At 43.1% G+C, this 123,574-nt stretch overlaps 5 protein-coding genes and 1 pseudogene across 14 annotated transcripts; 1 reads left to right on the top strand and 5 right to left on the bottom strand.

Moving 5' to 3' along the window:
• Window positions 1–2,465: 2,465 nt before the first annotated feature.
• Window positions 2,466–33,672, bottom strand: LOC124020625 (coiled-coil domain-containing protein 120-like). 2 transcript variants are annotated; one of them, XM_046335865.1, is made up of 11 exons: window positions 33,574–33,672; window positions 9,211–9,372; window positions 9,017–9,119; window positions 8,431–8,549; window positions 7,319–7,423; window positions 7,094–7,214; window positions 6,468–6,527; window positions 5,891–6,047; window positions 5,689–5,790; window positions 4,308–5,333; window positions 2,466–4,205 (listed from the first exon to the last, which is right to left on the bottom strand). In XM_046335865.1, exons 3-11 carry the CDS (start codon window positions 9,063–9,065, stop codon window positions 4,109–4,111), a joined length of 1,836 nt encoding a protein of 611 aa, XP_046191821.1. In that variant the 5' UTR covers window positions 9,066–9,119; window positions 9,211–9,372; window positions 33,574–33,672; the 3' UTR covers window positions 2,466–4,108. The 2 variants fall into 2 exon arrangements, with proteins under 2 accessions (XP_046191821.1, XP_046191827.1); XM_046335871.1 differs by lacking the exon at window positions 9,211–9,372 and having other exon boundaries at window positions 33,574–33,647.
• Window positions 33,673–34,963: 1,291 nt separating this feature from the next.
• Window positions 34,964–47,661, bottom strand: LOC124031488. Of its 8 annotated transcripts, none has more exons than XM_046342758.1 (17): window positions 47,446–47,661; window positions 45,618–46,323; window positions 44,918–45,061; window positions 44,481–44,619; window positions 44,036–44,358; window positions 42,881–42,963; window positions 42,658–42,707; window positions 42,320–42,460; window positions 42,183–42,236; window positions 41,946–41,966; window positions 38,500–38,598; window positions 38,049–38,213; window positions 37,640–37,849; window positions 37,444–37,515; window positions 37,044–37,130; window positions 36,711–36,887; window positions 34,964–36,488 (listed from the first exon to the last, which is right to left on the bottom strand). In XM_046342758.1, the coding sequence occupies exons 2-17, from the start codon at window positions 46,091–46,093 to the stop codon at window positions 36,012–36,014; spliced, it is 2,718 nt and encodes a 905-aa protein (XP_046198714.1). In that variant the 5' UTR covers window positions 46,094–46,323; window positions 47,446–47,661; the 3' UTR covers window positions 34,964–36,011. The 8 variants fall into 8 exon arrangements, with proteins under 8 accessions (XP_046198714.1, XP_046198718.1, XP_046198715.1 ...); XM_046342762.1 differs by having other exon boundaries at window positions 37,640–37,828; XM_046342759.1 differs by lacking the exon at window positions 47,446–47,661 and adding an exon at window positions 47,356–47,441.
• Window positions 47,662–48,820: 1,159 nt separating this feature from the next.
• LOC124020616 (CXXC-type zinc finger protein 1-like) lies at window positions 48,821–60,203 on the bottom strand. The gene is given in 15 exon segments (XM_046335854.1): window positions 48,821–49,253; window positions 49,557–49,709; window positions 49,831–49,927; window positions 50,013–50,062; window positions 50,412–50,522; window positions 50,664–50,871; window positions 50,956–51,025; window positions 51,028–51,133; window positions 51,358–51,465; window positions 51,622–51,768; window positions 51,894–52,049; window positions 53,474–53,616; window positions 53,710–53,810; window positions 53,904–54,016; window positions 60,102–60,203. Coding segments are annotated over 15 exon segments (1,713 nt in total). The 5' UTR covers window positions 60,105–60,203; the 3' UTR covers window positions 48,821–49,106.
• A 4,977-nt stretch (window positions 60,204–65,180) lies between these two features.
• On the top strand, window positions 65,181–68,210 carry si:dkey-245f22.3 (uncharacterized protein LOC492819 homolog). Its single transcript, XM_046335846.1, has 4 exons — window positions 65,181–65,249; window positions 66,003–66,165; window positions 66,542–66,796; window positions 66,949–68,210. The coding sequence occupies exons 2-4, from the start codon at window positions 66,045–66,047 to the stop codon at window positions 67,260–67,262; spliced, it is 690 nt and encodes a 229-aa protein (XP_046191802.1). The 5' UTR covers window positions 65,181–65,249; window positions 66,003–66,044; the 3' UTR covers window positions 67,263–68,210.
• Window positions 68,211–81,643: 13,433 nt separating this feature from the next.
• Window positions 81,644–94,307, bottom strand: LOC124031486 (transcription factor E3-like). 2 transcript variants are annotated; one of them, XM_046342755.1, is made up of 9 exons: window positions 94,164–94,307; window positions 92,481–92,692; window positions 92,115–92,339; window positions 90,011–90,106; window positions 87,621–87,732; window positions 87,349–87,399; window positions 87,132–87,207; window positions 86,456–86,603; window positions 81,644–83,986 (listed from the first exon to the last, which is right to left on the bottom strand). In XM_046342755.1, the coding sequence occupies exons 2-9, from the start codon at window positions 92,670–92,672 to the stop codon at window positions 83,540–83,542; spliced, it is 1,347 nt and encodes a 448-aa protein (XP_046198711.1). In that variant the 5' UTR covers window positions 92,673–92,692; window positions 94,164–94,307; the 3' UTR covers window positions 81,644–83,539. The 2 variants fall into 2 exon arrangements, with proteins under 2 accessions (XP_046198711.1, XP_046198712.1); XM_046342756.1 differs by lacking the exon at window positions 90,011–90,106.
• A 21,754-nt stretch (window positions 94,308–116,061) lies between these two features.
• Window positions 116,062–123,357, bottom strand: LOC124031485 (annotated as a pseudogene).
• Window positions 123,358–123,574: the final 217 nt, after the last annotated feature.

The raw sequence follows: 123,574 nt of genomic DNA, 5'->3' as shown, positions 1-123,574 counted from the left end.
GGTCACTGGTTTGCCTGGGAGGGGGTCCCTGGGCAATATTTTTTTTTAAAGACCACTGCACTAGATAACACAGCCAAAGTCAAATTGGCTATATTATAAAGATTCATGCTTTTTGGTCTAAATTTAAGGTTAGGGTTAGGCATAAGGTTAGCAGTGTGTTAAACGTTAGGGTTTAAGGTTAGGTTTAACATTTTAACTCACTCATGCGCTCTTTCCCTCACTCACAAACTCCCTTCAGGGGTGGAAAGAGTACTGAAATATCCTATTCAGGTACTGTGACTTTAATAACATTTTACTTAAGTAGAAGTAAAGTTACTCAGAAAATCTATTCAAGTTTAGTAACAAGAGTATTTGCAATTGGTTACTTTGCACCTCTGTAGAAAAGTAATCTGTCAAATTGTGTCATTCTTCAAGCAAAGCCAAAGCCATTAGAATTAGGCTAATAAGGATGAACTGATGAAATGTCCTATGATACTTATTTTATTTAACTGAGGCAAATCACTCACAGTCATTACATTGTAAATACATGAAAATCAATATACTGTAAGTTTTCTTTTTGAATGATTCCATTTCAACATGTTTAATTAACCATGATTACACTTTATTAAAAAAGATCAATGAATGCACCCCATCCTCCTCCCACAGAAAATGTACAGTATGTCTCACCCCTTTGAAATATGGTCATCGTGTAATGGGATGAAAAAAACATGTCTCAACTCAGTCCAGTCAATCAATATAACTCATTTGTGGCATTACTCCAAAAATCGAAAAACAAATACATTTGTAAATGTCAATTAACACCACACTTATCTTGCTGGTGCTGAGAATTGTATGGGCTTTATGACAGAAGTGTATTTCACAAAAAGATACAAAATATTATAAGTTCATAAATATACAATATATATTCTGGATAAATTTGCTTTGAGCTGAGTGTATATTCATTTATGTTTTACAGACATTAGTTACATCACCTGAAAAATACATTTACGACCCCCAATGCACAGCAGTTTGGTCATCAGTTTCAGGTTTAGACTAGCTGGAAGAATTTCACACACTAACTACTGAATGGGAAAACAGCAACATTTAAAACCATATAACATTCCACTAAAGGTACTTGAGAAGAAAGGAACATTTTCAGCTGTAAAACATGTCAATAGATGAAAAGCCATGGCATTCATGAGTCTATTATCCTCAGTAAAAATGAAAGATCATTATTAGCTACGTACATACTTTTTTTTGTTTTCAGATGACAGTTTGCACCATAATGATCAATGAAGAAATACACTTACACTTTCAATATTATTCCAGAGGTATTCCTTTCCTACCATTAATTTAGTTAATTATGCACTTTTATAATGGTATAATCATGAACCTATGATACACAAGAACAGACAAGCACATACGCTATAAATACAAAAGTATGTGGACACCCCTTCAAATTAGCGGATTCTGCTATTTCAGCCACAACCATTACCGACAGGTGTATAAAATCGAGCACACAGTAATGCAATCTCCATTGACAAACATTGGCAGTAGAATGGCCTTTTCTGAAGAGCTCAGTGACTTTTAATGAGGCACCGCCATAGGATGCCACCTTTCCAACAAGTCAGTTAATCAAATTTCTGCCCTGCTAGAGCTGCCCTGGTCAACTGTAAGTGCTGTTATTGTGAAGTGGAAACGTCTAGGAGCAACAACGGCTCAGCAGCTAAGTGGTAGGCCACACAAGCTCACAGAACGGGACCGCTGAGTGCTAAAGCGCGTAGTGCATAAAAATCGTCTGTTCTTGGTTGCAACACTCACTACAGAGTTCCAAACTGCCCCTGGAAACAAAGTCAGCACAATAAGTGTTAGTCTGGAGCTTCATTAAATGGGTTTCCATGGCCGAGCAGCCACAGACAAGCCTAAGATCACCACGCGCAATGCCAAGCTTCGGCTAGGGTGGTGTAAAGCTCGCCATCATTGGACTCTGGAGCAGTGGAAACGCGTTCTCTGGAGTGATGAATCACGCTTCACCATCTGGCAGTCCAACGGACAAATCTGGGTTTTAGAGGATGCCAGGAGAATGCTACCTGCCCCAATGCATAGTGCCAACTGTGAAGTTGGTGGAGGAGGAATAATGGTCTGGGGCTGTTTTTCACGGTTTCGGGCTAGGCCCCTTAGTACCAGTGAAGGGAAGTCTTAACGCTACAGCATACAATGACATTCTAGACAATTCTGTGCATCCAATTCTGTGACAACATTTGGGGACGGCCCTTTTCTGTTTCCGCATGACAATTCCCTCGTGTACAAGGCGAGGTCCATACAGAAAGGGTTTGTCAGGATTGGTGTGGAAGAACTTCACTAGCCTGCACAGAGGCCTGACCTCAACCCCATCGATCACCTTTGGATGAATTGGAACGCTGACTGCGAGCCAGGTTTAATCGCCCAACATCAGTGCCCGACCTCACTAATGCACTTGTGGCTGAATGGGAGAAAGTCCCAGTAGCAATGTTCCAACATCTATTGGAAGGGCTTCCCAGAAGAGTGGAGGCTGTTATAGCAACAAAGGGGGGACCAACTCCATATTAATGCCCATGATTTTGGAATGATACGTTCGATTAGCAGGTGTCCATATAGTTTTGGTCACGTAGCACATCATGGGAAGCTTATAAAAGGGTCGTTCTTGAATTGTGGTGGCATTAATGACTTAAAATATTTTTATCAGTATGATAACATTGTGCCAATACTAGTAGTAGCGTATGACAACATGATACATTGGAAATGGAATCTCCTACTAGCACAGTTCTGACATAAGGCCTGCTCATGCCATCATTCAGCAGTGCCATCCCTAGCCCTGTTCTTGTTAGATCCTTTTAAAAGGAATTTATTGTCAAATCTTTCTTATTATCATGATATATACAGATCCAAATATGTGGTTTATTGTTGATCTTGAATGTCCAATTGGGCCACACATTTTCTTATTTGCTCAAACTTGATACCCTGTCAACCATTTTCTGGTTTTCAAGTGTTCTCTCTTGGGGAAAATGTCCCATCCCACTGTTCTACTTGCTTTTGAGGGGTTAAGGCTTTTGACATTCATAAAGTGCTCTGAAGGAAAACATGCTACGCAACTGAATGAATAAAAATGACTAGAAAGTTCATCAAACGACTGTCCTAGACCAGTAAAAGCCCTCTGAACTTTACTATTATGACTTTCAGCAGCTGGACTCAAAAAATGCAGAAAAATTAGATTGCATGAAACAACTCAATTTGGCAACAACAGGCATTACTTTCATTTGTTGATTGAAGACCAAGCTTTGAAAGGATTAGTGTTAGCATTGCAGATTATTAGAAAGCACTAACGTTTTTACAAAAGGTAGGGTTCTGTTTTAAACACAAAGCCACAGCTCCTGTTCCTCAGTCTACGATATTGCAATGTAAGTCCCCATTCATTTAACAAAAATGAGAAATAGCAAGCCAATGCATGTTTGATGGACAGATGAAAAGATAAGACAGATGTAATATATTCATCTTTACAAACATGTACATTTACACATTCACTGGTGTCTAAATACTTTTTAGATCATATGAGTTCATTACATATGTTTGTAAATCACAAGACTAATGAGCAATAAATGACCTGTTCTATATCTATTCTTTATACCTCATAAGATACAAAATAGTTATTTAGAATACATATACTATATTCTGTAAAAAAATTATATCTTGGGAGATTTGTTAGGTTAAACAAGGAGGATGTTTGTTACATGTGGCTTGGGTCTGACCAACGATAGAATACAATACAGTATACGGTAGCTACAGAATAACAGGGCATTCAGAACGGCTTTACAGTCTTTTTCTGCTGGGGTTGTAATGTGTTTTTTTTAGCTTGTGAGGTCACCTTATATCAGCTCATTTTACATTGTCTGGATCTCTGTGTGTGTGTGTGTGTGTGTGTGTGTGTGTGTGTGTGTGTGTGTGTGTGTGTGTGTGTGTGTGTGTGTGTGTGTGTGTGTGTGTGTGTGTGTGTGTGTGTGTGTGTGTGTGTGTGTGTGTGTGTGTGTGTGTGTGTGTGTGTGTGTGTGTGTGTGTTTGTGCAAGTATGTGTTTAAAAAATGATTCAGCTACATTAGACCAACGTGCCAGGGTCAGCGCTGGGCTCCTTCGGAGTCATGTCTTGCATCTGAGGATGAACGGGCTCTTGATACAGTGAGAACTCCATTGACCTGCCATAGAGAGAGCACAAATCATCACAGCACTCAAAAGTACAAGAATCTGTACCTGTGTGAATGTTACCAACAATCATTACAAAGTACAGAAATACTCACCTTCCATGCAGTGGGTGGCCATGGAAGCTGGCTGACTGAGACATCTGGGACCTATGGAGTGGATCACCTTGTATAGACTGAGCCTGGTGCACCAAAGGGTGGGGGTGTGAGAGGCGGGAAACCCCTGAATCATGCCCCTTTGACGTGGTAGTAGGGTAGCCAAGGGCGTTCCTCAGGTACCAGTCTCTGAGACCCTCCAGCGCCAGAGCTTTATGTAGACTCCTTGTCGAGTCCTCCGGGGTTGGGCGAGAGAACTGGGGAGGCCTGTGATTGAATGAGGGACCGGACAGATCAGTCTGGTAGGGGTGCAGGTTGGGAATGGAGGAGGTAGTGGAGCTTGGGGCAGGGTGGGGAGACTCATAGGCAGAGAGCAGGATGGTGTCATGCTGCAGGGGGATGAAGGGTCCACAGGACTTGGTCCGCGTGACTTTGACTCTGTGAGGCTCAGCCTGGGAGCCACGGATCACCATGGGGCTGTAGGGTGGGGCAGCACTGGGTAGATGCACCTGGGATAGGGAGAAGCCGTTGGCTTGAGGAGGCACTGCAGCAGTGGACGATCGAGGAGAGGAAATGTCCTGCCAGATTCTACCTGTTGATTGGTACAGCTGGTGTTGCACTTGAATCCTCTGTTGCTTCCCCCAGATGTAATCCATTAGGAGCTCGTTGTAACCCCCTCCCCCTGCTTCTCCTCTCCCACCCATGGACAGCCTGTTGCCCTGCTCCACAGAGCCGTCCAAGTGTCTCTCAGGACTGCCCAGGTGGATGTGCCTCAGCTTGCCATCAGTGAGGGTCTCAGAGCTTTTGTAAGGCCCTCCTTTGGCGGGCATCCCGTTCCTGGGGCCTGGGTCCTCGGGGAGACTGGAGCGGTCAAGCAAGGCCTCAGAACTGTTGCTCCGCCGGGCACGGGAGCTGTACGGGCAGCCTCTGCGCTCCGAGGAGGAGCCTTCCTGGGTTAAGGGCACCATATGAGGTACATCCAGGCTGCCAGACCACTGCTTTAGTGCAATCCCACCAGTGCCATCCGATCTAAAGGAGAGAAAGAGAGCAAGGAGCTTATTGTAATAGGTTAGTCCTAATGTAAACACAGTATCTTTGCCTTTCATACTCCATTGATTGAATGTGTGATATCAACGGGAGCATGATATAAGTATCTATGGCACTAAGCATCTGACTTCTCACAAAATAAATCATCTTAAGAGCTTTGATGATAAAATGTTGATGCAAATGTTGATGCAATGTTTACCATGGCTGGCATGTTCTGTAGTCTAATTACCTGCTGCACTCATCTGTTATTCTGTCAGCCTCTCTGTCATCATAGTGGGTGGGTAGCAGTGGATGTGCTGCATTAAGCAGAAGCACTGGACCAGAAGAGGAATATTACCTGACATGAACACTGATTGGGGCAGTCCGGGCGATGAGGGGGGTAGCAGGAACACTTCTGCCTTCAACATTAGATGTACTCCTTGGTAGAGAATGACTAGGGCTAGGAAAAAAACATGAGTTCATAGCTTTAGACCCATGAAGAAGAAGAGCATTACACGTGTACACACACACACACATACACACACACACACTGACAATACCTGATGGAGCTGGTCACAGAGTTACGGCGCGTCCTCATTTCATAGTATATCTCCACTGGGGACAGTTTCCTACAGACCTGGTGGTCTGGGCTGCCCAGGGACAGACGGGGCTGGGACATGGAGAGGTGGTCTGCTGCCACACTGGGAGAGGACTCCTCTAAGGGAGGGAGAAGATGAGGTTTGGTCAACTTGAGTCACCCTAACTCACAATCGACACGCAAATACAGTAAACAGAACATTCTCTTTCATGAACATAATCAGACAGCAGCCGTGTAATTCTGAATTTAAGGAAGACAAATGTAAGTCTTCGCTCTTCTCATTTTTACGATAGGTACTGAAATGTGATCTGTCATCTAGTAACTGATTATAAACTGAGTATGCACAGTACCAATCATCCAATCTCTCTTTTCATGTAGCCTCACCGAATAACGCAATGAAAACAAACTCTGTCTAGACGTTTGGATAATATTTTGCAAGACTTCAGTGTTTGGGTGAAACAGACAAAGATAACTGCTCAATCATTTTTACCCACTAGCATTAACAGATTTGGTTGTTATGATTGCTCTGGCTAGCTCACCGTTGTCATGGGATGTTGAATCTGACATGGAGCTAGTGCTCTCTGACATCACTGTGTCCTCTGCAAGAAAAACAAACACAACCTCTTTATATCACAGGGAGTAGAGACCAAATACACATACTGTACCATCACATCATTGGAGGGGACAGGAGAGGAAACTGGCTCATATCAAAGTGAACTTCTGTGAGGTTAACCTTTCACTGCAGTGGGCTAAATCAGGGTGTACACAGAGAGTTTCTTGGTAGTCTTAAACAAATACACATGACACACATGGTTAAAGGCTTTAAAACAAGAAGACACCTGTACAATGTCGGATATAGAGTTGAAATGTATTACATTTTGAGTTTGCATCCCAATATTACAGTTTATATACATCACAGAAGATTGAAATATAACAAAGAATTGACATGGAATCACCGGATTTCCAGCAGTAAATTTGTATTTATTTGATTAATTATCAAATGATGAAAAATATGAATAACATTCCACCAATGAAGCCACTAGGTAATGTGACTGCAGGAAAGGGATACCCAGTACCCAGTTGTTTGGCCTAGATAGATATCATGGAAACATTTATCAAGATATGTATGTATAGCTGTGAACACGTCTTTGAACTCCTGCCTTACCTGTGTGGCATCCCCGGTGAACGGTCCTCCTGCTGTTGGGGACATTCCTGTCTGACTCTGAGTGCCTGTACAGAGCACCACTGAAGATTGTTTTCATCTGCCTTCGCTGACCTGTCTCATCCTGCACAAAGCAATAGCTTAGTCAGTGATGTGTTGATAACCAGTATTAACAGACATTCAGGACCTCTGTGACCAGTGTCATAGTATTTGAGAAAGTCCTCTGACCTCTCCCCTGGTGTTGTTATGTGGCAGGCCAGCTCTGCGCTGTACAACGGGAGCTCTCTCTCCTGTCTCCAGAGAGAAAACATGTGGGACCTTCCCGGTCAGCTCCTGCAGACAAAATACATGCCACAGAATTAGCCTAGTTAGATTAAAAAGTGAACACTGTTTTCATACAGCCAATGCCAAGTCAAATGTCATACTGTCTGTTATATAATATAGTTATATAATTGAGCAATAGAAACAAATGTAATAAACACCGATACATATCCTGTTAGTCTCCAGTCTTTGTATCTTAAAATAGTTCATTGTTGCGCTCGAATACATGTGCTAGAACTAACGTGATAATAGTCCAATGAAGATTAAACCATGTTGTTCAAGAATAGTATCATTTGAATGGTGGTACATCCGACCACCAAATCAAAAGTACTGCATATAGAGAGTATATAGAGAGTGTTCCCCATGCATTAATAATCTTATTCTAGAGAGAAGCTGAGACACATCTGTGTTCAATTTCAAACCAAAAGCAGGGGGATGTGTGAAACAGCTGTGAGTGAAAAGCTGGAGTTGCTGCCTGGTATGTCTGGCTCTGCCTCTGGAGAAAATCAGGCTAACATTGATACGCTGTCGCTACATATTCTTGACTCATGCAGCTCTGGAAGGGGAAAGCTTTAAACTTCGCTATGTAACAAAAGTTGCCAAATGTTGTTCTTTCATCTGTAGCCAAACTCAGTGAGCCTGAGTTACAATTTCAGGTGGTTGAGGTTTACAGGGGTTTAGACCTGCTCCGTACTGAGTCAGATACAGAAAACAAACCCAAAGTCGGTTCATGCTTTTCAATAATCTGATAAAGCACACGTCTCTATATCATGGCTTGGGTGAATGGAGCCATTCCCTCTAACCTGACCTGAGACCTACAATGGTTAAAAGGTAGGAAAGAGGAACTGACCTGAGACCTACAATGGTTCAAAGGTAGGAAAGAGGAACTGACCTGAGACCTACAATGGTTCAAAGGTTTGGAAAGAGGAACTGACCTGAGACCTACAATGGATCAAAGGTAGGAAAGAGGAACTGACCTGAGACCTACAATGGTTAAAAGGTAGGAAAGAGGAACTGACCGCCTCCAGCAGACACACTTGTCTCAGCTCTCCCACTCGGCTGCTGAGGAGGTCCTCCAGGAGTTGCTTTCTCTCCTGCAGTGCTGAGATGCGTTCAGCTTGCAGCTTGCTGTCCTGATCTGCACACCAACACACACATCAACACATGCAGCTGAGACAACAACCATTTATACAATTACTTTGTTGCAACAATGGTGTTACTAGGTAATTACAGTATCACTGAGCACTTAAAATATTGTGTAATTGCATCAGATTATCAATTAAATTATGGGGGCAGATGTGTTAGAAAAGATACTAGAACGAGGAGCGGAAGCAGGGCGGTAGTTCCACCCCCCTGTCTCTGCAAGTTCCAGGCAAGTCTATGGGCCAAATGTTCCCTCCCCGAAAGATGTGAACACCTGCGAAATTGGGATTTGTCTGAAGGATCAGTGACGGAAAAATCTGTGCACCGGAACAAAGTTAGTTGTTAGTCGTTACATCCCACAGGCTGTTGACAGATGCTACGATACCATCTTATGTTACATGCGTCTGTCCACAATAAATTAGTAAGTAACCCCAAATCTCTCTGTGGAGGTGTAAAACTCACCTGGAGCCCCCACACTCATGGATGTGATGAGGCGCCCTTTGACCTCCATGTGGTCTGATTTGTGAGGCCGTGCTTCTCAAACCTCAGCCAATCAAAACCTCACCTGTTGAGAGAGAGCACTGTGATTACCTAATAGAAATGGAACAAATAATGTGGGCCTAGAGCACAGGATGGTTTAAATACATGAATCTTACCTAGCAACTTCAAGCATGTGTTCTCCAGTAGTTTGGTTAGCCATCTATTTTTGTTAAACCAGTAAGAATGTGTCTTCCACTAGTCAAAAACAATAAAGTGATCCCAGCCACCGCCAGTGGGGGGAGCCTCTGTGATTCTTTTCAGGTCTCTAATGCTAAATCCTGTAACAGAGAGGCAGAGTTTACATTTTTGGTGATGTGACTAAAAACGAATTGGCCTACAGTTAATATAGAATAAGAACCGTGTGTGTTGTTTCAATGATAGACTATCAGGCCTAGCCTGTCTATGTCCATCGTATGTGCATTATATAAAATGTATGCTTGGTGGCATAGGATGGCTTCATGTTAACAGGATAATTCAAAAGTGTGCTTAATAGAGTGATTCAAAAATTAAATAACATAAGTATTTAACATGATAGTGTAGACTGTGCCAACATAATAAATAGTATTAAAGCAATTGTACGAGGGCATGGCCTGCCTGCCTGCATGCCTGCATCTCTTAGCTCTGACAATCATGTCTTCGAAGAGGAGTGAGAGTGAAACAGAATTAATAACATATGGAGAAGAACAGATGGAGAGAAACCTAAACTGTGTTTCATGTCTCAATTTCCAAAGGTAACCAACACAAAATAAAATAATACCAAAAGTAACAGCAATAACTTTTCGCTGAAAGTAAGACACAACCTGCTCTGTTTATGCCCAGTTGCACACATTCAGTGAAGACAACTTACACCAGCATTCCCCAAGTGAGGATGGCTTTCACTTCAGCAGTAATAAATTCATGAACTAAATTCATGAACTTTTTTGAGGAAAAGATCATGATCATTTGAAAGCAAATTACGGACTCTTCTTTAAATCTGCGTATTCCTCCAAAGCTCAGTTGTCCTGTGTCTGCACAACTCTGCCAGGACTTAGGATCAAGAGAGACACTCAAGTGTTTTAGTACTAGATCTCTTGACACAATGATGAAAATAATAATGGCCTCTAAACTTTCAAGCTGCATACTGGACCCTATTCCAACTAAACTACTGAAAGAGCTAGTTCCTGTGCTTGGCCCTCCTTTGTTGAACATAATAAACATCTCTCTATCGACCGGATGTGTACCAAACTCACAAAAAAGTGGCAGTAATAAAGCCTCTCTTGAAAAAGCCAAACCTTGACCCAGAAAATATAAAAAAATATCGGCCTATATCGAATCTTCCATTCCTCTCAAAAATTGTAGAAAAAGCTTTTGCGCAGCAACTCACTACCTTCCCGAAGACAAACAATGTATACGAAATGCTCCAGTCTGGTTTTAGACCCAATCATAGCACTGAGACTGCACTTGTGAAGGTGGTAAATGACCTGGCATCAGACCGAGGCTTGGCATCTGTCCTCGTGCTCCTAGACCTTAGTGCTGCTTTTGATACCATCGATCACCAAATTATTTTGGAGAGATTGGAAACCCAAATTGGTCTACACTGACAAGTTCTGGCCTGGTTTATATCTTATCTGTCAGAACGATATCAGTTTGTCTCTGTGAAAGGTTTGTCCTCTGACAATTCAAATGTAAATTTCGGTGTTCCTCAAAGTTCCGTTTTAGGACCACTATTGTTTTCACTATATATTTTACCTCTTGGGGATGTCATTAGAAAACATAATGTTAACTTTCACTGCTATGCGGATGACACACAGCTGTACATTTGAAACATGGTGAAGCCCCAAAATTGCCCTCGCTAGAAGCCTGTGTTTCAGACATAAGGAAGTGGATGGCTGCAAACGTTCTACTTTTAAACTGAGACAAAAGAGAGGCTTGTTTTAGGTCCCAAGAAACAAAGAGATCTTCTGTTGAATCTGACAATTAATCTTGATGGTTGTACAGTCATCTCAAATAAAACTGTGAAGGACCTCTGCGTTACTCTTTACCCTAATCTCGCTTTTGATGAACATATCAAGACTGTTTCAAGGACAGCTTTTTTCCATCTATGTAACATTGCACAAATCAGAAATTGTCTGTCTAAAAATTAGGCAGAAAAATGTATCCATGCTATTGTTAGGTTAAACTACAGCAATGTTTTACTTTCCGGCTACCCGGATAAAGCACTAAATAAACTTCAGTTAGTGCTAAATATGGCTGCTAGAATCTTGACTAGAACCAAACAATTTAATCATATTACTCCAGTGCTAGCCTCCCTACACTGGCTTCCTGTTAAGGAAAGGGCTGATTTCAAGGATGTACTGCTAACCTACAAAGCATTATATGGTCTTGCTCCTACCTATCTTTCTGATTTGGTCCTGCCGTACATACCTACACGTACGCTACGGTCCCAAGACACAGGCCTCCTAATTGTCCCTAGAATTTCTAAGCAAACAGCTGGAGGCAGGGCTTTCTCCTATAGAGCTCCATTTTAATGGAATGGTCTGCCTACCCATGTGAGAGACGCAGACTCGGTCTCAACCTTTAAGTCTTTGCTGAAGACTCATCTCTTCAGTGGGTCATATGATTGAGTGTAGTCCGGCCCAGGAGTGTGAAGGTGAACGGAAAGGCTCTGGAGCAACGAACCACCCTTGCTGTTTCTGCCTGGCTGGTTCCCCTCTCTCCACTGGGATTCTCTGCCTCTAACCCCATTACAGGGGCTGAGTCACTGGCTTACTGGTGCTCTTTCATGCCGTCCCTAGGAGGGGTGCATCACTTCAGTGTGTTGAGTCACTGACGTGATCCCCCCCCCCTCCCCCCTTGGGTTGTGCCGTGGCAGAGATCTTTGTGGGATATACTCTGCCTCATCTCAGGATGGTAAGTTGGTGGTTGAAGATATCCCTCTAGTGTGGGGGCTGTGCTTGGCAAAGTGGGTGGGGTTATATCCTTCCTGTTTGGCCCTGTCCGGGGGTATCATCGGATTGGGCCACAGTGTCTCCTGACCCCTCCTGTCTCAGCCTCCAGTATTTATGCGGGCACATTTCATCCGAGTACTTCCATGGCAATCAACAATGGATGGAGGGCTTCAGCAAAAATGTGCTTCTCAAAGTGGATGCTGCACCTACCATTAATGTTGCTTCTTAAGCATCTCAGACAGCTAGCAACACCAGCAGAGACCGCAAGTATGATCACTGGCATGGAAGTGAACCAGGTAATTGAAAGAGCAAGCTAGCATGCTACCTCTATGCTAATGTTAGCTAGCTGTAGAGCTACCACATTTAGCTGACGTCTTTTATCTAAATAACACTGATAAAACTACGCACATGTAAACACATCTATCATCTAATTGCTGATGCTGTCCTAGATAGGCTTGTACTATGGGAAATAGTTTTCAAGGTCTTTTGGGGGGATGCGTGTTGCGGTAATTTGTCACTCTGTGGCTATAGGAGAGTTTTCTATACGGCCTGCTGAGTGCGGGCTAAACTGAAATGCTATGCTTTGGCCATGGCTCGGACCGCGGATCGGGTGTCACTTCAGATAAGCCCCGGAGCCATGTTTTCTTTTGAGGGGTGGATTTTGGTCCATGGGAAAGTTTATTTTTGGATCTTAGGATCAATGTAGTCACAGTTGTTTCTTGTTAAAGAGACAGCAGATAACATTAGCTTCCTATCCTCTTACTCCATTTCTATATGACTTTTTGGCTAGATTTTGTTTGTGTACCACCATATGTCGATAACATAGCGAAGTTTATCACTGGTATGGGCTAGTAAATATCCTAAACCTAGCCAGTTAAACAGTGATAGCTGCAAGCTAAACCTTTGGATAGAGGGAGGAGAGAATTCACTTTCTGTTTCATCTGCAGCTGGCTTTCTGGTGTTCACTCAAATCTGTTTTTACACATTTAATTATTGAAATTATATTTTTATTCTATAAAGATTGTAATTGTATCAATAGGTTGTGAATATTGTTAAAAATCCTCAGAGCCATTTTACATACAAAAAAATGAAGTTCAGGCAACATGTTCCTCCACCGTTTGAGAAATTACAATCTTGCGTTCTGGGTTTTCCGGCAGTCTACATGGTTTTTATATGTGGGGAGCATAAATTGTACAATTTGTAAAATAACAAATAATTTTCAAGTTAGAACCCATGTATACTGAACAAACTTTAAACGCAACATGTAGATCCCAGATCGCAAAAACTCACAAAAAGCTAAATTCTCTCAAATTCTGTCCACAAATTTGGTTACATCCCAGTTAGTGAGCATTTCTTCCTTGCCAAGATAATCCATTAACCTGACAAGTGTGGCATATCAAGAAGTTTTATAAAAAGCATGATCATTACACAGGTGCACCTTGTGCTGGGGGGAAATAATTCTGTATACATCTGGCTCTTCTTTGGACACTGTGTTAACAAACCTCCAGATGAGCTTCAATGCCATACAACACTCCTTCCGTGGCCTCCAACTGCTCTTAAATGCAAGTAAAACTAAATGCATGCTCTTCAACCGATCGCTGCCAGCACCTGCCCGCCCGTCTAGCATCACTACTCTGGACGGTTTTGACTTAGAATATGTGGACAACTACAAATACCTAGGTGTCTGGTTAGACTGTAAACTCTCCTTCCAGACTCACATTAAGCATCTCCAGTCCAAAATTAAATCTAGAATCAGCTTCCTATTTCGAAACAAAGCATCCTTCACTCATGCTGCCAAACATACCCTTGTAAAACTGACTATCCTGCAGATCCTTGACTTGGGCGATGTAATTTACAAAATAGGCTCCAACACTCTACTCAGCAATTTGGATGTAGTCTATAACAGTGCCATTCGTTTTGTCACCAAAGCCCCATATACTACCCACCACTGAGACCTGTATGCTCTTGTTGACTGGCCCTCGCTTCATATTCGTCGTCAAACCCACTGGCTTCAGATCATCTATAAGTCTTTGCTAGGTAAAGCTCACTCCGCCTTATCTCAGCTCACTAGTCACCATAGCAGCACCCACCCATAGCACGCTCTCCAGCAGGTATATTTCACTGGTCATCCCCAAAGCCAACTCCTACTTTGGCCGCCTTTCCTTCCAGTTCTCTGTTGCCAATGACTGCAACGAATTGCAAAAATCACTGAAGCTGGAGTCTTATATCTCCCTCACTAACTTTAAGCTTCAGCTGTCAGAGCAACTTACCGATCATTGCACCTGTACATAGCCCATCTGTAAATAGCCCACCCAACTACCTCATTGCCATATTGTTATTTATTTTTTGCTCCTTTGCACCCCAGTATCTCTACTTGCACATTCATCTTCTGCACATCTACCACTCCAGTGTTTATTGTAAAATTGTAATTATTTTGCCACTATGGCCTATTTATTGCCTTACCTCCCTAATCTTACTACATTTGCACACACTGTATATAGACTTTTCTATTGTGTTATTGACTGTACATTTGTTTATTCCATGTGTAACTCTGTGTTGTTTGTGTCACATTGCTTTGCTTTATCTTGGCCAGGTCGCAGTTGTAAACGATAATTTTTTTTCTCAACTAGCCTACCTGGTTAAAGGTGAAATAGAAAATAAGATGCCACTCTAAAATGTGCAATTTTGACACACAACACAATGCCACAGATGTCTCAAGTTTTGAGGGAGCATGCAATTGGCATGTTGACTGCAGGAATGTCCACTAGAACTTTTGCCATAGAATTTCATGTTCATTTTCTACCATAATCTGCTTCCAACACAGTTTTAGAGAATTTGGCAGTACATCCAACCGGCCTCACAACCGCAGACCACGTGTAACCACGCCAGCCCAAGACTTCCACATCCGGCTTCTTCCCCTGCGGGTTAATCTGAGACCAGCCACCCAGACAGCTGATGAAACTGAGGAGTATTTCTGTCTGTAATAAAGCCCTTTTGTGTGGAAAAACTGGCTCCCAAGTGGGCGGGCCTACCTACCTTCCCAAGTCCACCCATGGCTGTGCCCCTGCCCAATCATGTGAAATCCATAGATTTGGGTCTAATGCATTTATTTCAATTGATTGATTTCCTTGTATGAACTGTAACTGTAAAAAAATGTGCATGTTGCATTCATATTTTTGTTCTGTATATATGAGTGGAGACCATCCTCCTCAGTGAAAAATAAAAATATTAAAACATTAAAAGGTATCCTTTTTAGATAAGACTCTACTAAATATATTCACGTCACCAAATAATTGATTAAAACACACTGTTTTGCAATGAAGATCTACAGTAGCCTCAGCCGCACTCTGTAGGGTAGCACCATGTTTTAGCCAGAGGACAGCTAGTTTCCTTCCTCCTCTGGGTACATTGACTTCATTACAATACCTAGGAGACTCATGGTTCTCACCCCCTTCCATAGACTTACACAGTAATTATGACAACTTCCAGAGAACATCCTCCAACCTATCAGAGCTCTTGCAGAATGAATTGACATGTTGTCCACCGAATCAAAGGATCGGATAATTAATCTATTATTGAAATTATAAGATACAGCTAGCTAGCACTGTAGTGCATAACATGTGGTGAGTAATTGACTCAAAGAGAGAGAAAGACAATAGTTGAAAAGTTTTGAACAAATTAAGGAGAAGCAAGAGAGAGAGAGCTAGCTATATTTCATAGTATATATATTTGTTTTAACTTTCACTTACTTAGCTAGCTAGTTTAGCCTACACAAATAGCTGGCTCAAACAGAGATGGGTGACATGTTAGTTAGCTGGCTATGGCTATCCAACACTGGAACTCTTCCAAGTCAAGGTAAGCTTTTGGTTTTATGAATTTATTGCCACTGGGGCCAGCCGGTGTAACTGCTTAACTGCTTGCTGCTGACTGTACACAGTACTTCATGATTGTAGCGGGTTTAGTAACGCGTTAGTTCTAGTAGCTATGTTGACTATGACGGGACAACGATGTAGGCTGTGTAGCGGTTAGTGGCCATGATATGAAGGTTTGGCTTGGAAAAGTTGTTTCACCAGGTCACAAACAGCTGATGTGTTGGGTACTGAAGTCCACAAGCGAAGGGAAAAGGTGAGAGGAGGATAGCGAGTAAATCGATGCGAGAAGGAATGATATACAGTGGGGCAAAAAAGTATTTAGTCAGCCAATTGTGCAAGTTCTGCCACTTAAAAAGATGAGAGGCCTGTAATTTTCATCATAGGTACACTTCAACTATGACAGACAAAATGAGAAAAAAAATCCAGAAAATCACATTGTAGGATTTTTAATGAATTTATTTGCAAATTATGGTGGAAAATAAATATTTGGTCGATAACAAAAGTGACTGGCCTAGCCAGTCTCCAGATCCCAACCCCATAGAAAATCTTTGGAGGGAGTTGAAAGTCCGTGTTGCCCAGCAACAGCCCCAAAACATCACTGCTCTAGAGGAGATCTGCATGGAGGAATGGGCCAAAATACCAGCAACAGTGTGTGAAAACCTTGTGAAGACTTACAGAAAATGTTTGACCTCTTGTCATTGCCAACAAAGTGTATATAACAATGTATTGAGATAAACGTATTATAGTTGAAGTGTACCTATGATGAAAATTACAGGCCTCTCTCATCTTTTTAAGTGGGAGAACTTGCACAATTGGTGGCTGACTGAATACTTTTTTGCCCCACTGTATATTAGTTCATATACAGCACCAACTAAATAAACATCAGATAAGGTTCATTATCTACTGCATGGACTTTAAAGCCTGCCAGCAATGGCCAAAGCAGGAGGTTTCTCATCTCAGTCTAAAGAAGTCTGGGGTAGCCTATCATTTTTATTTATGGTATTATTCAGAATTCCATGCAAGCTTGTTCCAAATCAGGCCTTGTTCCCTTATGCTGCATAGAGAACAAACAATAGTGATTCTCTTCAGTGCCAGAGCATCTCTCACTCCAGAATCTTAATCATAAAGAACAGGCAGCTCCTTGCAGTTTACTAAATAACCACATCCTTCTTTCCTAAGCAAAACTGTCATGCAGGTGAATGAGGACCCAAAAGCGACTTGGCGAAAACAGAGTCTTTAATCCAGTAAAGTAATTCTACAAACATAAGACATAATTCCACTCGTAATGACGAGAACAGACTGGAGACTCGATCAAGAACTGCAGGTTGCCTCGGGAAGGCACTTGAACCTAGCAGACTCAGACACCTGCTCTCCACGCAGCATCTGAGGGAAACACGACACGACAGGGCGATACACAGACACAGCACGGTGAACAATAGACAAGGATCCGACAGGACAGGAACGGAAAACAAGGGAAGAAATAGGGACTCTAATCAGGGGAAAAGATAAGGAACAGGTGTGGGAAGACTAAATGATTGATTAGGGGAATAGGAACAGCTGGGAGCAGGAACGGAACGATAGAGAGAAGAGAGAGAGGAAGGGAGAGAGAAAAAGGGGAACGAACCTAAAAAGACCAGCAGGGGGAAAATGAACAGAGGGAAAAGCAAAATGACAAGACAATCTAAGACAAAACATGACAGTATCCCCCCACTCACCGAGCGCCTCCTGGCGCACTCGAGGAGGAATCCTGGCGGCAACGGAGGAAATCATCAATGAGTGAACGGTCCAGCACGTCCCGAGACGGAACCCAACTCCTCTCCTCAGGACCGTAACCCTCCCAATCCACTAAGTATTGGTGACCCCGTCCCCGAGAACGCATGTCCATGATCCTACGTACCTTGTAAATAGGTGCGCTCTCGACAAGGACGGGAGGGGGGGAGGGAAGACGAACGGGGGTGCGAAGAAAGGGCTTGACACAGGAGACATGGAAGACAGGATGGACGCGACGAAGATGTCGCGGAAGAAGCAGTCGCACAGCGACAGGATTGACGACCTGGGAGACACGGAACGGACCAATGAACCGCGGAGTCAACTTACGAGAAGCTGTCGTAAGAGGAAGGTTGCGAGTGGAAAGCCACACTCTCTGGCCGCAACAATACCTTGGACTCTTAATCCTGCGTTTATTGGCGGCTCTCACAGTCTGTGCCCTGTAACGGCAAAGTGCAGACCTCACCTCCTCCAGGTGCGCTCACAACGTTGGACAAACGCTTGAGCGGAGGGAACGCTGGACTCGGCAAGCTGGGAAGAGAACAGAGGAGGCTGGTAACCCAGACTACTCTGAAACGGAGATAACCCGGTAGCAGACGAAGGAAGCGAGTTGTGAGCGTATTCTGCCCAGGGAGCTGTTCTGCCCAAGACGCAGGGTTTCTGAAAGAAAGGCTGCGTAGTATGCGACCAATCGTCTGATTGGCCCTCTCTGCTTGACCGTTAGACTGGGGATGAAACCCGGAAGAGAGACTGACGGACGCACCAATCAAACGACAGAACTCCCTCCAAAACTGTGACGTGAATTGCGGGCCTCTGTCTGAAACGGCGTCTAACGGGAGGCCATGAATTCTGAACACATTCTCGATGATGATTTGTGCCGTCTCCTTAGCGGAAGGAAGTTTAGCGAGGGGAATGAAATGTGCCGCCTTAGAGAACCTATCGACAACCGTAAGAATCACAGTCTTCCCCGCAGACAAAGGCAGACCGGTAATGAAGTCTAGGGCGATGTGAGACCATGGTCGAGAAGGAATGGGGAGCGGTCTGAGACGACCGGCAGGAGGAGAGTTACCCGACTTAGTCTGCGCGCAGTCTGAACAAGCAGCCACGAAACGGCGCGTGTCACGCTCCTGAGTCGGCCACCAAAAGCGCTGGCGAATAGACGCAAGAGTGCCTCGAACACCGGGATGACCAGCTAACTTGGCAGAGTGAGCCCACTGAAGAACAGCCAGACGAGTGGAAACAGGAACGAAAAGGAGGTTACTAGGACAAGCGCGCGGCGACGCAGTGTGCGTGAGTGCTTGCTTAACCTGTCTTTCAATTCCCCAGACTGTCAACCCGACAACACGCCCATAAGGAAGAATCCCCTCGGGATCAGTAGAAGCCACAGAAGAACTAAACAGACGGGATAAGGCATCAGGCTTGGTGTTCTTGCTACCCGGACGGTAAGAAATCATAAACTCGAAACGAGCGAAAAACAACGCCCAACGAGCTTGACGGGCATTAAGTCGTTTGGCAGAACGGATGTACTCAAGGTTCTTATGGTCTGTCCAAACGACAAAGGAACGGTCGCCCCTCCAACCACTGTCGCCATTCGCCTAGGGCTAAGCGGATGGCGAGCAGTTCGCGGTTACCCACATCATAGTTGCGTTCAGATGGCGACAGGCGATGAGAAAAATAAGCGCAAGGATGAACCTTATCGTCAGACTGGAAGCGCTGGGATAGAATGGCTCCCACGCCTACCTCTGAAGCGTCAACCTCGACAATGAATTGTCTAGTGACGTCAGGAGTAACGAGGATAGGAGCGGACGTAAAACGTTCTTTTAGAAGATCAAAAGCTCCCTGGGCGGAACCGGACCACTTAAAACACGTCTTGACAGAAGTAAGAGCTGTGAGAGGGGCAGCAACTTGACCGAAATTACGAATGAAACGGCGATAGAAATTAGCGAAACCTAAAAAGCGCTGCAACTCGACACGTGACCTTGGAACGGGCCAATCACTGACAGCTTGGACCTTAGCGGAATCCATCTGAATGCCTTCAGCGGAAATAACGGAACCGAGAAAAGTAACGGAGGAGACATGAAAAGAGCACTTCTCAGCCTTCACGTAGAGACAATTCTCTAAAAGGCGCTGTAGAACACGTCGAACGTGCTGAACATGAATCTCGAGTGACGGTGAAAAAATCAGGATATCGTCAAGATAGACAAAAACAAAGATGTTCAGCATGTCTCTCAGAACATCATTAACTAATGCCTGAAAAACAGCTGGCGCATTGGCGAGACCAAACGGCAGAACCCGGTACTCAAAATGCCCTAACGGAGTGTTAAACGCCGTTTTCCACTCGTCCCCCTCTCTGATGCGCACGAGATGGTAAGCGTTACGAAGGTCCAACTTAGTAAACCACCTGGCTCCCTGCAGAATCTCGAAGGCTGATGACATAAGGGGAAGCGGATAACGATTCTTAACCGTTATGTCATTCAGCCCTCGATAATCCACGCAGGGGCGCAGAGTACCGTCCTTTTTCTTAACAAAAAGAACCCCGCCCCGGCCGGAGAGGAAGAAGGCACTATGGTACCGGCGTCAAGAGACACAGATAAATAATCCTCGAGAGCCTTACGTTCGGGAGCCGACAGAGAGTATAGTCTACCCCGAGGAGGAGTGGTCCCCGGAAGGAGATCAATACTACAATCATACGACCGGTGAGGAGGAAGGGAGTTGGCTCGGGACCGACTGAAGACCGTGCGCAGATCATGATATTCCTCCGGCACTCCTGTCAAATCGCCAGGTTCCTCCTGAGAAGTGGGGACAGAAGAAATGGGAGGGATGGCAGACATTAAACACTTCACATGACAAGAAACGTTCCAGGATAGGATAGAATTACTAGACCAATTAATAGAAGGATTATGACATACTAGCCAGGGATGACCCAAAACAACAGGTGTAAAAGGTGAACGAAAAATCAAAAAAGAAATAGTCTCACTGTGGTTACCAGATACTGTGAGAGTTAAAGGTAGTGTCTCAAATCTGATACTGGGAAGATGACTACCATCTAAGGCAAACATGGGCGTAGGCTTGTCTAACTGTCTGAAAGGAATGTCATGTTTCCGAGCCCATGCTTCGTCCATGAAACAACCCTCAGCCCCCGAGTCAATCAAGGCACTGCATGTAGCACCCGAACCGGTCCAGCGTAGATGGACCGACATAGTAGTACAGGATCTAGATGAAGAGACCTGAGTAGTAGCGCTCACCAGTAGCCCTCCGCTTACTGATGAGCTCTGGCCTTTTACTGGACATGAATTGACAAAATGTCCATCAAATCCGCAATAGAGGCACAGGCGGTTGGTGATCCTCCGTTCCCTCTCCTTAGTCGAGATGCGAATACCTCCCAGCTGCATGGGCTCAGTCTCTGAGCCAGAGGAGGGAGATGGTTGCGATGCGGAGCAGGGAAACACCGTTGACGCGAGCTCTCTTCCACGAGCTTGGTGACGAAGATCTACCCGTCGTTCTATGCGGATGGCGAGAGCAATCAAAGAGTCCACACTGGAAGGAACCTCCCGAGAGAGAATCTCATCTTTGACCACTGCGTGGAGTCCCTCCAGAAAACGAGCGAGCAGCGCCGGCTCGTTCCAGTCACTAGAGGCAGCAAGAGTGCGAAACTCTATAGAGTAATCCGTTATGGATCGATCACCTTGGCATAGGGAAGCCAGGGCCCTAGAAGCCTCCCCACCAAAAACTGAACGGTCAAAAACCCGAATCATCTCCTCTTTAAAGTTCTGGTAATTGTTTGAACAATCAGCCCTTGCCTCCCAGATAGCTGTGCCCCACTCTCGAGCCCGGCCAGTAAGGAGTGAAATGACGTAAGCAACCCGAGCTCTCTCGCTAGAGTATGTGTTGGGTTGGAGAGAGAACACAATATCACACTGGGTGAGAAAGGAGCGGCACTCCGTGGGCTGCCCGGAGTAGCAAGGTGGGTTATTAACCCTAGGTTCCGGAGGCTCGGCTGGCCAGGAAGTAACAGGTGGCACGAGACGAAGACTCTGGAACTGTCCAGAGAGGTCGGAAACCTGAGCGGCCAGGTTCTCCACGGCATGGCGAGCAGCAGACAATTCCTGCTCGTGTCTGCCGAGCATGGCTCCTTGGATCTCGACGGCAGTGTTACGAACGTCTGTAGTCGCTGGGTCCATTCTTTGGTCGGATCCTTCTGTCATGCAGGTGAATGAGGACCCAAAAGCGACTTGGCGAAAACAGAGTCTTTAATCCAGTAAAGTAATTCTACAAACATAAGACATAATTCCACTCGTAATGACGAGAACAGACTGGAGACTCGATCAAGAACTGCAGGTTGCCTCGGGAAGGCACTTGAACCTAGCAGACTCAGACACCTGCTCTCCACGCAGCATCTGAGGGAAACACGACACGACAGGGCGATACACAGACACAGCACGGTGAACAATAGACAAGGATCCGACAGGACAGGAACGGAAAACAAGGGAAGAAATAGGGACTCTAATCAGGGGAAAAGATAAGGAACAGGTGTGGGAAGACTAAATGATTGATTAGGGGAATAGGAACAGCTGGGAGCAGGAACGGAACGATAGAGAGAAGAGAGAGAGGAAGGGAGAGAGAAAAAGGGGAACGAACCTAAAAAGACCAGCAGGGGGAAAATGAACAGAGGGAAAAGCAAAATGACAAGACAATCTAAGACAAAACATGACAAAAACACCATCAACAACAGAATGCCTCAAGAGCTAAGAGTAAGGTTGGAACATTTTTAAGATGTGTACAGAGATCGGCACCATATTATCATCGTAAAAAACAACAACATGTAACTACCCCCTCATTCATACCATATGGGAGATTCATGCTTCAAATACCTCACACATTTAACATGGGGTCCAGTCCTGGAGTTGAGACGGTCCAGTTTACACGTACTAGTGTGAAATTCCCCTTGTGTGACTTCCCATTGATAGACACCGTTTCTTAAACAGAAGCAAACGGATTCAGTTGTTTGTCTTAAACAAACAACTGACACGGTAATGATTCACTGTCCATTGACACTGATAGTCTGACCCAACCCATTGCATGAATCCACTCCAGTCCTAGTCAATCGATTATTCTTCATTTAACTTAATGTGCACTGAAGAGGACATCATGTTATTGACCAGAGGGAGGTGGTTTACCAAACTTCGACCAAGATTATTAATAAATGTGCCATTCAACAGTCTAAAAACATGGGGGGAAAGGGGCAAGACTGAGAGATTGATAGGAAAAATGGCGAGACAGACAGGAACAGTTGGTTGTCCACTTTGACGGAAGTGTGGTGAGTTGATGCCTGGAGCCATAAGGCCGGCACGTCATCTAGGAATGTTTTCTTCCACACAAACCAAGTAATACACACAGCACAGAAAGGCAGTGTGAGCAGCTAGATCTCTACTCTCCACAATCAGTTTAGAAAGTTCATAAATAATGAAGGTACGTTCATAAATAATCAAGGGAAACATGGCATGAGAGGGATGAGGAGCGGGGGAGCTGGTAAAATACAACAGGACTCCTATCTTACTGTTCTGGATTTACTGCCTTTTGAACCTAGAACCAAATAAAGCACACCTGAAAGGACTGCTGATCCCATGGTGTGAGTCAGAGGTAACTACCGTACTGGCACATCTGGAGGGCAGATGTGTTCAGAGACACAGGTACAATAACTCAGCACTAAACTCACATTCCTGTGTGAATCCTACGGGAAAGAAAGAAGGTTTAGAGGAAAATCACCAGTCAGACCAAATGAGGTAAGAGACAGTGAGATGAGTGGGATGATCAGAGAAACAAGACGGAGTGACTATTGACAGTATAAGAACGAGATGGACACTTGGGAGACCCAGCCGGAATATGCTAGGAGTGAGACGATGGTTATCGTGATACAGATGAGCTGTGGAGAGAAACACGCTGATTAAAACATGAGCTTTGAGCGCAGGCAGGCAGCCCGTGTGCAGCTCGCATCACACGCATGCAAAATGCAAATCAGCCAGGAGTTTAATATTCAAGTCCAGGGGGGCCACATAGTCAATGCTGCAGGGCAGGCCTCTCTTTCTCTTCTACTATGTCCACACATCTTTACAAGCTTAGCCTATTATATGATAATATTCACAGGCCGTATAGCCCCACCACTGCAGGGCAGGCAAAAATCCATCACAGCTCAGTAAACAATGCGTCATTCCAGCCCATTTAAAGATACTAAAATGGTTTTCTTCTGTAGCACGGATAGTCCAAATACGTATTAATTTGCATATTTTTGTGCATACTACTTTGAATACTGTGATGTAGGCTACTATATCTTTGCCAAATGGAAATAGTTTCTTATTTATAGGTATCCAATGCTTTGATACCATTATGATGTTGATGCTACTAGCAGAGACGCAAAGAAGAGCAGCTGAAATGTGTCCTCGGCTCCAGTGCAGATAGACCATCGGTGATGCTACAGTGACACACTCAATCCTGGTGGTGGCTACAACCATTGTTTACACAGCTGCTGCCTGCTCCTGTCATGAATTGTCAAATGACACACAAACTCACCTCAACAGACATACTATAAATATATATACTCAGCATCAGATTTTTCTTTTTTAAAGGACAAGCATTCTTTTTATTTTTTAGAAGAGATCTCTCTCATAAGTAAGCATTGCTGTATCAAACAGATTTTACCTGCTCTCTTCTGTAGCTCTGGCACATTTTCTCTATGTTCATTTGTGTAACATTCCTGACTTGACCTCAGATAATAATAATAGTATAGTAAGTATGCATTATTCCTGGAGGACAGTTATGGGACGAAAGCTTTAGCATAAGACAGTGGGTGGGGGATAGAAAGTTAACAATATAACAGAGGAAATGTCCACACCTGGGAAGGAACTTCAATTGAAAATGCAGAGTTTGAAATGTATATCTTACCATATGCATTTTGGCTGAAATTTTTCCGTTTAGTTCATTTTATTGTCATTTTCATTTGCGTACCCCTCTAAAGGTCCCTGACTCCTGTTGCTTTTGCAAGAGATACACTACCAAAAGTATGTGGACACCTGCTTGTCGAACATCTCATTCCAAAATCATGGGCATTAATTTGGAGTTGGTACCCCCTTTACTGCCATAACAGCCTACACTCTTCTGGGAAGGCTTTCCAATAGATGTTGGAACATTGCTGCGGGGACTCTCGACAAACCATTTCTGTATTGACTTCGCTTTATGCAAGAGGGCATTGGCATGCTGAAACAGGTAGGGGCCTTCCCGAAACTGTTGCCACAAAGTTGGGAGCACAGAATCGTCTAGAAAGTCACTGTATGCTGTAGCGTTAAGATTTCCCTTCACTGGAACTAAGGTGCCTAGCCCAAACCATGAATATCAGCCCCGGGACATTATTCCTCCACCGCCAAACTTTACAGTTGGCACGATGCATTGGGGCAGGTAGAGTTTTCCTGGCATCTGCCAAACCCAGATTCGTCCGTCGGATTGCCAGATGTTGAAGCTTCCCTCCAGAGAACGGGTTTCCACTGCTCGAGAGTCCAATGGTGGCAAGCTCTACACCATTCCAGCCGACGCTTGGTATTGCGCATGGTGATCTTAGGCTTGTGTGCGGCTGCTTGGCCATGGAAGCCCATTTCATGACGCTCCTGAGGAACAGTTATTGCTAACATTGCTTCCGGAGGCAGTTTGGAACTCAGGAGTGAGTGTTGCAACTGAGGACAGACAATTTTTATACGCTATGTGCTTCAGCACTCGCCAGTCCCATTCTGTGAGCTTGTGTGGCCAACCACTTCGCGTCTGAGCCATTGTTGCTCCTAGACATTTCCACTTCACAATAACAGCACAATAACAGCACTTACAGTTGACCGGGGCAGCTCTAGCAGGGCAGACATTTGTTGGAAAGATGGCATCCTATGAAGGTGCCACGTTGAAAGTCACTGAGATCTTCAGTAAGGCCATTCTAATGACAATGTTTGTTTATTTAAGGAGATTGCATGGCTGTGTGCTACATTGGTGCACTAAAACTCGTAATGTTTTAAGTACGCTCTTAGAAAAAAGGTTTCCAAAGGGGTTCTTCGGCTGTCCCCATGGCATAGGATAATCCTTTTTGGTTCCAGGTAGAACCATTTTTGGTTCCAGGTAGAGGTTAGGTTCTAGATGGCACTTTTTTTTAAGGGTGTGCAGTCGTGGTCTAAAGTTTTGAGAATGACACAAATATTAATTTTCACAAAGTCTGCTGCCTCAGTTTGTATGATGGCAATTTGCATATACTCCGGAATGTTATGAAGAGTGATCAGATGAATTGCAATTAATTGCAAAGTCCCTATTTGCCATGCAAATGAACTGAAACCCCCAAAAACATTTCCACTGCCTTTCAGCCCTGCCACAAACGGACCAGCTAACATCATGTCAGTGATTCTCTCGTTAACACAGGTGTGAGTGTTGACGAGGACAAGGCTGGAGATCACTCTGTCATGCTGATTGAGTTCGAATAACAGACTGGAAGCTTAAAAAGGAGGGTGGTGCTTGGAATCATTGTTCTTCCTCTGTCAACCATGGTTACCTGCAAGGAAACAAGTGCCATCATCATTGCTTTGCACAAAAAGGGCTTCACAGACAAGGATATTGCTGCCAGTAAGATTGCACCTAAATCAACCATTTATCAGATAATCAAGAACTTCAAGGAGAGCAGTTCAATTGTTGTGAAGATGGCTTCAGGGTGCCCAAGAAAGTCCAGCAAGCACCAGCAAGCACCATCTGCTAAAGTTGATTCAGCTGCGGGATCGGGGCACCACAAGTACAGAGCTTGCTCAGGAATGGCAGCAGGCAGGTGTGAGTGCATCTGCATGCACAGTGAGGCGAATACTTTTGGAGGATGGCCTGGTGTCTAGAAGGGCAGCAAAGAAGCCACTTCTCTCTCTCCAGGAAAAACATCAGGGACAGACTGATATTATGCAAAAGGTACAGGGATTGGACTGCTGAGGACTGGGGTAAAGTCATCTCTGATGAATCCCCTTTCCGATTGTTTGGGGCATCCGGAACAAAGCTTGACCGGAGAAGACAAGGTGAGCGCTACCATCAGTTCTGTGTCATGCAAACAGTAAAACATCCTGAGACCATTCATGTGTGGGGTTGCTTCTCAGCCAAGGGAGTGGGCTCACTCACAATTTTGCCTAAGAACACAGCCGTGAATAAAGAATGGTACCAACACATCCTCCGAGAGCAACTTCTCCCAACCCTCCAGGTACAGTTTGTTGGCGAACAATGCCATTACAAAAAGTCATTACAAAAATGACAGACAAACAACGTGGAAAAACTACAAGTAATCTAGTAAAAACCACAGAATTCACAAGAGTATAACCAAATCAAAAACAGCTAATTAAAAACATTGACGGGTCAGTGAATCAGTCTCAAGATCATTCATCAGTGATTTAAAATACCAATCGGGACAAGTTATTCCAGTTTAAAAGTATTTTGTAAGGCAAGAATTAGTCAGGATGTGGCCCAGATGTTAATTGACAGTATGCCAGGGCGGATTGCAGAGGTCTTGAAAAAGAAGGGTCAACACTGCAAATATTGACTCTTTGCATCAACTTAATGTAATTTCAATAACAGCCTTTGACACTTATGACATGCTTGTAATTACACTTCAGCATTCCATAGTAACATCTGACAAAAATACCTAAAGACACTGAAGCAGCAGACTTTGTGGAAATTAATATTTGTGTCATTCTCAAAACTTTTGGCCACAACTGTAGGCAGAGGGAGGGAAGCAATTTCGTTGGTGGGTGAGTGAGGCTTCGATTTAAAAAATATATATTGTAAATACAGTCTTCAGGATTTATTACAGTCATTCTGTCTCTCATTCAACAAGCTGCACCTGAACAGCCAGCCACCAGCTGGACCCTGTGGAGAGATTATGGAGGGTCAGGTGACCTTCCAATATGATATCGTCTCACTCTCTGTGCCTCTCTGAACTACTGATTATAACATGCTTATCAGCAAGACCCAGAGCAGCTTTGCACATGGTGGCCAATCCTATGGCTAGCGCAGTATTCCCATTTTGAAATCCTACTCCCTCCCCTCTGCCCTTGATGGCTCGCTACCCTACGCAGATCTGAAACAACAGTATAGGTGAAAGCAATCTGGTGTGTCCTCCTACTACTAGATTTCTGGTAGGTTCAAGGTAGAACAGAATGTAATAAAAAATGGAATGTGGCCCTATGTCAATAGAGATTATTACTATACTGTTTTCCCACATGAAGGGATCTCTGTATCTATTCCAAATCCTTGCAGTGGAAATGTTTTGTCCTAATCCCCAAGCCCTTTATACTGGTTCACATCCTCGCTGTTGGATGAAACAGAGTCTCATTGACACATCACAATGTGTACGATACAAGGTAACACTTTCGGCACTTTCACCTATCCAGCTGAGTCTGGGTCAGTGTGTGGGTGGGACCCAAAAATGTTATTGTATAGGCTACTTTAGACAGAGTGTACAAAACATTAAGGACACCTGCTCTTTCCATGACATAGACTGACCAGTTGAATCCAGGTGAACGCTATGATCCCTTATTGATGTCACTTGTTAAATCCACTTCTATCAGTGTAGATAAAAGGGAGGAGACAGGTTCAAATAAAGATTGTTAAGCCTTTAGACTATTGAGACATGGATTGTGTACCGTGCCTTCGGAAAGTATTCTGAAAGAATAAAAACATGTACTCAGCCATCTACACACAATACCCCATAATGACAAATGCTCTGGATTGACGTGTACAACAGCGTGTTCAGGTTTCCGCCAATATCCAGCAGCTTCGCACAGCCATTGAAGAGTGTGAAAACATTCCACAGAACACAATCAGCATCCTGATCAACTCTATGCAAAGGAGATGTGTCAGGCTGCATGGCAAAATTGGTGGTTATGATCTACGGCCCATTTTCTTTAAGGTACAGTGCATTCAGAAAGTATTCGGACTCCTAGACCTTTCCACATTGTTACATTACAGCCTTATTCTAAACTGGATTAAATAAATGTTTCCTCAATCCAACACACACACTAGCCCATCATGACAAAGTGCAAACATGTTTAGAAATGTTTGCACGTTTATAAAAAATAAAACCGAAATACCTTATTTACACAAGTATTCAGACCCTTTGCTATGAGACTCGAAATTGAGCTCAGGTGCATCCTGTTTCCATTGATCATTCTTGAGATGTTTCTACAACTTGATTGGAGTCCACCTGGGGTAAATTCAATTGATTGGACATGATTTGGAAAGGCACACACCTGTCTATACAAGGTTCCACAGTGCATTTCAGAGCAAAAACAAGCCATCAGGTGAAAGGAATTATAAGTAGAGCTCCGAGACAGGATTGTGTGGAGACACATATCAGGGGGAAGGGTACCAAAAAATATCTCCAGCATTTAAGGTCACCAAGAACACAGTGGCCTCCATCATTCTTAAATGGAAGAAGTTTGAAACCACCAAGACTCTTCCCACAGCTGGCCGCACGGCCAAACTGAGCAATCGGGGGAAAAGGGCCTTGGTCAGGGAGGTGACAAAGAACCCGATGGTCACTTAGACAGAGCTCTAGAGTTCCTCTTTGGAGATGGGAGAACCTTCAAGAAGGACAACCATCTCTGCAGCACTCCACTAATCAGGTCTTTATGGTAGAGTGGCCAGACAGAAGCCAATCCTCAGTAAAAGGCACATAACAGCCCGCTTGGTGTTTGCCAAAAGGCACCTATAGACTCTCAGACCATGGTAAAAAATATTCTTTGGTCTGATGAAACCAAGATTGAACTCTGGCCAGAATGCCAAGCGTCACGTCTGGAGGAAAACTAGCACCACCCCTATGGTAGCAGCATCATGCTGTGAGGATTTTTTTCAGCGGCAGGGAGGGAGACGAGTCAGGTTTGAGGGAAAGATGAACGGAGCAAAGTACAGAGCGCTCAGGATCTCAGACTGGACAACAACCCTAAGCACACAGCCAAGACAACACAGAGGAGTGGCTTCGGGACAAGTCTCTGAATATCCTTGAGTGGCCCAGCCAGAAACCAGACTTGAACCAAATCAAACAACTCTGGAGAGACCTGAAAATAACCAACCTGTCCAGGCTTGAGAGGATCTGCAGAGAAGAATGGGAGAAACTCCCCAAATACAGGCGTGCAAAGCTTGTAGCGTCATACCTAAGAAGACTTGATGCTGCAATCGCTGCAAAGTAAAGAGTAAAGGGTCTAAATACTTATGTAAATGGGACATTTTATACATTAGCAACAATTTCTAAAAACCTGTTTTTGCTTTGTCATTATGGGGTATTGTGTAGATTGATGAGGGGAAAAAAATATTGAATCAATTTTAGAATAAGCCTATAACTATCAAAATGTGGAAAAAGTCAAAGGGTCTGAATACTTTCCGAAGGCACTATGTGTGCCATTTAGAAGGTGAATGGGCAAGACAAACGATTTAAGTGCCTTTGAACGGGGTATGGTAGTATGTGCCAGCTGCACCAGTTTGTGTCAAGAACTGCAATGCTTCTAGGTTTATCACGCTCAACAGTTTCCTGTTTGTATCAAAAATGGTCCATCACCCAAAGGACATCCAGGCAACTTGACATAACTGTGGGAAGCATTGGAGTCAACATTGGCCAGCATCCCTGTGAAACGCTTTCGACACCTTGTAGAGTCCACACCCTGAAGAATTGAGGCTGTTCTGAGGGCAAAAGTGGTGCACCGATATAACATTGTTTGGCCGATACCGATATCCGATATTTTCCTTGGCAAAAAATAAATAAATACTATAAATTTCTTGTACCCATCGAAGCAGCGGTCCTTGTACATAGCATCGAGCATGGTGGCGACACAGTGAAGAGAGAATGCCACCGAATCGCTTGTTCACAGCCTGCCGCCAGTTTTGTTGAGCAGGTGTTTCAATGCCATGACAGAGGGTATCACGTCTGCTGCAGGCGCAGTTGATGAGCTTATTTCTAGAGTCAGTTGTTTGAATGGAGCTAGCTAGTGTGTTCATGATTCCAAGTTTCAAACATGTTCTCAAATGCATTGAAATGGCATTCATGAGCATGAAATACGACTTTCCTCAGTACGAAATCCTCAGTGACCCACTGTGCTGTCAGACTCAGCATGCTCATGGAGCTGATATCGCTGGTCCAAATGTCAATCATGAAGCTAATAGCAGTGAAGCTATTACTGTGTAACTCCTGTAGGGCAACATCTGACAAATAGCGCACTTGGGAACTTAGTGTGTGCCGGTGCTCGACCACTCGGTGAGCCAACATCACCCACGACAGAGAACGGTTGATTGTCAAGGGCAATGAATTCCATTATCTTGGCGTTAATGGATTTTGCCTTTTGAGTTGTCTGGCTGAAATGTTCTTACTCTTTCAAATGACTGCTCGACGTGTTGACTGCTCGATCCACACAGCAGACATTGTTGGCTATGTTAGGAATGCGGTGTTGCATGTGTTGCACTAAATCTTATGTGGCGTCATTACGTCATGTACCTACGTTATATAGGTATGCACATCAGCTTTGACATCGGTTTTGCACATCGCCGTTAAACTAGATATCGGACCGATGTCGATGTTGGCATTTTAAGCTAATATCGGCCAACTCCGATATCTTCACCAATATATTGTGCATCCCTATTAGGAAGGTGTCCTTAGTGTTTTGTACACTCAGTGTATACCTGGTAGCTGATAACTACATTCGTGGAACATCAAACCAGCTTCTCAAATCCTGTCAGTCCGTTCCAGTTCAACATCCAATAAATGGCATGGACATGGTGTCTCCTTGGCGCAACAGCCAATTATAATGTTTGTGTTCACCTGAGTCTGAAAACTGTACACAAGTTCAGTGAGTCTGAAAACTGTACACAAGTTCAGAGCATGCTTTATAGAAAAGTAGAATAATAATTATATTGATATACTTGATTTATATGAAACAATGACATGATGAGGGGAAGAAGGCCAAACCAACCTGCAGCTCTAGTTTACTTTGGCTACAAGAAAACAGTGTGCACAAACGATACTCCTAGACAAGCATTCAAAAAGGTTTACTGTCTGCCGCCCACTGATTTCCAGACCATTCTTTAACTTCATGGATGTACTGTGACCATCCTCTAATGGCCGTGCTCAATGAACTCAAAGACCATGTGAAAAGGATCACTTCTAAAGTGATCAGTGCCAAGCATCACTGCATTTTGCAACAATATAGAAAATCCTTTTCTGAGAACACTGCAGTGTTTCCCAGACAGACCAAAGCGGCAGCAGCAGTGATTTACCCCGAGGCGCTGTCCGGGTGAACAGATTTGGACAAGTACCTCAGATCCTGGCAAATCTGGATATCCTTGTTCATGAATGTTTCTACAATAGTGTTAATATCAGTGCCGGTCAATGAGTGTGGGAACATGCACAACCTACAGACCTCGTCTCTAACAACTCCACTGTTAAAGCTGAAATGATAAATATAAGTAACATAATATAACCATCTTAAAGGTTGAGAAAATATAAAAAATATTTATCCTAAATATATATAACATAATGAACCATCTTAAAGGATGAGAAAATAAAGAAATATTTAATTATGTTGGATAGTCAGACAATAACAGGGACAGATTACATGAAAATTGCTTTTGAGAACAACAAGGCTCTAGGTAGTAACTGTATAAACTATTGATGGGCCCAGTGTATGTATGTATGTATGTATGTTCCATATCATCATCATATGCAGCAACAGCTCGAGGACATTAAAGCCCCCCCATCATACATGTGCCTCAGTAAATCCTACAAACATAGAGTTTCGTAGTATTCAGAATAAAATCTTGATATCTTTTTGAAATTTAGTATGTGTCCAACATATGGGAATTCATCAATGTGTCATGATGAAACGTCAAAATGTAAGGTACAACTAGAAGAAATCACAACCAAAAATAGGCAGATGTTTTGGTTTTTCATGTGACAGGAACACAGTGGAAAGGCTACACAAATATTACAGTAGCAGTGGTGAGGTTGTTGAATAGAAGATATTTAATTATAAAAATGATATTTTAAAAAGAGCATGCCACCTCCCCATTCAATTAAGCCCATCTTAATGGGCTAAAAGAGCAGGAGCCTACCCTACATCTGCATAGATGCTGCAGATGGACACATTAGACTGGTACAGCCTAATCAAAAACAGCTGTGGATTGATGAAGGCATCTCATATTGCATTTCTTAATTGCATTGCGTCAGGAAATACTTTGAATGCACGTTTTTGTTGTAAAGTAATTCTACAAAATGATATTGCTGAAGGTTTTACTTGCCTGAAGGGAACCCCGTGATGACGAAGATTTGAATCTCAAATGAATTAAGACGTGCCATGAACTCATGGCTTGAGTATATTATTGGCTATAGGCTAATATTTTCCATGATGTACACTTGCCTATACTGTTACAACGAAGAGGACACATTAGAGCCTATAGAATCCCCTTCACTGGGAGTATGACCGGTGTGTGCGGAGGTCTCCATGGTGCTGTTCAATGTGGTAATACCACGGGAGACGGCCCGATCAAAGCGCTCGAGGTTATGTTCTTTGACTAAAATGTTAGTGTAGCAATCAATGGACCATTCGCTACAATTTCACGATATTCTTCTTCTGCTTATCCAATGTGGCTCCATATTCCAATTGAAATGCATCAGCTGCCCCTTTCTCGCGCGTCTAAAACCCCCATTCTCCCTTGCGTCGACGCCTTCCGCATCTCAAACGTGAAATCTGTCTTCACGGTAAAGGTTGTCCTACCTAGTGCAACGGACAAGATATAGAACGTTTTGAATAGCAGGTTTCCTATCACACAGACCTATTAGTATAATTTCACTATCAGTCATGTTTCAGAATTAAATAAATACCTGCGTTTTGCCTACATTTCCAATCCGTGGCGCGCTCCGTGTCGTCCTACATTATAGCCTATACTGTTTGCTAAATTCACAAACCATGGTCACCACACCTTGTATGTAAATTAGTAGCGTGCTCAAGCCTTGATAAAGAAGCAAATAGGCTTGTAGCTAGAATAGCAAGTTTTTATTTTCATACGGTCCTTCACTGCCTCCTGTTGTAGCCGAACTGACATTTTACAATGAATCCTATCCTGATAAAAAAAATGTATTTGCCCTAAATACTATATAAATTCGTATAATGAATCACAGCCACAAAACTAACGGCCAAAATACTTATATTTTCATCATAAACCACCACTTTTATTTTTTTAATTGGCTTTATTATATCACCAGAATTTCCCACTTTACAGATGCAGATTTCTCCACGATACCAACAGTTACAAAGAAACCATATCGAATAACTGAAGTAGAAAAGAAAAAAACACTGACCAGCCCCATAGGAATATAATTCACATGCTTCAAACAAGGGGCAATAAGAGGGATAATAATAATAATTTCGGGGTTAATTTTTAAATACAAATATTACTTATATAAACTAAAATAGCTGTACAGAAAACGAAATAGTGCTTACATTTTAGCACATCTGTATTTTTCAGATGTATATCTGAAGAGTACATCTTCAACAGAGACCTGACTGTAGTTCTGTAGCAACGTTTCCATGAGCACTGTCAAAGATACAGCATAACATGCTTAATTCAAATCAAGCAAGCCATTTGGTTGTGGTTCTCTTCAGATGATGATTGACAGTGGCAATAGGAAGATAATGCTTGAGAATTATCACATTGTCTGTCACCCTCTAGAAGAGGTTCTGGAAGCCCTTCTCTCAAAACAACATTGTGTTAAATGGTTGACAATGTGATAATCCCATCACAGGAGGTTGGTGGTACCTTAATTGGAGGATGGACTTGTGCTAATGGCTGGAGAGGATTCAGGGAAATGGTACCAAATACAGGTTTTTGATGCCATTCCATTTGCTCCATTCCGGCCATTATTATGCACCGTCCTCCCCTCTGCAGCCTCCTGTGAATCCCATCCATGTTGGTCTTCATTTAGGGCATTGGTTTCACATATTGATTTTCAAATCAATGATCTAATCAAACAATACTCATGTGCTAATGGTCAATAACTTGAAGGTTTCTTACTTTCCCAAGATAATCAGTGGTTTATCTACACAAGGAAATGTGGACACACCAACCTACCACCTTGAGCACTAAACAGAAGAAAAATAAACAGGACCCACGGCTCACATTGGATGTCAGAGAGCAGCTGAAAGCTATATCTGTATGTTGTACTAGTTCTCCAATCAACCTGAACACGTATTGGAAAAAAGCAGGCTTTAAACCCTCATGATTTGTACATTTATTTGTAAGACAGACTAACAAAATGGGCTATAAAAAAAACACTTTCCTCAATGTCTTAAATATAATTGCAAAGCCTAGTGGTAAAAGCGTAAAATACTACAGTCCTGGTTGTCCATTGCCAGCAGACTTGAAATGTTGTTTAAGGGCAGAGCTGTGATGCTCTGTACTGTGACACTGCTAAGTGCTGGTGACTCTTAACCCTGCGGCACCAAATGTTTTTAAGGCCAGGCACCACAGGCTGAAATGACATCACAGCATCTACCTATCAATTTTTAGATTTGTTGGTATTTTGGTCCATTAACATTAGTATTTTCAAAAAGTAAACAAAAATGACAATCTTGATAGTGCATATTTTCATTAGTTTATCATACTACAGTCATCAAAATGTCATTAATTTTAACCACTTTAAAATGGACAAACATCCATAATTTCAAAGCCCACTACATTGGATTACACAATTTACAAGCCCATTTCATAGAAAATGTAAAAAAACTGAACTATATGTAGTAATTTACTTTGAAGAGATGGTGATTGGGTCTAAATAGGTGTTTGTTAGTCTAAATTCAGTGTACTTGTCGAACTGCCAATTCCGAAAAGTCAAGACTCTTCCCACATGCCAACTAATACCCCCAGCTTCAGAAGCAAATAGATATATTCTCATACTTGCCTAAATATGTTTGTTTTTTAATGTGCCAAAATGCATCTTACTTTCATGTCTTTAGTATTTTACAGATTAAAAATATTTTTCAAGTATTTGTCCACAATGCACTGAGTAAGTCCGGTCATGGAGTGTCTTAACAATATGAAACCAAAAATATTTAGGCTGACTTAATCCAGTGTCCAGACTTTTTTTGTGTGTGGGATATGCAAATATTTAATTGAGATGTCACCTAGTTTATATATTTCAATTTTTTTTTAAATCTGAAATTGTAATACAAAAAAATATTATTTGTGCCTACATTCAACTGTAGAAAGTTGATTGTGATATGATTAAGGGGGGGAATCTCTATTACGGTGTGGTGTCTGGCCTTAATAGCTGCAGGATAAGGCCTTACACCTCACACAGTGCTCGGTTTCTTTAAGTACCAGAAAGTCACAGGTTGATGCCCGCTCAATGATAATTGGAGCCTGGCTGAATGGCTGTTCCTTGGTCGGGACCCCCTGGCACACGTTGTACTTCTCCAGATCCAGGAGCAGGTTCGCCACCTGGGGCACAGATGTCAAGCAGGATGGGTGAGCTTCATACAGCGGGTGGGTGAGGAGCAGCGGCTGGCCCTGTACACAGATCTGATAGTAGAAACTCGGGTCAATCTGCACGGTTGTGTCCACCATGTGGGAGAGCTTAGAGCACTGCAGTAGCTGTAGTGTCGGGCCCTCCACCATTATGGCAAACCAGAGTGTGGGGAGTGCAGAGCTGTGAATGGACTTCAGTAGCTTTAACAGCTCATGTTCTTGGTCGATCCCACTTGTTGCTGCACTGTCAGCAAGACTGAAGATCTGAGTGATCTAAACAGAACATAATAGGGGTAACAAAATACAGTTGGAATCAATTCCGAGTTACAGACTTACTTTCACATGCATCTCCTATATAATATTTTAAGATCCAAGCAATCCATTGTAATCCCTAACGTCTTGTAGTTTGAAATGGAAAGGTAATTATTGGCCTTAAATATCAGTTACAATGTTGTAAAGTGTACTTATGCACCAAAGCAGGAAGTGGTCACTTACCATAGGTGTGACCTCCTCCACTTCTGGCTCCACAGACGGCGTTTCTACATCCATGTCCACACTTGGCCTTCCTCCATTCATTCCACTCTGTCTGTCCGGAGCTGCTGAGGATGTATTCTCAACTGGGGGTCCAACATATTTCACCGCGGGGTCTGCCGGTTTGAACAGTGTGCAATACTGGGCAATAAGAAAGAAATACACCATTACACCATACTCCAGTCTAAATATTAAAAAAGGTAAAGACTGAAGAGCACACGAGTCATGGGATTTTATTATACTGTAAAACATTACATGCTTAAGAGAATTTCAATAAGGTAGAGAAGGGTGACTCACTGCTGGAGAACTTATAAGGTTGAGGATATCTGGGACATGCTCCAGAAGTGAATTATTTTTGACAATTTCCACAGTCTCTTTGTGAGCCTGTAAAATATGAAACATCTGTTGAAAATATTGTGCATTTGTAAGATAAGAGCATTTTTAACCAATATAAAATGCCAAAAGGCAAATGCCACAAAAGTAAACCTAAACAGAATCTTAAAAAGGGAAAAACCATTGCATTTTGCACCATCATGATGTGGCCAGTGACACTTCTAGATCTTGAAAACCTGACTGCTGACATGCAAAACATTTTTGGGATTAACAGTGGACTAATGAAAAAAAAAATGAAAAAAAAGATCAAAAGATAGGTTTGAGTCGATGTTCTCTTTAAGTTTGAATCCAAATTGATTCCAACCTGGACTGTCGGTATGTGGTTTCTGAAATTCTCATCCCGGCGTTTGCTGGGAAGCATAGGGCGCCAATGTGCCTACAACAATAAGACACAATTAATGCACATATCAGTATTTGAATGGAATCCTGTACTCAAGACAATGCGACAACAATAAACATTGCCTTTCCCCATTGTGCCATCTCCACATAGCAGTACTCACTGTTTCCATGTAGCGATAATCCTCTTCTTGCTGCAGTGGCTCGTCGTCATCATCAGTGAACTCCATGTCCACTTGCAGATGCGGTGTTTTTCTTTTCTTTGAGGTTGTCTTGCGACTGTATGTAAAGTGAGGCCTAGGCCTGCCAAGCTGCACCCACCCCTCTTGGGACCCAAAATCAGTCTGGCCCAACTGAAAGGGCAACAAGTGTCTCTGTCAAACACATACATACACATAAGAGCACCATTGAAAGCGTTGTTAGGAGTCCATTCATGGCATAACAATGAGTACGGCCATTGCTTAATTCCAAACAAGGGCCAATTCAAACGGTACATTCAAAATATATTGTCACCCTCAAAATGCTCATACAACTTGACAATTATTTCAACATAGGTGAGTAATCAACCCTTACCATGGCCTGTCTCTGGCACTGCCGTAGACGGCACTTCTGTCTCTTCTTATTGCTGCCTCCAAACTTGGGTTTGTCTATGCAGAAATCACAAGTGCCACAGTCTGTCCTACTATTACAGGCTTCACACTTCCCACAGGAGCGCCGCTTACGTTTCCTCACCCAAGCCTGAAAGCCAGAATGATAATTAAAATGTTTTAAAAAAAAAATACAAATCATTATTTGTACTACTATCGTTAAATGTAAAAAAATTCAATTAAAAATCAAACAAGTACATGTCACTGTCTAGATATTCAGTGGACCGATATAAGGTAGCTTGTTGGCCCAAACTGTGACCAAATTCAGATGGAGACCTCACTAGGAAGAGCAGGGTTTTAATGTGGGAGGTTGTAATTGGCCAGCAGAGGGCACTCCTCGATAGAAGTGGGGTAAGATATCTTGAAGCAGAGCACACCTCATAGTCAGCATCATCACCATCAAACTCTTCATCGTCATCTTCTATATCGACATTCACAGAGAAGTCCTCAGGGTCACTGTATTGAGAAGTGGAGTTCTGTGGGAATAATGAGATTTATCTATTCTGCCCTTTCCTCTGTATTCAATACCAAATCTGATTTTATTTGTCACATGTGCCAAATACAACAGGTGTAGATCTTACTGTGAAATGCTTACATACAAGCCCTTAACCAACAATACAGTTAAAGAAATAGAGTTAGTAAATACTTTCTTAAATAAAATTCAAAATAAAACAAAAAGTAAAAATAACAAGGCTATATACAGGGGGTGCCAGTACCGAGTCAATGTGCGGGGTTACAGGTTAGTCGAATTAATTTGACTATGTAGGTAGGGTTAAAGTGACAATGCATAGATAATAAACAGCGAGTAGCAGCAGAGTAAAAACAAAAGGGTAGCTGTGCCACTAGAGATTCTGGGTGCGAGTCCAGGCTCTGTCACAGCCGGCAGCGAATGGGAAACCCATGGGGGGCTCACAATTGACCGAGCGTCGTCCGGGTTAGGGGAGGGTTTGGCCGGCAGGTATGTTCTAGTCCCATTGCGCACTATCGACCCCTGTGGCGTGCTGGGCGCAGTGCATGCTGACACGGTCGCCAGGTGTACAGTGTTTCCTCCAACACATTGGTGCGGCTGGCTTCCGGGTTAAGTGGGTATTGTGTCAAGAAGCAGTGTGTCTTGGTTGGGTTGTGTATCGGAAGATGCACAGCTCTCAACGTTTGCCACTCCCAAGTCCGTATGGAAGTTGCAGCGATGAGACAAGACTAACTTCTAACTGGATACCACAAAATTGAGGAAGAGGTTGTTGTCACATTGAGGGAGAGGTTGTTGTCCTGGCACTACACCTGCCAGGTCTCTGACTTCCTTCCTATTGGCGGTCTCATAGTTGTCAGTGATCAGGCCTACCACTGTGGTGTCAGCAAACGTAATGATGGTGTTGGAGTTGTGCTTGGCCACGCAGACGTGGGTGAACAGGGAGTACAGGAGGGGACTAAGCACACACCCATGAGGGGCCCCAGTGTTGAGGATCAGTGTGGCAGATGCGTTGTTGCCTACCCTTACCACCTAGGGGCAGCCCGTCAGGAAGTACAGAATCCAGTTGCAGAGGGAGGTGGTTAGTCCGAGGGTCATTTGCTTAGTCCTGCGCTTTGTGGGCACTATGGTGTTGAACGCTGAGCTGTAGTCAATAAACAGCATTCTCACATAGGTGTTCCTTTTGTCCAGGTGGGAGAGGGCAATGTGGAGTGCAATTGAGATTGCAAATCTGTTGGGGCGGTATTTACATTACATTACATTACATTTAAGTCATTTAGCAGACACTCTTATCCAGAGCGACTTACAAATTGGTGCATTCACCTTATGACATCGAGTGGAACAGTCACTTTACAATAGTGCATCTAGATGTATTCGGTATGCGAATTGAAGTGGGTCTAGTGTTTCCGGGATGATGGTGTTGATGTGAGCCATGACCAGCCTTTCAATGCACTTCATGGCTACCAACGTGAGTGCTACGGGGCAGTAGTCATTTAGGCAGGTTACCTTCGCTCTCTTGGGAACCAACCGGGACGATGGTGGTCTGCTTGAAAGATGTAGGTATTACAGACTCGGTCAGGGAGAGGTTGAAAGTGTCAGTGAAGACACTTGGCAGGGGGTCCCGCGCAATGCTCTGAGTTCACATCCTGGTAATCTGTCTGGACCCGCGGCCTTGTGAATGTTGACCTGTTTAAAGGTCTTGCTCACATCGACTACGGAGAGCGTGATCACAGTCATCCAGAAGAGCTGGTTCTCTCATGCATGCTTCAGTCTTGCTTGCCTCGAAGCAAGCATAGAAGGCATTTAGCTCGTCTGGTAGGCTTGCGTCACTGGGCAGCTCACAGCTGGGTTTCCCTTTGTAGTCCATAATAGTTTGCGAGCCCTGCCACATCCGACGAGCGTCAGAGCTGGTGTAGTAGGATTCAATCTTTGTCCTGTATTGAAGCAATGCCCGTTTGATGGTTTGTGAGGGCATAGCGGGATTTCTTATAAGAGTCTGGATTAGTGTCCTGCTCCTTGAAAGCAGCAGCTCTAGCCTTTTGCTCAGTGCAGATGTCTGTAATCCATGGCTTCTGGTTGGGATATGTACGTACGGTCACTGTGCGGACGACGCCGTCGATGCACTTATTGATGAAGCCGCTGACTGCGGTGATATACTCCTCAATACTATTGAATGAATCCCGGAACATATCTGTGCTAGCAAAACAGTCCTGTAGCCTAGCATCCGTGTCATCTCACCACATCCGTATGAAGCGAGTCACTGGAACTTCCTGCTTTAGTTTTTGCTTGTAAGTAGGAATCAGGAGGATAGAATTATGGTCAGATTTGCCAAATGGAGGGCGAGGGAGAGCTTTGTATGTGTCTCTGTGTGTGGAGTACAGGTGGTCTTGAGTTTCCCTCTGGTTGTACATGTAACATGCTGGTAGAAATTAGGTAAAACAGATTTAAGTTTGCCTACATTAAAGTCCCCGGCCACTAGGAGTGCAGCATTTTCTTGTTTACTTATGGCCTGATGCATCTCATAGAGTGCGGTAATAGTGCCAGCATCAGTTTGTGGTCGTAAATAGTCGTAAATAATTGTTTCAGGCTTCTACTGTGAAGGGGGAGAGAATAAGAGCTGTTTGACTAAGGTGTCTGGCAAAAGGCCATGAGCTCAGTCAGTAATTTTCTCTCCATTTCTGCTTTTTGTAACTCCTGTCTTTGGCTGGAAAAATGGCTGTGTTTTTCTGTGACTAGGTGCTGACCTAACAATCACATGCTATGCTTTCGTCGTAAAGCCTTTTTGAAATCGGACACTGTGGTGGAATTAACAACAAGTTTATCTTTAAAATGGTGTATAATAATTGTATGTTTGAGGAATTTTAATTATGAGATTTCTGTTGTTTGAATTTGGCGCCCTGCACTTCCACTGGCTATTGTCAAGTCGATCCTGTTCAACGGGATCTCAGCCATAAGAAGTTAATGTCCCGTTGGTAGGATAGTCTCGATCATAGATCATCCAGTTAACTTTCCAATTATTGCACGTTTGCCAATAGAACGGATGGTAGAGGCGGTTTACCCACTCGCCGATGAATTCTAGCATGGCATTCCATCCTCGGCTCCCTGTATTTCCGTCTTCACGCGAATGACGGGGATTTGGGCCTGGTCTTGTGGAAGCAGTATATCCTTCACGTCGGACTCATTAAAGAAGCTATTTTCGGTCATGAGACGGTAGCAGCAACATTATGTACAATATAAGTTACAAACAACGCGAAAAAAAGCCCCATTATTATTAAATTACATTCATAGTTTCCTTTGCATATTAAATGATTACTAAGGATTAGATGAGTATTATTAGAGAGGGCTGGGTATTGTTACCTGCAATTCTCTGCTGTCAATCTGCAAAACAAATGCTTTTACATTCAGTTATGGGAGCTTTTCATGGAGAGGTGAAGAGAATATTCCAAATTCACTGCCAAAGTTCATATGTGGACTTGTGGGACATACTGCTCTATATTGAGTAAGCATAATAGATATTAATAGACAATAGCCTTCTGCAGTTGTCATATACATGCAAACTAAGATATCCTAGGTAATGGGGTTCTAGAAAATTACCTGAAAATTCGTCATGGGATAGGGATCCAACATTTGGGGACCATCGGGTTTATACTGAAATACACATACATAAACAATCAAACTAAATCACCACTTGGATTTCTTCCATCTCTGTCTGTTCTTTGGTCAGTCTGTACCTTGAGGATAGGACATTTGCATTTGCGTTTCCGACAGCGGACAAGTTTTCTGGTGTCAGGGTTCAGTGTTTTTTTGCAGTTGGCACAACTACCACAATCTTCTGTGGTAAGGCAAGCCCTACAGTGACCACAAGGAATCCACTAAAACAGACAACAATAATTCTGGAGTTAGAGTATTCCTATCCATGTAGACCTATGTTGATAAATCCTTGTTTAACTACGTAAAACTGAAATAATTAAAGAGTCAAACATACAAAACGGGAAGTCGAGGAGCATGCACACATGTTAAAAACAGAAATGGGAGTAGTAGACTCGTTATTTGAGGAACACCCGTTTACCTTTCTGAATCTTTGATGAAGTTGAATCTTGGCTATAGTTGGATTGTTGGCTAAAAGCAAAAAGGGATACTGTTAATACAATATTAAACGTATACTTCATAAAACAGTAAAAACAGGCACATTTACAATGTTTTTAAACTAATAAATATGTAAATTCTATTCCTCTTTAAAACAAATTTGTAAAATGTTTTTTCCTTTAATTGACACTAAAGAGTTGACATACCCCTGCATATGGTGCAACAGGGACTCTTCATCTGCCTTTCATACTCTAAGCCTGTATATGAATTACCACAAATGGCACAGATGCTGAAATAAAGAGTATCGAAGCAAGTTACCTAAGGTACCAAGTGCATAATATCACAATCATCCTCAAGATATTAACATCAACCCCTTCAATCACTCCCATGTATTCTTTGCTTATTTTACATTTAAGAAAGCTGTATCTCAGGGGAAATACTCAAGCAGACATGCAAAAAAAACATTTCCAATTCACACATGCGTATAATAGGGCAAATATAGGCAAATTAACAAATATGTACTGAACAAAAATATAAACGCAACATGCAACAATTTCAATGATTTTACTGAGATACAGTAAATCTGTCAATTTAAATAAATTCATTAGTTCCTAATCTATAGATTTCACATGACTGGGCAGGGGCACAGCCATGGATGGGCCTCAGGGGCCATGGGGGGGGGGCAGCCAATCAGAATGATTTTTCCCCAAAGGTGCTTTTTTTACACACAGAAACACTCCTCAGTTTCATCAGCTGTCCGGGTGGCTGGTCTCAGATGATCCTGCAGGTGAAGAAACCAGATGTGGAGGTCCTAGGCTGGCGTGGTTTCATGTGGTCTTGAGGCTAGTTGGACGTACTGCCAAATTCTCTAAAATGACGTTGGAGGCGGCTTCAGGTAGAGAAATTAACATTCAATTCTCTGGCAACAGCTCTGGTGGACATTTCTGCAGTCCACATGCCAATTTCACACTACCTCAAAACTTGAGACATCTGTAGCATTGTATTGCGAGACAAAACTACACATTTTAGAGTGGCCTTTCATTGTCCCTTGTGCATCATGATGTTTAATCAGCTTCTTGATATACAACACCTGTCAGGTGAATGGATTATCTTAGCCGAAGAAGAAATGCTCACTAACTGGGATATAAACAAATTTGCGCACAAACTTTGAAAGAAGCTTTTTGTGCTTAAGGAAAAATGTCTGGTTTCAGCTCATGAAACATGGGACCAACACGTTACATGTTGCGTTTATATTTTTGTTCAGTTTATATATAGCCTAAACCATGATTATGTATGAGGAATTTGTAAACTTAAATTCTTAGAGATAAAATTATAGGATAACATAGAAGCATTTGACTCACCCAAAGAAGGGCTCTGAACCAGCCTTCCCATTGATGGAGACTGAAAGGGATGATGCAGGGCTCAAGGGCAGTTTAGTTGCATTTTGCTTCACATCTTCCACATCATGAGCGACAGAAGCTGAACTAATCTTTGCGAGAGACGAGTTCGGTCTTGGGGGAGTGGTATGTTGGAGATCTTTGCTTGGCGTGCCCATAGAGCTGCGACTCAGAGGGGTCAGTCTGTGATGGGAGTCAGGACTGTCTGCCCGGTCCCCTCTGTCCTTCAAGCTGGACTCTGAGGAAAATCCACAGTCCACTAAGGGAGGAGGATCCTTCTGTATGTTCTAACAGACCATGGGTTGGAATAGACAAGATGGTAGTTGTTATAAAATACATTCAAATTAGTGAAGTGAAAGAAAAGGTATAATTTCAAGTATATACTGGGAGCTTTTTATTTTATTATTACCGTCTTTCTCGCACGCAAGGGCTTGGGTTGTCCAGCACCCCTGAACACCCCTGCTTTGTAATCAAACATTGTCATGTCCAGAGTATCTGCTAGGACTTTGGAAAGCTCAACCCTACTTCTCACACGCTCATTACTCGGACTTCAGGTTCACAGAGAAGGGAATAAAGATAGTGTGATCCATTAGTGGCATCAATGATTTATAAAAAGTTACCTTAAAGCATATAATACTGACAATGAAATTAATGCGCTGTGGGCCTCTGTATTATTAAGAAATTGGTTTTACCGCGTTTTTATTTCAAACCAACGGCTTATTCAAACAGGTACAGCAAGTGAGCTCTCGTAAATAACAATGAACCTCATGTCATGAGACAATACCAATGGTTAAAAATCTAGACTGGCCCATGGTCTAAAAATGAGTTTTGCCAGAATGTTTTTACCTCATGTAATAAACGTCACTCTGGCCAACACTAGAACCTGAACGACGAACAACCGCTTTGCGCTTCCACCCCTTTCCAAGTGCCGGCCAGTCCTCCCAGCCCTCTTCAACTGTTACTCTTTTCTTCCGTCTATAAACAGAAAACCTGGCATAAAATAAAAACACATGTCAGCAAAGTATATCAGCATAAGAGCATAAAACATAACAGCAGAGCATATCGACTGGCTAGTCTATATAGTTTGACTGTCTACATATTTGCTACAAGAAAGAACATTTGGGGCCCATTACAGCAAGTTGACGTTAATTGTGATGAATCTTGCCCTGGAGGCATAACTGAGCGATTTCTGCTTGATAGGCCAGCTGCAAAGACAAAATTGTCTATATTGCAAAAAATATGAAAATAAAGCTGTGCTTTAAGTCTTAATTTAATGTTAAAATTTGATTGGATGACTTTGTGGCTGCGCCAGCTTAACTCCAGGACAAGATTCATGACAAAAACAAACAAAAAACACTCAACTGCCCCAATTCACTGCCCCAGATAAATCCTTCTTTAAAAAAGTTGGGTACTTTTATGTTGGGGAGTAAATTAGCCAACTTCTGTATTGATTTATGGGCCCTACAAACCCTGACATGTTTTAATAACATTGATACAACAGCAGCCAAAGCTAGTCAAATCAAGTGTCACATCTCAGTCAACATACAGGTTGTTGCTGTTGATTTTCTTCTCAAGGCCTGCCACGCTACCGCTCCTTTCGCTCCCTGCAACACTCTCCTCTTCGGCATCCCCTTTTCCATTCACGCGTCGCTCCCCCATCGCAAGGCCCACGTTCCAACCCTGTGTGTCATCTTCATAATTGTCATCTTCCAGGGGCTCAAACCAGTCTACAGGTTGTTCCTCAGCAACTCCCCCTGGGATCTTCTCTGTCTGCCCATGGCCTGTTATCACAGGAACAGAGGTGGCATGGTCCTGAATGTCAAGGCTGTCCGAGGGAGCCAGGGCCTCCAGTGGCAATAGGACCTGAGAGGTCCTCTCCAGCCCATTGTCCCCAACCTCAGTCCTCTCCTCCCTTTCTATAAGTAGATCATTTGTAGGTTTTAGTACCTCTCCGTTTATCTCCATGTCTTCCTCCCCTGGCCCTCTCCCGGAACCTCGGTTATCCACCAGTCCTTCATTCATTTCTGTGGCTCTATACACTCATGAAGCCACAGGTCTAAATGTTCTCCAAAATGTTCTTGAACAACAACTTCCAAGGTTCACACATCCAAGACCTTGCATAACAATACAGGAGTGCTCACATCCAGTGGGGTCCTAGAGTAACTCAAGCATAAACTTTGCTTCTCTGTATATGTGCTTGCATCCCCGCAGGGCTTCTCAAAACCTTCAGTCTTCCCATTGATGTATAGGACCTGAAAGGATAAAGTTGAGAAATAACAGCATTGGCTGGAAGCAGAATTTCACATGGGTATACCCTGAATCAATGCATCCACATCATAACACCATCCCAATACAGTCAGCTGAGCTGTTCAATAAGTTTCAGCCTATTCAAACCAGTCTGCTATTGCCAGAGACTGCTACTCATAATATATTTCTAACTTGACAGTCAGCTGTCCGGTAGTTGAAAGTAGGTAAGTTTAGTTAACAATTAGAAACATCACGTATATATGAAAATAATAGGTACTTAGTTGTATTAGTAGTTTTTATTAGTTGTATTGCTTTTAGTAGTTATACAACAACTTCATTTTGTTGTCAAGTTTTTTTTATTTTATTATTATTATTATTTGACAGTATTTGCCATATTATTGTTTCTACTTTTTTTTACACTTGAAACGAGATGGAGCATCATTCAAGACATTGCATCCTCCACAATGTCAAATATATTCAGACATGTCAATTCCTATCTACTGTAACGTTAGCTACAATAATCAAACCAACGATAATCAATAACTCTAACATTGTAACAGTTAGCTAATGCTCCTCTACTCTATGTACTGATTATTTTAGTGACGGCGTTAACAGGTATTTGGTAAGAACGACATAAGTGGACATAGTAGCATCATACAGATAAGCTAGTTAACGTTAGCTAGCTAATACTACCATACTTCGTCGCCTTTTGATTGTTAACTAACGTTAGCTAGATAACTAGCTTGTTAACATAGCAGCTAACGTTAACAAGCAAACGACAATTCACGACCACCATGGCAAAAAAACGAAAGTCATTTCAAACACAATCACATATTGAAACCAAAACCGCGAAACAGCTACCGAGATGCCACAGACAAATATATGAAACATAATAGGGCTAACGTTAGATAGATAACGTTACCTATTCATATAATCAGTGTAAGCGGAAGTATAGCTAGATCAGTTAGCCACATTAGCTAGCAAAAACGCCGTTGACTGTTTATTGGACAGAGCTAACGAGCACACCCACCACTTACGAGGAGAAACATACATGTGAAAAATGGACGCAGCTCCAAAACAAAACAGCATAAATATTTTCAAAACAGCATCTAATATCGAAAACTTACCATCGACGGTTAAGAACCGGAAATTACATGCAACATAACAGGAAACACAAATTAAACGCAAAGATGGATGCTTGGGTCGTCCCTACCCTCTACCCCTTACTATTTCTACTGCAACGTTAGTTTACCCCAAATGTACCTTAACCTTAGACAGTGTATATTACATTGACAAGACATTCGCGTGACCGCTACAACAATGGAAATTCCTGTCCTCAAAGATGGAAGGCAGGCGGGAGAAGGTGAAATCAGGTGGGACCATTCTAGCCAATAAGAGGGCAAATAAATACTTGTGACCAACATGCCGTAGAGATAGATATGTAATTATTTTATTAACACTTTATTAACAACTATTAACACTATATATAGACATGACATTTGAAATATCTTTATTCTTTTGAAAATTGCGTGAGTTTAATATTTACTGCTCACTTTTTGATCATGTCACTTTTGTTGATCCATTTCACTTGTTTTGGCAATGTAAACATGTTTCCCATGCCAATAAATCCACGTGAATTGAATAAAGGACTCATCTTTGTATCTGTGACATTATAGCATCTTTTACAGAATGGGCAGTGCCAGAGACTCCATTTTAAAATAGTCAATTTTCTTCTCCATTAGCTGATTTCTTGAAAATCATAGGAATAGCCACTTCGTTGACTACTTTGAAATGGTGGAACCCTCAATGGCAATTGTCCATGCTAATGTCCATGATGACTCAGTCCTCTGTCTCCATGACAACAGGCATAACTCCAAAATAAAGTTGTTTTTTTTCAAAGTTGCCGAAATGCCACGTACATCCACTCTTAACAACCTAGCCATTACAAAACATCTATTCAATCAAATAAGCCTCACCTAAAAAAGTAGTAATTCAATGTATTTTTGACCAAATTCGACACTCTGACAAAAAATTCTTAACTTCGTGGACTTATTTTCGTGCCAGATTTTGGGCGGAGTAAAACCTCTCGCTTCACTGAACCGAACTTCAGTGGGGTGACGTCAGAGTTGGGACGTCCCAATGATACCGTTTAGACGTGTCCTTTCTCGCTCACGTGAAATGCCTGCTTTTAGTAGCTAGCGCGCGTCTCTTTTTTTGTTTGTATACTGGTGTTGTAAAGTATGACTGTATATTTTATATTTCTTAATAAAAAAGTATCTAGCTAACGACTACTAAACTAACTTGTGGTGTGAATGTGTGGAATATTCCATCTCATGACAACTTAACAGTTGACTGTGGTATAGTGCAGCTAAAGGGGTTTGAAACCACTGGTGTACCTGTTTCTTAGTGGGTGCGATAACAGAATGACATTACACATGGTGAGACAAACATCAAACAAAGATACAAAGCAAAATACTCAACACAAATATAAATGCAACAGAATATTATCAACTTCTTGTGTTGTACACATATCCTTTTATTTTCTTGACTAGAGAGATACCAGCAGTGACAGTGCAGCAATAGTACTGGACACAAGGAAAAATATATTAATTTATCATTCAAATATTTCAGTTAATCAATTTCAGCACAAAAGTCATAAAATCCTTAATAAAAATAGCCGAAGCCTCTACAAAAAGATGGAAAGGATTATATTCTAAGATATACTATAAATCTGACAAATGTACAAAAATGCCACTCAGAAATAACATGAAGATGCAGATGTGGCTGTCTATCTGTCCTTGTTGCAACGGAGATCCGTTGTCAGTGGGTCATGCTGAATGGTTTGGTGCAGCATGAGAGCAAGTAGACCTGCCCTGTTGGTCATAGCAGTCCTCATATTGCGCTCCTGCTCAAAGAGCTCGTCTAGTTTGTACCACTGTTCACAAATACATGTTGGGAGAAAAGCAAGGTGTAATGATTAAAATACTAAAATCATTTTTGAAAACTGTCTTTGAAAACAAATGTTTAAAATTCACTTTCACATCAATTACTACTTATGAAGGGTCAATTATATGTTTGTTATAACCAGGGTCTTAGTCAATTCCAATTCAAGTTAGCTAGAAATCAAAAGATGAACTAGAATTCTGGGATCTTTCTGATTCTAATCTAAAGGAATTGACCCCAACCTGGATGAAGTGGCCTAAAATAAGAGATTGATGTGGTGCATTGCACTACTAACCACTCGGACACGCTCCAGGTCCACCTCGGCTCTTCTGAGCTTCTCCCAGTTGTAGTGCTTATTACATTTGCGCTTAGAAACCCTGCAGTGCTCTCCCGTCACCTCAAACACATTACGGACCAGAGGACAGCCGCACACCTCATCCCCTGGGACCTACCCACAAAACATAAAAAGGGCAAGAGAAGCCAAGGTACAAATCATGAGGCAAACAGCAGGACAATTAGTGTGCTTTATGACAAAGTTCTTTGGATTTGACTTGCCAATCATCACTGACCTTTGGGTCCCTGGAATGCTCTGGGCACAAGACCTGAAGCCTCTTGCAGTAGGTCTTGCTCTGGGGATTGTACACATCACAGAACAGTCTTGTTGCTCTGAGAAAACAAAAAGCACATAGAATACCTTGGTGAAACAAAGTCCACTTCTAGCAAACCCATTCAAAGTGCTGGACTCTCTTACCCTTCGATCTTAGTTGGGTACATGGAACCAAAAGAAGTCTGGCTCTCATACTGTCAACGCAAAAGAGAGCAAAATACAGAATGTTATCAGTTTATACAGTAAAGAGTACACATTTCCTTGGTCATTTTGGTAGGAGTGCATATTTGCAACTTATATATTCGTATTGTTAGTACTCTATATTAAGTGTTCATTCTGTACGTTTCATCTTCTCCCCATATAAGATGTTGCAGCAACTGCAAGCAAACACTCATCAGGCAAGTGCACTGCAGTCTGGATGTATACCACAAACTGTCAGAACCAAGATCAGAGAAACTAAACAGGACGTCTCTGTCTGAAGCCTGTCGCATGTTTCCCAGTCAAAAACGTTAGCGCATATATTATGATGATCTACAGACTCACCTTAGCATAACATCTCTCCATGTGTCGCAATGCCACTTTTGGGTTGATAGGGTGACTGCAGGACACACAGAAAATCAGCAGATCTGTTTCTTCATTATCCCCTTCATTCGCCTGAAACAGGAACCAAAATATTAACAAAAGAAAGATTTGAACCCAAACGGGAAAAACATATCTCTAGTTGAAGAGCTTCGACCTTATTGGATAAATACTGCAGTGGGCAACAACAAAAGTTCTTATACTGAAGGCGCTCACCTCCTCATCCTGCTGGACCACCTGCTGCTTGGCCTTGGCAATGATGCCCTCCAGCTCGTGGAAGCGTTTCTCCATGTCGGTGAGGCGTATGCGGGCGTTCTGCTGATCCCTCCGGATCCGCTCCAGTTGCTTCTTGCCCTGCTCCTCAGCGACGCAGGGGCTCTGCTGCCACTGCTGGATACGCTGAGGGAGAATCTCAAAGATCCGGCTGCAGACAGAAATAGAAAGTATTTTACTGTTGACACATTTTCTTACTGTTGCATTGTGTCAGTGTTGTAATTTGTGTTCTTACTTGGCAGCCAGCTTTATGCCACATTCCTCTGAGCAGTATTTGGAGTTGGCGCATGCTGCCTCAACACAGCTGGGCCCAGACACTGCCGCTGTCCTCCTCCATCTCTGGCATCGCCCTTATTGTCGTGCCGAAGTTTGTCCTTGTGCTTCTGCTTCTGTTTGTGCCGCCGTGACTCTTTCTGATGTAAATTCACAAAAACAAATCCCATTGTACACATATTATATTGTCATGTAAAATCATTCCACTTCTATGTATTTTGTCACAACAGTAATATTCCCATGATGCAATAAAAAACAAAAGCTGAAATATTCAAATATTTGGTAGATGTGGACGGCAACTGCATGGATACAAGTAACAATAATCTTTGAGTGTTTGCTAGATCTAAAAATAAAATTTGCTTACTTTCTTGTCAAATTTATTTTCACGTCTCTTCACATGCTTGACCTTAACAGCTTTCTTTCGCCGGACAGGGCTGAAGGGAGGGCCGTCCTCCTCATTACTGAGCCATGGCTGGGTTTTTAAAAAAGATAGATAGATGAACCCACATTCAAAATACTTGAAGGTGCTGCCCAAGCTAAAGATGATCTGTGTGTATTTTGAATGCATTTCAATTTGTTGTTGTTGTTAGATAAATGACAAACTAGGATGAAAATTCTATTGTAATACCATGTTTTCGTCGTATCCTGCCGCCTTGTACTTTTCGTAGAGTTCTGCCTCACTATCGTAGTCATCTGAATATCGTCTTCGCCGGTGGTAGGAATTATCCCTCCTTTCACGCAAATTAAACTCTTCATCCTTCACACGCAACATTTTCTGCAGAGAATTTAGAGACATTATGTCACATAGTTTGCAAGACTACAACTGTTTATTGACCAGTTGAAAATATGTTAGGAGGAAAAATGAGATTGATGGCATAGTCTCATCATTAGGAAACTGACCCTGGCTCGGACATCACACTGCCTAAATCGACACTTCTGTCTTATTTTGTTGGGACCACCAAATTTCTTCATATCCTTGCAGAAGTCGCATGTGGCACAGTCCTCAGTCCTCAAGCAGGGCTCGCACTCCCCACACATACGAGCGGAGCGCTTAACCTGAGAAACACAAAAGAGACAAAGATACAGTGCCTTCAGAAAATATTCACACCCCTTGAATTTTTCCACATTTTGTTGTGTTAGACTGAATTTAAAATTGATGAAGAATTGTGTCACTGGCATACACATAATACCCCATAATGTCAAAGTGGAATTATGTTTTTCAAAATTTTAACAAAAATAATGAAAAGCTGAAATGTCTCGAATCAATAAGTATTCAATCACTTTGTTAAGGCAAGCCGAAATAAGTCCAGGAATGAATATTTGCTTAAAAAGTCACATAAGTTGCATGGACTCACTCTGTGTACAATAATAGTGTTCAACAATAATAGTGTTATCCCTTTGAGCATGATGAAGTTATTCACTAAACTTTCGATGGTGTATCAATACACCCAGTCGCAACAAAGATACAGGCATCCTTCCTAACTTTGTTGCCGGAGAGGAAGGAAACTGCTCAGAGATTTCACCATGAGGCCAAAGGTGACTTTAAAACAGTTAAGAGTTTAATGGCTGTGATAGGAGAAACCTGAGGATGGATCAACAACATTGTAGTTACTCCACAATACTAACCTAAATGACAGAGTGAAAAGAAAGCCTGTACAGAATAAAAAATATTCCAAAACATGCATCCTGTTTGCAACAAGGATCTAAAGTAATACTGCAAAAAATGTGGCAAAGCTTTTTGTCCTGAATACAAAGTGTTTTGAAGAAGAGTGGTGGCTGCATCATGTTATGGGTAAGCTTGTTATCATTAAGGACTGGGGAGTTTTTCAGGATAAAAAATAAATGGAATGGAGCTAAGCACAATCAAAATCCTAGAGGAAAACCTGGTTGTCTGCTTTCCACCAGACACAAGGAGAGGAATTCACCTTTCAGCAGGACAATTACCCCAAACACAACACCAAATCTACACTGGAGTTGCTTACAAAGAAGACAGTGAATGTTCCTGAGTAGCTGATTTACAGTTACAGACTTAAATCTACTTGAAAATCTATGGCAAGACCTGAAAATGTTGGTCTAGCAATGATCAACAACCAACTTGACAGAGCTGGAACATTTTTTTAAATTAATAATGGGAAAATGTTGCACAATCCAGCTGTGGGAAGCTATTAGAGACTTACCCAGAAAGATCAAAGGAGTGTGAAAATGTATGTAGATTAGATAACTGTATTTAATTTTCAATAAATGTGCGCAAATGTCTAAAAACATGTTTTCACTTTGTCATTATGGGATATTGTGTGTAGATTGGTGAGAGAAACATTTTATTTGATCCATTTTGAATTCGGGCTGTAACACAACAAAATGTGGAATAAGTCAAGGGGTATGAATACTTTCTGAAAGCACTGTATGTTTGCCAACAGAGTAGCTCCAAAGATACATTGAAAGAAAGTGGGGACATAAGGTTTAGATGTAAAATAACTAACATTTGATCCACGGCACTTTTCAGATTTATAATCTGGAGTGCTGTTCTGTCTTTCAAAATTTCTCTCTGACTCTCTCTGGCTCTCTGCCTCCTTTTCACGGCTCTTCTTTGGACGGTATTTTATCTCCAATGATGGGTTGTCGTCTAATCAAAAGCAACAGACATTGTGTAAGGTTAGAAAGCACATGTGAGTACCCAATGTGAATGATAGTGCATGGTAAACCATTAAAACCTCACCTTGGCATCGCAGGCAGTACCACTGCCTGATAGCTTTGGCCATCTTCTCTGTGAGATTGATGCAGTTACCATGAAACCACTCATTGCAATTGTCACAACCACTACAAGGAAAACAGATGTGAGCCCTATGAAACCAAGGTTAATGTTTTAAAGTGATTTCATGTTTACTTGTATGATCATCTGAATAAACTCACATCATGAAGCAATTGATGTCAGGTTTTCGACAAATGCAGTACACCGGTGCCTTCTCCCCCTCCATAGTGCTCACAAGCCCCGGTGCAGGCTCGAAGTCTGACAATTCACTGTCCTGGAAGAGATAAACATCAGAAGATCATAATCATCTTGCCAATCAGATCAAACCTCATAGCTAAACTAGCCCATTCAATAGACAGTAATATTTAAACCTCTTACTTAAGGATCGGACCCCTTTTTTCGCCTAAAATGACATACCCAAATCTAACTGCCTGTAGCTCAGGTCCTGAAGCAAGGATATGCATATTCTTGAAACCATTTGAAAGGAAATACTTAGAAATGTGTGGAAATGTGAAATTAATGTAGGAGCATAAAACACATTAGACCTGGAAAAAGATAATACAAAGAAAAGCATGCATTTTGTTCTGGTTTTTGTACCATCATCTTTGAAATGCAAGAGAAAGGTCCAAATGTAATATTCAGTTTAGGTGCAATTTATATTCCGGCCACTAGATGGCAGCAGCGTATGTGCACAGTTTAAGAGTGATTCAATGAACCATTGCATTTCTGTTCAAAATGTTGTATCAAGACTTCCCAAATGTGCCTAATTGGTTAATGAATACATTTTCAAGTTCATAACTGTGCACTCTTCAAACAATAGCATGGTATTCTTTCACGGTAATAGCTACTGTAAATTGGACAGTGCAGTTAGATTAACAATAATTTAAGCTTTCTGCCCATATCAGATATGTCTATATCCTCTGAAATTGTCTTGTTTACTTACAACCTTGTGCTAATCACATTAACTTACGTTAGCTTGTGCGTATCTTAGTATCTGTGCGATGGGTATGATGTGTTTCCAGGACACTGAGCAACTATATTAATTTACTCCCGTTACGGCTGGTATTTACTTCCAAAAAAGGTCAACATAATAAATTACAGGCAACCCCACCCCCCCAAAAAAATGCTTCGGCACCTCCAATGTATTGAGCTGTTGTAGTAGACTTCCGAACCTGTGCGTGGCAGTAATTGGTGATTTACATTGAAGGTGTCAAATAGGCATTTTTTCAGTTGCTTGAACTGTGACAGTAATTGAATAACCGTGTAACTGAAGGTTATGGATGAAGACGGTCATAAATATAAAATAACCGTCAAACCATTTAAATAGCCCTACATTAAATGTTATGATATATTTGTATTAACTTTATTTTCATGTAGATAAACTTGACCTAATAGCTGGAATGTTTACTAATTATAAGCAAACAAATACAACTAACCTGTCTGTTAAACTTTCTACATCTCCTCCTCTTACCAACTTTCCTTTGATGCTAGAGCAGCTAAATCACTAGATGCAGAGCGCTATAGGCTATGGCAACTTCAGTAAAAAAAAATTGTGTGGACTTTCTTTGATACAATGCACGTTTTCATTTCTTGAGATATATATATATATATATAAAGGGTTGTACATGAATAATTAATGAATAGTCAAGACAACAGCAGTCAAAAAGGTTGTTCTGGCTCTGAGGCCTAAATGGCTGCTTTTCCTTCACTCTCAATTGGGTTGAGGTTGGGTGATTGTGGAGGCTAGGTCATCTGATGTAGCACTCCATCACTGCCCTTATTGGTCAAATAGCTCTTACACAGTCTGGAGGTGTGGTTCGGGTCATTGTTCTGTTAAAAAACAAATGATAGTGCCACTAAGAGCAAACGAGAGGGGATGGCGTATCACTGCAGAATGCTGTGGTAGCCATGCTGGTTAAGTGTGCCTTGAATTCTAAATAAATCACAGACAGTGTCACCAGCAAAATCACCCCCGCCACAATCAAACCTCCTCCTCCATGCTTCACGGTGGGAACCACACATGCGGAGATTATCCGTTCACCTACTCTGCGTCTCACAAAGACACTGCGGTTGGAACCATGAACCTCCAATTTGGACTCATCAGACCAAAGGACAGAATTCCACCGGTCTAATGTCCATTGCTCATGTTTCTTGCCCCGAGCAAGTCTCCTCTTCTTAATGGTGCCCTTTAATAGTAGTTTCTTTTTCTTTTCAGCAATTCTACCACAAAGGCCTGATTCACGCAGTCTCCTCTGAACAGTTGATGTTGAGATGCGTCTCTGTGAAACATTTGGGCTGCAATCTGAGGTGCAGTTATTCTGGGTCTTCCTTTCCTGTGACGGTTCTCATGAGCCAGTTTCATCATAGCACTTGATGGTTTTTGTGACTGCACTTGAAGAAACTTTAAAAAGTTATTGAAATTTCACTCGTTTGCATGCTTTTCTGGTGATATACAGTGACTTCGAAAAGTATTCAGACCCCTTGACTTTCTCTACATTTTGTTACGTTACAGCCTTATTCTAAAATTGCTGAAATCGTTTTCCCCTCGTCATTCTACACACAATACTGCTAATTTATAATAAAATAAAAAACTGATATCACATTTACAGAAGTATTCAGACCCTTTACTCAGTAGGTACTTTGTTGAAGAACCTTTGGCAGCGACTACAGCCTCAAGTCTACTTGGGTATGATGCTACAAGCTTGGCACACCTGTATTTGGAGAGTTTCTCCCCTTCTTCTCTGCAGATCCTCTCAAGCTCGGGCAGGTTGGATGGAGAGCGTTGCTGCACAGCTATTTTCAGGTCTCTCCAGAGATGTTTTGATTGGGTTCAAGTCCGGGCTCTAGCTGGGCCACTCAAGGACATTCAGAGACTTTTCCTGAAGCCACTTGTGCGTTGTCTTGGCTGTGTGCTTAGGGTCCTAGTCCTGCTGAAAGGTGAACCTTTTCCCCCAGTCTGAGGTCCTGAGCGCTTTGGAGCAGGTTTTAAATCAATGATTTCTGTACTTTGCTCTGTTCATCTTTGCCTCAAGCCTGACTAGTCTCCCAGTCTCTGCCGCTGAAAAACATCCCCACAGCATGATGCTGCCACCACCACAATGCTTCACCATAGGGATGGTGCCAGGTCTCTTCCAGGCGTGACACTTGGCATTCAGGCCAATCTTGGTTTCATCAGACCAGAGAATCTTGTTTCTCATGGTCTGAGTCTTTAGGTGCCTTTGGGCAAACTCCAAACAGGCTGTCATGTGTCTTTTACTGAGGAGTGGCTTCCGTCTGGCCACTACCATAAAGGCCTGATTGGTGGACTGCTGCAGAGAATGTTGTGCTTCTGCAAGGTTCTTCCATCTCCACAGAGGAACTCTAGAGCTCGGTCAAACTTCTTACATTTAAGAATAATGGTGGTCACTGTGTTCTTGGGGACCTTCAATGCTGCAGAAATGTTTTGGTACCCTTACCCAGACACAATCCTGTCTCGGAGCTCTACAGACAATTCCTTCGACCTCATGGCTTGGTTTTCGCTGTGACGTGCACTGTCAAATGTTTTACCTTTTTATAGACAGTTGTGTGCTTTTCCAAATCATGTCCAATCAATTCCATTTACCACAGGTGGACTCCAATCAAGTTGTAGAAAAATCTAAGAATATAAATGGAAACAGGATGCACCTGAGCTCAATTTCGAGTCTCATAGCAAAGGGTCGGACTACTTACGTAAAATATAAACGCAACATGCAACAATTTCAAAGATTTTACTGAGTTAGTTCACATAAGGAAATCAGTAAATTGAAATATTCATTAGGCCCCAATCTATGCATTTCACATGACTGGGATTACAGATAGCTTTTTTTTAAAGGGAGTGGATCATAAAATCAGTCAGTATCTGGTGTGACCATCATGCAACGCAACATCTCCTTCACATAGAGTTAATCCAGCTGTTGATTGTGGCCTGTGGAATGTTGTCCTACTCCTAATGGCTGTGCTAAGTGGAATACGCTGTCATATGTAACGGATCTGAAACGGCTAGGAAGTGTGTACAGATCCTTGCGACATGGAGCCGTGCATTTTCATGCTGGAACAGGAGGTGATGGCGGCAGATTAATGGTACGACAATGAGCCTGAGGGTCTTATCACGGTATGTTTGTGCATTCAAAATACCATCAATAAAATGCAATTGTGTTTGTTGTCCGTACCTTATACCTGCCCATACCATAACCCCACGACCACCATGGGGTACTTTTACTGAGTTCAAACGTTGACATAAGAAAACAGCAAGCCCACACGACACCATACACGTGGTCTGTGGTTGTGAAGCTGGTTGGACGTACTGACAAATTCTCTAAAAAAACGTTAGACGCAGATTATGGTAGAGCAATGAACATTAAATGTTCTGGCAACAGCTCTGGTGAACATTCCTGCAGTCAGCATGCCAATTGCATGCTCCCCCAAAACTTTTGACATCTGTGGCATTGTGTTGTTTGACAAAACGCACATTTTAGAGCAGCCTTTTATTGTGCCCAGCACAAGGTGCACCAGTGTAATGATCATGTTGTTTGCAGCTTCTTGATATGCCACATCTGTCAGGTGGATGGATTATCTTGGCAAATGAGAAACTCTCACTAAGAGCTTTGTAAACAAATTTCAGCACAAAATTTGAGAGAAGTAAGCTTTTTGTGAGTATGGAACATTTCTGGGATCTTTTATTTCAGCTAATGGAGAATGGGACCAACACTTTACATGTTGCATTTATATTTTTGTTCAGTATGTGTGTAAAGATGTGTGTTGAGTGTCATTTAAAATTTTGCATCAAGAAGATGGATGGGTGTGTGTCAAAGATATGGTGTGTCTCTCCAGAATGCATGCATATGTAGAAAAGTGACATTTACACACATACACCACTAATAAATTGAGCTTCTCAGTCATTTTTTCTTCACCTCACACAAGTAAATAGTATTTTTTAACATCCATTGAGAATGATAGTTCCTCAGTATTTGAAAAATATTTTCAACACTGCCGGCCTCGATAAATGAAACAAGCCTCGGGTGTGAAAGAGAAAAATATCATGATCTCACTGGCACATCAAACTCTGAGGGCCCTGAATACGCTAGTTAATACAATGTTGCAATTTAGCTAGCAACAGGCCCAACTCAGTGATAATTTGATATGTTGCACTTCACTAGCAATAGCTCAAATCAAGACAGATTGAAAGAGAGGCAGACAGACGTGGTAGAGAGATGAATGTAATTGAAGGAACACGAATTTTCACCAGGATATTTTCTACTGTTTTTTATTTTGTCGACTTCAGGTCCATGTATTTCAATTAGTTGATGACGCAGCCTACTGCTGCATTGGCCATAGGCTATCTCTGAGTTCCTTACTCTCATTTCTTTAACCTCTAATTGATCACAGTGAATACCAACTTTTAGCACAGATACTGGGGCAAGGTTTTAAGCCATTAAATTCACCCACATTTGGCTCCATGTACACTACAATTACGGCACTAGGTTTTTACTTATTTTTAATTGGTCCGTGGGCCATTTGCCCATCCCTGGGCCTGGATTAAACCAAGAATTTTAACAAAACATCCCGGGTCAGAATATACTATCGTTGGATAGGGCAAAGCTATCTATCTGTCTGTCTGTCAGGGGCGGCAGGGTAGCCTAATGGTTAGAGTTGGACTAGGAACCGGAAGGTTGCAAGTTCAAACCCCCGAGCTGACAAGGTACTCTGTCGTTCTGCCCCTGAACAGGCAGTTAACCCACTGTTCCTAGGCCGTCATTCAAAATAAGAATTTGTTCTGACTTGCCTAGTTAAATAAAGGTTAAATAAAAATATCTATCTATACCGCTGGAGTTTCAGTCTGATCGGCTAATCATACTTTTAAAAAACAACTACCCTGATGGCAAAGACAACATAAACATTTTAAATTGTGTCATATCTACTATTTTTCTTACTCTACATCGAGTCGTACTGGTCTGCGCAATGAGACATTTGTTTACAAACGAATTCTGCTGCGTTTCAGATGGCAAATTCGCTAGTAATATGGCTCTTGATGATACCACAGACGAAAAAGGAAGCGAGACAACCCACTCACTGTTTTTTTCTGGTTCATTATTGCATTGGTGCCTATGGGAGACACACCCAGTTAAGTAGACCGGAACGTACCTTTTTTTTCAATGGTAAACGGCCAGGGTGAACTATATTCCTTTATCCACCATCTTTGCTTAATACCCAAAATTACTGGCTAGCTAACTACCTATCTTAGCCAGGGACTAGCACGAATCTACCTCAATGCTAGGCAACTAACCGTGAAATTCACATAAAATAAAACGCCTCTCTTTATTAATTTAGTTAACCAACATTACCATTTGTGATGTCTTTGCAATCCTCGATCAAATTTCAACGATAGTAAACAACTGCTCCGGGTCAAAATCTGGTTCGACGACGCCGGAAATCATCGGCTGAACTCGGATGGATTCGGTATATAGCTGGCCAACCATTGGTTGGGTCTTCTTCTTCTATGTCATTGCGGTGGCGGTCCGCAAACAAACGTTGAATGTGCATGCCCCCGCCTACTATGCTGGAGTGTGCGATCAATCATGGCGTGCCTAATTCTGTAATACTAAGAAAAGAAAATGTAAAATCCAGATAAATCCCTACTAATTTATACCCCCCCCCCCTCAAACAAAAAAAATCCCAAGCCCCCAACCATTGGACTTGATATTATGCTGAAACAATCCCCCCTAAGGATTATTCAGCATGTCAACAACCATTTCGGCAGAAGCATCTGTTACCCTGAATAACTTCCATTTCCTTCCATTTCTGCTCTCCACAACCTGAGGCATGTTGATAAAATTAAAAGAAAGCTATGAAGTTAACTTTATTTCACTATCAAAGTGTCCTTTGACACAGCACATTCATGAGCACAAGATTTCTGAACAAGTCTTGAAACCATCCCAGGCCCAGCAGAAGCACCAGCTACCACATTAGGTCCACCTAGTACAGGAGCAGTCATGGAAGCTCCATCAGCCTGCACTGTAGTTCCACCATTCTGTCTTACAGCCTGACTGATTCTATATCGCTGTGCCGCTTTAGATTCTCTCTGCACCTGACATCAACCAAATTCTGCACTATGCCCCCCCCCCCCCCCCCACTCCACTGCTTTCTGTATCATGATCTCTTTTCTTCATATGTCTTTTCACTACCGGCAGTTCCGGTCCTCAACCCTCATCCTCCCACTCCATACCATCAGAACTGACACACATATTGTTCACAATCCAGCACAGCTCTTTGTTCTCCAACCTTTGCTCCATTTCCTCCATTTCGTCCACACTACTCGCCTCCATTTTCATCCAACATCATCAAACCAACAATCACGCTTCCTTTTTTCCTCCAGCCATTAGTTGGTTCTTCTTCTTCTTTGAGGTCTATTGGCAGACTACAACGATTCTGTCTATTGCCGGCACCTGCTGTATGGTGTAGTAAACTATAGAAAACAATTATTTGCATGAAAGGGAAAGGGGGGGGGGCTGGAGACATCATGCAAAATAGAAAAATAGACACATTCAAAAAAAACATCCCTCTCCTTCAGTCACAGTCCAACTCGAATCACATCCCAACAGGCTCAGGGACCTGTGAGGGTGGAACATTCTTCAACAGGATTCCTTGCAAGGCCTCAGTTGTAAAACATTTAGTCCTAAAAAACATTCAGCTGATACCAGTTTTCTCTGATTTCTTCTCTATTTACGCTGATCATTTTATGACCATTGCAATAAATGACACAAAGTCCACCATTTTAACGTGGATTATATTAGCATCCCTCAGATGCCTAGAAACATTCACTGGTGCAGGCTCTACTACCATTGCATCCTCAACATTACTCACTCCTTCAACTATTTTCTTCGCTTCCAGATAGGAGACACGCTGGTCAGCCCTTACTCTTGTGACATCTTTCTACTTCAGCCTAACAGGGCAATCAGGAAATTCGGGTGCATGTTCATCACCACAATTGCAACATACAGTATAACCTCCGCTGGCACTCAATACTCTTCCCGTATGCATGCACTTGCCACATTACCAAATCTTTTGCATTTATGACACTGAAAGGGTTTATGCACAAAAGCTCTTAAAAAGCCACTGAACACACCGACTAGCAGATGTGCTTTTCTGTTGCTCATCAGAAAAATGAAATTTCAGTCTTGGATGTGTGTTTCCTGACCGATTCTGCATTTGGTTAATGATGTTTGTTTCCCATGAGACACTAGATGCAGAAGCCTATTTCCCTTCTTTAAAATCCCTAGAATTAATCTAAGGTAACTCAAGAAATCTGTAATTAATGTTGAAGTTTTTGCCAAGAATGTTTTAATTGCACAATTTTGCATCTAATTAAGGTGTTTGGTGCAGTATTTCTCAAGTAAAAAAAAAAATGCAATGTGTTGTCTTAAGTAAACAAAGTCAGAGCTTCTGGGCAGGTCTGTCTCACTATCTATGCATAGAGAGCAATCAGCGCAGCTGTTCACCTCATGTTGGTGGTCAAATGGACATCGTCAAGTCAAAACCAAACCTTCATTTACCCGTTGTGACACACGGATGTTCCAAACGTCGTTTTAGACGATACTGACTTTATAAGAAAACACGTTGTAGTAAATTTTGACACTAGAATAACTGTTTCTGACTTATCAAATCAAATTTATTTATATGGCCCTTCGTACATCAGCTGATATCTCAAAGTGCTGTACAGAAACCCAGCCTAAAACCCCAAACAGCAAGCAATGCAGGTGTAGAAGCACGGTGGCTAGGTAAAACTCCCTAGAAAGGACACCTACACCACCCGATGTTACAGGAAGGCCATAAAGAACATCAAGGACAACAACCACCCGAGCCACTGCCTGTTCACCCCGCTATCATCTAGAAGACGAGGTCAGTACAGGTGCATCAAAGCTGGGACCGAGAGACTGAAAAACAGCTTCTATCTCAAGGCCATCAGACTGTTAAACAGCCACCACTAACATTGAGTGGCTGCTGCCAACACACTGACACTGACTCAACTCCAGCCACTTTAATAATGGGAATTGATGGGAAATGATGTAAAATATATCACTAGCCACTTTAAACAATGCTACCTTATATAATGTTACATACCCTACATTATTCATCTCATATGCATACGTATATACTGTACTCTATATCATCTACTGCATCCTTATGTAATACATGTATCACTAGCCACTTTAACTATGCCACTTTGTTTACATACTCATCTCATATGTATATACTGTACTCGATACCATCTACTGTATCTTGCCTATGCTGCTCTGTACCATCACTCATTCATATATCTTTATGTACATATTCTTTATCCCCTTACACTGTGTAAAAGACAGTAGTTTTGGAATTGTTAGTTAGATTACTTGTTGGTTATTACTGCATTGTCGGAACTAGAAGCACAAGCATTTCGCTACACTCGCATTAACATCTGCTAACCATGTGTATGTGACAAATAAAATTTGATTTGATTTGAAAGGCCAAAACCTAGGAAGAAACTTAGAGAGGAACCAGGCTATGTGGGGTGGCCAGTCCTCTTCTGGCTGTGCCGGGTGGAGATAACAGAACATGGCCAAGATGTTCAAATGTTCATAAATGACCAGCATGGTCGAATAATAAGGCAGAACAGTTGAAACTGGAGCAGCAGCACGGTCAGGTGGACTGGGGACAGCAAGGAGTCATCATGTCAGGTAGTCCTGGTGCATGGTCTAAGGGCTCAGGTCCTCCGAGAGAGAGAAAGAAAGAGAGAATTAGAGAGAGCATATGTGGGGTGGCCAGTCCTCTTCTGGCTGTGCCGGGTGGAGATTATAACAGAACATGGCCAAGATGTTCAAATGTTCATAAATGACCAGCATGGTCGAATAATAATAAGGCAGAACAGTTGAAACTGGAGCAGCAGCACGGCCAGGTGGACTGGGGACAGCAAGGAGTCATCATGTCAGGTAGTCCTGGGGCATGGTCCTAGGGCTCAGGTCCTCCGAGAGAGAGAAAGAAATATTGATGCCACATTGTTACGCTCGCTATCCTCAAACTCCCTGTCATAAATCGACCAAGGCGCAGCGTGTATGTAGTTCCACATCTTTTAATGAAAGTGAAACAACCAAAAAACAAACAGGTAAACAACAAAGAACATGACACAACCGAAGTACACACACACACGCACACGCGCACGCACACACACACACACACACACACACACACACACACACACACACACACACACACACACACACACACACACACACACACACACACACACACACCACACACACACACACACACACACACACACACACACACACACACACACACACACACACACAGAAAAATAATTACCCACAAAACACGTGGGAAAAGGCTACCTAAGTATGGTTCTCAATCAGAGACAACGATTGACAGCTGCCTCTGATTGGGAACCATACCTGGCCAAGCATATAGAAGAACAAAACCTAGAATGTAAAACATAAGACTGTCCACCCCAACTCACGCCCTGACCAAACCAAAATAGAGACATAAAAAAGGAACTAAGGTCAGGACTTGACACACATAGGCCGTTTTCAAAGGGATTCGTTGCTTTTTAAAGGCAGTCACTCTTTAAGGGTATCTCATAACCCCTATTTTTAAATGAGATGGGAGACTCTTCATCAAATAACAAAAGTATGGATGAAGTGAATTTATTCAGTCCATCCACCATATGGGTCAAATGACGGGTCACCTACTTCCTCATGTATTTAATCTGCATGCATTTCATGCGCTAACCCCCTTGATAGGCACACTGCTCCCAGATAACACTTGTCTAGAACCCTCACTCCGACTAAAAACACATCTAGACTAGACTTGGATTTCCTCATTTCCAGCGCAACTTTACTTCTCTTGTTTACTTTCTTTTTCACCACTGTAGCCCACCCATTCTCATTCTTTGTAAGAATCTTCAACCGACATGCTCTCAGTTTCAAACAGAACACCTGTGCAGTCAAGTCCATCTCCTACGGTGATTCATCAATGTGTCACTTAATCAGGTGCATTCAAATGTAAAACATTTTACCTTGTTTGGCTGGGTAACATTCAAGATAGCAGCATTACACCCCATATATTGTTTCTGAATCCACTATCTAGAAATATTAGTCTCTAATCCCACTTTATGTTATTTAATCTCATCAGTCAATTCTCTCTCTTGCACACACACACACACACACACACACACACACACACACACACACACACACACACACACACACACACACACACACACACACACACACACACACACACACACACACACACACACACACACACACACACACACACACACACACACACACACACACACACAAACAAACACCAGGGAGAGAAGCATGGGAGGGAGGGGAGAGGTAGTCCTCAGTGTTGTTTAGGTTGTTAGTACAGTAGGCTGTATCCACTTTCAACTACAATGCCAGAGAGCTTCTATCCATGCCAAGGCTTCTAATGTAGGTACATTTTGTTTTTGCAGAATATGTAATTACAGTGGTTGCATTGCAAAGTTTTTATTAATCTATTAGTCAAATTCATTGCCGTGTGTGATACTGCTGTCCCGTACAAAAAATAATAATTATCAATCTATTTAGAAATAGATTCACAATAAGTAAAATATATTTGCTATGCATTTGATAAAACCAATATGCTTTTAAATATTTAATTTAGTGTACTTTGGGATTATGTCTTTAAAAAGATGAAAATAGAATTGCTTCTGAATGTGATGTGGATTCTACTCTATCGTTCACTGAAGTCAAAGCAAATTCATTTTGCTTCGACTACAATGAATACATGTTTTTTATTTATCAATGACATGCACAGATTAAGTTTGCTGGCTGAACGGGGCCATATATGGGGCCTGGTGGTCAAGACTCGTACCTCAAAAGAGACTCTTGGCCAGGGAAGGGGGTTGTGCTGATGTGACGGTCAATTCTTACACTTATAGAACTCTCAAACCCTTGCTGATTACTAGCAAAGGCAAATTGTGTGCTCTTATACTTTCATTAGGATGTCAGCATTTCCTCATCCTGGCCAGTATCCAGAAGTCTTTTTCAAAATGTAGATTAATAATATATTAACTATGCTATTTGTTGCATATCTGTGCATTTCCACCAGGACCTGATTGTAAATTAAAGTACCTGAAACTGCTGCCTCCAACCAATTTAGTGAATACCTGAAATATCCTTTGTCTCTTTCATGCCTTTTAGATTTCAAATGGATTGAGTTGCTTTAGAGACAGAAAATGTTTCATGACTGATGCCATGGATGGGAACCTTGAGTCTGGAGATGTGAATAAAAAGAGATCAGAGTTGTGCTATGTAATAGACGACCTAAGTGCACAACATGCTCCTAATGGATTGGACCACACAGGTACTTCATGTGCTTCATGTGTACAGATTGCTAGCCTTTCAAAGTGAATGTTCAGTATTTCTGGGTGTATTGTAATTTCATAGCTATGTGTTATGTTTTCTTCCCCTCACCCAGGAAACAAATATTGCATGTTGTATGTGGTCATTTCTTCCCAATCAAAGAATCTTTGACTTTGTCAGACCAGGTGCACAATGACAGTCAACTATCTTTGACTGAAGTCTCTGCCAATGAGAGATCCTACCTGCTTCCTATTTATTCTGTATTACCAACAAAAAGATTAGGTATCACTTTGAATGAAGATTGAAACTATCTGTACATTGCATTAGCTGAAAACGTAACAGACCACCACTTATGTCTTGATCTCATTTTATATCAGGTCTGTCACATTCAGAAACTCCTATTGGTGAGAATTCTGAATTTCATCACCAGAACATCCATATAACCTTACCAGCAGACGACATGAGTGATGCACAACAATGGTTGGTAGCAAAATACCAACCACAGCTTACTTCTCCACAGTTGACCCCCACAAAGCATTGCCCACCATGCCAAATGAGACAGCCATCCACTTCAATCAGCAAGAGCAGCCACAAAACTTCTGCTGCACAGATCCACCAAGTGGAAGGAGATGGTGAGAGCCTATTCTGAATGTGATGCAATTAATTGCTTATAGATTTAGATAGTATAAATCTAGTTTTTATTTATAGTGTTGTACTTTCCAAATGCCTCTGCCCTACCAATCCATGTTTCCCTACTTGTTTCCCTGTCTTATCACACCTTTAGGCCTGTGTGCCTCAATCGTCTTGGCATGTCTGTTCTGCCAGCCTTGGGACTGTTTACTGGCCACGGGGAAAGGTTGCCATGTCTGTGCCTCGTCCCTGTGCTCTTCCCTATGCTCCACAGTGTGCTGCTGTGAGCCGGATTCCCTGGAGCCTCTGTTGGACACGTCCCATCACTGTGGCTGCGGTGGGTGTCTGGATGCCCACTGTTGCCTGTGTGGAGGTCCAGGATTTGAGTGCTGTGTCTGTGCTACATGCATACATGCCACAGAGTGTCTGGATCTAGGCATGGAGATCTCACAAATGCTCTTCCACTAACCAGATCAGTGTCAAACGAATGTGAACACTGTGAAGAGTCGGATATTGTAGAGATTGTGTGGGCCAAACTCAAAGGACAATAATGAATCTGCTAACTCATCTAACAAATGTAGGTGTTGTACAGTGGAGGCTCACAATAATGTCCGGAACGGCGCTAATGGAATGGCACCAAACACCTGGAAACCATATGTTTGATACCATTCCACTGATTTCGTTCCAATCTCCAATCCTTGCCACGAGCCCGTTCTCCCCAATTAAGTTGTCACCAACCTCCTGTGGTGTTGCATCTAGATCTTGGGGTAACTGACAACGTCTACTTGGTTCTTTGTATTTCTAAGTCTGCACTGGCAACCAGATTTTCTAACCAATGACTCAAGGTGACCCACAATGTAAAAGAGAGATCACTGTAACCACATATAGATAACTCTGTGATCATTTTATTGCTGTTTATAAGCTGTCTTGATATTGGCAGCAGAGAGAAAGGATAGGAAGTGAGAGTGACTATTGAGAGGGTACCACTGCACTTTAAATTTATTGAGATTAGTGATGAACTAAATCATAAATCTGCTCATATACAAATGTACATTTAATTCAGAGCAAAGTGGCCCTAAGTGGTGAGTGAGGTGGGGGTGGGGTGGGGTAAAGTATCTGGAATTCTTAACTGCAAGGAAGGCATCAGCATTTAGAAAGACAACTGAGAATTAAAATTTAACAACAGCATGGTAATATTATTATGTGACAATAAAGAGTATGAATTCTACAAATGTAATATATTGGTAGTATAGGGCACATTTTCAGTATGGCTGGATATTCAGACGTTTCTTAGCTACACTGTATACATGTATAGAAAATTAGTGTTGATATTCTTAGTATTCAAGAAAAAATATTTATAATGGAATTAAAGTTATTAAAATGAACCCACTTACACAGAAACAGTATCTCTAGACAATTGCACTTATGTATTGAATATCTGTATTTTTGGAGATTGCACTAAGTATACTCTCCATCTTGACACAATAACTTCCGACACTTCAGCAATTTAATTACAGAAGTTTGGGAAAATAAAGCTGTAAACCTCCTTGCTCTCATGCAATCAGTGAAAATTATGTATAATTTCCTGCAAAGTTAAGGGGATCCACAACACTACTATATTGAATACATTCCAAATCCATGTGCCAGTTGATGCCTAAGTATGTACTGATACGTGTGTATGTTTGTGACTGGTAGAAGCTCCTGGTGTGAATGTGGTGTAGGGGAAGGGCGGTGAAAACCCTTAAGTTCAAACTTTAGAGTGAGGAAACTACATAGCTTCAGCGGGAGCCAAGGACCATAGTTGAAACTCCCATCTGATTCTGGTTCATTTGACTGAGCAGTAGGACCTTGTTCAAAAACCCAGCACAATACCTCATACAACCATTATGGGTGGTAACTGTAACACGTTACACTAAACCACAGCTAAAGCCCGTTAAAGGTGATAGACTGCAAAAAGGCTCAAGATAGAGGGCTGCAGCCACAACAGAGATCATTGCAGTGCGGTCAGCATATTTCATGCTGCTCTTGGGATGTCCAGCAGATTATTTAGAAACGTCTTTGTATGCATTAGCTTACATCTTTGTCACATTATTCACTCTCTCAGAATTTGCTGCTTCAAGTGCAGTAGCCTACCTCTCCTAGTTGGGCATGCAAGATCAAATGTGACTAGTACACTGAGTGTACAAAACATTAAGAACACCTGCAATTTCATTGACATATACTGACCAGGTGAAAGTCATGATCCCTTATTGATGTCACTTGTTAAATCCACTTTAAATCAGTGTAGATGAAGGTGAGGAGACAGGTTAAAGAAGGATTTTTTAGCCTTGAGAAATGGATTGTGTATGTGTGCCATTCAGAGGGTGAATGGCCAAGACAAAATAATTAAGTGCCTTTGAATGGGGTATGGTACTAGGTGCCAGGCACACTGGTTTGTGTCAAGAACTGCAACACTGCTGGGTTTTTCACACTCAACAGTTTTCTGTGTGTATTAAGAATAGTCCTCCATCCAAAGGGCATCCAGCCAACTTGATAAAACATTGGGAGTCAACATGGGCCAACATCCCTATGGAAAGCTTTCGACACCTTGTAGAATCCATGCCCGCAACAAACTTAGGCTGTTCGGAGGGCAAAAAATGATATTGATCACCCATATTTGTCTCCATCCGGAAATTGTCCCACTCCTAAAAAGGTTGGCTATCAAATGTGGCTCAAGAGAAAATGCAAGTCTCTTCAACTCGGATCTCTTTAAACTACGTCTAGCTTATTTGTCGATATAGCCCAGTACTGATAGCCTAATATAATGGGCCACATGAGAATGTCTGGTAATTTAACCTTCACTGAGTGTACAAAACATTAGGAAAACCTGCTCTTTCCACAACATAGACCAGGGGTATTCAACTCTAACCCTAAGAGGTCTAGAGCCTGCTGGTTTTCTGTTCTACCTGATAATTCAGTGCACCCACCTGATGTGGTTGATTAGAGGGGAACAATGAAAACAAGCAGTGGAACAGGCTTCGAGGTCCAGAGTGGCGTTTGAGGGACATAGACTGACCAGGTGAAAGCTATATTCCCGTATTGATGTCACTTGTTAAATCCACTTCAATCGGTGTAGATCACGTGTCAAACTCATTCCAGAGGGCTGAGCGTCTGCAGGTTATCGCTCCACCCTTGTTCTTGATTAACGAATTAAGGTCGCTAATTAGTAAGGAACTCCCCTCACCTGGTTGTCTGGGTCTTAATTGAAAGGAAAAAACAAAAACCCGCAGACACTAGGCCCCTCTGTGGAATGAGTTTGACACCACTGCAATGCCAACCCGTCATTCAGGGTAGGTAGGCCAGCGGAAAATACTGAGCGTAGGGCTTGGTAATGTTCTCTAGTTGGGCCGTGACTCAGTGTTCGGTCAGTCATGGGGACACTACATCGCCACAAAATCTACAGGGAGAGCTCAAGTATTCAAGCCCCTTGGGCGCTGCCATAGAGTTACATTAGAAGTGCCCATCCAAGAAGGCTCAAGGTCATTGGCCACAGATAAAATTACGTCGCATCACGTTATATCTACTGTAGCTTTGATTGGACTGATCATGTCAACATCATACTTTCAAAATCTTAGCTAACAAGCAGTCATCGTCATGAACCACGTCGACAATCTACTGGCAAATGTTTGTCAATCCTTGTCATATGAAGAGAAATTAAAAATAGAACATATCGGTGCTCATCAGTCATTGGACATAAACATTACACAAGTTGGAAATCGCAAATTCAACAATGAGTGGTTTGGAAGGAATCTGTGGCTATTTAAAAAACATTTTTTGCCAATAGCTGGCAAGTGAGCTGCGTCATCACATATGCCTAAAATAACATTGGTGGACTGAGGTTGGGTTCCGGACCAGTTGCGGTAGGAGATGGGAGTTGGACAGAAAGCCAGCTGGTGTGGCCTACCGAGTGGATCAGCGGTCTAAGGCACTGCATCGCATGCAGTGCTAGAGGCGTTACTATAGACCAGATTTATTTCCAACCGGCCGTGGCCGGGAGTCCCATAGGATGGCACACAATTGGCCTAGCTTCGTCCAGGTTAGGGGAGGGTTTGGTCGGTGGTGCTTTGCTTGGCTCATCACGCTCTCGTGACTCCTTGTGGCGGGCTGGGTGACTGCGGGCTTACCCCGGTTGCCAGTTGTGTGTTTCCTCCGACACATTGGTACGGCAGGCGTCCGGGTTAAGCTGGTGGGTGTTAAGGAGCGCGGTTAGGCGGGTCATGTTTCGGAGGATGCATGACTCCACCTTCACCTCCCCCGAGCCAGTTGGGGAGTTGCAGCGATGAGACAATATTTTTTTTAAATGGGGAGAAAAAGGGGGTATATTTTTCCCTTCAAAATAAACAAAAAAGAATGCCAGCGGTGTTGTATGAAAAGCTGCTGGTGTAGGCGGGAGCTGGATGAATAAATCAGTCGCATGCAGACATCTAGCTCAAGTTCAATGCCGATTATTTAATGTTCTTTAATGTTTCTTTTTACCTAATGAAACCAATAGCGGGTGGTAATTGTAACAAAAGCCCTTCAGGTTTAAGAGATTACATGTTACCCCAGGAAACCCTGGCCAAATTAGGAGAGGATGTCAATTCAGTATTATTCTTTGTTTGCCATTATAGTTAAGATCAAATGATGGTTATTGGCGAGAGTGGAGATGGGCTCTATCCGAGGGATCAGGACAGGGGAGCTTTGAGGTCATCAGACACTTCCCTGAAGTATGTGTGGTGCCTCCACTCATCTCATTTCGGTCTCTCGGTGGACCCACTCTCCCCAAATAGAGCCCCACCTGCCACTATACTTTAAATCACAAGGTATTAAAAACTGACCACTGTATTTAAGTGGCAGTCTTTCTTCAATGTATTTACAATGACATAAACCACAGATTCTTGGTATATTAGAGGAGGAGTAGGATCTTTAAAGTCCTAAAAAAGCATAGCCCATCAAATAACTGTTTTTTTGTGTGTTCTCTGTTAAATGTTTACTCAGCCTACATGTTCACACGTTTTATATATGTAATGTATGCTATATTTATTCATACTCTGACTCTTCCATATCCATGTGATGTCGACCGACCTCATGTGACCTCATCCTACCATAACAGACGGAACAGTAAATGTTAACTTTGATTCTATTTTATACAAGTCAATCAAATCCACCTTATTATATGGAATGTGCACAGGCTTCATGATGGCATAAAAAGCATGGTTCTTTAACATTTTAAGAGATTGTCAGCAGATGCGGTTTTCCTGCAAGAACTACAAATGTATGTCTCTATGTCTACAAATGTAGACATAGAGAACAGAGAATAGCTGACCTCTGACATCATTTGGGATGTTTTTAAGGCGTACATTAGAGGAATGAATATATAATACTCAGCTAAAGTTAAATCTGAGTTTAACATGAAAAATAAATCACTATCTTGGAATAAGCCAATCAAAATCATTACAGGGTAAAAATAATAATGACAATGACCCCATTTGCGACCAAGCTTTAATACCCACATCATTTTCCTCCCTCATGATGCCATCTATTTTGTGAAGTGCATCACACTACCTCCTGCACCAAAGCACCCCCACAACATGATGCTGCCTCCCCCGTGCTTCACGGTTGGGATAACGATGGCCATTATGGCCTAACAGTTCTATTTTTGTTTAATCAGACTGGAGGACATTTCTCCCAAAAGTACGATCTTTGTCCTCACGTGCAGTTGCAAAACATAGTCTGGCTTTTTTATGGCGGTTCTGGAGCAGTGGCTTCTTCCTTGCTGAGCGGCCCTTCAGGTTATGTTGATATAGGACTCGTTTTTACTGTGTATATAGATACTTTTGTACCAGTTTCCTTTCCCCATGATGTTAAGCAAAGAGGCACTGACTTTGAAGGTAGTCCTTGAAATACAACCACAGGTACACCTCCAATTGACTCAAATGATGTCAAGAAGCTTCTAAAGCCATGACATCATTTTGTGGAATTTTCCAAGCTGTTTCAAGGCACAGTCAACTTAGTATATGTAAACGTCTGACCCACTCGAAATGTGATACAGTGAATTATAAGTGAAATAATCGGTCTGTAAACAATTGTTGGAAAAATTACTTGTGTCATGCACAAAGTAGATGTCCTAACCAACATGCCAAAACTATAGTTTGTTAACATGAAATTTGTGGAGTGGTTGAAAAACGGGTTTAATGACTCCAACTTAAGTGTATGTAAACTTCCAACTTCAACTGTACAATCATTTCCATGATAGAATTTAAAAGACATTTTGGACTGATCAATGTAGACATTTTCAAATATATTGTCCTTGTCAAATCAAATCAAATGTATTTATATAGCCCTTCGTACATCAGCTGATATCTCAAAGTGCTGTACAGAAACCCAGCCTAAAACCCCAAACAGCAAACAATGCAGGTGTAAAAACACGGTGGCTAGGAAAAACTCCCTAGAAAGGCCAAAACCTAAGAAGAAACCTAGAGAGGAACCGGGCTATGTGGGGTGGCCAGTCCTCTTCTGGCTGTGCCGGGTAGAGATTATAACAGAACATGACCAAGATGTTCAAATGTTCATAAATGACCAGCATGGTCGAATAATAATAAGGCAGAACAGTTGAAACTGGAGCAGCAGCACAGTCAGGTGGACTGGGGACAGCAAGGAGCCATCATGTCAGGTAGTCCTGGGGCACGGTCCTAGGGCTCAGGTCCTCCGAGAGAGAGAAAGAAGGAGAGAATTAGAGAGAGCATATGTGGGGTGGCCAGTCCTCTTCTGGCTGTGCCGGGTGGAGATTATAACAGAACGTGGCCAAGATGTTCAAATGTTCATAAATGACCAGCATGGTTGAATAATAGTAAGGCAGAACAGTTGAAACTGGAGCAGCAGCTTGGCCAGGTGGACTGGGGACAGCAAGGAGTCATCATGTCAGGTAGTCCTGGGACATGGTCCTAGGGCCCAGGCCAGTTTAAACTGGAGCAGCAGCATGGCCAGGTGGACTGGGGACAGCAAGGAGTCATCATGTCAGGTAGTCCTGGGGCATGGTCCTAGGGCTCAGGTCCTCCGAGAGAGAGAAAGAAAGAGAGAAGGAGAGAATTAGAGAACGCACACTTAGATTCACACAGGACACCGAATAGGACAGGAGAAGTACTCCAGATATAACAAACTGACCCTAGCCCCCCCGACACATAAACTACTGCAGCATAAATACTGGATGCTGAGACAGGAGGGGTCAGGAGACACTGTGGCCCCATCCGAGGACACCCCGGACAGGGCCAAACAGGAAGGATATAACCCCACCCACTTTGCCAAAGCACAGCCCCCACACCACTAGAGGGATATCTTCAACCACCAACTTACCATCCTGAGACAAGGCCGAGTATAGCCCACAAAGATCTCCGCCACGGTACAACCCAGGGGGGGCGCCAACCCAGACAGGCCGACCACAACAGTGAATCAACCCACCCAGGTGACGCACCCCCCCCAGGGACGGCATGAGAGAGCCCCAGCAAGCCAGTGACTCAGCCCCCGTAACAGGGTTAGAGGCAGAGAATCCCAGTGGAAAGAGGGGAACCGGCCAGGCAGAGACAGCAAGGGCGATTCGTTGCTCCAGAGCCTTTCCGTTCACCTTCCCACTCCTGGGCCAGACTACACTCAATCATATGACCCACTGAAGAGATGAGTCTTCAGTAAAGACTTAAAGGTTGAGACCGAGTTTGCGCCTCTGACATGGGTAGGCAGACCGTTCCATAAAAATGGAGCTCTATAGGAGAAAGCCCTGCCTCCAGCTGTTTGCTTAGAAATTCTAGGGACAATTAGGAGGCCTGCGTCTTGTGACCGTAGCGTACGTGTAGGTATGTACGGCAGGACCAAATCAGAGAGGTAGGTAGGAGCAAGCCCATGTAATGCTTTGTAGGTTAGCAGTAAAACCTTGAAATCAGCCCTTGCTTTGACAGGAAGCCAGTGTAGAGAGGCTAGCACTGGAGTAATATGATCAAATTTTTTGGTTCTAGTCAGGATTCTAGCAGCCGTATTTAGCACTAACTGAAGTTTATTTAGTGCTTTATCTGGGTAGCCGGAAAATAGAGCATTGCAGTAGTCTAACCTAGAAGTGACAAAAGCATGGATTAATTTTTCTGCATCATTTTTGGACAGAAAGTTTCTGATTTTTGCAATGTTACGTAGATGGAAAAAAGCTGTCCTCGAAATGGTCTTGATATGTTCTTCAAAAGAGAGATCAGGGTCCAGAGTAATGCCGAGGTCCTTCACAGTTTTATTTGAGACGACTGTACAACCATTAAGATTAATTGTCAGATTAATTGTCAGATTCAACAGAAGATCTCTTTGTTTTGGGACCTAGAACAAGCATCTCTGTTTTGTCCGAGTTTAATAGTAGAAAGTTTGCAGCCATCCACTTCCTTATGTCTGAAACACATGCTTCTAGCGAGGGCAATTTTGGGGCTTCACCATGTTTCATTGAAATGTACAGCTGTGTGTCATCCGCATAGCAGTGAAAGTTTACATTATGTTTTCGAATAACATCCCCAAGAGGTAAAATATATAGTGAAAACAATAGTGGTCCTAAAACAGAACCTTGGGGAACACCGAAATTTACAGTTGATTTGTCAGAGGACAAACTATTCACAGAGACAAATTGATATCTTTCCGACAGATAAGACCTAAACCAGGCCAGAACATGTCCGTGTAGACCAATTTGGGTTTCCAATCTCTCCAAAAGAATGTGGTGATCGATGGTATCAAAAGCAGCACTAAGGTCTAGGAGCACGAGGACAGATGCAGAGCCTCGGTCCGATGCCATTAAAATGTCATTTACCACCTTCACAAGTGCCGTCTCAGTGCTATGATGGGGTCTAAAACCAGACTGAAGCATTTCGTATACATTGTTTGTCTTCAGGAAGGCAGTGAGTTGCTGCGCAACAGCCTTCTCTAAAATTTTTGAGAGGAATGGAAGATTCGATATAGGCCGATAGTTTTTTATATTTTCTGGGTCAAGGTTTGGCTTTTTCAAGAGAGGCTTTATTACTGCCACTTTTAGTGAGTTTGGTACACATCCAGTTGATAGAGAGACGTTTATTATGTTCAACATAGGAGGGCCAAGCACAGGAAGCAGCTCTTTCAGTAGTTTAGTTGGAATAGGGTCCAGTATACAGCTTGAAGGTTTAGAGGCCATGATTATTTTCATCATTGTGTCAAGAGATATAGTACTAAAGTATAGTACTATAGTACTATAGTAGATATAGTACTATAGTACACTTGAGCGTCTCTCTTGATCCTAGGTCCTGGCAGAGTTGTGCAGACTCAGGACAACTGAGGTTTGGAGGAATACGCAGGTTTAAAGAGGAGTCCGTAATTTGCTTTCTAATAATCATAATCTTTTCATCAAAGAAGTTCATGAATTTATCACTGCTAAAGTGAAAGTCATCCTCTCTTGGGGAATGCTGCTTTTAGTTAGCTTTGCCACAGTATCAATAAGGAATTTCGGATTGTTCTTATTTTCCACAATTAAGTTCGAAAAATAGGATGATCGAGCAGCAGTAAGGGCTCTTCGGTACTGCACGGTACCGTCCTTCCAAGCTAGTCGGAAGACTTCCAGTTTGGTGTGGCGCCATTTCCGTTCCAATTTTCTGGAAGCTTGCTTCAGAGCTCGGGTATTTTCTGTGTACCAGGGAGCTAGTTTCTTATGAGACATTTTTGTATCCTTGTGATGTACTTGTCTGTTAATGTTATGCATTACCTCATGTTTTATACCCAAGATGGCGCAGCAGTGCAGACGTGTTTTGTTCATTCTCTGGTGTACTTTTATATTTTTTCGTCTTTTTTGTATATATTTCAATTGTATTTTCAATCTCATCTTCATTTTAGTTCATGTATACCTTCCGGTAACCTGCCTCACCCAATGTGATACGGAACCGCTACTATTTGTCAGTTTTAGACCTTATAGCAAGAACCACAGCCATCAGAAGCTAACCAGCTAATTTAGCTACAAGCTATTTAGTCATTGTTAGCCACTGCTAGCGGCCTTTACCTTCACAGGTACCAGCCCTTTTTTTGCCTGGATAATACTCGCCAGCCTACCAGTAACGGACTGTCTCTCCACTACAACGCCGGATTCCTGCCGTAATCCCTGGACCATTCTCCTGATCTTTACAGCTAGCTAGCACCCACCGAGTTACCCAGTACCGAAGCTATCCCTGAGGCCCACCTCCCGGCCTACTCAGTTGTTCACCCGGACTCCACCCAAACACGGCTAGAACACACTACTCCACCGGATCTTTGCCGTAAGCTCTGGACTTTGGCACTGGATCACCACTGCTACCAAGTGGCTATAGTGGCTAATGCCTCTGCCCCGAAGCTAGCACCAGTTAGCCGTGAGCCAGGATAGAAAAATTACTACAACTACAATACCTCTTTCGCCACCTGGCTTGGATCCTTAGTCGACACGGCGCCCCGCTGCACCACCACGACAGGTCTGCCGACGAAATACTCCATCCGCTGTGCCTTCAACAGGCCTCCGTCGGAGCAAACGCTTCTACTAGCCCCGGGTTACTAACTTTAAACGCTGCGTCGCCCGCGTGCTAGCGTAGTAACAACTACTCTGCGGTTCCCCTGTTCCTTAAATTGCTGCCCCCTGGACCCTATGATCACTTGGCTACATAGCTGATGCCCGCTGGACTGTCCATTCATCACAGTTCTCCATTCTGTTTATATATTTATTTATTTGTTTTTTTGTTTATCTGCCGGCCTCAGCCGTGAACTCAGGCTCTGTGTGTAGTTAACCGACCCTCTGCCCATTCATTGCCATTTTACCTGTTGTTGTTGTTTTAGGTGATTAGCTGTTGTTGTTGTCTTAGCCAGCTCTCCAAATCAACACGTGATTACTTTATGCCTTACTGTATGTCAATATGCCTTGTATACTGTTTTTAGGATAGTTATTGTTTTAGTTGACAATGGAGCCCCTAGTTCCGCTCATTATAACTCTGATACCTCCTTTGTCCCACCTCCCAAATATGCGGTGACCTCACCCATTATAACCAGCTTATCCAGAGATACAACCTCTCTTGTCATCACTCAGTGCCTGGGCTTACCCCCGCTGTACCCGCACCCCACCATACCCCTGTCTGCACATTATGCCCTGAATCTATTCTACCACGCCCAGAAATCTTCTCATTTTATTCTTTGTCCCCAACGCTCTAGGCGACCAGTTTTGATAGCCTTTAGCCATACCCTCATCCTACTCCTCCTCTGTTCCTCGGGTGATGTGGAGGTAAACCCAGACCCTGCGTGTCCCCAGGCACCCTCATTTGTTGACTTCTGTGATCAAAAAAACGTTGATTTCATGTCAACATCAGAAGCCTCCTCCCTAAGCTTGTTTTACTCACTGCTTTAGCACACTCCGCCAACACTGATGTCCTTGTCGTGTCTGAATCCTGGCTTAGGTAGGCCACCAACAATTCTGAGATTTCCATACCCAGCTACAACATTTTCCGTCAAGATAGAACTGCCAAAGGGGGAGGAGTTGCAATCTACTGCAGAGAGAGCCTGCAAAGTTCTGTCATACTTTCCAGGTCTATACCCAAACAGTTTGAACTTCTAATTTTAAAAATGAACCTCTCCAGAAATAAGTCTCTCACTGTTGCCGTCTGCTATCGACCCCCCTCCGCTCCCAGATGTGCCATGGACACCATTTGTGAAATGATCCCCATCTAGCTTCAGAGTTCGTTCTATTATGTGACCTAAACTGGGATATGCTTAACACCCCGTCAGTCCTACAATCTAACCGAGATGCCCTCAATCTCACACAAATCATCAAGGAACCCACCAGGTACAACCCTAAATCCAGAAACATGGGCACCCTTATAGACATTATCCTGACCAACTTGCCCTCCAAATACACCACCGCTGTTTTCAATCAGGATCTCAGCGATCACTGCCTCATTAACTGTATCCGCTATGGGTCCGCAGTCAAACGACCACCCATCATCACTGTCAAACGCTCCCTAAAACACTTCTGCAAGCAGGCCTTTCTAATCGACCTGGCCCGGGTATCCTGGAAGGATATTGACCTCATCCCGTCAGTCGAGGATGCCTGGTCATTCTTTAAAAGTAATTTCCTCACCATCTTAGATAAGCATGCCCCGTTCAAAAAATGTAGAACTAAGAACAGATATAGCCCTTGGTTCACTCCAGACCTGACTGCCCTTGACCGGCACAAAAACATCCTGTGGCGGACTGCCATAGCATCGAATAGTCCCCACGATATGCAACTGTTCAGGGAAGTCAGGAACCAATACACGCAGTCAGTCATAAAAGCAAAGGCTATCTTTTTCAAGCAGAAATTCACATCCTGCAGCTCTAACTCTGCAAGGTTTTGGGACACTGTAAATTCCATGGAGAACAAGAGCACCTCCTCCCAGCTGCCCACTGCTCTGAGGCTAGGTAACACTGATAAAACCATGTTAATCGAAAATTTCAATAAGCATTCCTCCAAGGCTGGCCATGCCTTCCTCCTGGCTACTCCAACCCCGGCCAACACCTCCCCCCCCCCCCCCCCCACCGCCACAGCTACTCGCCCAAGCCCCCCAGCTTCTCCTTCACCCATATCCAGACAGCAGATGTTCTGAAAGAGCTGCAAAACCTGGACCAGTACAAATCACATCAAATCTCAAATGTATTTATATTTATATTTTTATATAGCCCTTCGTACATCAGCTGATATCTCAAAAGTGCTGTACAAATCAGCTGGGCTAGACAATCTGGACCCTCTCTTTCTAAAACTATCCGCCGCCATTGTTGCAACCCCTATTACCAGCCTGTTCAACCTCTCTTTCGTATCGTCCGAGATCCCTAAAGATTGGAAAGCTGCCGCGGTCATCCCCCTCTTCAAAGGGGGTGACACCCTAGACCCAAGCTGTTACAGACCTATATCCATCCTGCCCTGCCTATCTAAAGTCTTCGAAAGCCAAGTTAATAAACAAATCACTGACCATTTCGAATCCGCTGTGCAATCCGGCTTCCGAGCCGGTCACGGCTCAAGGTACTAAACGATATCATAACCGCCATCGATAAGACAGTACGGTGCAGCCATCTTCATCGACCTGGCCAAGGCTTTCAACTCTGTCAATCACCGTATTCTTATCAGCAGACTCAATAGCCTTGGTTTTTCTGACGACTGCCTCGCCTGGTTCACCAACTACTTTGCAGACAGAGTTCAGTGTGTCAAATCGGAGGGCATGTTGTCCAGACCTCTGGCAGTCTCTATGGGGGTACCACAGGGTTCAATTCTTGGGCAGAATCTTTTCTCTGTATATATCAATGATGTCGCTCTTGCTGCGGGCGATTCCCTGATCCACCTCTATGCAGACGACACCATTCTGTATACTTCTGGCCCTTCCTTGGACACTGTGTTAACTAACCTCCAAACGAGCTTCAATGCCATACAACACTCCTTCCGTGGCCTCCAATTGCTCTTAAAACTAGTAAAACCAAATGCATGCTTTTCAACCGTTCGCTGCCCGCACCCGCCCGTCCGACTAGCATCACCACCCTGGACGGTTCCGACCTAGAATATGTGGACAACTATAAATACCTAGGTGTCTGGCTAGACTGTCAACTCTTCTTCCAGACTCATATTAAACATCTCCAATCCAAAATAAAATTTAGAATCAGCTTTCTATTTCGCAACAAAGTCTCCTTCACTCACGCCGCCAAACTTACCCTTGTAAAACTGACTATCCTACCGATCCTCGACTTCGGCGATGTCATCTACAAAATAGCTTCCATCACTCTACTCAGCAAACTGGATGCAGTCTATCACAGTGCCATCCGTTTTGTTACCAAATCACCTTATACCACCCACCACTGCGACCTGTATGCTCTAGTCGACTGGCCCTTGCTACATATTCGTCGCCAGACCCACTGGCTCCAGGTCATCTATAAGTCCATGCTCGGTAAAGCTCCGCCTTATCTCAGTTCACTGGTCACGATAACAACACCCACCCGTAGCACACGTTCCAGCAGGTATATTTCACTGATCATCCCCAAAGCCAACACCTCATTTGGCCGCCTTTCCTTCCAGTTCTCTGCTGCCAGTTATTGGAACGAATTGCAAAAATCACTGAAGTTGGAGACTTTTATTTCCCTCACCAACTTTAAACATCAACTATCTGAGCAGCTAACCGATCACTGCAGCTGTACAAAGTCCATCTGTAAATAGCCCATCCAATCTTCCTACCTCATCCCCATACTGTTTTTATTTTATTTACTTTTCTGCTCTTTTGCACACCAGTATCTCTACTTGCACATCATAATCTGCTCATTTATCACTCCAGTGTTAATCTGTGAAATTGTAATTATTCGCTCCTATGGCCTATTTATTGCCTACCTCCTCATGCCTTTTGCACACACAGTATATAGACTTTATTTTCTCTACTGTGTCATTGACTTGTATTATTGGCTTGTTTATTGTTTACTCCATGTGTAGCTCTGTGTTGTTGTCTGAGTCACACTGCTTTGCTTTATCTTGGCCAGGTCGCAGTTGCAAATGAGAACTTGTTCTCAGTTAGCCTACCTGGTTAAATAAAGGTGAAATAAAATCAAATGTTTTGTGTTGACCCCAGGAAGAGTAGCTGCTGCTTTAGCAATAGCTAATGGAGATCCTAACAAAATATCAAATACCAATCTGAGAAAGCAGTGGGTATGCAAGGAAAGGGTGTTTGGAACAATTAAGCCCAACCATTGAGACACATTGCACTCTGAAAACCCTTTACTTTGTCCATTGTGAAATATCATGATCAACAAGACAAAGCATGGAATTGAAATTTGAAGGTTTTCTAAATTTTTATTTTGGTTATACCAGAAAACAGTAAAGAGTGAAAGATTGCTTAATATTGCTGAGTATAGAAAAAGCAAGTAATTCAATACACTTTCAAATATAATTCAAAGTGGCCAACAATGTATTCCCTTTAAAGCTGTTAAAGGTTTCTGTTCCAGTAAATGCAGAACCATAAGTGAAAATCAGAACAGCAATATATATTTTTCGAAATGATTCAAAATAGAGGATCTCATATCAAACCACAGCTGCAGTTCAAGTAACACTAAACTGCATTTAAAAAAAAAACATTCAGATAATCAGACATATTGCATTTTTTGAGTTCACGTGTCAAACATTTCTCTTTTTATGTTTTTTTAAATAAAAGCCTGTTAGGAGAGTAGACTCTGCATCCATCTTCCTTGACATGGAGGAAAGGCACAAATGTTTCAACAGCATCTGGGAAGCATCAATTGACAATACATAGAAAAACAGAGTTCCAGACGTGTAAACAGACCCCTAACATATACTGCTAATGAACGTACTTTTCTTTGAAAAGCTTGTCAATACAAATGAAAGAAAGCCCGAGACTGAGGGCTAGAGGAGTAATACACACTAACCATGCACGGATTTCAGTCTCTTGGAAAAACATGTGGAATGTTACACATTTTCAGATTAGATGACTCAGAAAAAGGTAACTGTATGTCTAGAGCTAGAAGTCAAGTCTATGTGACAAGGCCTTGGAAAATCGCTATAGAAATCTTAGTCAACATAATCATATTAGTATTATCATCACAAATTACCATATGATCATCTAAGAAATATACTGCATAGCCCAGTACGTTTCTGCAACACACACAGCAGGCAGTGTTTCAGAGATTAGTGGCAAACGTTAAAGCTATACTTCCATTGACTATGAAAAATATATATATAATGCACCCGTATAAAGACTTAAATCTATGATCATTCTGTGAAAGATGGCCTGCGTTGTCTGACTAGCTGCAGCAGCTTTTGCTTTTCTTGTATATTTATTCTGCTTGTAAGTTCAGTTACATACCGGCTGTATAGCCATTCAACAGACAAAAGCTTTTAAAAAATGCATAGACAACAGGAAAAGGTGCAACAAACATGTTTTGAAAGTTCACAAATATTTTAGAAATGTAAGATACAGTAAATATATATTTTGGGTTTTTAGAGGTTATCAAATCATTTTTTTACATCACAAACTATGTGCCTTATATATTTAATAAAATATCCCTTTGGTACATTTTTGTTAGACAAACATGAGATCTGTAAAATGCATTCACTTGTGTACTTTAAGCTATAGAAATCCTGATATTCAACTCCGTTAAAAAAATACCTAAATTCAATAAAGCACCCGTTATGTAGTTCTTGCCAATTTCACTAAATAGACAAGAACCTTCCCACAAAAGTTAAAGTGCACAAAGTATATACTCTACAATGAAGCAATAATATACTGTACTTAACTAAACCACCACTCTTATTTCCTCTAAAGTCTGTGCAGGGAAATCTTGGTTGAGTTGAGGCTTGCAAGAAAAATATTTTTAAAAATCAAATGTCCATATCCTAATTTTACTATGTTCCATTTGAAAATGATTGCATTTATCATTGATGGTGTGCTGGGAAAAAAAGGGGGGGGGGTTTCTAAATTCAGGGACCAATATTAACTTGGTAAGGGAGGAAAGGATAGCCATTTACTTTGGACTAATGCATGATTCAGATCAAAGTCATTTTTTGTGAAACCGTTGGCTGTTTGTTTTAAAGAGTCCAGTGCCATATGCAGTGTTCTAGCTCTTATTTTCCAGTGCTCCTCCTCCTTTCCTCAACCCTCTCATTACCCAACTCCCTGGTCTCGCTCTACCAGTTTGACCCCAGTATGTCCCTGCTACAAGTCCTCCTCCATACTGAAGCTGCTCCCACGACTGCTGGTCTTTGAGGCACCTGGTGACACGAAAAACAGTGGGTCCACCCTCTCTGGGGACAGTGTGTACCCCTCGTCCATGATGATGTCCCCCAGCCCCACGTCTAGGTACAGCCCAGCATTGGAGGGGTCATCCAGCTCGGTGAAGCTTACACTGCCCAGGTCCAGGGGGCTGCTTATGGTCACAACCACAGGGGAGTCAGAGGAAGGTGGGGAGGAGGTAAGGACAGGCTGTGCCATGGCTGCTGCCCCCAGGCTGAGAAAGGTTTGGGAGCAGGCCTCTCCAGCGCTGGGCCCTTGTTTATGGTCTCCCTGCTGAAGGTGCTGCTGCTGAAGGAGGGAGGGGTCTGAACTCAGGCCATGTGACATCGGACTCGAGAGGCCATGGAGCTGAGCCTGTATCTCCAACTCCTTCACATAAGAACAAAAAATAATGATCTCTAAATATATTGTATGATAACATTTCTAGATGTATTTCTCCTTATATTCATGATAACTATAGTAACTTCAGAAAGTATTCACACCCCTTTTGACTTTTTCCATATTTTGTTGTTACAAAGTTGGATTTAATTCAATTATTTTGCCAACGATCTACAAAATACTCTGTCAAAGTGGAAACATTTTTACATGTGTAAAAATGAAAATATTAAAAATAAAAATATATAAACTCAGTGACCAGTTTATCAGGTACACCCATCTAGTACCAAGTTGGACCCTTTGCCTCCAGAACAGCCTGAATTCTTCAGGGCATGACATTCAATCGTTCCTCAATTGGTATCAAGGGACCTGAAGTGTGCCAGAAAAACATTCCCCACACCAGTACACCACCACCACAAGCCTGTCCAGTTGACCCCAGGCAGGATGGGTCCATGGACTCATACTGTTGAGGCCAAATCCTGACTATCAGCATGACGGAACAGGAACCGGGATTCGTCGGACCAGGCAATGTTTTCCACTCCTCAATTGTCCAGTGTTGGTGATTGCATGTCCACTGGAGCAGCTTGTTGTTTTTAGCTGATAGGAGTGTAATCCGGTGTGGTCGTCTGCTGCAATAGCCCCTCCGTGACAACGATCAACGAGTTGTGCGTTCCAAGATGCGTTCTGCACACCACTGTTATACTGCGCCGTTATTTTGTCTGTTTGTGGCACACCTGTTGGCTTGCACGATTCTTGTCATTGTTCTCCAACCTCTCTCATCAATAATGTTTTCTCCCACAGGACTGCCGCTGACTGGATGTTTTTTTGTTTGTCGCACCATTCTTGGTTACCACGCTCAAAGTCGCTTAGATCACTAGTTTTACTCATTCTAACAATCAATCGAACAGTAACTGAATGCTTGATGCCTGTCTGCCTGCTTTATATGGTAAGCCAAGGCCACTTGACTCACGAGAAGATATCCATTTTTGTGTATGGTGTGGATTGAAAAAAAGTGATTAAAATATATTTTTTAAAGAATCATCTTTGGCAGTGATTACAGATGTGAGTCTTTCAGGGTAAGTCTAAGAGCTTTGCACAACTGGATTGCGCAATATTTGCCAATTATCCTTTTTAAAATTCTTTAAGCTCTGTCAAGTTGGTTGTTGATCATTGCTGCTTAACAGCTATTTTCAAGTCATGCCATAGATTTTCAAGCCGCTTTTAGTCAAAACTGTAAATAGGCCATTCAATGTTGTCTTGGTAAGCAACTCCTGTGTAGATTTGGTGAATGTCTCCCAGTGTCTGTTGGAAAGCAGACTGAACCAGGTTTTCCTCTAGGATTTTGCCTGTGCTTAGCTTTATTCCATTTCTTCTTATTCTAACCAACCTCCTTGCCAATGACAAGCATACCCATAACACGATGCTGCCACCACCATGCTTGAAAATATGAAGAGTGGTTCTATGTGATTTATTGTGTTGGATTTGCCCCAAACATAACGCTTTATATTCAGGACATAAAGTTAATTTATTTTAGAGCCTTATTGCAAACAGGATGCTTGTTTTGGAATATTTTTATTCTGTACATTTTGTGGAGTAACAACGTTGTTGATCCATCCTCAGTTCTATCACAGCCATTAAACTTTGTAATGGTTTTAAAGTCACCATTGGCTTCATGGTGAAACTCCTGAGCGATTTCCTCCCTCTCCAGCAACTGAGTTAGGAAGGACATCTGTATCTTTGTAGTGACTGGGTGTATTGATACACCATCCAAAGTGTAATTAATAACTTCACCATGCTAAAAGGGATAATCAATGTCTACTTTTTTATTTTTACCCATTTTCTTGAGGCATTGGAAAACCACCTCCCTGCTCGCCTCCCTACCACTGAGGAAGTAGCTCCCGCTCAGCCCAGTCAAAACTCTTGGCCCCCAATGGTGGAACAAACTTGGAAACAGCCAATCACCACCTTCCGGTCTTTGGAATACCTAGGATTTGAAACCCCACCCCCTAAGTTTTAGATGCACTATTGTTAAGTGACTGTCCCACTGGATGTCATAAGGTGAATGGTAAGTCGCTCTGGACCTTAAATGACTTAAATGTAAATGTAAATGTATTTGTATGTGTGGGGTACAGAAATGAGGTAGTAATTCAGAAATCATGTCAAACACTATCATTGCACAGAGTGAGTCCATGCAACTTATTACGTGATTTGTTTAGCAAATTTGTTGCCATAACAAAGGGGTTGAATAATTATTGACTCAAGACATTTCAGCTTTTCATTTTTAATTAATTAGTTAATTTTGAAAAACAGAATTCCACTTTGACATTATGGGTTATTGTGTGTAGGCCAGTGACAAAAAAATCTAAATGTAATCCATTTTAAATTCAGGCTGTAACAACAAAATGTGGAAAAAGTCAAGAGGTGTGAATACTTTCTGAAGGCACTGTATGTCCAATAACTGACCTGGATGCGCAGCATCAAGCTGTGGTTAGCATGTTCCAGCTTCTTCTGACGCATCTCTACCTCCTTGGCTCTCTGCTGCTCCTTCTGCAGCTTCCTGATGTAGTCCACCGAGGCCTTCAGAATGGTGCCCTTATTCCAGCGCATCTCCCTACAGCCATGAGAAAAAGAGAGAAGGTTGTTAGAGAGGAATATCAAATCTGATACAAATTGAATATTGCTTTTCAGTGGCCTCCCGGGTGGCACAGTGGTCTAAGGCACTGCATCGCAGTGCTAGCTGTGCCACCAGAGACTCTGGGTTCGAGCCAAGGCTCTGTCGCCGTGGGCCGCGACTGGGAGGTCCATGGGGCGACGCACAATTGGCCTAGCGTCGTCCGGGTTAGGGAGGGTTTGGCCGGCAGGGATATCGTTGTCTCATCGCGCACTAGCGACTCCTGTGGCAGACCGGGCGCAGTGCACGCTGACCAGGTCGCCAGGTGTACAGTTTCCTCCGACACATTGGTGCGGCTGGCTTCCGGGTTGGATATGCATTGCATCAATAATTATTTTAATTTGTAATATTGCTTTTCATTCCCAAAATGTAAAATCTGATTGAGATTTATTTGTATACCAATACCACCACTGATCAAGTCATCTAAAGTAAATGTCCTGAATAAGAGAACAATAACGACAAACTCACGGGTCACTTGACTTGGGTATTATGGCCCCAAGCTCCGTTATGCGGTCATTGATGTTAAACCTCCGCCTCCTCTCAACTGTCAAGAGAAACAATGGGGAAAGAGATTAAGAAATGAAACTCACTGCCACTCCAAGAGGAACAAGAGCTGTCTAGCATCATAGAGGGTAAAGAACAATACAGAAGTGAGTAAAAAAAAAAAAAAGAAGGTATGACTCACTGAGGTTATGGTTGTCCTTCTTCTGTCTCTCTTTCACCAGCGCTTTGGTATCTGCATATTAAACATAACATATACTTTAGAGGTGCTGCTGTGCAGTCTAAAAATCCATTCTAACAATTTACAATTTAACAAAATGGAAAGTTACATAGGACATAACATAAGAAGTTTATAATCCCCCCAAAAACATTCTTATCTCCAGAGCTATAGAAAATATGGAGGAACTGGACAGTGAAGATCATGGACCTAGTACAGGGAAAGGAACAAGGCCATACCAGAGTATTCCCTTTTAATATTGGTCAGATCCGCAGGGCAGGAGTTGCTGACAGTGAGGGTAGGTGCTGCCATTCCAGGACTATGGTATACATCCAGGAGGTTCCCAGGGAGCTGTAAGAGGCAAGGGAAACCACTGCATTAACATCAAAGCAAACAAAGTTTAACACTGACAACCTGGACAAGCTTCCAGGAGAAACTAATGAAACATAAAAATTCAACTCAATATATTTTCTATTGTCATATGTTTTCTTGTTCTACATGTATCAGAATACTCATTTAACTGTCATAACTTTCAAAACAGGCTGTGTCATAGCCGTCGGCGATCAGGCCCACCACCAAACTTTATGATGGTGTTGGAGTCATGCGTGACCACGCAGTCGTGTACAGGGAGTACAGGAGCAGGCTCCGAGACTGCTGAACAGCTAACTCTAGTGGTCTCCCTACAAAGACCTGCATCTTAGAAACTATTTGCACTGACTACCCACACAAACACCCACAAGCACACACTCAACGCTGCCGTTCTATTGTCACATTTTAGACAATTAGCAGATGCTCTTAACCATAATTGCTCCTGTAAGTTGCTCTTGCTCAAGGGCACAGACAGATTTTTCCCTTAGTCGGCTTGGAAATCCAAACCAGCGACCTTTCTGTCACTGGGCCAACACTCTTAAGCGCTAGGCTACCTATATAGTATTTATTCCACTGTGTGATCCAAGTCAATACCCACTTTATATTTGTAAATGCAGTGTAATACAGTCCATTATTACTATGCATACTATCTCTCTTATTACTTGTCATTTTTGACTTGACCCTTTGTTATTATTGTTATTGACTAATGTACAGCCTTGTTGAGGGAGTTAGCACATAAGCATTTCACTGCACATTTTATACCTGCTGTAAACTGTGTATGTGACAAATACAATTTGATAATGGGAATCCAACATCCTAGATTTCCAATAACTCAAATTTGTATATCGATCCTGGTAGAAGTAGAACATTTTTAAGATAAGCTACATTGTAGTACTGTATTATATTTGACCTTCAATGATTGTACACAAGGATACTAAATTACCATACGACAGGTTGGCTGGTTTATATGGAATATAATTTCAAGCAAGTCATCACAATTTATTATAAGCCTAATACCTTGTTGAACCTTCAATTATGGAAAAGGTATCCAAAAGCATTAACGCATTTGAAACAAATCTGACATGTGTTGCGGTAGGCTATAAATCCTTATAAATGTGAGAAATATTGCTAAATGTCTATCCCCCCCCCCCATTTTCCCCACCTAAAATGACATAGCCAAATCTAACTGCCTGTAGCGCTGGCCATGAAGCAAGGATATGCATATTCTAGGTACCATTTGAAAGGAAACACTTTGAGGTTTGTGGAAATGTGAAAGGAATGTAGGAGAATATACACATTAGATCTGGTAAAAGATAATACCATCATCTGATGTACCATCATCTTGAAATGCAAGAGAATGTATTATTCCAGCACAGGTGCAATTTAGATTTTGGCCACTAGATGGCAGAGGTGCATGTGCATACTATTGGACTGATCCAAGGAACCATTGCATTTCTCTTTAAAATGTATCAAGACTGCCCAAATGTGTCATTTGTTTATTAATAACTTTTCATGTTCAAAACAGTGCATTCTCCTAAAACAATAGCATTGTATTATTTCACTGTAATAGCTACTGTAAATTGCACAGTGCCGTTATATTAACAAGAAGTTAAGCTTTCTGCCAATATCAGATATGTCTATGTCCTGGGAAATGTTCTTGTTACTTACAACCGCATGCTAATTGCTTTAGCCTACATTAGCTCAACCGTTCTACAGGGGACCCACCAATCCTGAAGACATTTTAACAAGGCCACTCTGCCATGTACTGCCAAACAACCTGATTGATTTACCTCAATGTTCTTTCTTTTCATGCTCCTGAAGCAAAACCCAAATCCCAATTTTCTGATGCGGGAAGTAATCTCTTCAATCTCTTTCCATCTAACAACTCAACTGTTAAAAACGTATTTTGAGCACCCTCTGAATTGTCCACCATTCCAACTTCACATACTGCCATGCCCTGCATGATTTGTCCTCCTCTCCCGTTTCCCCTGGTTGCTACCCCACCCAGACAACACTGGCCTGACGAGTCTTAGATAAGTGCCAGAAGAGTATGTTTACTCCTCCAGCACCACTGAATTCCAGTTTGAGAAATTCAACCACGACAAAACAGATATAGCAAGATAATTCCAAAAATGATAGGCTAGTTGTTAATTGAATTTCAATGCATAATTGTCACTAATTTGACAGATCCACACATTTGTCCATACTTGTGTTTTCATATTAGCCCAATTGGAATTGACAAATACACATTTCCACATACTGTACTAGGCAGCTGTAGACCCAAGTCAATTAACGTCATGAAGTCATCATTGAAACTTGATTCAAGGCTGATGATGTCGTCAATTACGCCATCTATCTGGAAAGACACACAGACATAATAGAACAGCTAATAAAATATATATTTTTTAATGTGGAAAGTTAAAGGACAGCTTGAATTAAACTGTATTACATTACTTGAAATGTGTAAATATATATATATATATATACACACACACATATACAGTGGGGCAAAAAAGCATTTAGTCAGCCACCAATTGTGCAAGTTCTCCCACTTAATAGGATGAGAGAGGCCTGTAATATTCATCATAGGTACACTTCAATTATGACAGACAAAATGAGGGGGAAAAATCCAGAAAATCACATTGTAGGATTTTTAATCAATTTATTTGCAAATTATGGTGGAAAATAAGTATTTTGTCAATAACGAAAGTGTATCTAAATACTTTGTTATATACCATTTGTTGGCAATGACAGAGGTCAAACGTTTTCTGTAAGTCTTCACAAGGTTTTCACACACTGTTGCTGGTATTTTGGCCCATTCCTCCATGCAGATCTCCTCTAGAGCAGTGATGTTTTGGGGCTGTTGCTGGGCAACACAGACTTTCAACTCCCTCCAAAGATTTTCTATGGGGTTGAGATCTGGAGACTGGCTAGGCCACTCCAGGACCTTGAAATGCTTCTTACGAAGCCACTCTTTCGTTTCGTTGCAACTCAGCATTCTTTGTCCTCCAAACACAACGAGTTGAGTTTTTACCAAAAAGTTATATTTTGGTTTCATCTGACCATATTACATTCTCACAATCTTCTTCTGGATCATCCAAATGCTCTCTAGCAAACTTCAGACGGGCCTGGACATGTACTGGCTTAAGCAGGGGGACACGCCTGGCACTGCAGGATCTGAGGCCCTGGCGGCGTAGTGTGTTACTGATGGTAGGTTTTGTTACTTTGGTCCCAGCTCTCTGCAGGTCATTCACTAGGTCCCCCCGTGTGGTTCTGGGACTTTTGCTCACCGTTCTTGTGATCATTTTGACCCCACAGGGTGAGATCTTGTGTGGAGCCCCAGATCGAGGGAGATTATCAGTGGTCTTGATTGTCTTCCATTTCCTAATAATTGCTCCCACAGTTGATTTCTTCAAACCAAGCTGCTTACCTATTGCAGATTCAGTCTTCACAGCCTGGTGCAGGTCTACAATTTTGTTTCTGGTGTCCTTTGACAGCTCTTTGGTCTTGGCCATAGTGGAGTTTGGAGTGTGACTGTTTGATGTTGTGGACAGGTGTATTTTATACTGATAGCAAGTTCAAACAGGTTCCATTAATACAGGTAACGAGTGGAGGACAGAAGAGCCTCTTAAAGAAGGTCTGTGAGAGCCAGAAATCTTGCTTGTTTGTAGGTGACCAAATACTTATTTCCCACCATAATTAGCAAATAAATTCATTACAAATCCTACAATGTGATTTTCTGGATTTTTTCTCTCTCATTTTGTCTGTCATAGATGAAGTGTACCTATGATGAAAATTACAGGCCTCTCTCATCTTTTTAAGTGGGAGAACTTGCACAATTGGTGGCTGACTAAATACTTTTTTTGCCCCACTGTATATATCTATGGAAGGTACAATGACACAAAGTAATTATCTTGCCCTAATGAAGAATGATTTCAAAAGAAAAGGCATGTGTCTAAGAGAGGTGCAGATATCATTAAGCTGACAGTGTAGTATTTAACAGCAGACTGTGCAACTAAGCCAACAATGGCAACATGACAAGAGGCATTACAGAACAAACAAAAAAGTAATTACGTGATCAGTAGGTTAGGCCTTCAACCCAAACTTTCATTGAAAATATGTCTGAGACAATGAGAAGCCGTTCAATTGTGAGCTTTATCCATGGACTTCGCATAGCTTTATTCCACTTAGACTAAACAAAACGTCTATAAATTGTGGGAGTTCAAATTAGTTACAAATCTGATGCCTGCCGCAAAAGGCAGTAGTTCCATACAAACAGTAGCATGATACCATCCCACTTAAGACATCAAGCCAATGTGAGTGGTGTATTGCAGTGTAATGCGGTCTTAAGTCATACCACATACCTCCTCTTTCTTGGATCCCAGATTGAGTAAAGCCATTGGGCTGTTTGGAGCACTGAGGGCCGTGGGAGTCATCTCAGGGGCAGAGCTAGACAGTGGCAAGGGAGATACACCTAGGATTTGAGGTGCCACCTTATTGCCGAGGGTGGTGGAGAGATACTCCTTCACCTGCTGCCTCTGAGACTGCTGGATGTGATACTTGGTGGGGTTCTCCAGATGGCTCTGCACCTAACACATTTAAAAAACATGTTAGTCAAACAGCCAACTAAGAAGGCAACTTGTAACATGCCAATTTAATATGGAGGTTATAAGCTACCATTTCATGATGTGTAGTTCCCTGGAGAGAAACCATTTGAAGTGGAGTCTCACCTTCAACACCTCCACGGGCACCTGTGCGGGTGGCTTGCGAGCAGCCATTGGGGGCAGAGTGACATAGATGGCAGGGGTGGAGTCAGTTGCCCTGAGCTGAGCCACAGAGTTCTGCTGCTGGGCCTCCCGTCTCTCTTGTTCCTGGGCTTGTTCCCGCATCAGCTGCTGCCGAAGCAGCACACGCGATGACATGGCTCAGTTGGGTTGTATACCTCCATTCAAACAGGAGAGGGAAGAGAGAGGTAAGAATATATACATGTACAATATGCTCTGGCTTTTATATGGCTTGGCTGTATAGGTCTAACTCATCCTCAGATAGCAAGCTCTGGAAGTCAGACTCCTGAACAAGATTATATTTCCAACACCCAGATGAACCAGCAGAATAAATTGAAATGGGATTTTGTTCAACATTCTCACTTGCTGGGCTCCTTTCATTTATCCTGCTTTGTGGTATAACTACCCCTCTGTGTAGGTAATGCAGTCATTGGTGCAGGGTCTCATATGGTTAGTTCGCTTACTCTAGTTCTTCCTGACCAATGACTTAACCTATGGACCTTACTTCCGTCAACCCTTTTTGGCTGCAGATACATGTCCACAGAGCTATGGTATTCAAACTTGTTCAGTGGGGACCCCATTTTTATCCCAGTCAGAGTTTATGGGGACAGCATTTTTTCCACCCCAAATCTAATGACACATCAACAAATAACCTTCAATTAATGACATGTTCATCAAAGAAACCAATAAATACATTTACTCAATAACATTTTTTTTTCAAAATATCTTTCTCAAAAACGTTTGTATATTGTCCCATTAAATCATCTGTACTCTTAATTTTGTTCCAAAAAAACATATATTTTACGTCCCCTCTGAAGTTCCCCGCGACCACGACTTTGAATACCACTGCCCCAGAAGCAAAAGGTCAAAACAGCCATGCCAATAACGTAAAGAGTATGGATATACTGACAAGATACACGTCTCTCCGCCCTAACAACGGGATACGTTGTCCACACAGCTGCGCGGTGGGCTGTCTAGTTCCCGCATATCCTTTCTTAAAATTGGTGGATACATCTCATTGTAATACTTAAACGTTTATTTCCTCAAAGTTGCTTATATCAGCACACTCGTAATAACTTAAACATTACAAAACTTTTATTCGAACAAATAAACCTCACGTAGCAAATAAGCCATTTATTTCGACACTCATTGACCTCCATGCAAAAACAACTTCCTTGGTTGGCGACAGGAGGGAGACCGATTTTCCGACGAGTTGGGCCTCTCGCTTCCCCTCTGCTGTTTACCAACATGTGGAGTCCAGTTCAAGAATTTAACGATCTGTATTGGAAAGCTCTTGCATTGACTGAATTCAAATGGAATTCACCCAAACTGTTAATCAGATTAAAGCCTGTACATTTCAGTTTGCTTACTCCTTTTCTATTAAAGGCAGTGGATAGCTAGACCAAAATGACGTTGGCTGGCTGGCTAGCTAGCTAAAGTTACACAATAATGACGACTTACGTAAAGATGTGTGGACATATTAGCTAGTTAGCTAGCTGCTAACGTTACGGAGAAAACAGCTACGCTTCCAAAGTGTTGGACAACAAACAATACAAGTTGGTCAGTGTGGCCACTATAATACAACAGTGTTACCACTTCAACACTTCTATAAACAAGATAAAAACATACCTTTACTTCAGTTCAAATAATTCCGAATGAGGCACCTGTGTGAGAGCAGCATTAGCCAACGTTAGCAGGGAGTTTTTTTTGGAGGGGGGGCAGGAAGTTGTCAAACTTGACAATTAGTTTGTCAAAATAACAACTGGAGAATTTGTGTTCCCTGTCATGTCTGCATTTAGCGTGGAATTTAAAATTCTGTCGAGCTAGGTACAGTATCTAACTAATAATGTGCCAATTGCGGAAAATGCCAGCAACGAGTAGTGGTGGAGTGTCGCTTCAAAAACAATTTTATTTATTTTTTATTTCACCTTTATTTAACCAGGTAGGCTAGTTGAGAACAAGTTCTCATTTGCAACTGCGACCTGGCCAAGATAAAGCATAGCAGTGTGAACAGACAACACAGAGTTACACATGGAGTAAACAATTAACAAGTCAATAACACAGAGAAAAAAAGGGGAGTCTATATACAATGTGTGCAAAAGGCATGAGGAGGTAGGCGAATAATTACAATATTGCAGATTAACACTGGAGTGATAAATGATCATGTACAGGTAGAGATATTGGTGTGCAAAAGAGCAGAAAAGTAAATAAATAAAAACTGTGGGGATGAGGTAGGTGAAAATGGGTGTGCTATTTACCAATAGATTATGTACAGCTGCAGCGATCGGTTAGCTGCTCAGCTAGCTGATGTTTGAAGTTGGTGAGGGAGATAAAAGTCTCCAACTTCAGCGATTTTTGCAAATCTTTCCAGTCACAGGCAGCAGAGTACTGGAACGAAAGGCGGCCGAATGAGGTGTTGGCTTTAGGGATGATCAATGAGATACACCTGCTGGAGCGCGTGCTACGGGTGGGTGTTGCCATCGTGACCAGTGAGCTGAGATAAGACGGAGCTTTGCCTAGCATGGCCTTGTAGATGACCTGAAGCCAGTGGGTCTGGCGACGAATATGTAGCGAGGGCCAGCCGACTAGAGCATACAAGTCGCAGTGGTGGGTAGTATAAGGTGCTTTAGTGACAAAACGGATGGCACTGTTATAAACTGCATCCAGTTTGCTGAGTAGAGTGTTAGAAGCAATTTTGTAGATGACGTCGCCGAAGTCGAGGATCGGTAGGATAGTCAGTTTTACTAGGGTAAGCTTGGCAGCGTGAGTGAAGGAGGCTTTGTTGCGGAATAGAAAGCCGATTCTTGATTTGATTTTCGATTGGAGATGTTTGATATGGGTCTGGAAGGAGAGTTTGCAGTCTAGCCAGACACCTAGGTACTTATAGTCCACATATTCAAGGTCGGAGCCATCCAGTGTGGTGATGCTAGTCGGGCATGCGGGTGCAGGCAGCGATCGGTTGAAAAGCATGCATTTGGTTTTACTAGCGTTTAAGAGCAGTTGGAGGCCACTGAAGGAGTGTTGTATGGCATTGAAGCTCGATTGGAGGTTAGATAGCACAGTGTCCAATGACGGGCCGAAAGTGTATACAATGGTGTCGTCTGCGTAGAGGTGGATCAGGGAATCGCCCGCAGCAAGAGCAACATCATTGATATATACAGAGAAAAGAGTCGGCCCGAGAATTGAACCCTGTGGCACCCCCATAGAGACTGCCAGAGGACCGGACAACATGTCCTCCGATTTGACACACTGAACTCTGTCTGCAAAGTAATTGGTGAACCAGGCAAGGCAGTCATCCGAAAAACCGAGGCTACTGAGTCTGCCGATAAGAATATGGTGATTGACAGAGTCGAAAGCCTTGGCAAGGTCGATGAAGACGGCTGCACAGTACTGTCTTTTATCGATGGCGGTTATGATGTCGTTTAGTACCTTGAGTGTGGCTGAGGTGCACCCGTGACCGGCTCGGAAACCGGATTGCATAGCGGAGAAGGTACGGTGGGATTCGAGATGGTCAGTCACCTGTTTGTTGACTTGGTTTTCGAAGACCTTAGATAGGCAGGGCAGGATGGATATAGGTCTGTAACAGTTTGGGTCCAGGGTGTCACCCCCTTTGAAGAGGTGGATGACTGCGGCAGCTTTCCAGTCCTTGGGGATCTCAGACGATATGAAAGAGAGGTTGAACAGGCTGGTAATAGGGGTTGCGACAATGGCGGCGGATAGTTTCAGAAATAGAGGGTCCAGATTGTCAAGCCCAGCTGATTTATACGGGTCCAGGTTTTGCAGCTCTTTCAGAACATCTGCTATCTGGATTTGGGTAAAGGAGAACCTGGAGAGGCTTGGGCGAGGAGCTGCGGGGGCCGGGGCTGTTGGCCGAGGTAGGAGTAGCCAGGCGGAAGGCATGGCCAGCCGTTGAGAAATGCTTGTTGAAGTTTTCGATAATCATGGATTTGTCGGTGGTGACCGTGTTCCCTAGCCTCAGTGCAGTGGGCAGCTGGGAGGAGGTGCTCTTGTTCTCCATGGACTTCACAGTGTCCCAGAACTTTTTGGAGTTGGAGCTACAGGATGCAAACTTCTGCCTGAAGAAGCTGGCCTTAGCTTTCCTGACTGACTGCGTGTATTGGTTCCTGACTTCCCTGAACAGTTGCATATCGCGGGGACTGTTCGATGCTATTGCAGTCCGCCACAGGATGTTTTTGTGCTGGTCGAGGGCAGTCAGGTCTGGAGTGAACCAAGGGCTGTATCTGTTCTTAGTTCTGCATTTTTTGAACGGAGCATGCTTATCTAAAATGGTGAGGAAGTTACTCTTAAAGAATGACCAGGCATCCTCAACCAATCGAGTCCTTGCCCGTCTCTTCCCATTTCCCGGTGTCAAGCTTCAATCGACTCCTACGATTCAGTATTTTTGCAACGACTAAACTATTTTCCGTAATCTCCTTCGAAATCACAAACTCTCGCATCTTTCACAGCAAAGAAAGAGAGATGGGAGGGGCACCGCCTGGGATGTTGGACACTAATAAAAATAGAATTGATCACATACACGTTATTGGCAGATGTTATTGCGGGTGTAGCGAAATGCTTATGCTTCTAGCTCCGACAATGCAGTAATATCTAACAAATTACACTACATATACCCAATACACACAAATGTAAGTAGGAATTAATTAAGACTATATACACATAAGGACAAGCGATATCAGAGCATAACGGACTAAGATACCATAGAATAGTATAGAATACAGTATGTGCATATGAGATGAGTAATACCAGATATGTAAACGTTATTAAAGTGACTAGTGTTCCATTCCTTAAAGTGATCAGTGATTCTTAGTCTATGCCTATAGGCAGCCTATAGGCAGCAGCCTCTAATGTGCTAGTGATGGCTAGGTAGACAGTCAGAACTGTGCATCAGTAATCAACAGATGTAAGCTATATAGCAATGCTACATTTAGCCTACAATGTCTTGAGCAAGCTCACTAAAGTAAAGTAGGGGTTATCAATGAGTAGGCTGAGCTATTCGACACACAACAGACCAAACACACACTGGCGTTTTTTATAGCGAGGAGCAGGCGAGGGATCAGAACCGTGCGCATAGGCTATATCTTGGTAGTCTGGTAATCTATGCCTTGTAAATTCAACTAAAGTATAATAGGTTATCAATAACTACGGTTAAGCTATTCTTCATAGTGCCAGTGAATGGAAGTTGAACATTGCCAAATGCATCAGTTTAATATAGTGTAGGATGCCACCCTTCCAACAAGTCAGTTCGTGAAATTTCTGCCCTGCTAGAACTGCTCTAGTCAACTGTAAGTGCTGTTATTGTGAAGTGGAAATGTCTAGGAGCAACAACAGCTCAGCCATGAAGCGGTAGGCCACACAATACATAATACCTGTTAGGAGCTTATTGAAATGGGTTTCCATGGCCGAGCAACCGCAGAGAAGCCTAAGATCAACATGCGCAATGGCAACCATCGACTGGAGTGTGGACCCTACCTGCCCCAATGCATAGTACTAACTGAAAAGTTTGGTGGAGGAAGTGAATACTGGAACAATATTTCTAACATAATGTGGGATATGGTCAATGGGGAACTCAATAATAATAATAATGTAATATTGGTTTTCATTTTGTGATGTCATTAAACACTGTATGGATGAAATACTGTAACTTGGAAAGTATATCCCCTTTATCAAGTTTCCATCCAATACGTTCTGCATATGAAAAATTATTAAAGTATTTTTGTTAAGATCAGATGTGATTATAGGAGGTATAAGAGAAACTCTTTCATATAAAAACTGTAGCCACGGCCCGAGTGAGGTCGGAGAGCGTGTCAGGCGAACGGAGCCGTCCCCTTTGGCCAGATTGCATAAAAAGCCTTGATAACGAAAATAACATTACACCAGGAAACGAGGCATTAGCTACATGTTTGAAATGGTTGAAACTTTGAACCTCAACATAAGGTGAAGAAATAAACTCACCTTCCTTTAGACCAGAGAGATGAAGAGCTTCAGCTCATGTCTATAGTGGTCTGAATCCTTAACCGTGAATAATCAACGAGGGAGAGAGGACAAACTCCCCTTTCAGACAATCACTGGTACAGCTGATTAGCTGTCCTGAGTCAAATATCTTGAACTCTTCAAACCATCCCATCCTACTACGAGTCTCAAATCAACCCACTGGAACCATCGGCACGGCTGGCTTATCTTCAAATAAGCAGCTTCAGAAGGGAATGGAAGAGTGAACTCTCTAGTTCTGTTTAGGACAAAGACACCCATACGTAAATACAGTTGAAGTCGGAAGTTTAGATATAAATTAGCCAAATACATTTAAACTTATTTTTTCACAATTCCTGACATTTAAATCTAGTACAAATTCCTTGTCTTGCGTCAGTTAGGATCACCACTTTATTTTAAGAATGTGAAATGTCAGAATAATAGCAGAGAGAATTATTTATTGCAGCTTTTATATCTTTCATCACATTCGAAGTGGGTCAGAAGTTTACATACATTCAATTAGTACTTGGTAGCATTGCCTTTAAATTGATTAACTGGGTCAAATGTTTTGGGTAGCCTTCCACAAGCTTCCCACAATAAGTTGGGTGGATTTTGGCCCATTCCTCCTGACAGAGCTGGTGTAACTGAGTCAGGTTTGTAGGCCTCCTTGCCTGCACATGCTTTTTCAGTTCTGCCCACACATTTTCTATAGGATTGAGGTCAGGACTTTGTGATGGCCCCTCCAATACCTTGACTTTGTTGTCCTTTTCTGCCACAACTTTGGAAGTATGCTTGGGGTCATTGTCCAAATTGAAGACCCATTTGCGACCAAGCTTTAACTTCCTGACTGATGTCTTGAGATGTTGCTTCAATATATCCACATAATTTTCCATCCTCATAATGCCATCTATTTTGTGAAGTGCACCAGTCTCTCCTGCAGCAAAGCACCCCCACAACATGATGCTGCCACCTCTGTGCTTCACGGTTGGGATGGTGTTCATTGGCTTGAAAGCCTCCCCCTTTTTCTTCCAAACATAACAATGGTCATTATCACCTAACAGTTCTATTTTTGTTTCATCAGACCGGAGGACATTTCTCCAAAAAGTACCATCTTTGTCCCCATGAGCAGTTGCAAACCATAGTCTGGCTTTTTTATGGCTGTTTTGGAGTAGTGGCTTCTTCCTTGCTGAGCGGCCTTTCAGGTTATGTCGATATAGGACTCGTTTTACTGTGTATATAGATACTTTTGTACCTGTTCTCTCCAGCATCTTCACAAGGTCCTTTGCTGTTGTTCTTGGATTGATTTGCACTTTTCGGTCCCATGGTGTTCATACTTGCATACTATTGTTTGTACAGATGAATGTGGTACCTTCAGGCGTTTGGAAATTGCTCCCAAGGATGAATCAGACTTGTGGAGGTCTACAATTTTTTTTCTGAGGTCTTGGCTGATTTCTTTTGATTTCCCCATGATGTTAAGCAAAGAGGCACTGACTTTGAAGGTAGACCTTGAAATACATCCACAGGTACACCTGAAATTGACTCAAAGGATGTCAATTAGCCTATCAGAAGCTTCTAAAGCCATGACATAATGTTCTGGAGTTTTCAAGCTGTTTAAAGGTACAATCAACTTAGTGTATGTAAATATCTGACCCACTGGAATTGTGTTACAGTGAATTATAAGTGAAATAAGCTGCCTGTAAACAATTGTTGGAAAAATGACTTATGTCATGCACAAAGTAGATGTCCTAACCGACTTACCAAAACTATAGTTTCTTAATTAACATAAAATTAGTGGAGTGGTTGAAAACTAGTTTTAATGACTCCAACCGAAGTGTATGTAAACTTCCGACTTCAGCTGTACATTCATTTTTTCTTATTCCAAACGGGTGGTAGAATAGTTATAGAATTTGTCCACGTTAAGTGTCCCCTTTACTCTGTCTCTCTTTTTTTCCCCTCTCAATCTCGGGGGAGCAAGACATACAGTGGGGCAAACAAGTATTTAGTCAGCCACCAATTGTGCAAGTTCTCCCACTTAAAAAGATGAGAGAGGCCTGTAATTTTCATCATAGGTACACTTCAACTATGACAGACAAAATGAGAAAAAAAATCCAGAAAATCACATTGTAGAATTTTTTATGAATTTATTTGCAAATTATGGTGGAAAATAAGTATTTGGTCACCTACAAACAAGCAAGATTTCTGGCTGTTATGCAGGTGAATGAGGACCCAAAAGCGACTTGGCGAAAACAGAGTCTTTAATCCAGTTTAAGGAAATAGCAATACTCCTAGACAAATCGGAGCGGTAAATAAAGCATAAGAAACAATTTCACTCGTAATCACGAGAACTGACTGGAGACTCGATAATGAACTGCAGGTTGCCTCGGGAAGGCACTTGACCGTAGCAGACTCAGACACCTGCTCACCACGCAGCATCTGAGGGAAACACGACACGACAGGGCGATACAAAGACACAGCACGGTGAACAGTATACAAGGATCCGACAGGATAGAAACGGAAAACAAGGGGAGAAATAGGGACTCTAATCAGGGGAAAAGATAGGGAACAGGTGTGGGAAGACTAAATGATTGATTAGGGGAATAGGAACAGCTGGGAGCAGGAACGGAACGATAGAGAGAAGAGAGAGAGGGAGGAGGAGAGAAAAAGGGGAACGAACCTAAAAAGACCAGCAGGGGGAAAACGAACAGAAGGAAAAGCAAAATGACAAGACAATATAAGACAAAACATGACACTGGCTCTCACAGACCTGTAACTTCTTCTTTAAGAGGCTCCTCTGTCCTCCACTGATTACCTGTATTAATGGCACCTGTTTGAACTTGTTATCAGTATAAAAGACACCTGTCCACAACCTCAAACAGTCACACTCCAAACTCCACTATGGCCAAGACCAAAGAGCTGTCAAAGGACACCAGAAACAAAATTGTAGAACTGCACCAGGCTGGGAAGACTGAATCTGCAATAGGTAAGCAGCTTGGTTTGAAGAAATCAACTGTGGGAGCAATTATTAGGAAATGGAAGACATACAAGACCACAAAATGATCACAAGAACGGTGAGCGGTGAGCAAAAATCCCAGAACATGTCCAGGCCCATCTGAAGTTTGCTAGAGAGCATTTAGATGATCCAGAAGAAGATTGGGAGAATGTCAAATGGTCAGATGACACCAAAATATATATTTATGGTAAAATATCAACTCGTCGTGTTTGGAGGACAAAGAATGCTGAGTTGCATCCAAAGAACACCATACCTACTGTGAAGCATGGGGGTGGAAACATCATGCGTTGGGGCTGTTTTTCTGCAAAAGGACCAGGACGACTGATCCGTGTAAAGGAAAGAATGAATGGGGCCATGTATCGTGAGCTTTTGAGTGAAAACCTCCTTCCATCAGCAAGGGCATTGAAGATGAAACGTGGCTTGGTCTTTCAGCATGACAATGATCCCAAACACACCGCCCGGGCAACGAAGGAGTGGCTTCGTAAGAAGCATTTCAAGGTCCTGGAGTGGCCTAGCCAGTCTACAGATCTCAACCCCATAGAAAATCTTTGGAGGGAGTTGAAAATCCGTGTTGTCCAGCAACAGCCCCAAAACATCACTGCTCTAGAGGAGATCTGCATGGAGGAATGGGCCAAAATACCAGCAATAGTGTGTGAAAACCTTGTGAAGACTTACAGAAAACGTTTGACCTCTGTCATTGCCAACAAAGGGTATATAACAAAGTATTGAGAAACTTTTGTTATTGACCAAATACTTATTTTCCACCATAATATGCAAATAAATTCATTAAAAATCCTACAATGTGATTTTCTGGATTTTTTTTCTTCTCATTTTGTCTGTCATAGTTGAAGTGTACCTTTGATGAAAATTACAGGCCTCTCATCTTTTTAAGTGGGAGAACTTGCACAATTGGTGGCTGACTAAATACTTTTTTGCCCCACAGTATCTTGTCAGGAAAATGAGGGACCTTTGTCTCATGTAAAGGGTGTATGTTTATTCTGTGTTATTATTTAGTTTGCTAGTAAATAAATCATTAAATCAATTGGTGTAGTTCTGAACCATGAGCAAGGCTGGGGTTTTCGCAGATCCAAGAAGGTTACGACTGGTCAGAATGATGATATGATAAGAGATAATGATTAATAAGATGACTGTTTATTGATTAAATAGATATATACACGTTATGGTGTTTAATTCGGGAGATGTTAACTCTAAACAACCCCTTCCTTGGTGCCCCAAATCCTAATGAGTACATTTTTACATGATTCATTTAAATCAGGTAACAATTAAACAGTGGATTAAATAAATAGTCATCAGATTAATGAAAGTCACGACACTTGTTTCTCACAATTAAACTTGAATTTACCTGATCTGTGTAATCGGAATGACTTGATAAACTATTTACACCAAGGTATTCCATACATCTTTCTGGATATTTACCCTCATGTACGTCTGCTCATTTGGAGTGAAAACCTTCAGGAGCATAATACTGTTCAGAAAATAAATCTAAAACCATTCCAAAAGTACAATAATGACATGGTAGACATTTATTTTTGTCTAATATGTTTTCTCACACAAGTTTGTTTCCCAAAAACATCCCTTATTTACGTTTGATTGTTGGCCCCTTTGTTTCACCAACATTTGAGTCCTCTGTAGGTTCAGTATTAACCGCAGGCCACAAAGACTGACAACAATAGGGAAAGCTCTGGTCCTTCATAGCTCCAAGGTTTGCTAACTGCATCCTGTGGCGACTCCTTGAAGGTGTGGTGGCACATCAAGGTCTTTTTATGTATTGGTAAACTGCTCACGCGCCAATATTTAACAGGTGGTCACTCAAGACTGGAATTGATTAGCTTGTTCTACTGTAATCATTGGGTGCACAAATTAATCACTCACATCGACCTTTGTAAATAAATCAATGGAACTCGGACCACGATGACAAGACAAAATGTGGGCACTCTTCCTGATTTGGCATTGGAGAAATATAAGATTAATGCATAGGCCTCCCTCTCTGTCCAGTCTTAGCCTGTAATTTCTGTAGTTATCCGAGTTCCACCTGTAAGAAACCGTTTGTTTGACACAGGTTCCTTCCAAATCGAGAGTGAATTAAGTATCGCCAAGTAAAGGTTGGTCAAAAATATTAGGATCATATATTCCGTATGCACGACCTCAGACACACGCTTTAGATATGCCGGTGAGGTTCAAGTTCACATGGCTACTAATGTCATTTCTGCCTTTGATATACCAACAAGTCTTTATCTGTACTCAAGTTTTGAAATGTAAAATGTTGACTGAATTGCATGTCATGCTACTACTAGGGGATGTTGTGAAAATGGTATAACAATATCGACTGAACCGATATCATTATTATTATTTATTTTTTTAAACACTCTGTCTTAGATTACATTTTATTTTTCATCCATCTGAAAATGCTAAGTTCATTGCTGTCGTCAGGCTGTCAGAGTTTGGTAGCAATTTTGTCTGAAAAAAAATGATGAGAAATGGGAAATTGGATAAACTCACAGATGAACCTATCAATTACAGTACTAACGGTAGAATAATCTATATACCGCATGTGCAAATGAGGTAGGATAAGAGAGGTAAGGCAAAATATAACGTTCAAAATATCCTTTAAATCCACGGCCCTGAGGGCAGCAGCATCAGCTGAACCACCCGTCTTTGCCCTTTGCACTTTTATCTCCACAGTCATAGATCTGAACTTGTGTGACAGAAAAATAAACATATATTAAGATTCAATTCATCAAAGGACTTTGAAGTGGGCCCCAGCCCAAGTCATAATACTACTGTAAAAATGAAACAATACATGAAAGAAATGTACAAAAAATATAAGAAATGTAAAAAAAATTTTTTACAGTGAGTGACTAACTAGCACCCGTTCTCGCTCACCTCCCTACTGCAGCAGCCACCACAGAACATCAAATTGTTTTTCACGCAACATAAATCACAGCCATTTCTGACTCAAAAGTTCTGTTACCGAAATCCCTCCATATTCCCTCAACCCTTGCTCTCTTTTCGTGATACGTGTACGCATCGCATACGCGTAACCAAAGACCTATTTGCGCGGGACTAGTATTACTAGAGAACTTTGGGTACATAATTATTACTCCAGAATTCCCATTATTCCAGAGGACAATTCGAATGGGATCAGCTTTCTCCAAACTGCCCCCTTATTTCTTAAATATATATATAAATTGACAGTTATGATAGAATCCTGTAGGTTTTTATTATATTCTTGAAGATACAGTATTTCAACATGTACAGGTGATAACTCGAGCTTGGTTCCCAAGTTTCTAAACCATACCAAACCATCTCTGGTATAGTGTCGCCATAATATTTGAATTGAGGAAGTGTGATCATAATCATTAGTATATTTTAGTGATCTGCAGTGCGTCCTTAAATGCCCTCCAATCTTCAGATGATAAACATTGCACTTGAGACACGTTAAGTCTATGGATGAGAAAGTAAATTTATCATTTCCATTATTTCAGTTGTATGTGGATTGCAATCTATTAACAGCAAGGGTTGCATTAAATATGCTCAATATTTTTTACTGAAGCATTTGGAAATATTCAATTCATATGCAGAAAACATATACACAAAAGCATTCACTTTAATAGAAGTTGGCTCCCCTGCCTGTTCGGGCGGTGCTCGGCGGTCGTCGTCACCGTCCTACTAGCCGCCACCGATCCCTTTTTCGTTTGTCTGTTTGTTTTGTCTTATTAGTTTCACCTGTGTTTCTGTTGTTTGGTTTTATGAGCTTCCCTATATTTAGTAGGTTGACCTGCCCTTGTTTTGTGCGGGATTGTCTTTATGTTACATGTGTGCATTTTAAGTAGAGGTGGATTTATTTTCTGAACTTGACACCCTGTGTTTTTTTTGGGGTTGTCATTGTTGTATGTTCGCGCCCTGTATTGTTGGGCTTATCATTTTGTGTGCCGTAGTAAAGAGCACTTTACCCCAGTGGAACTATCTGCGTCTGATTCCTTCACCCACCTAGTCCCGCGTGACATTGACAGGCTACATTACGTCCAGCGAATCACCTGTCAAACTCGTTCCCTCAAAACACAGGGATGTCGATTCACAGTATTATCAGAGGACGGGACTAAAATGTCAGATGTGAGCTTTTGTGCTCGTGTACATAATTGCATTACCCAACCTGACCCAGTAAAACTAATCCCATCTGAATAGGGTACAATAGGGCCTGACCTAAAGCATATCATAATTACATCAATAAATTAGTTATAGCCAACTCTAAACACTTAACAGCATATTAACAGCACCTAACAAATATAGTGTCCAGCTGGGGGCTGAGGGGGGTCTATAACAAGCGGCAACGGTGAGAGACTTGTTTCTGGGAAGGTGGATTTTTAAAAGTAGAAACTCAAATTGTTTGGGCACAGACCTGGATAACATGAGAGAACTCTGCAGGATGTCTCTGCAGTAGATTGCAACTCTGCCCTCTTTGGCAGTTCTATCTTGTCGGAAAATGTTGTAGTTGGGGGTGGAAATTTCAGGATTTTTGGTCACCTTCCTAAACCAGGATTCAGACACAGCTGGGACATCTGGGTTGGCGGAGTGTGCTAAAGCAGTGAATAAAACAAACTAGGAGGCTTCTAATGTCAACATGCATGAAACTAAGGCTTTCACGGTTACAGAAGTCAACAAATGAGAGCACCTGGGGAAGGGGAGTGGTGCTGGAGGCTGCAGGGCCTGGGCTAACCTCTACATCACTTGAGGAACAGAGGAGGAGTTAGATAATGGTACTGCTAAAGGCTATAAGAACTGGCTGTCTAGTGCGTTCGGAACAGAGAGTAAAAGGAGCAGATTTCTGGGTGCGGAAGAATAGATTCAAGGCGTAATGTACAGACAAGGTATGGTAGGATGTGTTTCAGTATGATATGTTGGATAAAGGAATAAAGACGGACACCAATGTCAAGTTCAATAGCCTTGTTTGTGCATTGTACAAATCCCTACATATGGAGTCCAGGGAACAGTCCGGCTAGTCGAATACTTATCAACTAGACTCCGTAACATCATCCTTTTCAATAGAAAGTGCAAACATAAAGGCATAACATTAAGCTCTTAACAGTCAGGTCATAACAATAGAAAAAGCATGACATTTTATTTTTACTTCAGTTGTCATCTTCCTTTTTTAATTTAATTTAATTATTTAAGAAAAAACATATATTTTAATTAACCGAGGGCAAGTTAACAGTCTCTTGCTTACAGAGTAAGCCTGTCCGGTGGCTTGCACAGCCGACCAACCCGTGAGTAAGTATTGGCTCTGACAGGGGTAGGATTAGGGCCACGAGCTGGAGAGCTTGGTGGGGTAGAAGCCTCACCTTCAGTTGGCACATGTCTCAATTCTTAGCCCCTTACCCTTAGGCCTGGACTGTGATCCAGCTCATCTAGGTGAGTATGGCGTGTTCTGGTTTGTCTACTCTGCTATGCGCAGATCCACCCGATTGCGACGATAGAGGGAGCCACCAACATCCACCAGGTAAGAACGTGGTGCAACTCTCTGCAGGCATGTGCCCAGCCTCCAAAGTCCTGTGTGGTCTCCCAGCAGTGGTTTCATCCTTATCGTTTCACCCACCTCCAGCTCTGGTAGGTCTCGAGCAGTCCGGTCGTAGAAGCACTTAGCGAGCTGCTTTTTGTGACGCAGTTTGTCCGTGACGCCAACCATGACGCAGGGCTCAAGTAACTTGTTAGCTACGGGGATGGTAGTCTTCAGACATCTGGACAGAAGTCGTTGTGCTGGGCTGCTGTCCATGTTTTCGGTGGGTGTGTTCAAACTCTCTCTCTCTCAGTAGACGCCGGCACGTATCCTCATTTGCAATTCCCTATACTATTTTGTCAAGAATCAATTCATCTTTCAATCCCCCGTACTTCACAAGTGGCGGATTTCTCTCTCAAACGGGTTACAAAGTTGTGTACCGACTCACCCTCTTCCTGTTTGCAGCTTCCGAAAATGAACCGCTTGTAAATGAGGTTTCTGGCGGGTTTGAAGTAATTCTCCAATGCATCCAATATAGCCTTTGCATCACACTGTTGTCGTGCTGTGAGGGTGAGATTGTGCCGGTAGATATGCCTGCATTCCCTGCCCAGTTGCAGCTTGTACCTGGTTGTGTTTCTCATGTAGACCGGTCGCCAGCGCATAGTCCTCGAAATCATCCCTGAAGTTGTCCCAATTAATATTCCAGTCCCCTGTGAGAACCTTGGGATTTGGTGGCGGAATGTTCGCTGCCATAGCGATGGAATAGGATATTTCTTTGCCTTCAGTCATCGAGGTAGGTAGTGATGCTAGCTAGCCAGCTAACAACGAGGTGATCAGTGTTGTGCGTAGGAAACGGCGTGTGTTCGCATATGGAACGTAACTGCGCCTATACTGTACTTAGCTACAAAAATAACAAACGTGTGTTTTCCGAGCCACTTCTGATAGCATGTTTCAGTATGATATGTTGGATAAAGGAATAAAGACGGACACCAATGTCAAGTTCAATAGCCTTGTTTGTTCATTGTACAAATCCCTACATATGGAATCCGGGGAACAGTCCGGCTAGTCGAATACCTATCAACTATACTCCGTAACAGGATGTGAGTACAGTGTGGGTAAACCTAGGCATTGAGTGACGATGAGAGAGGTTTTTTTTTATCTCTAGAGGCACTATTTAAGCCAGGTGAGTTCACTGCATGTGTGGGGGGTGGAACAAAACGGATAGCTAAGGCATATTGAGCAGAACTGGAGGCTCTACAGTGGAATAAGACAATAATAACTAACCAAAACAGCAATAGACAATGCATATTGACGTTAGGGAGAGGCATGTGTGATATATGAGTGATCATATGGTGCAGTGAGTAGCTAAGGAGCTGGAGACACGGCGATTCAGACAGCTAGCAGGCCGGGGCTAGCAGGCTAGAGGATGGTGTTTCAGTATGATATGTTAGATAAAGAAAATAACGACAGACACCAATGTCAGGTTCAATAGCCTTGTTTGTGCATTGTACGAATCCCTACAACTGGAGTCCGGGGAACAGTCTGGCTAGTCCATTACCTATCAACTAGACTCCGTAACAGATGGGCCTCAGGGGGAGGAAGAGCAACGGAAGAGCCTGTTGAAACCCCCTCGAACGGTTTCGTCGGCAGACCAGTCGTGATGGATAAGCAGGGCTCCGTGTCAGCAGCAAAGTGTCCAGGCCAATTGGCAAAAGAGGTATTGAAGCCCAGGAATTGTCTGATGGATCTCTTCGGCTAGCCGGGAGATTGGCCTAGCCCCAGGCTAGCTCCAGGCTAACTGGTGCTTGCTTTGGAACAGAGACGTTAGCCATGAGTAGCCACTCGGATAGCAGCAAGCTAACTGCGATGATCCGGTGTAAAGGTTCAGAGCTTGAGGTAGGAATCCGGATATGTGGTAGAGAAAAAGCAGTCCGATATGCTCTGGGTTGATATCGCGCTGTGCAGACTGGCAGGAATTGACCGTGCTGAGGCTGGCTGATGTCTGAGTTAACGGTGATGACCACTAGCAGTGGCTAACTGACTATTAGCTAGTAGCTAGTTAGCCGGTAGGGATGTCCTTGTCTCATCGCGCACCAGCGACTCCTGTGGCGGGCCGTGCGCAGTGCACACTAACCAAGGTTGCCAGGTGCACAGTGTTTCCTCCGACACATTGGTACAGCTGGCTTTCGGGTTGGATGCACGCTGTGTTAAGAAGCATTGCGGCTTGGTTGGGTTGTGTATTGGAGGACGCATGACTTTCAACTTTCGTCTCTCCTGAGCCCGTACGGGTGTTGTAACGATGAGACAAGATAGTAGCTACTAAACAATTGGATACCACGAAATTGGGGAGAAAAAAGGGCTAAAAAAATATATATATATTTTCAAATCTTACAAATATATACACGAAGAAAAAAGATATATACCTGGGACAGGACAAGACAAGACAAAGACATCTGACTGTTACTTGTGTCCTCCATCTGAGTAGGGTTAATACTGTACTTTTTCATTACAGTCTTTATTTAATCATTGTAGCCCTTTGTAGAGCAGTGGCCGCGGTGTACAAAGAAAATGACTATTAAAGGCCCAGTGCACTACTTTTGTGAAAAACATTTCTTTTATTTTTTTATCCAGGGTTTTCAGGGGAGTGCCTCAACTCAGCCCCTCTACTTCCTGCGGCTATGGATGTGGGGACTGTAGATGGTCAAGGTCTTGCAGCTGTTGAGGAGAGTTAGGATGATCACTGCCTGGTAAACAGACCAGACCATTTTTTGTCAAAATCTTGAGGGCGCACGTCTCTGAAAAGGGAATGACTAATGACTTTTCAGATCAAGCATACTTGCATAAGGTGTGACTTAACCAGCCAGTACGGGTCACCTTTCCATCCACTTGAGTTTCTAAGGTCAAGATTACGGCCACTTCAATTGGTATGACCAATCCAATGTCGCTGTATAATCCTTTACATTTACAGACTCCATACCAAATCAGTTATTTAGAAATTACATTCACTTTCAATTCTAACACATCTTGTACCATCTCTGTTATGCAGGTGAATGAGGACCCAAAAGCGACTTGGCGAAAACAGAGTCTTTATTCCAGTAAAGGATAAAAGCAATACTCCTGGACAATCAGAGCAGAAAACAAAACATAAAAAAACTTAAATCCACTCGTAGTGACGAGGACAGACTGGAGACTCGACCATTAACTGTAGGTTGCCTCGGGAAGGCACCGACTGTAGCAGACTCAGACACCTGCTCACACGCAGCATCTGAAGGAGACAAGACACGACAGGGCGAGACAAAGACACAGCACAGCGAACATCATACAAGGATCCGACAGGACAGAAACGGAAAACAAGGGGAGAAATAGGGACTCTCATCAGAGGACAAGATAGGGAACAGGTGTGAAAAGACTAAATGAGTGAGTAGGAGAATGAGGAACAGCTGGGAGCAGGAACGGAACGATAGAGAGAGGAGAGAGAGGGAGGGAGAGAGAGAGGGATAGAAAAAGGGAACGAACCTAATAAGACCAGCAGGGGGAAACGAACAGAAGGGAAAGCATAATGACAAGACAATATAAGACAAAACATGACAGTACCCCCCCACTCACCGAGCGCCTCCTGGCGCACTCGAGGAGGAATCCTGGCGGCAACGGAGGAAATCGTCAATCAGCGAACGGTCCAGCACGTCCCGAGATGGAACCCAACTCCTCTCCTCAGGACCGTAACCCTCCCAATCCACTAAGTATTGGTGACCCCGTCCCCGAGAACGCATGTCCATGATCCTACGTACCTTGTAAATAGGTGCGCCCTCGACAAGGACGGGGGAGGGAAGACGAACGGGGTGCGAAGAAAGGGCTTGACACAGGAGACATGGAAGACAGGATGGACGCGACGAAGATGTCGCGGAAGAAGCAGTCGCACAGCGACAGGATTGACGACCTGGGAGACACGGAACGGACCAATGAACCGCGGAGTCAACTTACGAGAAGCTGTCGTAAGGGGAAGGTTACGAGTGGAAAGCCACACTCTCTGGCCGCAGGACTCTTAATCCTACGTTTATTGGCGGCTCTCACAGTCTGTGCCCTGTAACGGCAAAGTGCAGACCTCACCCTCCTCCAGGTGCGCTCACAACGTTGGACAAACGCCTGAGCGGAGGGAACGCTGGACTCGGCAAGCTGGGACGAGAACAGAGGAGGCTGGTAACCCAGACTACTCTGAAACGGAGATAACCCGGTAGCAGACGAAGGAAGCGAGTTGTGAGCGTATTCTGCCCAGGGGAGCTGTTCTGCCCAAGACGCAGGGTTTCTAAAAGAAAGGCTGCGTAGTATGCGACCAATCGTCTGATTGGCCCTTTCTGCTTGACCGTTAGACTGGGGATGAAACCCGGAAGAGAGACTGACGGACGCACCAATCAAACGACAGAACTCCCTCCAAAACTGTGACGTGAATTGCGGACCTCTGTCTGAAACGGCGTCTAACGGGAGGCCATGAATTCTGAACACATTCTCGATGATGATTTGTGCCGTCTCCTTAGCGGAAGGAAGCTTAGCGAGGGGAATGAAATGTGCCGCCTTAGAGAACCTATCGACAACCGTAAGAATCACAGTCTTCCCCGCAGACAAAGGCAGACCGGTAATGAAGACTAAGGCGATGTGAGACCATGGTCGAGAAGGAATGGGAAGCGGTCTGAGACGACCGGCAGGAGGAGAGTTACCTGACTTAGTCTGCGCGCAGTCCGAACAAGCAGCCACGAAACGGCGCGTGTCACGCTCCTGAGTAGGCCACCAAAAGCGCTGGTGAATAGAAGCAAGAGTACCTCAAACGCCGGGATGACCAGCTAACTTGGCAGAGTGAGCCCACTGAAGAACAGCCAGACGAGTAGAAACAGGAACGAAAAGAAGGTTACTAGGACAAGCGCGCGGCGACGCAGTGTGAGTGAGTGCTTGCTTAACCTGTCTCTCAATTCCCCAGACTGTCAACCCGACAACACGCCCATAAGGAAGAATCCCCTCGGGATCAGTAGAAGCCACAGAAGAACTAAAGAGACGGGATAAGGCATCAGGCTTGGTGTTCTTATTACCCGGACGATAAGAAATCACAAACTCGAAACGAGCGAAAAACAACGCCCAACGAGCTTGACGTGCATTAAGTCGTTTGGCAGAACGGATGTACTCAAGGTTCTTATGGTCAGTCCAAACGACAAAAGGAACGGTCGCCCCTCCAACCACTGTCGCCATTCGCCTAGGGCTAAGCGGATGGCGAGCAGTTCGCGGTTACCCACATCATAGTTGCGTTCCGATGGCGACAGGCGATGAGAAAAATAAGCGCAAGGATGAACCTTATCGTCAGACTGGAAGCGCTGGGATAGAATGGCTCCCACGCCCACCTCTGAAGCGTCAACCTCGACAATGAATTGTTTAGTGACGTCAGGAGTAACGAGGATAGGAGCGGACGTAAAACGTTTCTTGAGGAGATCAAAAGCTCCCTGGGCGGAACCGGACCACTTAAAGCACGTCTTGACAGAAGTAAGAGCTGTGAGAGGGGCAGCAACTTGACCGAAATTACGAATGAAACGCCGATAGAAATTAGCGAAACCTAGAAAGCGCTGCAACTCGACACGTGACCTTGGAACGGGCCAATCACTGACAGCCTGGACCTTAGCGGGATCCATCTGAATGCCTTCAGCGGAAATAACAGAACTGAGAAAAGTGACGGAGGAGACATGAAAGGCGCACTTCTCAGCCTTCACGTAGAGACAATTCTCTAAAAGGCGCTGGAGTACACGTCGAACGTGCTGAACATGAATCTCGAGTGACGGTGAAAAAATCAGGATATCGTCAAGGTAGACAAAAACAAAGATGTTCAGCATGTCTCTCAGTACATCATTAACTAATGCCTGAAAAACAGCTGGAGCATTAGCGAGACCAAACGGCAGAACCCGGTACTCAAAATGCCCTAACGGAGTGTTAAACGCCGTTTTCCACTCGTCCCCCTCTCTGATGCGCACGAGATGGTAAGCGTTACGAAGGTCCAACTTAGTAAAGAACCTGGCTCCCTGCAGAATCTCGAAGGCTGATGACATAAGGGGAAGCGGATAACGATTCTTAACCGTTATGTCATTCAGCCCTCGATAATCCACACAGGGGCGCAGAGTACCGTCCTTCTTCTTAACAAAAAAAAACCCGCCCCGGCAGGAGAGGAAGAAGGCACTACGGTGCCGGCGTCAAGAGACACAGACAAATAATCCTAGAGAGCCTTACGTTCGGGAGCCGACAGAGAGTATAGTCTACCCCGAGGAGGAGTGGTCCCCGGAAGGAGATCAATACTACAATCATACGACCGGTGAGGAGGAAGGGAGTTGGCTCTGGACCGACTGAAGACCGTGCGCAGATCATGATATTCCTCCGGCACTCCTGTCAAATCACCAGGTTCCTCCTGAGAAGAGGGGACAGAAGAAACAGGAGGGATAGCAGACATTAAACACTTCACATGACAAGAAACGTTCCAGGATAGGATAGAATTACTAGACCAATTAATAGAAGGATTATGACATACTATCCAGGGATGACCCAAAACAACAGGTGTAAAAGGTGAACGAAAAATCAAAAAGGAAATGGTCTCACTGTGGTTACCAGATACTGTGAGGGTTAAAGGTAGTGTCTCATATCTGATACTGGGGAGATGACTACCATCTAAGGCGAACATGGGCGTAGGCTTCCCTAACTGTCTGAGAGGAATGTCATGTTTCCGAGCCCATGCTTCGTCCATAAAACAACCCTCAGCCCCAGAGTCTATCAAGGCACTGCATGTAGCACCCGAACCGGTCCAGCGTAGATGGACCGACATAGTAGTACAGGATCTTGATGGAGAGACCTGAGTAGTAGCGCTCACCAGTAGCCCTCCGCTTACTGATGAGCTCTGGCTTTTACTGGACATGAATTGACAAAATGTCCAGCAAGTCCGCAATAGAGGCACAGGCGGTTGGTGATCCTCCGTTCCCTCTCCTTAGTCGAGATGCGAATACCTCCCAGCTGCATGGGCTCAGTCTCTGAGCCGGAGGAGGGAGATGGTTGCGATGCGGAGAGGGGAAACACCGTTAACGCGAGCTCTCTTCCACGAGCTCGGTGACGAAGATCTACCCGTCGTTCTATGCGGATGGCGAGTGCAATCAAAGAGTCCACACTGGAAGGAACCTCCCAGGAGAGAATCTCATCCTTAACCTCTGCGTGGAGTCCCTCCAGAAAACGAGCGAGCAGCGCCGGCTCGTTCCAGTCACTAGAGGCAGCAAGAGTGCGAAACTCTATAGAGTAATCCGTTATGGATCGATCACCTTGACATAGGGAAGCCAGGGCCCTAGAAGCCTCCCTACCAAAAACTGAACGATCAAAAACCCGTATCATCTCCTCTTTAAAGTTCAGGTAATTGTTAGAACAATCAGCCCTTGCCTCCCAGATAGCTGTGCCCCACTCTCGTGCCCGGCCAGTAAGGAGTGATATGACGTAAGCAACCCGAGCTCTCTCTCTTGAGTATGTGTTGGGTTGGAGAGAGAACACAATATCACACTGGGTGAGAAAGGAGCGGCACTCAGTGGGCTGCCCGGAGTAACAAGGTGGGTTATTAACCCTAGGTTCCGGAGACTCGGCAGACCAGGAAGTAGCAGGTGGCACGAGACGAAGACTCTGGAACTGTCCAGAGAGGTCGGAAACCTGAGCGGCCAGGTTCTCAACGGCATGACGAGCAGCAGACAATTCCTGCTCGTGTCTGCCGAGCATGGCTCCCTGGATCTCGACGGCAGTGTTACGAGAATCCGTAGTCGCTGGGTCCATTCTTGGTCGGATCCTTCTGTTATGCAGGTGAATGAGGACCCAAAAGCGACTTGGCGAAAACAGAGTCTTTATTCCAGTAAAGGATAAAAGCAATACTCCTGGACAATCAGAGCAGAAAACAAAACATAAAAAAACTTAAATCCACTCGTAGTGACGAGGACAGACTGGAGACTCGACCATTAACTGTAGGTTGCCTCGGGAAGGCACCGACCGTAGCAGACTCAGACACCTGCTCACACGCAGCATCTGAAGGAGACAAGACACGACAGGGCGAGACAAAGACACAGCACAGCGAACATCATACAAGGATCCGACAGGACAGAAACGGAAAACAAGGGGAGAAATAGGGACTCTAATCAGAGGACAAGACAGGGAACAGGTGTGAAAAGACTAAATGAGTGAGTAGGAGAATGAGGAACAGCTGGGAGCAGGAACGGAACGATAGAGAGAGGAGAGAGAGGGAGGGAGAGAGAGAGGGATAGAAAAAGGGAACGAACCTAATAAGACCAGCAGGGGGAAACGAACAGAAGGGAAAGCATAATAACAAGACAATATAAGACAAAACATGACAATCTCAGTGTTGATATTGAATTGAAAAATGAAGTGGGCTTGTTTGTGAGATTTGAAATTATCATAATTGTACCAGAGTCCGTCTCTCGTTCACATTTATGTTTTTGATGTAAATAAAAATCCTATATACTGTATACTGCATATATGATATAGTTTCCAGGGGCTTACAATGAGAAGGTAGCAGATGGGGGTTATCATTTGTTATCTTATTGTAATATAAACGACATAAAACAAAATAGTCATTTCCAGTTTTCTGCATATTTTATTTTCATAAAACAGTCAAATGAAAACATGACAAATATATATATTTTTTATAAATGTTGTGTATTTGCAATTCTGTCTAAAATTGAAGGTTTGCTTCATGGCAGAAATTTTATAAATGAACAAACTAATTTATGCATGCTCAATTCTCAGTGTGGTATAAATCATCTTCAAATTAATATGTACAATTCTCCCCAGATCAACATTGATTCAAAGGAGGTTTTGAGCCTGTACTAGCTTTTGGAAATAGATTAAACACATGGCAGCAAAACATACATACAAGTTCAATGTAGATAACTTCCTTTTTGTTTCCTTTCCTACATGTCTGTTTCCAGATCAGTTTGATGAATAGGGAAAGTTTATGTGGGTGCAACAGAGGAAACCTCTGTTCTGGGTGTAGACACTTCAGTGCCATCATCTTCTGCCTTGCCGAAGAGTTGCATGATGCAAGTACGGAACTGGAGAGAGAGGGATAATTAAACATAAGAAGACTTTGAAATGGAATGTCTATCTACAAAGTGAGCGAACACATCGTCATCTGATGCTTTTTCAAATAAAATAAATGTACACAAGAAAGGCATTTGTGAAACATTTAGAAAAATGTGTGTTGTTAGAGCTTTGTAACATGAAATCGGTAAGAGATTTGAGAATCTTGTTACGATTTACCTGTTTGTTCATGAAGACATATATAACTGGATTGTAGATGGTGGCGCTCTTGGCAAAGTAGGCAGGCATTGCGGCAGCCAGAGGGTGGAAAGCATACCCAGGGTTAGCCGCAGCAAAGCAGGCAAAGCAGGTATAAGGACCCCAGCATACACAGTAAGCTATAATCATGACAACCACCATCCTGGACACTTCCTTCTCAGCTTTCTGTGTTGACTCAGAGTCTTTCTGCTGTGCAGCAACCTGTGGTCATTCAGAAGGAATGTCAAAAGGTTATATTTATCCCTCTGATATGCCTTTTCAAAAGGTACACTTGACCATTACTGTATTTACCAACATTGCTGCTTGCTACATTATAGTATATTTAAAATATCACTTACAGCACGGATGGCGAGCCAAACGAAGATGTAGCAGAAGATGATCATGAACAGGGGGAAGAAGCAGCATGTAATCATGAGAACAATCATGTAGGACTTGACTCCAGGATCCTCATTGCCTCCGAAGACATCAGGTCCACATGAAGTCTTCAGGCCATGAGGCCAGTACCTGGTGGAGGGAGAGAGAGAGAGAGAAATTGGTTAAATAATTACATGTTTTGAACTTGAATCCTCTGTGCAATAAGAAGAGAAATCCCCACCTGCTCCAGCCAAAGATGGGGGGGAGAACACCAGAAAGCAGAAGATAATGCCTCCCATGGCCCATTTGGCATTAAACTTGACACTTCCAAAGGGCTTACACACCACCACCCATCTCTCCCAGGAGATGACAGCCAGAGACCATAGAGCAGCAATACCTGTATAAGATTTACATATACATTATACAAAAGAGACATTCTGATTATTGTTATGGTGCTCTAGCAACTGACAAATACTATTTCTCAGCACTATGTAGAAATGTAGAATTTCCTTGTTAAATATTAGATCAAATTGTTGTCCATGTAAAACTGCATTTTACCACAAGTGGAGACGGTGAATCCCTCAAAGACACACATTGGGTGTCCCAGAATGAAGTAGCCAAAAACCTGGTTGATAACGCTGATGGTGCTAGCCAAAAGTGTCTCCCCAATGTCAGCAATAGCAAGGTTGACCAAGATCCAGTTGAGAGGGTGTTGGAGCTTCTTGAATTTTGCAGTGGCCACCAGTACCAGGCCATTGGTGAAGACTGAGAGGATGACCACTATGATCATACAAAGTGTTGAAACATTGTACACCCATCTTGGAGCAATGTGATAGTTGGGGCCCTCAAAGGGATCTGAGAGAAGAAAATAGAAAAGTCATTTTGTCAGAAGAAGAAAATGACAGGTGCAAGTACCTGGTTAGATGAGCTACATGCTTTTAAAGTATCAGTGAAGATGCAAAAGCAATGCAAATTACAACAATAATATTAATTCATTAAAATGATTATGTATGAAGTGTTATGCAGGTGAATGAGGACCCAAAAGCGACTTGGCGAAAACAGAGTCTTTAATCCAGTAAAGTAATATTCAATACTCCTAGACAAATCGGAGCGGTAAATAAAGCATAAAGAACAATTCCACTCGTAATGAAGAGAACAGACTGGAGACTCGATCATAAACTGCAGGTTGCCTCGGGAAGGCACTTGACCGTAGCAGACTCAGACACCTGCTCACCACGCAGCATCTGAGGGAAACACGACACGACAGGGCGATACAAAGACACAGCACGGTGAACAATATACAAGGATCCGACAGGACAGAAACGGAAAACAAGGGGAGAAATAGGGACTCTAATCAGGGGAAAAGATAGGGAACAGGTGTGGGAAGACTAAATTATTGATTAGGGGAATAGGAACAGCTGGGAGCAGGAACGGAACGATAGAGAGAAGAGAGAGAGGGAGGGAGAGAGAAAAAGGGGAACGAACCTAAAAAGACCAGCAGGGGGAAAACGAACAGAAGGAAAAGCAAAATGACAAGACAATATAAGACAAAACATGACAGTACCCCCCACTCACCGAGCGCCTCCTGGCGCACTCGAGGAGGAATCCTGGCGGCAACGGAGGAAATCATCAATCAGTGAACGGTCCAGCACGTCCCGAGACGGAACCCAACTCCTCTCCTCAGGACCGTAACCCTCCCAATCCACTAAGTATTGGTGACCCCGTCCCCGAGAACGCATGTCCATGATCCTACGTACCTTGTAAATAGGTGCGCTCGACAAGGACGGGAGGGGGAGGGAAGACGAACGGGGGTGCGAAGAAAGGGCTTGACACAGGAGACATGGAAGACAGGATGGACGCGACGAAGATGTCGCGGAAGAAGCAGTCGCACAGCGACAGGATTGACGACCTGGGAGACACGGAACGGACCAATGAACCGCGGAGTCAACTTACGAGAAGCTGTCGTAAGAGGAAGGTTGCGAGTGGAAAGCCACACTCTCTGGCCGCAACAATACCTTGGACTCTTAATCCTACGTTTATTGGCGGCTCTCACAGTCTGTGCCCTGTAACGGCAAAGTGCAGACCTCACCCTCCTCCAGGTGCGCTCACAACGTTGGACAAACGCTTGAGCGGAGGGAACGCTGGACTCGGCAAGCTGGGATGAGAACAGAGGAGGCTGGTAACCCAGACTACTCTGAAACGGAGATAACCCGGTAGCAGACGAAGGAAGCGAGTTGTGAGCGTATTCTGCCCAGGGGAGCTGTTCTGCCCAAGACGCAGGGTTTCTGAAAGAAAGGCTGCGTAGTATGCGACCAATCGTCTGATTGGCCCTCTCTGCTTGACCGTTAGACTGGGGATGAAACCCGGAAGAGAGACTGACGGACGCACCAATCAAACGACAGAACTCCCTCCAAAACTGTGACGTGAATTACGGGCCTCTGTCTGAAACGGCGTCTAACGGGAGGCCATGAATTCTGAACACATTCTCGATGATGATTTGTGCCGTCTCCTTAGCGGAAGGAAGTTTAGCGAGGGGAATGAAATGTGCCGCCTTAGAGAACCTATCGACAACCGTAAGAATCACAGTCTTCCCCGCAGACAAAGGCAGACCGGTTATGAAGTCTAGGGCGATGTGAGACCATGGTCGAGAAGGAATGGGGAGCGGTCTGAGACGACCGGCAGGAGGAGAGTTACCTGACTTAGTCTGCGCGCAGTCCGAACAAGCAGCCACGAAACGGCGCGTGTCACGCTCCTGAGTCGGCCACCAAAAGCGCTGGCGAATAGAAGCAAGAGTGCCTCGAACACCGGGATGACCAGCTAACTTGGCAGAGTGAGCCCACTGAAGAACAGCCAGACGAGTGGAAACAGGAACGAAAAGAAGGTTACTAGGACAAGCGTGCGGCGACGCAGTGTGCGTGAGTGCTTGCTTAACCTGTCTTTCAATTCCCCAGACTGTCAACCCGACAACACGCCCATAAGGAAGAATCCCCTCGGGATCAGTAGAAGCCACAGAAGAACTAAAAAGACGGGATAAGGCATCAGGCTTGGTGTTCTTGCTACCCGGACGGTAAGAAATCACAAACTCGAAACGAGCGAAAAACAATGCCCAACGAGCTTGACGAGCATTAAGTCGTTTGGCAGAACGGATGTACTCGAGGTTCTTATGGTCTGTCCAAACGACAAAAGGAACGGTCGCCCCCTCCAACCACTGTCGCCATTCGCCTAGGGCTAAGCGGATGGCGAGCAGTTCGCGGTTACCCACATCATAGTTGCGTTCAGATGGCGACAGGCGATGAGAAAAATAAGCGCAAGGATGAACCTTATCGTCAGACTGGAAGCGCTGGGATAGAATGGCTCCCACGCCCACCTCTGAAGCGTCCAACCTCGACAATGAATTGTCTAGTGACGTCAGGAGTAACGAGGATAGGAGCGGACGTAAAACGTTCTTTTAGAAGATCAAAAGCTCCCTGGGCGGAACCGGACCACTTAAAACACGTCTTGACAGAAGTAAGAGCTGTGAGAGGGGCAGCAACTTGACCGAAATTACGAATGAAACGCCGATAGAAATTAGCGAAACCTAAAAAGCGCTGCAACTCGACACGTGACCTTGGAACGGGCCAATCACTGACAGCTTGGACCTTAGCGGAATCCATCTGAATGCCTTCAGCGGAAATAACGGAACCGAGAAAAGTAACGGAGGAGACATGAAAAGAGCACTTCTCAGCCTTCACGTAGAGACAATTCTCTAAAAGGCGCTGGAGAACACGTCGAACGTGCTGAACATGAATCTCGAGTGACGGTGAAAAAATCAGGATATCGTCAAGGTAGACAAAAACAAAGATGTTCAGCATGTCTCTCAGAACATCATTAACTAATGCCTGAAAAACAGCTGGCGCATTGGCGAGACCAAACGGCAGAACCCGGTACTCAAAATGCCCTAACGGAGTGTTAAACGCCGTTTTCCACTCGTCCCCCTCTCTGATGCGCACGAGATGGTAAGCGTTACGAAGGTCCAACTTAGTAAAGCACCTGGCTCCCTGCAGAATCTCGAAGGCTGATGACATAAGGGGAAGCGGATAACGATTCTTAACCGTTATGTCATTCAGCCCTCGATAATCCACGCAGGGGCGCAGAGTACCGTCCTTTTTCTTAACAAAAAAACCCCGCCCCGGCCGGAGAGGAAGAAGGCACTATGGTACCGGCGTCAAGAGACACAGACAAATAATCCTCGAGAGCCTTACGTTCGGGAGCCGACAGAGAGTATAGTCTACCCCGAGGAGGAGTGGTCCCCGGAAGGAGATCAATACTACAATCATACGACCGGTGAGGAGGAAGGGAGTTGGCTCGGGACCGACTGAAGACCGTGCGCAGATCATGATATTCCTCCGGCACTCCTGTCAAATCGCCAGGTTCCTCCTGAGAAGTGGGGACAGAAGAAACGGGAGGGATGGCAGACATTAAACACTTCACATGACAAGAAACGTTCCAGGATAGGATAGAATTACTAGACCAATTAATAGAAGGATTATGACAAACTAGCCAGGGATGACCCAAAACAACAGGTGTAAAAGGTGAACGAAAAATCAAAAAAGAAATAGTCTCACTGTGGTTACCAGATACTGTGAGGGTTAAAGGTAGTGTCTCAAATCTGATACTGGGAAGATGACTACCATCTAAGGCGAACATGGGCGTAGGCTTGTCTAACTCTCTGAAAGGAATGTCATGTTTCCGAGCCCATGCTTCGTCCATGAAACAACCCTCAGCCCCAGAGTCTATCAAGGCACTGCATGTAGCACCCGAACCGGTCCAGCGTAGATGGACCGACATAGTAGTACAGGATCTAGATGGAGAGACCTGAGTAGTAGCGCTCACCAGTAGCCCTCCGCTTACTGATGAGCTCTGGCTTTTACTGGACATGAATTGACAAAATGTCCAGCAAGTCCGCAATAGAGGCACAGGCGGTTGGTGATCCTCCGTTCCCTCTCCTTAGTCGAGATGCGAATACCTCCCAGCTGCATGGGCTCAGTCTCTGAGCCAGAGGAGGGAGATGGTTGCGATGCGGAGCAGGGAAACACCGTTGACGCGAGCTCTCTTCCACGAGCCTGGTGACGAAGATCTACCCGTCGTTCTATGCGGATGGCGAGAGCAATCAAAGAGTCCACACTGGAAGGAACCTCCCGGGAGAGAATCTCATCTTTAACCACTGCGTGGAGTCCCTCCAGAAAACGAGCGAGCAGCGCCGGCTCGTTCCAGTCACTAGAGGCAGCAAGAGTGCGAAACTCAATAGAGTAATCCGTTATGGATCGATCACCTTGGCATAGGGAAGCCAGGGCAATAGAAGCCTCCCTACCAAAAACTGAACGGTCAAAAACCCGAATCATCTCCTCTTTAAAGTTCTGGTAATTGTTAGAGCAATCAGCCCTTGCCTCCCAGATAGCTGTGCCCCACTCTCGAGCCCGGCCAGTAAGGAGTGAAATGACGTAAGCAACCCGAGCTCTCTCTCTAGAGTACGTGTTGGGTTGGAGAGAGAACACAATATCACACTGGGTGAGAAAGGAGCGGCACTCCGTGGGCTGCCCGGAGTAGCAAGGTGGGTTATTAACCCTAGGTTCCGGAGGCTCGGCAGACCAGGAAGTAACAGGTGGCACGAGACGAAGACTCTGGAACTGTCCAGAGAGGTCGGAAACCTGAGCGGCCAGGTTCTCCACGGCATGACGAGCAGCAGACAATTCCTGCTCGTGTCTGCCGAGCATGGCTCCTTGGATCTCGACGGCAGTGTTACGAGCGTCTGTAGTCGCTGGGTCCATTCTTTGGTCGGATCCTTCTGTTATGCAGGTGAATGAGGACCCAAAAGCGACTTGGCGAAAACAGAGTCTTTAATCCAGTAAAGTAATATTCAATACTCCTAGACAAATCGGAGCGGTAAATAAAGCATAAAGAACAATTCCACTCGTAATGACGAGAACAGACTGGAGACTCGATCATAAACTGCAGGTTGCCTCGGGAAGGCACTTGACCGTAGCAGACTCAGACACCTGCTCACCACGCAGCATCTGAGGGAAACACGACACGACAGGGCGATACAAAGACACAGCACGGTGAACAATATACAAGGATCCGACAGGACAGAAACGGAAAACAAGGGGAGAAATAGGGACTCTAATCAGGGGAAAAGATAGGGAACAGGTGTGGGAAGACTAAATGATTGATTAGGGGAATAGGAACAGCTGGGAGCAGGAACGGAACGATAGAGAGAAGAGAGAGAGCCTAACGAACCTAAAAAGACCAGCAGGGGGAAAACGAACAGAAGGAAAAGCAAAATGACAAGACAATATAAGACAAAACATGACATGAAGCACAAGTTCACTTATGCCATCCATGTTGTATATATCATCAATACATACAGGAAACATAACCTCATGATTTAAATCAAATAAAATATTAATTGGAAGTTGCAATCAAGGCAGAAGCAGTTGCTGGTTCTCTCCCACCTTTGGTGTTATTGCTATTGGTGTAGGTGAAGGACGATTCTCTTGTTGTCTCTTCATTATATGTCGCCTGGCTGCATAAGCTGCATTTCCCCAACCCTCTGCCATTTCTGAGAAGACAATATATTATATCCCTTTCAGTCATTAAATTGTTCTAAAATTTTCGCCTTGCCAGTTGTTTGTTGCCACAGTTGTGTTTTTGGCCTTTAACTGTTGCCAGCTTTTTCTGTCTTCTGGTTTGCTTCTCTTGCTCTTCACCTGTTGTGGTGTTAGCAACCAACAAAATGGTGTACCCCAATCTGTGGGGTTTTATACCAGCTACGTC

This window comes from Oncorhynchus gorbuscha, linkage group LG03, assembly GCF_021184085.1.
Source record: "Oncorhynchus gorbuscha isolate QuinsamMale2020 ecotype Even-year linkage group LG03, OgorEven_v1.0, whole genome shotgun sequence".
NCBI lineage: Eukaryota > Metazoa > Chordata > Actinopteri > Salmoniformes > Salmonidae > Oncorhynchus > Oncorhynchus gorbuscha.
This window is presented reverse-complemented; position numbering and strand designations above follow the sequence as displayed.

Bases quoted from the DNA above. Each gene is read 5' to 3' on its own strand.
- LOC124020625 (XM_046335865.1), bottom strand. From the start codon at position 9,065: ATGGAGGTCAAAGGGCGCCTCATCACATCCATGAGTGTGGGGGCTCCA. The intron at 5,791-5,890 runs GTATTGTCAGTG...TTTTTTTCCTAG, and splicing joins TCTGTGACCAGCTCCATCAG to CCCTAGTCATTCTCTACCAA. The intron at 4,206-4,307 runs GTGAGTATTTCT...TCTCTATGGCAG, and splicing joins GGCCACCCACTGCATGGAAG to GTCAATGGAGTTCTCACTGT.
- LOC124031488 (XM_046342758.1), bottom strand. From the start codon at position 46,093: ATGAATGAAGGACTGGTGGATAACCGAGGTTCCGGGAGAGGGCCAGGG. The intron at 42,461-42,657 runs GTAAACGGGTGT...TGTCTGTTTTAG, and splicing joins TTCATCAAAGATTCAGAAAG to TGGATTCCTTGTGGTCACTG. The intron at 37,850-38,048 runs GTAAGGGTTGAT...TGTGTTTGACAG, and splicing joins AGTGCCAGAGACAGGCCATG to AGACACTTGTTGCCCTTTCA.
- si:dkey-245f22.3 (XM_046335846.1), top strand. From the start codon at position 66,045: ATGACTGATGCCATGGATGGGAACCTTGAGTCTGGAGATGTGAATAAA. The intron at 66,166-66,541 runs GTACTTCATGTG...ATTTTATATCAG, and splicing joins TAATGGATTGGACCACACAG to GTCTGTCACATTCAGAAACT. The intron at 66,797-66,948 runs GTGAGAGCCTAT...TCACACCTTTAG, and splicing joins CCACCAAGTGGAAGGAGATG to GCCTGTGTGCCTCAATCGTC.
- LOC124031486 (XM_046342755.1), bottom strand. From the start codon at position 92,672: ATGTCATCGCGTGTGCTGCTTCGGCAGCAGCTGATGCGGGAACAAGCC. The intron at 90,107-92,114 runs GTATGTGGTATG...GTGTCTTTCCAG, and splicing joins TGGGATCCAAGAAAGAGGAG to ATAGATGGCGTAATTGACGA. The intron at 87,208-87,348 runs GTGAGTCATACC...TTCTCTTGACAG, and splicing joins GAAGGACAACCATAACCTCA to TTGAGAGGAGGCGGAGGTTT.